The 144,179-nt window shown below is 40.8% G+C and overlaps 2 protein-coding genes across 2 annotated transcripts; both read left to right on the plus strand.

Moving 5' to 3' along the window:
• Nucleotides 1-18,459: 18,459 nt before the first annotated feature.
• On the plus strand, nucleotides 18,460-85,010 carry arhgap4a (Rho GTPase activating protein 4a). Its single transcript, XM_034172355.1, has 24 exons — nucleotides 18,460-18,474; nucleotides 18,969-18,971; nucleotides 19,011-19,103; nucleotides 20,695-20,784; nucleotides 20,974-21,145; nucleotides 23,162-23,324; nucleotides 23,542-23,604; nucleotides 23,681-23,809; nucleotides 23,878-24,006; nucleotides 28,730-28,951; nucleotides 38,242-38,325; nucleotides 39,649-39,828; nucleotides 39,967-40,051; nucleotides 40,206-40,233; nucleotides 52,664-52,763; nucleotides 52,886-52,946; nucleotides 53,194-53,271; nucleotides 53,375-53,503; nucleotides 53,591-53,696; nucleotides 56,454-56,678; nucleotides 82,018-82,067; nucleotides 82,559-82,781; nucleotides 82,867-82,912; nucleotides 84,486-85,010. The coding sequence occupies exons 3-24, from the start codon at nucleotides 19,079-19,081 to the stop codon at nucleotides 84,642-84,644; spliced, it is 2,547 nt and encodes an 848-aa protein (XP_034028246.1). The 5' UTR covers nucleotides 18,460-18,474; nucleotides 18,969-18,971; nucleotides 19,011-19,078; the 3' UTR covers nucleotides 84,645-85,010.
• A 6,924-nt stretch (nucleotides 85,011-91,934) lies between these two features.
• On the plus strand, nucleotides 91,935-109,718 carry ssr4 (signal sequence receptor, delta). The gene is made up of 6 exons (XM_034172356.1): nucleotides 91,935-92,101; nucleotides 92,263-92,381; nucleotides 92,464-92,538; nucleotides 100,030-100,119; nucleotides 100,371-100,436; nucleotides 109,340-109,718. The coding sequence occupies exons 1-6, from the start codon at nucleotides 92,053-92,055 to the stop codon at nucleotides 109,442-109,444; spliced, it is 504 nt and encodes a 167-aa protein (XP_034028247.1). The 5' UTR covers nucleotides 91,935-92,052; the 3' UTR covers nucleotides 109,445-109,718.
• The last annotated feature ends 34,461 nt before the right edge of the window (nucleotides 109,719-144,179 follow it).

A 144,179-nucleotide genomic window follows, 5' to 3' on the forward strand; every position in this document is an offset into this window, starting at 1 on the left:
CCCTGCTGTTGACCAAGGCAGGGATGTACATCTGGAGCTGGTCCCCGGGCGCCTAATGGCATCTTCTGCTCCTAACTGGCAATTAGGATGGGTTAAATGCAGTAGACACATTTCATTGTGCAGGGAACATGTTCCTTTGTGTAGTCTCCCAGACTACCAATAACCAGCAAAAATCTATTTAAGCATAAAAATTCAAAAAGAAAAAATAATATAGCACCTTCAACTGCACCACAGACTAAAACAGTTAAATGTGGTCTATTAAACATTAGGTCTCTCTCTTCTAAGTCCCTGTTGGTAAATGATATAATAATTGATCAACATATTGATTTATTCTGCCTTACAGAAACCTGGTTACAGCAGGATGAATATGTTAGTTTAAATGAGTCAACACCCCCGAGTCACACTAACTGTCAGAATGCTCGTAGCACGGGCCGAGGCGGAGGATTAGCAGCAATCTTCCATTCCAGCTTATTAATTAATCAAAAACCCAGACAGAGCTTTAATTCATTTGAAAGCTTGACTCTTAGTCTTGTCCATCCAAATTGGAAGTCCCAAAAACCAGTTTTATTTGTTATTATCTATCGTCCACCTGGTCCTTACTGTGAGTTTCTCTGTGAATTTTCAGACCTTTTGTCTGACTTAGTGCTTAGCTCAGATAAGATAATTATAGTGGGCGATTTTAACATCCACACAGATGCTGAGAATGACAGCCTCAACACTGCATTTAATCTATTATTAGACTCTATTGGCTTTGCTCAAAAAGTAAATGAGTCCACCCACCACTTTAATCATATCTTAGATCTTGTTCTGACTTATGGTATGGAAATAGAAGACTTAACAGTATTCCCTGAAAACTCCCTTCTGTCTGATCATTTCTTAATAACATTTACATTTACTCTGATGGACTACCCAGCAGTGGGGAATAAGTTTCATTACACTAGAAGTCTTTCAGAAAGCGCTGTAACTAGGTTTAAGGATATGATTCCTTCTTTATGTTCTCTAATGCCATATACCAACACAGTGCAGAGTAGCTACCTAAACTCTGTAAGTGAGATAGAGTATCTCGTCAATAGTTTTACATCCTCATTGAAGACAACTTTGGATGCTGTAGCTCCTCTAAAAAAGTGAGCTTTAAATCAGAAGTGCCTGACTCCGTGGTATAACTCACAAACTCGTAGCTTAAAGCAGATAACCCGTAAGTTGGAGAGGAAATGGCGTCTCACTAATTTAGAAGATCTTCACTTAGCCTGGAAAAAGAGTCTGTTGCTCTATAAAAAAAGCCCTCCGTAAAGCTAGGACATCTTTCTACTCATCACTAATTGAAGAAAATAAGAACAACCCCAGGTTTCTTTTCAGCACTGTAGCCAGGCTGACAAAGAGTCAGAGCTCTATTGAGCTGAGTATTCCATTAACTTTAACTAGTAATGACTTCATGACTTTCTTTGCTAACAAAATTTTAACTATTAGAGAAAAAATTACTCATAACCATCCCAAAGACGTATCGTTATCTTTGGCTGCTTTCAGTGATGCCGGTATTTGGTTAGACTCTTTCTCTCCGATTGTTCTGTCTGAGTTATTTTCATTAGTTACTTCATCCAAACCATCAACATGTTTATTAGACCCCATTCCTACCAGGCTGCTCAAGGAAGCCCTACCATTATTTAATGCTTTGATGTTAAATATGATCAATCTATCTTTGTTAGTTGGCTATGTACCACAGGCTTTTAAGGTGGCAGTAATTAAACCATTACTTAAAAAGCCATCACTTGACCCAGCTATCTTAGCTAATTATAGGCCAATCTCCAACCTTCCTTTTCTCTCAAAAATTCTTGAAAGGGTAGTTGTAAAACAGCTAACTGATCATCTGCAGAGGAATGGTCTATTTGAAGAGTTTCAGTCAGGTTTTAGAATTCATCATAGTACAGAAACAGCATTAGTGAAGGTTACAAATGATCTTCTTATGGCCTCGGACAGTGGACTCATCTCTGTGCTTGTTCTGTTAGACCTCAGTGCTGCTTTTGATACTGTTGACCATAAAATTTTATTACAGAGATTAGAGCATGCCATAGGTATTAAAGGCACTGCGCTGCGGTGGTTTGAATCATATTTGTCTAATAGATTACAATTTGTTCATGTAAATGGGGAATCTTCTTCACAGACTAAAGTTAATTATGGAGTTCCTCAAGGTTCTGTGCTAGGACCAATTTTATTCACTTTATACATGCTTCCCTTAGGCAGTATTATTAGACGGTATTGCTTAAATTTTCATTGTTACGCAGATGATACCCAGCTTTATCTATCCATGAAGCCAGAGGACACACACCAATTAGCTAAACTGCAGGATTGTCTTACAGACATAAAGACATGGATGACCTCTAATTTCCTGCTTTTAAACTCAGATAAAACTGAAGTTATTGTACTTGGCCCCACAAATCTTAGAAACATGGTGTCTAACCAGATCCTTACTCTGGATGGCATTACCCTGACCTCTAGTAATACTGTGAGAAATCTTGGAGTCATTTTTGATCAGGATATGTCATTCAAAGCGCATATTAAACAAATATGTAGGACTGCTTTTTTGCATTTACGCAATATCTCTAAAATCAGAAAGGTCTTGTCTCAGAGTGATGCTGAAAAACTAATTCATGCATTTATTTCCTCTAGGCTGGACTATTGTAATTCATTATTATCAGGTTGTCCTAAAAGTTCCCTAAAAACCCTTCAGTTAATTCAAAATGCTGCAGCTAGAGTACTGACGGGGACTAGAAGGAGAGAGCATATCTCACCCATATTGGCCTCTCTTCATTGGCTTCCTGTTAATTCTAGAATAGAATTTAAAATTCTTCTTCTTACTTATAAGGTTTTGAATAATCAGGTCCCATCTTATCTTAGGGACCTCGTAGTACCATATCACCCCAATAGAGCGCTTCGCTCTCAGACTGCAGGCTTACTTGTAGTTCCTAGGGTTTGTAAGAGTAGAATGGGAGGCAGAGCCTTCAGCTTTTAGGCTCCTCTCCTGTGGAACCAGCTCCCAATTCAGATCAGGGAGACAGACACCCTCTCTACTTTTAAGATTAGGCTTAAAACTTTCCTTTTTGCTAAAGCTTATAGTTAGGGCTGGATCAGGTGACCCTGAACCATCCCTTAGTTATGCTGCTATAGACGTAGACTGCTGGGGGGTTCCCATGATGCACTGTTTCTTTCTCTTTTTGCTCTGTATGCACCACTCTGCATTTAATCATTAGTGATCGATCTCTGCTCCCCTCCACAGCATGTCTTTTTCCTGGTTCTCTCCCTCAGCCCCAACCAGTCCCAGCAGAAGACTGCCCCTCCCTGAGCCTGGTTCTGCTGGAGGTTTCTTCCTGTTAAAAGGGAGTTTTTCCTTCCCACTGTAGCCAAGTGCTTGCTCACAGGGGGTCGTTTTGACCGTTGGGGTTTTACATAATTATTGTATGGCCTTGCCTTACAATATAAAGCGCCTTGGGGCAACTGTTTGTTGTGATTTGGCGCTATATAAAAAAAATTGATTGATTGATTGATATGACCATAAAATTATTTTGAATCCTTTTGAATCCTTGAATCATGATATGGGCATGTTTCTCCTACTATGGTGTTGGGCCTATATATCGCATACCAGGTATCATGGATCAGTTTGGATATGTCAAAATACTTGAAGAGGTCATGTTGTCTTATGCTGAAGAGGACATGCCCTTGAAATGGGTGTTTCAACAAGACAGTGACCCCAAGCACACTAGTAAACGAGCAAAATCTTGGTTCCAAACCAACAAAATTAATGCCTCGCAGATGTGAAGAAATCATTAAAACCTGTGGTTATACAACTAAATACTAGTTTAGTGATTCACAGGATTGCTAAAAAAGCAGTTTGAACATAACAGTTTTGAGTTTGTAGCATCAACAGCAGATGCTACTACTACGTATTATTGTGAACACCCCTTTCTACTTTTTTTTTAACTAATAGCCCAATTTCATAGCCTTAAGAGTGTGCATATCATGAATGCTTGGTCTTGTTGGATTTGTGAGAATCTATTGAATCTACTGGTACCTTGTTTCCCATGTAACAATAATAATGTACAATAATAACAATAATGTAACAATAAGAAATATACTCAAACCTGGATTAATCTTTTTAGTGACATTGCACTACTATTATTCTGAACACTACTGTATATATATATATATATATATATATATATATATATATATATATATATATATATATATATATATATATATATATATATCAGGGGCGTAGGTTTGCATATGGACCATAGGGACAAGTCACAACCAATATTTTGGGATGGCAAAATAGTCCCTACCAATATTTAGCATTTTTTATATAACAAAATCATTCACTATTTTTTTGCGAACTCGATACTATAATTTTAGTCGTCACGTTTTGTGTTTTCGATGTGCCAGAGTGACAGGGTTACCCATATTGCAATTTCATTGGCTCACGTTCTTCTCACATGGATGTAAACAAAGCGCATCTCGTGGCAGGCAGTGCTTAATTTGTAAAGTGGGAGGTCTCGGAGCGCAGAGGATGGGTGGCTCCGGTGCAGTGTTGCCAGATGTACAATAATTATCGTATTTGTACGATAATTTTGCCCTCTGTACGATGTACGATCAATAATGGGAAAAAATCCAATATGTACGATAATTTCAGTTGGTTGCCCAAACACGCATCTCTCTCTGACACCCAAGAATCATTTTGCAGGCGTTGCACTCAGGCGGCATCAAAGACACACCACACACAGGGCTGCTGCTGGCTTTGGGCGACCGGGACAAAGTCATTTGAAAGCCCGCCCCCTCTCTATACAAGTTCCCATCCAACCTCTGCCGTGACAGGAAGATTCCCCAGCCAACATCTTTTTTTTTAAACTTTATTTCAACAAATGCAATAACAAACGAACAAAACACAAGAGCAAAGAGATAGACAAGAAAAATAAAAAAAGTTCAAGTTCCTTATGGAGGTGTTAACATTTTTCTGTGTTCAACAAAATCTGCACAAGTGGCCATGGCATCGGATGACGACAGCGACCTCAAGGTTGAATTCGACTCTTTCTAGTCTGGTAATTAACACGTTTGTGTCCCTTCACAGAAAAAAAAAAAATCTTTCTAGTCTGGTAATTAACACATGTTTGTGTCCCTTCACAGAAAAAAAAAAAATCTTTCTAGTCTGGTAATTAACACATGTTTGTGTCCCTTCACAGAAAAAAAAAATCTTTCTAGTCTGGTAATTAACACATGTTTGTGTCCCTTCACAGAAAAAAAAAAATCTTTCTAGTCTGGTAGTGCATTTGCGTTCTTTTTGTGCCATAGTTTCCCCCATTACTATAATTACTGTTTAAAATGTGACATAAAATTCTTTGTAAATTAAAAAAAAAAAACGCTAAAATAGCTACGTTGTATGCGTTTTGTTTGTGTACGATAATTTCTCCCAAAATACGATAGTTTTGACGTTTTGGTACGATAGTTTCATATTTCATATCTGGCAACACTGCTCCGGTGCAGAAAAACAAGAAGGGCGGGGGAGGGGCTTGCGAACAATGCTGTGCGCCACACTTAAACTGCACACCCACACAAACACGCACACACACCTTCACAAATGACACTAACACCCTCCCTTTTCCTCAAAAATTACTACATTTATGTTTGCTGTCTGTCTCTGTACTTTTCTCTCACTTTTGCGCTCTTTTTCATACTTTTCCCTCGTTTCAAAAGTCACCGAACGCACTTTACTGTAATATATGCAACATATAGCACACTGTTGGAAAGCACGGGTTCTTGGCTTGCTGTCAGTGTTGAAATTTTTCACAGTGAGGGTTTACATGAGAACTTACGGTAATGAGAATCAGCGGCGCACTAGTGTGAAACTTCCGTGTTTTTCCTCTGCGTTATGACATCACAGGCTTACGTTTAATGTAATACACCATATATCATTGGAAAGCCCTTTTTTTTTGGCATATTAGGTTGCCAGATACCTACAACTGCATTATTGATGAAGAGAATAGATTATACATCTTGGTTGCAAAAACTTTTTTTTTTTGTTAGCTCCACAAGTATTTTTTTTTTGTTGTTGTCTTGTTCTCTCGGGTGTAGGCCTATAGAATAGATTCGTGATTTTGGGTGCAATTTTGTTATTTAAGCTATTTGTTTGTTTGCCTACACACTTAATATTGTAAATAAAGTGTTAAATTATTCAGCATTATGTCGTCATATGTTATGTATTATGCAGTACTTGTGCGTCTAACGGTATGAGTGGGTTAGGTGGTGGTGGGCATGGGGGCCGGGGGGGGGGGGGGGGTGGTGGTGGTGGTATTGTCCCTACCAAAGCTGAGACCAAACCTACGTCCTTGATATATATATATATATATATATATATATATATATATATATATATATATATATATATATATATACACACACACAGTTGTATGCAAAACTTTGGGCACCCCTGATAATTTTCATGATTTTCCTTTATTTAAGGTGACCATTTGCAAATTTTTCCCCTCTTTGCAGCTCTTCTAATGAGTGGCAACATGGGAGCCTCTAAACAACTCTCAAATGACCTGAAAACAAAGATCATTCAACATCATGGTTTAGGGGAAGGATACAAAAAGCTATCTCAGCGATTTCAGCTGTCAGTTTCTATTGTACTGTGAGGAACATAGTGAGGAAATGGAAAACTGCAGGCACAGTACTAGTTAAGGCCTGAAGTGGTCACAGTCACAGTCAACCCACAGACCTGCTCCAAAGACCTACAACATGATCTTGCTGGAGATAGTGTCTCTGTGCATCGTTCAACTATACAGCACACTTTGCACAAGGAGATGTACTGTATGATGCTGTAATGCAGAGGAAACCTATTCCGAGTACACGCCACAAACAGAGTCGCTTGAGGTATGCTAAAGCACATTTGGACAAGCCAGCTTCATTTTGGAATAAGGTGCTGTGGACTGATGAAGCTAAAATTGAGTTATTTGGACATAACAAGGGGCTGTATGCATGGCTGAAAAAGAACACAGCATTCCAAGAAAAACACTTACTACCTACAGTAAAATTTGGAGGTGGTTCCATCATGCTGTGGGGCTGTGTGGCCAGTGCAGGTACTGGGAATCTTGTTAAAGTTGAGGGTCACATGGATTCCAGTCAAGATCAGCAGATTCTTGAGAACAATTTTCATGAATCAGTGACAAAGTTGAAGTTGCGCTGGGGCTGGATCTTTCAACAAGACAATGACCCTAAACACTGCAGAGGAACAAGTGCAATGTTCTGGAATGGCTATCTCAGTCCCCAGACCTGAATATTATTGAAAATCTGTGGTGTGATTTTAAGTGGGCTGTCCATGCTCGGAAACCAACAAACCTGAAATGTTTTGTAAAGAAGAATGGTCCAAAATACCTTCAACCAGAATCCAGACTCTCATTGGAAGCTATAGGAAGCGTTGAGAGGCTGTTATTTCTGCAAAAAGAGGCTCTGCTAAATATTGGTGTATTTTTTCTGTTGGGGTGCCCAAATTTATGCACCTGCCTAATTTTGTTTAAATAATTATTGCACACTTTCTTTAAATCCTATAAACCTCATTTCACTTGTCAAATATCACTGTTTGTCTGCTATAATTAACTGAAATTGCTGATCCAAACAACCAATGATTTATAAAGGAAAATCATGGAAATCATCAGGGGTACCCAAACTTTTATACTGTATATGAGTATGTATAGATATGGTAAAATTATTGCACTGGATAAATTGGGATAAATTGCACAGTTGTGCATGTAATAATGCACAAAAGGTGGAAGAAGGAATAGTTATTAGTGCAAAATCAGCAGGTGGTTATGGTGCTAAAACATTTTGAGGCATTATACAGTATAAATGCAGTTGGAATAAATGACCTGTGGAGGTGTTCTGTTTTGCGCTGAGGGTGCAGCAATCTATTACTGAAGGAGCTAAGGCTCTCACAGTCTCATGTAAGGGGTGAAAGGGTTGTCCATAATCGGTGTCAGTTTAGCTAACATCCTCCTCTCACCCACCACCTATATGGGGTTGCAAGTACATTCCAGAACACAGCCAGCCCTTCTGATTCATTTGTTGAGTCTTCCTGTCTCTCTCAGAACTTCCACAGCCCCAGCAGACCACAGCATCAAGTATGGCTGATGCCACCACAGAGTCATAAAAGGTTTTCAGCAGTGTCCTGCAAACAGCAAAGGACCTCATTCTCCTCAGCAGGTGAAGATGACCGTGGCCCTTCTTGCACAGGACATCTTTTGTGTGTGTCTAGTACAGTTTGTGTTAAGGTGAACACCCACATGTTTGTACTTCTCCACAATCTATATGTCCAAGCCCTGGATGTTCACAGTCACAATCTGAGGAGTCTTCCATCTGAATTCGGTCACCACCTCCTTTGTCTTGCTGGCGTTGATGCACAATGACCTCCCTGTACTCCTGTAAATAGAAATTATATCAAATGTACTCAAATTAAATAAAGTTTAAAAAATAAGTGAATGTTCAATCTACTGCTATGCTACTGTCAAAATAGATTTTTTTAAAATTTGATTTTAGTAAACTTTCAGAACATTACCAATAGGGGGTGCTGCAGCCCCCTTGCAGGTCAAAAGCCTTCCTCACACCAACTCTTTAATCCGCTGATGCTGCCTGCTGGTCTGATTGGTTACTGCAAAATTGAAGGACTGACGTCATAGGTGAGTGGGAGTGGCCTAACCTTCCAGCACAGAGTTCAATCAAGAAAGTTGATGCGGTTTACGGCCTTCCAAAGTTTTACTGAAGACGAATGAGGTGGATTTCTGATCACTGGGATTTGCAACCAGCACTTTGTGTCAGGTATGGCTTTCGTTTTAGCTCCAAATACAGCTGGAAGGTGAACGTGGTGAGTTACTTAGTGGACACATGAATGTTTGCTCTAATAGTTTCAGCATACACGTGGTAACCTGGCTGTTAATGACCGACCAGTTAACCAGTTTTAAAGATCATGTAAAAAGGTCCACACCTGTCTTTGAGCCAGTGAGAAATACCCCAGATTTGGGAGTTCAGTAATAAATAAATCCACCTTTGACCCAGATTGGCACATGTGCACTAATAAATGAAATGAATGATTTAATTCTGCAGTTAATTTATTGCACAGTATGTAAAACTTTATTTAAGTGGAGTCACAGTTCCATTGAAGTCCTGTGTTTATTGCTGCCGTGGGTCTGGTTACGTAGGTAAGCGGTGCCACCGACTGATCGGTCCCCCCTAAAAATCGGTCCGCCCTGCCTTCATTTCGCATGCGTCATTAGCCGCGGTTCACGGATTAACACCTCGTTTCTGTTTAAAACTGCACTCCAGTCATCATCTGTCTCAGCGACAGATATCTGAAGCTTTTGTACAACAATCATTTCCACATAAATTCAGCATTATTTCATCATAAAAGATGGAGGAAGCGATCAGAGCGCCACGGCTACATGGGCTGCTAGCTGTTGCATTCACTGCGCATCCGTCATTTCAAAGTGTCACCGAATATCACCTTTTGTCAATTTAAAACAGCCTTGTTTCTGCTTAAAACTGACTTTAGAATGAGGAGAGGTTTTATCTTGTCATCTGATGGTTAATGTTAGATAATATCTGTGTTAATTCCTTATTTTATTATTTCATGTTGATCATCTGCTTGAGTATGTATGTCAACTGGTCTGAACTGGTTTTATCTGATCAGAAAGAAAGAAATTAAGTTACCACCATGTATCAAATAGCTTGGTTGAAGACGAGGGGTGGAACTTCCCCTTAGCCTGTGGAGAACCAGTAAGATTAAGATTGTGAGACTAACACACACCCACTGTAACACTCACATTGTATTGTATTGTATAAAACTGTTGTGTCCGCCATGTTCGACGTCTTTCACAAGATGGACTCTGTCTGTGGAGACCCGGGCCTGGTTTTCAATGTGACTTTCAATAAATTCAAACTGAGGAATATATCAATTTGGTTCTTGGTAAGGGGCAGTATATTACATAAAGAACCGGGAGAAATTACAATTAATAATCCCATTATTCCCTTTGATCGCCTTGGGTGACACTCAGTGGAGGCAGGGCGGACCAATTTTTATGGGGGACCGTTCGGTCTGCGACAGCGGCACTCTTCAGCTTTGAGTTCATTTGATGTCACTGGTACTTAGAGTTGAGTTTGCAGCTAAGAAGAGTGCACACAGTGTCACTGGCTAATTCTGTTCTGTTTTGTGTTCAAATCTTGCAAGCTATGGAGAAGTTGTTTCGCTTTGACCATTTGAATACAGCATGTACTAAAAACATTTCCTCAACATGCTGATGTTGCTGAAAATGAGCTGGCCTGTAGATTTCCTCTTTGCCATACAAGACCAGCATGTGGCATTAGTGTTGTCCTTTGGTAGGTCCTCATCATCCTGCAGCTGGTTTTCAAGGAACTCTTCCCCTCACATTGGGTCACCACAGCAGGTCCAATGTGGATCTGCATGCTGATTTGGCAAAGGTTTTACACCGGATGCTCTTACTGATGCAATTCCACATTAAATGCAGAAGGGGCACACAGTAAATCCGTGTCAGGGTTCACATCTTCATGACTGGCAAAGTAAGACTGGAGTGCTGGCCACTGACAAAGAGCTCTGTGGATGTACGAGGTCTGTCCGTAAAGTATCGTACCTTTTTATTTTTTTCAAAAACTATATGGATTTCATTCATATGTTTTTACGTCAGACATGCTTGAACCCTCGTGCGCATGCGTGAGTTTTTCCACGCCTGTCGGTGACGTCATTCGCCTGTGAGCACGCCTTGTGGAAGGAGTGGTCCCGCCCCCTCGTCGGATTTTCATTGTCTGGAAATGGTGGAATGAAAAGGACTTTTTTCCATCAGAATTTTTTCAGAAGCTGTTAGAGACTGGCACCTGGAAACCATTCGAAAAATTTATCTGGCTTTCAGTGAAAATTTTACGGGCTTCACAGAGAATAAGGACTTTAACTACAGGTTTAAGGACCCCTTTAAAGGACGGTCGGTGCGCCGAGCTGCGACGATGCGGCACAAACCACTGGATCATTTCTAAGCTGATGGCTCTGTGGATACGAGACCGTCGTGTGCTCTTTCTCTGGTTATCACAAGAGCTGGACATCAGCCATTTTCCGGCAGATTTCACTTTTAACAAGAGATTTTGTCATGGAAAGCCGCGCGGAGGCTTCGCGCGTCACGACCGATTCGCTAATGAAGCGAGACAAAGGAACACCTCCGTTTCGGCGTGTTAGAGGACAAGTTGGGACCACTCCTTCCACAAGGCGTGCTCACAGGCGAATGACGTCACCGACAGGCGTGGAAAAACTCACGCATGCGCACGAGGGTTCAAGCATGTCTGACGTAAAAACATATGAATGAAATCCATATAGTTTTTGAAAAAAATAAAAAGGTACGATACTTTACGGACAGACCTCGTATGTCAGTAAGCTTAACCATCAGGGCTTGTAGTCCTTCAGAATTTTCTGATTCCACAACAGCAAACCCTCAGAATTCTTTGTCAAACTTTGACCTGTTTGCACTTTTATTAAAATGGACGTAAATGTTAAGTAGTAAGTCTTCTGTTAGTGGACGGGATGTATTGACTCCAACTCCAACGGTAAGGTTGGCAAGATAAGAGCTGCCCCTCAGGTCAAACACATTTTGTTGCTGTGCCTTGATGCAGTTGAGAAGGAAATTGTGTTTGCCCTTCATAACACTGTTGAAAGCCAATACATTGGAACGTTGTGTTCAATGAAACTTTTATTCACATTATGTCGAAGAGATTCTGTCCTGTGCCAGTATTGCAGAAGGGCATACCAATGAATCTCATCGTAACTTCAGAGGAACCCTCATTGACAAGCATTAGGGTGTGTCAATTTATTTTTTTTTATTTTTTATTTTTTTTGAAATGTAAACGGCCTTAGCAATAAAATAGTGCATTTTGGGGTGCTGAGTTTGAAAATGACATTTAGTTTGAAATAAAATAAGCCTATCTACCGGCATTTTCAATTGAAAACTGGAAAAGTTGCGTTTTTTTATGCAGTTTTGTATAAAAGGGGCAAAATCAAAATTTTGCAAATTGAAAAGCCCACCCACCCAGGTACTCTTAATAAGTTTTCTAACAAACAAATTCTACCTAGAATAGGTAATCTATCTTCTATAGCTGTATCAGTGTATCACACTACATTTGCTCAAGGCAAATTTTAAGTTTTTGGGTAAATTTTACTGTTGTAAATATTGGTAGGAAAGCTTTGAATATACACATAACATATTTTTTTATTATTCACAGACCTAAAATACATCTTACAATTGCGTATGTGCATATGACTTTGCATCCTCATAAGTTATCACATATGGCAACATCACACCTCTTTTTTGTGAAAAATGGCTATTTCTATGAATTTTCAAAGTAAAATGCCGTAGCTAAATATGATTTGATTTAATTATTGAAGGCCATATTCACATTCACATAAAAAATGCAATATTTTATTGCTAAGGCCTTTTTAATTTCAGAAATTTTTGAAATTCGACCGTAATTTGACACCCCCTAACGAGCATTGCAAGTAACAGAAAATTCTTCTCGTCACACCTGTCATTGATTTTCATCATGGAAGAAGCCCCTTTCTGGGGTGGTAGTGGTCCTCCTCAAGAAGCCTGAAAATCTGGGGGATCTGAACAGTATCTTAGTTGTTTGTCGCATTCTTCTGGACAGAGACCTCAGATGCTGCATGTGAATATGCTGGAGCAAATATCCCAGTTTGGGGTTCACAGCCCCAAAAGCTCCTATTACCTCTGGGACCACTGGGACCTTTACCTTACACCTACCTTCTTTTTTTATTTTTTTTTCCTTCAGCCCCAGGTACTTATTGATCTTGTCTTGCTCTTTGTTTCTGATGTTGCCATCATTTGGAATTGCCACAGCTATCACAAGTGCCCTCTTCCTGTTCTTGTCAACTACCATGATGTTTGGCTGGTTGCTCAGTACCCGTTTGTCTGGAACCTGAAGGCCGACAGCTCTTCTGTTCTCAGTCACCTTTGTCTCTGTGAAGGCTCTCAGTTGTCCAGGTGGTTTCCATAGTAGAGAAGCTTGAATCTTCGACTGCACTGGGTTGCTTGATGCGAGGATGTTTCGCTTGTAATCGCAGAAGCTTCCTCAGCTAAAATTCTTGCTCTGGTAGTCTGATTTCTGTCTTGACTCTTGTAGAGAAGAGCATGGTCTGGAGCACAGCCTTACTGTGGGCATACCAGGCTGACCTCCTCACAGTGGGCCTAACAAGGTCCATCACCCGCTTCCTCTGACGTCTGAGCTGGCGTAGGTGGTACAGCAGATTGTTGGTCCTTCAATCCAGCTGGAGTTGATCTTGGTGTTAAACCAGCTGGGTATGTACTCCTATAATAAACTCTGCTATCTTCTCCAGTGTCTTCAGTTTAGCACCTTTGAGTCCAAGCATTTTGTCGGTATTCCACACTTAGACATTGGTACTTCCAGTCTGTATTTAACACAGATGTTCCTCTCTGCCTCTGTGTATGCTGTCCCAGCTTGCATCTTCCACTCTGACACTATGTGCTGGAATGTCTCAGGGGCATCTTTGCATAGCCTGCATGTTGAGTCCTGTCTGCTATGTTAGGGTCCTGCTACCCTAAACAGTGCCTCTGCGGTGTCCTTCAGCCCAGCCTTTGCTAGCCATTGCTTAGATTTCTTGGTGACAGCCACCTCTGTCTGCTGTACATCCCATGGACGGGTCTGGTCATCTCCTCTTGTTCCTCACTGCCTATTGTCCTTCACTTTCAGAGGTGATCACTTTGTGATTTGTCCCTGGGGGTGAGCCTCTTTACACATTCTTGAATGTTTCGTGTTTCATCCTGGATAGCAGTATTGACATCTGTCACCTACTCTATGCAGAACAGAAGTGGGGCTACACCTGATGGTGTCTTGTGTGATGGCCCTAGAGTTTGCTTTTATTGTTGTCACCCACAGCCATCTCAAATTCCTGAGGAATGGAGCCAAACACTCCAGTATTCATATGTGGGTCATTACTTCATAGGCTTTCTTGTAGTCAATCCAGGGCATGCTCAGGTTGGTCTGTCAGGTCTTCACAGTCCTGGGTGATTGCTGTTTTGACTAGTGGCTGATGTTTTGAGCCTCTGGTGTTTCCAGTGCCTCTGAGCTTTGCTTGTGTGTGACTTGCCTGAAAAAAGTGGTTGCAATGATGCCTGACAGGAGCTTCCATGTTGTAGAGAAGCAGGTTAATGGACAGTAGTTCGATGGTGTTGTACCCTTGTCGTTCATGATCAGTATCACCCTGCCTTGTGTTAGCCATCATGGCATTCTTATGTTGGCTAATGGTTCAATTTTAAGTCAACAGGACATCATCTAATGAATGACTCATGGCCATATTATGTCCATTATGCCATACATGTCATAAAGCGCTGTGAAAACTTGAGTATGATGTTATATTGTGATTAAGCCGTATACATGTTTCCAAAGCAATGCAATAATCCAACTAACATTGGAATACGTTACACATCTTAATTGGATTATAGTTGAAATATAAACTTATTTATGAATGGAAAATACTTTTTCCATGACTTTTTTTTTTTTTTCCGGATTGATACAAACAAATCTGAGGGCACAAAACATCCTGAGCAAACCTTCTGTTCTGTTTGCTCATGTTAAATCCATATGCAACTTACACTTCATGGTGAAGTGGAAGCAAACCTTATTTTTAGGTCTTCAATCATACCTGTACGTTACCACTCTGAATGTCTTATGGCACTCTGCCAACTTCATGCATCATAGTGTAGTGTCATAAAGAAGGACAAACATTTCTAAGAGGTCTTGCATAGCTGTTTTTGGTTATATTTACTACGTAGGTGGTGTTAGGTGCGAAACATCTGCTGCTGACCATTTGTGGAATGGAAAGACTAATGGAAGGCCTTTCACAAGTATCACAATTTGTTGTAATTACGGAGTGCAGGTTGATTAACTTTTTCGTCTACCAGTTTTCATGTTTTAAAATTTGCTGATCAACTGTGTTCCAGAAAGGAGAATTTTATAATCAAGGCTGCTGGGCCCCGAATCTTGGTTCCACTTGGTACAAAATACCCAACTCAGTGTATAGTAGTGTTCAGAATAATAGTAGTGCTATGTGACTAAAAAGATTAATCCAGGTTTTGAGTATATTTCTTATTGTTACATGGGAAACAAGGTACCAATAGATTCAGTAGATTCTCACAAATCCAACAAGACCAAGCATTCATGATATGCACACTCTTAAGGCTATGAAATTGGGCTATTAGTAAATTTTTTAGCAATCCTGTGAATCACTAAACTAGTATTTAGTTGTATAACCACAGTTTTTCATGATTTCTTCACATCTGCGAGGCATTAATTTTGCTCATTTACGAGTGTGCTTGGGGTCATTGTCTTGTTGAAACACCCATTTCAAGGGCATGTCCTCTTCAGCATAAGGCAACATGACCTCTTCAAGTATTTTGACATATCCAAACTGATCCATGATACCTGGTATGCGATATATAGGCCCAACACCATAGTAGGAGAAACATGCCCATATCATGATGCTTGCACCACCATGCTACACTGTCTTCACTGTGAACTGTGGCTTGAATTCAGAGTTTGGGGGTCGTCTCACAAACTGTCTGCGGCCCTTGGACCCAAAAAAAAACAGTTTTACTCTCATCAGTCCACAAAATATTCCTCCATTTCTCTTTAGGCCAGTTAATGTGTTCTTTGGCAAATTGTAACCTCTTCTGCACATGTCTTTTATTTAACAGAGGGACTTTGCGGGGGATTCTTGCAAATAAATTAGCTTCACACAGGCGTCTACTAACTGTCACAGCACTTACAGGTAACTCCAGACTGTCTTTGATCATCCTGGAGCTGATCAGTGGGTGAGCCTTTGCCATTCTGTTTATTCCTCTATCTATTTTGATGGTTGTTTTCCGTTTTCTTCCATGCATCTGTTTTTTTTTTTTTTTTTTGTCCATTTTAAAGCATTGGAGATCATTGTAGATGAACAGCCTATAATTTTTTGCCCCTGCGTATAAGTTTTCCCCTCTCCAATCAACGTTTTAATCAAACTACGCTGTTCTTCTGAACAATGTCTTGAACGTCCCATTTTCCTCAGGCTTTCAAAGAGAAAAGCATGTTCAACAGGTGCTGGCTTCATCCTTACATAGGGGACACCTGATTCACACCTGTTTGTTCCACAAAACTGACGAACTCACTGACTGAATGCCACACTACTATTATTGTGAACACCCCCTTTTCTACTTTTTTTTTACTAATAGCCCAATTTCATAGCCTTAAGAGTGTGCATATCATGAATGCTTGGTCTTGTTGGATTTGTGAGAATCTACTGAATCTACTGGTACCTTGTTTCCCATGTAACAATAAGAAATATACTCAAAACCTGGATTAATCTTTTTAGTCACATAGCACTACTATTATTCTGAACACTACTGTATGTGAACCATCAAAGGGATTTGGATTGTATGTTGGCGCTATCTTTATCTAAATTACTAAGTATACTGTTCTGATCAACCTTACTACTCTTTCTCTCCCTTAAACATGGGGAGTGCATGGTAGGGGGGAAAGGTGCTTTAATTTCTACACAATCACCTGATTTGGATGCAGTTACCATCAAAATCAATCAATCAATTTTTTTTATATAGCGCCAAATCACAACAAACAGTTGCCCCAAGGCGCTTTATATTGTAAGGCAAGGCCATACAATAATTATGTAAAACCCCAACGGTCAAAACGACCCCCTGTGAGCAAGCACTTGGCTACAGTGGGAAGGAAAAACTCCCTTTTAACAGGAAGAAACCTCCAGCAGAACCAGGCTCAGGGAGGGGCTGGGCTCTTCTGCTGGGACTGGTTGGGGCTGAGGGAGAGAACCAGGAAAAAGACATGCTGTGGAGGGGAGCAGAGATCGATCACTAATGATTAAATGCAGAGTGGTGCATACAGAGCAAAAAGAGAAAGAAACAGTGCATCATGGGAACCCCCCAGCAGTCTACGTCTATAGCAGCATAACTAAGGGATGGTTCAGGGTCACCTGATCCAGCCCTAACTATAAGCTTTAGCAAAAAGGAAAGTTTTAAGCCTAATCTTAAAAGTAGAGAGGGTGTCTGTCTCCCTGATCTGAATTGGGAGCTGGTTCCACAGGAGAGGAGCCTGAAAGCTGAAGGCTCTGCCTCCCATTCTACTCTTACAAACCCTAGGAACTACAAGTAAGCCTGCAGTCTGAGAGCGAAGCGCTCTATTGGGGTGATATGGTACTACGAGGTCCCTAAGATAAGATGGGACCTGATTATTCAAAACCTTATAAGTAAGAAGAAGAATTTTAAATTCTATTCTAGAATTAACAGGAAGCCAATGAAGAGAGGCCAATATGGGTGAGATATGCTCTCTCCTTCTAGTCCCCGTCAGTACTCTAGCTGCAGCATTTTGAATTAACTGAAGGCTTTTTAGGGAACTTTTAGGACAACCTGATAATAATGAATTACAATAGTCCAGCCTAGAGGAAATAAATGCATGAATTAGTTTTTCAGCATCACTCTGAGACAAGACCTTTCTGATTTTAGAGATATTGCGTAAATGCAAAAAAGCAGTCCTACATATTTGTTTAATATGCGCTTTGAATGACAGATCCTGATCAAAAATGACTCCAAGATTTCTCACAGTATTAAAATAAAAGTGGAAAGTGTGCACTGTGAGCTGGTACCTTAATTTGCTTTCAGCTTCAATATGCTGTGATCAGTGGCGAAAACTGTGAAAATCTTGGTAATATCCAGATATTTTTGAACATGAATGTATTTTTTGAGAGATTTATTTCACTTTCACATGTCCTTTAGCCACCAGCAGCCCAAATATGTCAGTGTTGTAAGAATATTTGAGGTTATGCAACATCACATCGTCTGTTAGAGGAAGGAAAAAAGAAGTATTTAAAGGGGAAGTAGTTTACTGATAAAGTAAGTGAAAAGAAATAAAATGGCATTTCAGAACGTCTCCCTCGTGGGACCTTGTACATGTTTTAATGTTTTCTTTTTTCTAGAGGTGAGAAATCTCAAATGTGTTGAGGATTTGACACATGAAGGTCAAGTAGCATTACTAAAAGGTTTTATTTGACAGTTTCTTCACAGTTTCTTCACTGGCTGGGATTCACTTATCATAAGATGTGGTCATATTGTCTACAAGCACGACTATTGTGACCCTCAGATTTGTGCTATGGAGAATTAGGACCCCAGTCAGGAGAGACTAATCAGTGAAACAGGCTGCTGAGGAGGTGAGCAGGCAGCAGGAAAGAGAACTAGGTAGGACTTGACTTGAGATTTTGCACATGCCGCACTTGCGCAATCACGTGGTGGTGTGTTAGAATGTATGTGTGAGTGAAATTAGGGGAGAGAGAGAGAGAGAGAGAGAGTCAGCGATTAGTTCCACTCCGCCCACATTATCTGTGTCCAAAGTGTGTGGGTGGTGAAATGGTTGAAAGCTTACTGTGCCATTAACTGGCATCGTTTAGTTTTAGTGCGAAGAAGAGACAAGTCCAGGCCACCCCTGCTCCTCATCAGGTAGGACTCTGTTTTAGGTACGACTTTTAATTTTGCTCACTCGGTCATCACAGCAAAACCGGTCAGGTTGACCTTTAGTGATGAATAAATATGTTTTGCCTTGTTTTTCTCCTGCAAAATAAGTGCTGTTATGCCCGCTTTTATTTCCTGACTACAGTTGTTATTGTTGTTATTGGCTCCAGACCATGGCCTTGGGCCCTGAACGTGGCATTGCTCAGTCAGGTGCTATGTGTTGGTACATGTGAAGTTTTCAGTGCAAGCTGTAAAAAAAACAAAAAACGGTGTAAACCAGTTTTAGCTTCAGAGGAAGCTTTATTCAAATGTGGCAGCAGATTGTGACGACAGAAGGTGATTCACTGCTGATCTCACTCACACACACACACACAGAATGGAAGGACTAATGGAAAAGGGTGGCAGGCTGGAAAAATGACACACTTCTTTCTACAGGGAGCTCCATGTTTGCAACGAACGTCTTAGGAGGTTAGATCAATACATGTTATGTTGGGAAACTGCATGTCAGTTTGAGAGAATGCTGATGATAAGTGTTTGGTTTTTGAGAAAAGGGGAAGTGGAGTTTTGGGGGGGTCAAATGTATGAAGGGGGTGTGTGTGTGTGTGTGTGTGTGTGTGTGTGTGTGTGTGTGTGTGTGTGTGCAAAGATCTAATCCAGCGAGAAGAAAGCAGACTCTTCCCTTTTCTGATGTGCACTTAAGGTGTTTTTTTTTTCTTCTTCTTAAATGAATGCTATTTAATTAACAAATGCCTTATTAAATGATGTTTGTGATGGGTGTCATGCACAGAATATTCTGCACATGCTGTGTAACACCTTCTTAGATCTGTCCATTTTTATCTCATTGGACAAGGTTGTCCAGATAGCAACCTAAAGTACACGTCATCTTCTCTCAGTCACACACAAAAGCAGTGATGGAGCAGACACAGTTGTATTTGCTTTATTTAACTATTAAATAATATACAAATAATGAGTGTTTGAATTCAGTGGTCCAAATATTTCATGGGGTGAAAGATGGAATGTACCATTCAATGAGTCTTGTTGAATGGTACATTCCATCACACACAGTTTATAAAGTTCGTGTTGTGCGTCACTGGTGCTTTGACATCAACAGTCCAACACGAACTTTAACTAGGAATCCAAAATTGTTCTCAGTCAACTTGGAAAAACAGTTGGATAGTTCAAAAATAAGTCTGATGATGTAGTCCGCGATGCCGCGTACCAACTTTGTGTTCTAACCAAAAAAAAAAAAGACTGTGTGCTTCCTCAGTCCAGCAAAAAATCACGTTAGAAATTTGTCCAGCTTTTCATCCTAACAGCTCTTCGTGCCTCCGTGTGTGTGTGTATTAAAAGAATTAGCACCATCAATAAGCTCGTTCGAATCGTCATCTGTCAGCAAAACAAACTCTGCCATGTTCAGCTAAAAACCACCCCCACTAGTGTGAGTGGGCAGGGTTCACAGCATGCAACAGTACAAAATGTATGGAACCAAATTTGCACGCTAAATGCAATGCAGCACAAATGGGACGAATAATATATCATATCACGTGACATACAAAGCACCAATAAAATGACAAGGATCCACTCAGCCGTTATATAATATTTAACTATTTCATGTACTTTGAGTATATTGGTCAGGTGGCCATCAGCACAGATTGACCCACAGTGCGATACAGCATGGTGACCCTATTTTTAGGGGAGCAGAGATGTTGCTCAGTCTATATTTGTCACCTCATGCACTTCTGCAAGGCTGACCTGTGCAGCAAGCAACCATATGCCAACTGTTCTCGCCGTGTGTCATCCGGCTGAACAGAAGCTGACTGCTTTCAACAGATGTGCTTCAGTAAGGCAAACATGCTCTTTTGACAGTTTCTGCAACAGGAGGAAGTTGGTGATGACAGGCAAGGTGAGGTGTGTGTGTGTGTGGGGGGGGGGAGGGGGGGGGTGTTAGGACGGTGCACACAGTGACAAGTTTATAACTAGAGTGAGGAAGTGTCTTCTTGTACAGGTAGCACCAAAAAGTTGTCTCCTATGTGAAGAAATATTCACTTCTCTCATGCAGAATTCCACCCAGTTGGAGTGACAATGTCTTCTCACGTGAAACTTAGGAAGGAGAGGGTTGGTACGGTGGAATATGACACACAAATTAAAGGTAATGCTGTGACTTTAATCTGTACTAGTTCTCCTGCTTTAGTCATCAACATATGTTCTGACTTGTAGAGATGAAAAAGTCTCATTTTATTTAAAGCCGTTAATCACCCGTGCATATCTTTTGTGATGACTCACAGTATCTTGCGGTTTCTCTTGTCCTTAGTTCTTTCTCCTTCTCTTGCTGTTTCAGAAGTGCGTTGTCAGCTTGTGGACCAGCTGAAGGTGTTGGACTTGCAGGTGGAGCAGAAAAGCCAACAGCTGCAGGACCTCACGGACTATCTGCGGCGGCGGGGTGAGATCGAAAGCGAGTATGCTCGCTCCCTGGACAAACTTGCCGAAAGGTTCACTTCCAGAATCAAAAGGTAGCAAAGACCCTTGGGAGTACTGTTTTTATTCCTCTAAGAAAAGTCAAATTTTCTGAGAATTGTAGGATTTCCTGTAGGGATGCACTGGTGCTGACGCTCATCTTGGGTATTCAGTTTGGACAACAACTCATATAATTGGACTCATGTTGCTAACAGAGTGCATGTGCAGAAGAGATAAATGAGCAATTTAGACCCATTTTAAAATAAATGCAGACAGCAAAAGTAAAGTGAATTACAACCTTTCAGGTCCGGGAGCACCAGCTGGCATCCACCTCATTACTGAACCGTTGTCGCCCTGAAAATCGGTCCATCCTGCCTTCACTGCGTATGCATCATTTCTGAGCATCAGCAGCGATTTACTGATTATCACCTTGTTTCTGCTTCCAACTGCACCCCAGTCATCATGTATCTCAGCGACAGATATGTGAAGCTTTTGTACAACAATCCTTTCCACATAAATTCAGCATTATGGGGAAGCGATCAGAGCACCACAGCAGCATGTCTGAGTCTGACGTGCTGCTGTGCCTGCATCATTTCGGAACGTCGGTAGCGATTCACCAATTATCGCTTTGTTTCTCCTTAAAACGGCCTTGTTTCTGCTTAAAACTGACTTTAGAATGATTTAAGAGGTTTTACTTTGTCATCTGATGGTTAATAATCACATTATTCCCTTTGATCACTTTGTGTGTAGAGAGTCAGACTCAGTCAGTCTCAGATGCATGCACAGTGAAGGCACAGTGAAGGCTGGATGGACCAATTTTTAGAGGGGACCCTTCGGTTGGTGACACCGGGTTGAGTCTTGGATGGTAACTACCCAGGCAGACAGCCAGCTTTCTTGAAAATAACCATCTATTTGCAGCAGCCAGGTGAACTGTGGGTGTTCCCTTGGCCTTCTCCAGCTGCTGGGGTCCTCACCTGCATGCTGGATCATGCGCAGAGAAACACACCACATGGCCAAAATGTTGTAGCTGATGTTTCTCACAATGCAAGGATAAAGTCACCATCTTCTGAATAAGACCATATTTACAGGAGTTGTTTACAGAATATTCCTTTCATATGTTCTGTTGCAGAGCATAGTCTGATTAATATCTCATGGACTCATTATGTCCCTTAAAGTTTGTGTTACAAAATGTTGTGAAAACTCCAATAGGATGTCGCAGTCTGATAAAGGTGTATCCATGTCTAGAATGCATTTCAATAATCTGACTAAACTCAGAATGCTCCAGGTCTTAATTAGTGTATTCGTTTACTCTGATTATAGAGAGGAAGAGCAGTAGTAGCGCAGGAGAGCAGGTAGCTGAGTGGATAGGGAGCTTGAATCCCCCTCATGCTACCTGTCTGTGTCCTTCATTTCAGTCTACCCAGGTGTAAAAATGGGGGCTGACCTTGGCTTGGGAAATAACCTAGGTCAGACTTGTGTCCCATCCAGGGCAAGCCGTAGATCTCATAAGGTTGACTGTACGAGATCCAGAGATAAGCACCAGCACCAACAGGCATATATAGGACTTACTCCTTGTTTTTCTTACTCTGATTGTGACCATATTTGAGTTAAGGTAATGAGAAAATGCTTTTTAAATGTCAGTGTTTTATTCAGAGTATTGTATGAATTGGGTTAGTTTTGGAATATTGCTGTCTTTTATGTTGTCATGGTGCCTTTGACTCCTGATGAGCCATGTTGAAGAAAACTCTGAGCACTTTAATTTAAAGAGATATTAACAATGAATATATTAATGCTAGCATTTGGGGCTGATGAAAACAGCTTTAGCCACTAAACAACAGGAATGTGGTTAGCCGATGTTATCGGCTAACGCTTGACCAAATGTGCCAATGCTAACTGCAGTCAGCGTTTTAATTATTTTGAAATCTAGCCCTTTTGTACTCAAAAATAACATGGCAACATAACAACGTCTGCTATAACGTTTGGCAGCGCCGCATCCAGAAAGCGAATAATTCCTGAAAAACTTTCCAAACTTTCTCATTGATGCCTCCTTATCGTTACCATATCTGCTTTAGGAAGGAACCTAGTGGTCACTCTGTGGCTCAGGTCTGGATGGCTCTACTATCACAAACCCGCCAAGAAAGTAAGGACCATAACAGACTGAGTGAGAGCTGCAACAGCATCTTCACACAACCCCTCACACACTGTCTGGAGTACACACAGCGCCTGGCAAAGAAGGTACAAACACCTACTCACCACTCACAAATCTGTGGCCTTTGTGCAATGGGACAAATCTTCAGTAATTATATTTTGTTGCTGTTTTATTACCGAGCCTACCACTTTTGATTCTTAACTTTTTAACTTTCACCCTGAGATTTTCCTTGAGGTTTAAAACTGCTTGGCTCACCGTGTTCCTTCGTTGTTTTGCTCAATCTCTTGTTTTGTCTCCCTGCAGAGTAAAGATATCTGTGTGCAGTTACAGGACGGACTACTCAAGGTTATCACAGAGCTACAGACTGTAAGGGAAAAAAAAAACACCTATTCTAATCCTCTTCCTAAACAAATAGAAGAAAAGTAGCGGTGTCTGTGTGCAGGCATGGCGGACGTACTACCAGTACCACTCAGAGTACGTGTGTGCGGAGGGGAAGCTGAAAGAGGCTGAAAAACAGGAGGAAAAGCAGAAGCAGAGTGCTGCTAAGAAACTGGAGAGGTTGATAGAAAAGGTAAATGATATGGTCTGTAATCAGTTATTTCTGTTTTTCTCTTACTGACAGTGGTTTATTTACAACAGAGACAAGGTAAAGTCCAAGAGCTGCACCTGAAGTGCACCAAGGCCCGAAATGAATACCTGCTCAACCTGGCTGCCGCCAACTCCTCTATGAATAAGTACTACCTCAAAGACATTTCGACTCTGATAGATGTGAGTGCATCATACCCCACCTTTATCTCATGACTGATAATAATGGTTTTTGTCCTTTTAAACATGGTGAGGTCTTTTCTAAACACACACCAATGCACAGTAGTGCCAGTTGTGGTGTAGATTTCGGTCCCGTGTATCCGTCCAGTCTTGTATAAAGTACCTCAAAGTGATACTTGAGTGAAAGTACAAGTATCTTATCATAAACCTATTTTGGTAAAAGTTAAAGTCTCCTACATTTACTGTACTGAAGTATCAAAAATAAATTTCTCATATAAAATGTACTTTAAGTAAAAGTGGAGTGGAGAGTGAAACAGCCACATGAGAAGAAAGCCAGTGTGGTGTCTGGAGAAACCAGGAGGGGGCCTCAACCCCCATAAAAAGCTGAATCCGCCTCTGGAGGAGCATTTGGTTTTGGTGACAGGATGAGTGATCAACATATGTAGCTGTAAATAAAGTTGCCGTTCTTTTTCTAAAGACCCACACACACACTTTTCTGTTAAACAAACAGAACAGTGTGCCATATTTAAGAAAAAGTAAAAAAAAAGAAAAAACAATGCAAGCGTCATCACCGCCAACCACTGCAAAGCAGCCAAACGCAGTGCTCTTTGTGCTCTCAAATCCAAAACGTGGCGCCGCTTTTACGCACCGCATCTCCGGAAATTTCAAATAAAATAAATGAAACGAAACAGCTGCGCTGAAATTTCCCCCTTAAGTGTGTGTTAACTCCAGTGGGAGCCGATCCGTGTATGCGTTGGCGTGTGCTTGTTTGGATTCCAAAGCACAGATGGCACCCTTTTCACCCTCCAGTCTCCTCTTCTTCAGCGGGGGTGCGTCAGTTATTATACAAAAAACAAATGCACAAACATGCTGAAATGCCAGCAGCTTAATGCCAACTTTAACATTGAAAACGCTATAGACATGCTAACGCGTTAGCATCTGCATTAGCATAAAATACATCTATCAACTGTTTCAGAAGACCATAACAGGTCAGTTTAACATAAAAAAGGTAAATATTCCTCACAGACATATGCTCTTTAGGGTTTTAGTGGGGAAAAATTATGATAAAGCGACATAAAACAAATTAAACCAATGAAGCAGCAGCTCGAAGCACATTGGTTCAAGATTCAAAGCAAAGCTTGGTTGATGATATGGAAGAAACGAAACATTTGCGGTAAAACAAAGTTATTTAGCAACTAATCGATGACTAAATTAGTTGACAACTATTTTAATAATCAATTTTAATCGATTAATTCGATTAGTTGTTTCAGCTCTACTCAGAATTTGAACTTGGAATCTGCTGGAGCTGTTTTCTCCTTTTAGGGGGCATTGCCCTGAGAGCTCCTGGAACCACTGGGATCACTGTGGTCTTTACATTCCACATCTCTTCTGGTTCTTCCTTCACCCTCTGGTGCCTTTCATGCTTTCTTTTCTTTCTTTCTGATGTTATCACTTGAAATTTTGCTGTTCTCAACCACCTTTGGTGGTTTTCCTCACTTGGACTTTGGTACTTCCAGCTCGTATTCAGCACAGATGTTTCTGTACACGCCCACTTACTAGGTTGTGCCTCTATGGGTTGCATCTTGTGCTCTGCCACTATGTGCTAGAATGTCTTGGAAGCATCTTTACATAGTATGCACTGCAGGGCCTGTCTGCAGTGTTAGATGGCAGACATGGTGCTCAGGGCCTATTGTAACTAGGTTTAAGGATATGATTCCTTCTTTATGTTCTCTAATGCCATATACCAACACAGTGCAGAGTAGCTACCTAAACTCTGTATGTGAGATAGAGTATCTCGTCAATAGTTTTACATCCTCATTGAAGACAACTTTGGATGCTGTAGCTCCTCTGAAAAAGAGAGCTTTAAATCAGAAGTGCCTGACTCCGTGGTATAACTCACAAACTCGCAGCTTAAAGCAGATAACCCGTAAGTTGGAGAGGAAATGGCGTCTCACTAATTTAGAAGATCTTCACGTAGCCTGGAAAAAGAGTCTGTTGCTCTATAAAAAAGCCCTCCGTAAAGCTAGGACATCTTACTACTCATCACTAATTGAAGAAAATAAGAACAACCCCAGGTTTGTGTGTAGAGAGTCAGACTCAGTCAGTCTCAGAGTCAGAGCTCTATTGAGCCGAGTATTCCTTTCACTTTAACTAGTAATGACTTCATGACTTTCTTTGCTAATAAAATTTTAACTATTAGAGAAAAAATTACTCATAACCATCCCAAAGACGTATCGTTATCTTTGGCTGCTTTCAGTGATGCCGGTATTTGGTTAGACTCTTTCTCTCAGATTGTTCTGTCTGAGTTATTTTCATTAGTTACTTCATCCAAACCATCAACATGTCTATTAGACCCCATTCCTACCAGGCTGCTCAAGGAAGCCCTATCATTATTTAATGCTTCGATCTTAAATATGATCAATCTATCTTTATTAGTTGGCTATGTACCACAGGCTTTTAAGGTGGCAGTAATTAAACCATTACTTAAAAAGCCATCACTTGACCCAGCTATCTTAGCTAATTATAGGCCAATCTCCAACCTTCCTTTTCTCTCAAAAATTCTTGAAAGGGTAGTTGTAAAACAGCTAACTGATCATCTGCAGAGGAATGGTCTATTTGAAGAGTTTCAGTCAGGTTTTAGAATTCATCATAATACAGAAACAGCATTAGTGAAGGTTACAAATGATCTTCTTATGGCCTCAGACAGTGGACTCATCTCTGTGCTTGTTCTGTTAGACCTCAGTGCTGCTTTTGATACTGTTGACCATAAAATTTTATTACAGAGATTAGAGCATGCCATAGGTATTAAAGGCACTGCGCTGCGGTGGTTTGAATCATATTTATCTAATAGATTACAATTTGTTCATGTAAATGGGGAATCTTCTTCACAGACTAAGGTTAATTATGGAGTTCCACAAGGTTCTGTGCTAGGACCAATTTTATTCACTTTATACATGCTTCCCTTAGGCAGTATTATTAGACGGCATTGCTTAAATTTTCATTGTTACGCAGATGATACCCAGCTTTATCTATCCATGAAGCCAGAGGACACACACCAATTAGCTAAACTGCAGGATTGTCTTACAGACATAAAGACATGGATGACCTCTAATTTCCTGCTTTTAAACTCAGATAAAACTGAAGTTATTGTACTTGGCCCCACAAATCTTAGAAACATGGTGTCTAACCAGATCCTTACTCTGGATGGCATTACCCTGACCTCTAGTAATACTGTGAGAAATCTTGGAGTCATTTTTGATCAGGATATGTCATTCAAAGCGCATATTAAACAAATATGTATGACTGCTTTTTTGCATTTACGCAATATCTCTAAAATTAGAAAGGTCTTGTCTCAGAGTGATGCTGAAAAACTAATTCATGCATTTATTTCCTCTAGGCTGGACTATTGTAATTCATTATTATCAGGTTGTCCTAAAAGTTCCCTAAAAAGCCTTCAGTTAATTCAAAATGCTGCAGCTAGAGTACTGACGGGGACTAGAAGGAGAGAGCATATCTCACCCATATTGGCCTCTCTTCATTGGCTTCCTGTTAATTCTAGAATAGAATTTAAAATTCTTCTTCTTACTTATAAGGTTTTGAATAATCAGGTCCCATCTTATCTTAGGGACCTCGTAGTACCATATCACCCCAATAGAGCGCTTCGCTCTCAGACTGCAGGCTTACTTGTAGTTCCTAGGGTTTGTAAGAGTAGAATGGGAGGCAGAGCCTTCAGCTTTCAGGCTCCTCTCCTGTGGAACCAGCTCCCAATTCAGATCAGGGAGACAGACACCCTCTCTACTTTTAAGATTAGGCTTAAAACTTTCCTTTTTGCTAAATCTTATAGTTAGGGCTGGATCAGGTGACCCTGAACCATCCCTTAGTTATGCTGCTATAGACTTAGACTGCTGGGGGGTTCCCATGATGCACTGAGTGTTTCTTTCTCTTTTTGCTCTGTATGCACCACTCTGCATTTAATCATTAGTGATTGATCTCTGCTCCCCTCCACAGCATGTCTTTTTCCTGGTTCTCTCCCTCAGCTCTAACCAGTCCCAGCAGAAGACTGCCCCTCCCTGAGCCTGGTTCTGCTGGAGGTTTCTTCCTGTTAAAAGGGAGTTTTTCCTTCCCACTGTTGCCAAGTGCTTGCTCACAGGGGGTCGTTTTGACCATTGGGGTTTTTACGTAATTATTGTATGGCCTTGCCTTACAATATAAAGCGCCTTGGGGCAACTGTTTGTTGTGATTTGGCGCTATATAAATAAAATTGATTGATTGTTATTGTGCTTTCATGATCAAGGGTTTCTGTGCTGTACGTCAGCCTAGCCTTATGGAATTGATCAAAAGTGCTTGGGCTTACTATGAAACACTAATATGAAATCGCACATGGCCTTTGTATTGGTCACAGGAACGTTTGACTTTGTGTGACCTTGAAGTGAAGGTCATTCTTAGTCAAACCTGTTTTAACTCTTGAGCAGTTATCAAAGCCACACAGAATCTTATATTATGGTGTCACTGAATCACAAAGAATTTGCGTGAATCAGGATCACACATGTAAGGCGCAGGTGTTGTCCTCTCTGATAACCCTCTCCTTATTTATTTTTCTAAGGCACGAGATATGTCTCCTGTTACAAACATTATCTGAGAACATTTTAAGTGCATATGACAATTGAGGCAAGATATCTTTGCATTAGAATAGATGTGTGATAGTCCCTCACGTTGTCTTCCCCAGTGTGCAGATGTAGGGTACCACCTGTGTCTGGGTCAGGTGATGCAGGCCTACCTGTCTGGTCGATTGTGGGCTCAGCAGAATCTAACTGCAGGCCTACAGCAGCTGCAAGAATCTGTGGCGGGACTGGACCAGAGCCATGATAGAGACACTCTTCTGCAGGACCACTACAACACCTTCTGTCTTCCCTTTCGCTTTGGCTACCAGCCCCATGATGGAGATCAGGTGAGTACTTTGTGAGGTGTCCTGCAGGTGTGCTTTTTAAAAATAAATTGTAAATTCCACATTTGATGATCTCTGATTAGATTTGTGTTTCTGATTAGCTTTGTCAAGATCACTGCATGCATTACAAGGAGGTTTTTTTTTTTTTTTTTCTTTTGCTGGCTGCAACTTATCGGCAGGGTATCTTAAAAAGACATGAATGATTTCAACTAAATTTGATGGAGAGATGGACATTGGGTCATGGATAAGCTAATTAAAGTTCAAATTTTTAAGATTTAAATCATGAAAACAATATTCTTTGGCACCACCGTAATTTTATTTATTAGCCTTTCAGTAGGGGATTTATAATATGACATTGCCAATATGATCCCAATTCATGCTGTCTGGGGAAAAAAATCGATATTGTAATAGATAGAGACCTCTGTGTGCGTGCGTATGTATGACATCCATCACGGAGAAACTGGGGAGAGCTGACATTTGCAGTTTGGTATGCTTTTGTATTTTGGGTCAAGGATGAACACTGTGAAAACAGAAAGTTGGTAAGACTAATATTTTTTGAGAATATTTTAGGTAACTAGTAAAAAACAGATGTGCTGCAGTGCACCATGGGAGTGTAGGATTTGGGGGTTTTAAATGTTATTGTGGTTCGTGTTAGTTTAACTGTGTTGTGCTATTGATTTATTGTGTTTTTGTAGTTCAATTGGTTTAGTCAGTTTAGTTAAATGTCATGTTGCCGGTACCATGAGTGAAAAGTGTATTGTGTTTGATGTCTTCCGCACTGTCTGTATGTGCATGCCTAAAAATAGAAGCACTTGCTTTCGGCAGAATGCAGAAAAGAAAAAAAGCTCTCTGTAGTGTCTCTGTGTTTAACTTCGATCACGGACAAACTGTGGAAGGCTGACATTTGGCGTTTGGTATGCTAATGTATTTTGGGTTAAGGATGAATGCTGTGAAAACGGAATGCTGATAGGATATTAGTAAACATCGCTAATTCCATTCTGGACTAACACGGCATTCCAGCAGGGGGCGGTAAATCATCTTTATATTAAAAGTGTAATGCGCTTGTTTTCAGTGCAGAAGGTCCCGGGTTCAAATCCCACCCTTGCACATTTCTCCATGGAATGTGGAGTTGCATCAGGAAGCGCATCTGGCATAAAACCTTTGCCAATTCAACATGCAGATCCACCTTGGATCTGCTGTGGCGACCCCGAGTAGAAACAAGGGAGCAGCCGAAGGGGCTTACTTTACATTAAAAGTGTGAGTGTGTGCGTCTGTGATTTTTATTTAGTAAGTTCAATGTAAGTACATAATATAATTGCAGATACATTAATAAAAATATGTGGATGACACAAGAAAGTGGAAACACTTATTTCCATCGTGGTCCATTTAAAGATGAAATGAAAAAAAAATAGAATTGTCAAATTTATTTGTCATTGTCATTACACGAGTGCAACAACAAAGAAATTATGTCCACACTCCAAGTGTGGGGGGAGCCGCAGCAACATGGTCGCGCAGCCGCCAGCTTGGGAGTCCCAAGCAGGAGAAGTAATAATAATAATAATCATCATCATTCCTACTCTCAGCTATGGTCATGAGGGTTGGGTCATGACCAAAAGACCTAGATCACGGGTACAAGCAGCCGAAATGGGCTCTTACAGATTTTTTTTTATACAGATGTTAGCGTCCACGTCCCATGTACGCAAATCACACGAGGTCACAGGTAACTTCTAATAATTTAAAAACCTGATCCATGCACACATGCACTTCTCCTGGAGACAGCATTAAAAGGAAAATAAAGTATTTCTTATGGAATTCCCCCAGGTAAATATGTTCTCTTCATTAAAATGAGCTGTCATTTTTCCAGACATTTCAAAAATACGAGGTCTGTCCATAAAGTATAGGTCCTTTTTATTTTTTTCAAAAACTATATGGATTTCATTCATATGTTTTTACGTCAGACATGCTTGAACCCTCGTGCGCATGCGTGAGTTTTTCCATGCCTGTCGGTGACGTCATTCGCCTGTGAGCACTCCTTGTGGGAGGAGTTGTCCAGCCCCTCGTCGGAATTCCTTTGTCTGAGAAGTTGCTGAGAGACTGGCGCTTTGTTTGATCAAAATTTTTTCTAAACCTGTGAGACACATCGAAGTGGACACGGTTCGAAAAATTAAGCTGGTTTTCAGTGAAAATTTTAACGGCTGATGAGAGATTTTGAGGTGACACTGTCGCTTTAAGGACTTCCCACAGTGCGAGACGTCGCACAGCGCTCTCAGGCGGCGTCATCAGCCTGTTTCAAGCTGAAAACCTCCACATTTCAGGCTCTGTTGATCCAGGACGTCGTGAGAGAACAGAGAAGTTTCAGAAGAAGTCGGTTTCAGCATTTTATCCGGATATTCCACTGTTAAAGGAGATTTTTTTAATGAAAGACGTGCGGACGGGTCCGCGCGTCGGCTCGCAGCCGCCGCGACGCTCACGCCACAGGAAAAACACCTCTGTTGGAAGCCTTAAGGACAAGTTGGAACATGTCCAGCTGTTAAACAATTTCTCATATACTCACTCCACTGAAAGCCATCAAAAGCTGCCTGGATTTTACAAATGGTTATCAACACGGAGGTGTTTTTCCTGTGCCGCTGCTCCGCGCCAGCTGCGTCCCGACGCGCGGACCCGTCCGCACGCCTTTCATTAAAAAAATCTCCTTTAACAGTGGAATATCCGGATAAAATGCTGAAACCGACTTCTTCTGAAACTTCTCTGTTCTCTCACGACGTCCTGGATCAATAGAGCCTGAAATGTGGAGGTTTTCAGCTTGAACAGGCTGACGACGGCGGCTGAGAGCGCAGCGCGACGTCTCGCACCGTGGGAAGTCCTTAAAGCGACAGTGTCACCTCAAAATCTCTCATCAGCCGTTAACGTTTTCACTGAAAACCAGCTTAATTTTTCGAACCATGTCCACTTCGATGTGTCTCACAGGTTTAGAAAAAATTTTGATCAAACAAAGCGCCAGTCTCTCAGCAACTTCTCAGACAAAGGAATTCCGACGAGGGGCTGGACGACTCCTCCCACAAGGAGTGCTCACAGGCGAATGACGTCACCGACAGGCGTGGAAAAACTCACGCATGCGCACGAGGGTTCAAGCATGTCTGACGTAAAAACATATGAATGAAATCCATATAGTTTTTGAAAAAAATAAAAAGGACCTATACTTTATGGACAGCCCTCGTAAACCGACATTATCATGCGTAGATTTCATTAGAAACTAAATTTTGTCAGTTTTGTGAAATTTGAAAGGTTGTACAGCTTTAAATATCGGTGCATATCCAGATTGATTGGGGGATCTTGCCTTTGATCTTTGACGCTATAGTCAAGATCACCCTTGATCTTGATTCCTGATTGAAACAACACAAATGGAGATGAAAACAGAATCTCCTTAGAAAGATTCAAAGATGAGTGATCCAAATCTGTGGTGAGACGTTAGGAATGTTGGAGAGAAACTGAAGATATGACTTCACAATGAAAGAGGAGATGAAAGGAAATTCTCAACAGAAAAATCAGAGTATAGAGATACAAATGGATTTCAATGAAATTTTGTAGGAAGAGGTACTGTTGTGTCAGATGTTTATAGCCACTCATCCTGGACCTGAATGACTTTGTAATATATGGCTTTTAAGGATTTCTTTCAACTGTTCTTATTCTGGAACAGAATGATTGTACGCCGTATAATAATAATTATTATTATAAAAGCCCAAGAACTTGGTGCACATATTTGAATTTGTTTTGGATTTTCGGACATCAGCACAGGATCAAAACTGTAGATACAGCACACCAAATATGTGGTTGAAAGTCTCTTTGCGTGTCTCTTTGACCAGATTCTTTTGGATTGCATTTGCGTATTTCTCCCTCTACAGTGCATAATATCATTGAACAAGGAATTTGGAGGAATCTCAGTGCATAAAGGTCAAGGGCTTAAGCCTAAACTGACCACTCGTGATTGCTGATTCTTTGGATGGCACCTCATCAAGAGCCGTCATTATTAAAAACGGCTATGAAAATTTTACATTAAATAATTCAGAGGTCCTTCTGTATCCGTATGTGACCGTATATTCAGAAATTTACAGTTTATTTTATGGTTGAAAGGATTTGTGTTTCCAAAGGGCGGGGGGATTAAAAGATTTTAAGATTCAGTTAAAAGAGCATTTTGGACAAATCAGTCCAGGTTCAGCTCTAATTGGGTGTTTATATTGTTTTTTGTTTTTTGTTTTTTTAAGTCATATAATCCCACTCAAAAATGTTGAAAAAAACAAAAACAAAACAACAACAACAACAAAAAAACAAAACTGTCAGCTTGACAGAAAAACTGCCTGGTTCACTGGATTAAAAACTGCTGCTGATCAATTTTGATGACACCACACTCATCTCTGGATGGAGCCAACAGAGGAAAAAAAAAAAAACGGAATCAGACATTAGAAAGGCAAATACAGTATAATTTGTTAGCAATAAGCAACAACAAAAACAGAAGAAATACTAAGGTGATCGCCGGCCACTAACCCTAAGCTTCACTAAAAGACCCAGAATTTAGATAAAGTTGAGGCCGTGGCACGCACTCTTACCTAATAAAATGAATTTAAAAGAGTAAAAAGCATAGTAACATACTATGCTAGTGTGCTAGCCATACGAAAGGGGAAATAAGTGCGTCTTAAGTCTGGACTTGAAAGTCTCTACAGAATCTGACTGTTTTTATTGATGCAGGGAGATCATTCCACGGAACAGGGGCACGATAAGAGAAAGCTCTGTGACCCGCAGACTTTTTATTCACCCTAGGGACACAAAGTAATCCTACACTCTTGAGAACACAAAGCCCGGGCCGGTACGTAGGGTTTAATTAGGTCAGCTAAGTAAGGAGGTGCCAGTCCAGGAACAATTTCATAGGTTAGCAGCAGAACCTTAAAATCTGGCCTCACAGGGACAGGAAGCCAGTGAAGAGATGCCAAAATGGGTATAATGTGGTCAAACTTTCTGCTTTGTGTCAAAAGTCTGACAGCAGCATTTTGAACCAATTGAGAGCCCTAATGCTGGACTACGGTAAACCAGAAAATAGAACATTGCAGTAGTCTAATCTAGAAGAAACAAATGCATGAATCAGGGTCTCAGCATCAGCCATAGACAGGATGGGATGAATCTTTGCTATATTTCACAGGTAGAACAAAGCAGTCCTCGTAATATCTCTAATATGGAGGCCAAAGGACAACGTAGGATCAAAAATTACACGAAGGTTCCTCACTTTGTCAGTGTGATGTATGACACACGAGCCTAGGCTAAGCATTAGCTGGTCAAATTGATGCGATGTCTCACTGGACCAGGAACCATCATTTCAGTCTTATCAGAGTTCAAAAGTAGGAATTTTCTAGACATCCAGCTTTTCACTGATGCAAGGCAATCTTCTAAGGATTTCATGGGAATGAGATTATGAGCAGTTATCGGCATGTATAACTGAGTATCATCAGCATAGCAATGAAAGGTAATCCCAAAATGTGTGCCCAAGGGGTGCTGTATAAAGGGAGAAAAGCAGGGGGTCTAACACGGGCCCCTGTGGAACCCCAAATTTCATGTCACTAAGTTTAGAGGTAGTGTTACTGTACAAAACACAATGAGAATGACTGCTCAGGTATGACGTCAGCCATGCAAGGGCACTCCCAGTAATCCCAAAATGATTCTCCAGCCTGTTGAGTAGAATATGATGATCCACGGTATCAAACTCAGCACTAAGCCCGAACAGCACCATAACCGTAGTGGTGTCCAAATCCATTGCAAGCAGAAGATCATTCACCACTTTAGTGAGAGCCATCTCTGTGGAATGATATTTTCTAAAAGCAGACTGCAGTGGCTCGAAAAGATTATTCTCAGTAAGGTGGTCCACGAGCTGCCATGAAATCACATTTCCAAAATTTTTGAACAAAGTGATAGATTTGATAACGGCCTATAGTTTTTCAATACACTAGGGTCAAGATTAGATTTCTTTTGAAACATTTAGGAACAGATCCAGAGGTCTGTGTTTGTCCTTGAGTGGCCCAGGCAGAGCCCTGACCTGAATTCAATTGAATATCTCTGGAGAGATCTGAAAATGGCTGTACACTGACACTCCCAATCCAACCTGATGTTGCTTGAGAGGTGCTGCAAAGAGGACTGGGCAAAATTGCCCAAAGATAGGTGCACCAAGCTTTTGGCATCATATTCAAGAAGACTTGAGGCTGTTAACTGCTGCCAAAGGTGCATCAACAAAGTATTGAGCAAAGGGTGTGAATACTTATGTACGTGTGATTTCTTAGTTTTTATTATTATTATTATTATTATTGTTGTTAACAAATTTGCAAAATATCTTCAAAGTATAGTTTTTTCATGTTGTCATTATGGGGTGTTGTGAGTACAATTTTGTGTGAAAACAATGAATTTAATCCAGTTTGGAAAAAGGCTGTAACATAACAAAATGTGGAAAAAGTGAAGTGCTGTGTACCAATTTTCAATTTGATTCTAACCTCAACAGTCTTACCTTTCCTCTTCTCCCTCTCTTTTGTTGCCCAACAGTAGCATAGGTTCTGCTGCTGTTATGGTCATTGTTTAAAAAAACACACCTTGATCAATTCAGTATGAAAATTCAGTTCATGATTCACATGGGGTGTACGGCCAGTGCATTCTGAGTAAATGAGGAAGGTAGACCTTGTCTCATGTAGGGGTGCAGTCTAAAAGAAATTGGAGACTGCAAGGTGGTATCAAGTGAGAGGGTAGCTAGATGGCATCAAATGATCATTTTTAGGATAAAGTTTGAGGTGAAGAAGAGGAAGAGAGTGAGAGCTGAACCAAGGATCTAATGGTGGAAGCAGACGGAGGAAGACTGTCATGTGAAATTCAGGGAGGGTGCGAGACAAGCACTGGATGGAGGTGAAGTGATTCTGGATAACAACTGTAGATGTGATGAGGGAGACAGCTGGGAAGGTACTGGGTGTGACATCTGGACAGAGGAAAGGAAGAAAAATAAGGAGAATTGGTGGAGGCCAGACAGGGGACTGAGTTGGAAAGGACATGCAGCAGGTTGAGGTGATAGAGAATGTAGATGATGAACTAATTATCAAGGTGTGTGTGTGTGTGTGTGTGTGTGTGTGTGTGTGTGTGAGAGAGAGAGAGAGTCAGTCAGTCAGTCAGTCAGTGAGAGAGAAGACAGTGGAGTTTTTAACCAGGTTGTTCACAGCTTGGTGCAAAGAAGTGGTTTTGGTCTCTATGGCTAGTTTCCTACCTCCACAACAACTGTGTGTGTGTGTGGGGGGGGGTGTGGGGGGGGGACTTTAGTTCTTAGTTTAAGATGCTTTAAGTCATAAATTTAAGCAAAATAAGGAATGTGGTCACTTTGTGTGACAGCTCATGTGTTGTCACTAAGCTGAGCTCAGAGCTGTGGTCAGTCAGAGTTTGATGGCTGTGGCTGTTTTTTGTGTTTTGAGCATTTGGCTCTGTGGTTGGCATGAAGCTGGACTCTCTGGACAAACTGCTGGACATTATGGACGATGCCAGCGCTTTAAAAGTTAAAATAATCACAGCACTTCTGTGTGATCAGAGCGTACGACACCGGCATGAGAAACGCACCTGCAGCAGATAAACCACAGAGGGACTCGCTTTAAAATGCTGTATTTCCAGACACTTATTAAAGGATTTTCAGACATCATTTTCAAAAATCAGGAGCTTTATGTGGATTTATGTCTGTCTGTGATGGTGAATTGGACTGAAACGAACAGGTCAGATTTACATGTGTGAATGAAACGGTCTGTCCGCATGAGGACCGCAGGTTTCAGCCAGTCAGTGGCCAGCATTAATGGACATATTTAGAGTTATGAGTAAATTACAAGAAATGTGTGCCAACAATCATGTAACTTACTTACAACTTATGTCCAGCATGTGCGGGACGTATTAGTCACACGCTGCCGCTGGCCCTCGTTGAAAATTTTCAGCATGCCCAAAACTTTTTCAGGAGCTCAGCTTATTAGAACATACATGAGCGAGCTTCAGTGTGTTTCAATGTGCTTCAACTTGCTTTTAACTTATAAAAAAACCTGCCCTTAACTTATTGGACTTATGCCAGCGTTTTTTTAATGCAATTGGCATATGCTAGCTAAATCGTCAAGGTGTGACAGGGCCGTAATCTAATTTGGTTACTAGTTGAATGGGAAACCTCTTAGGAAGATCAGGACTGCATGTATTTCACCTGGTCAACCTGGAGTTGCATTAGGAAGGGCATGCAGTTTAAAACTTGTGCTAAACCCCAGTGCGGATCAGTGGTGGATCCAATGTGGTGGACCCTGCATGAACACAGGGGCAGTTGAAAGACTAACACTAAAAATATCTGCAGTAATTTGGCTTGTTGTGTGGTTAATTTTCGTAACTGATCATGTAAGGTGTGTGTGTGTGTGGGGGGGGGGGGCAGTTACTCCACATTTACAGAGGAAATAATTGGGTCATGATTTTTAATGGCTACACCAAGTCAAACCATTATAAGAACCATCACTCTGTCACCTGAACAAAGGTTAGCCTCTTTTGTTGGTAATTCTTAAGATTAGGGGCATGTTCTGGCTTCATTCATCATGCCCAGGTCATGCAGGGTGTCGCTGCTCCACCCCTTTACCTGTATATGGGTTGACCCTGTTGGACACACAGCGACAGTCACACGCATTAGGCCATTTATAGTAAGGACCTTATCCATCCATCCCTCCATTTTCTATGCCTGCTTACTCCAAGTAAGGGTCACGGACTCCAGACTGCTGGAGTCTGTCACAGCAGTCATAGGGCACGAGGCAGGGCACACACTGGACAGGACGCCAGTCTATCACAGGGCCACATATAGACAACCAAACTTTCACACGCACACCTACGTACGGTCAATTTAAAGTTTCCAGTTCACCTAATCTGCGTGTCTTTGGATGTGGGAGGAAGCCGGAGCACCCGGAGAGAAGCCACACAAACAGAGAACATGCAAACTCCACAGAGAGAGGCCCTGGGTCAGAAGAAATCTCACGACCTTCCCACTGTGAGGCGACAGCGCTAACCACTAATCCACTGTGATTGCTAGGAGCTTATGTGCAGCTCATTTATTTCTTTAAAAAGAAAGTCTGCTTTTCTTTTTAAAGTATTTGACATGCTTTACACTTCTTTTATTTCATTATTTTAATCACCTTTTTCGTGTTACTTTTGAATGAGGATTCGTTCTATGTTGTCTTTACAAGTGAAATGAACAAACTGGATCCTTGTGTGTCTCTCAGGTGTCTGAGGTCAGTGGAGAAAGTGAGACCAGGTTCAAACAGATACAGACCAGACTGAAAGCTGTTACCCAGGAAACATACGAGGTATATTCCAACACACTGCATCCTTTATCTTACTACAAGATTTGGTAGCAAGTACTCAATATAGTCAAGTTACTCAATGTGACTTTACAGCTGGATTTAAATCACAAATATACAAGATCTATTGATGTAAATATCTAAAGAAGAAATTATTGAAAGATTATTAAGAGTGTCCACCTACAGAACAAAAATCACATGACGGCACCAAGTGTAGCACGTTTCTATGCAGTTGGATCAGCTCTGATCATTGCGTCAACTTTTAGCCTTCCAGCTGAATAATGGTGCATTTACACATAATGACGGCAAGTCACAAATGCCATGAAGTATACATTCTTGGCCGCTGATCACGAATGTGATGATTCGGGGCAGAGGCGTCAGGTGTCCTCAGGAACTGGTGCAACCTGTCACCATGCGTTACGATTAATGGCACGTGTTGCTGGAGAATTATTGTAACCATTACGCACAGTGAAGAATAATGTTCCACATTGTTGTGCGCTATCACACGTAAAAGCGCTTCATTATGTTCTGTCACATTGTGAATGAGGCGAATTGTCTCCACACACACCCCCATATTCATCCCAGTTGCTGAACAATTCAGATTGCTCCAGTTTGGTCTTCAAAATCCACAGCAGAAGAACTTTGCGATTGCATGCTTAGTAGGGCTCTGTGCCACAGAGTGGTGCAGAAAGGGGGAGGAGACTGAGAGAGCCAGATGTGTGGCTCCATGCGGCTCTCGTCTCGTTCGTTTTCCCAAACATCAGGCACATGCAGCAGCAGCAGGTGCAACACCTGCAGGAGCGTGCTGAGCATTGGAACAAGACTTAGCTGACTTGGCGTCACTGCCCTTCTTCAGCATATTGAAGCAATGAAGCTAAATGCGGTGCAGCAGAGTTTAATTGTACACACGTCAGAGAAGAACGCTGTCATGCTCTATTAAGGATCACCACTAATCAAGACGGAGCAACACGCTCAGTTATGACCTCCACGACATGAGGCGAAATGAGGGTGGTGCATGACATTTGTAGATTTTTTGACAGCCAAAAACATGCTCCACGAAAATCACCAACACGCATTTTTAAGAAACCTATTCAGATGCGTTAAGTCACGTTAAGAATGTCAGGAATGTGCCAAGAATGATGCAAATATGACATCCGTAACACGTCTTGCCTATGTGTAAATGCAGCATAAAAGAGTCTGTATGAAACTTACTTTAAAAAATAAAAAAACATTGTTGCGATGTCGGCTTGGCCACAGATTTGGTGTTTTGTACAGTGATGTGATGACTTGTGTCTGTGCTGAATCACTGGAGCAATTGTTCCCTGACAGGCTGATAGGAGCATGCTGGCTGCACAGACATCTCTGCTGGAGCGCATCAGTGATAATGACCTGGAGCCCTGCAGTGGCAGCACTTCATCACAGGAGGGCAGCGCTGAGAACCTGCTTGCCAGGCCGAGTGTGGCCCGCCGCCGGTCCAACCTGCAGGAAGTAGAAAACCTCTACTTCACTGTAAGTATATTTTTGCGGTAATGTGTGACCATGCTTCTCCACCACCAGTTTTGATAATACCATTGATTGGATGTGGCTGCTGGTTTGACAGCTGGCTGGAGAGGCATCCACAGAGAGTGACTATGATTTTATTTGCAGAGGGTAAAGGAATATCTCATAGGAAGCTCAATGGTGTCTAAACTAGAAGCCAAACATGACCTGCTCAAAGAAGCTGTGGAAAAAGGTATCAACAATACCACACTGCCAAATGGTCCAAACTGTTGCTACAATGTGGAGTAATATATCCCAGTAAAATTAACTTCTTCAAAAAAATAAATAACTTAGAACTGTTACTGTGGTTCTCAGTTAATCTCCTTTTTAACTGTTTTTCCCCTTAGCTGAAGCAACAATTGGACATGAGCCCAGGTAGGGTTAGAAATATTAAGAACAATTTATTAATGTATTATATTTTGAATAAAGCTGGAAATGTTCCAGACTGGAATAATTGGACAGTCAAAATAATATCCAGCCTTGCTCACATACATACAGCCCCAATTCCAATGAAGTTGGGATGTTGTGTAAAATGTAAATAAAAACAGAACACAATGGTTTTCAAATCCTCTTCAACCTATATTCAATTGAATACACCACAAAGACAAGATATTTAATGTTCAAACTGATAAACTTTATTGTTTTTGTGCAAATATTTGCTCATTTTGAAATGGATACCTGCAACATGTTTCAAAAAAGCTGGGACAGTGGTATGTTTACCATGCAAAGCGAAAGCCATACAGTAGTGTTCAGAATAATAATAACTTTAATCCGCACAAACGTGACTCACGATTGACATATTCAGGGATGAAAGTGGTGAAAAACAAAAAAGCTAAAACCCAAAATTACCCCCCAACACCACCTGCACAAAAATGTTTGAATTCTAGAAGCTTTGAAATGCAATCGGGGACTATTCCAGACAATAAACTGCAGTGAGTGCAGCATCCATTTAGGTGAGAAAAAACAAAACAACTTTCCTTATTCAGATTCATTCCAGTAGTATTCTGCTCTTACTAGGATGCAGCAGTTTTCTAGTTTGTCAGATAGTTCTGGAGGAAATCACTGAAGAAATTAACACACTGAAAATATGGTTTGACCGAAACAAACTGTCATTAAACTTAAATAAGACAGGGATGAAATGGAGGTGTAAAAGTCACTCGGTGTTCACAGGAAACATTTATTTCTATATGTATTTATTTATTTATGTATGTTCATTGTTAGTTGTTTTTATATTTGTTGTGTTTCTATTCAGGTTCTTTTTGTCTCTTTCTCTAAAATTGTATATAATAAGCATTAGATTATTAATATATAAGCAAAAATAAATTTAAAAAATATTACAATTTGAAAACCAATGCACCCGAACGTGATGACAGCTGCAAATGCGTAATGCTAACTTTTAACATTGAAAATGCCATAGACATGCTAACACGTTAGCATCGCTCCCGTTTTTAAGTTAAAAAATACATCAACTGTTTCAGAAGACCATAACAGGTCGGTTTAACATAGAAAAGGTAAATAATACTCAGACGTATGCTCTTTAGGGTTTTAGCGGGGGAAAATTAAGCAAAAGAAAGAAAGTATAAACGAAGCAACAGGTCGAAGCATTGCTTCAATCTGCGAACCATGCTTCGATTGGTTCAAGGTTCAGAGCAAAGTTGATCACGGACCCGTTGCAGGGTCTGTAATCAATGTAGAAAAATGATCATTTTCCTGACAAACACCCCCCAAAACAACGGCCACTCTGAAGGACCGATAACAGAATCGTTAAGCACAAAGCTTATTGATGTCAGTGGATCGAATCATTTCTTAACGATACCCGAAAGGAACCGGTTCTCTATACCCATCCCTACTCCAGACTGTCTTTGATCATCCTGGAGCTGATCAGTGGGCGAGCCTTTGCTGTTCTGGTTATTCTTCTAACCATTTTGATGGTGGTTTTCTGTTTTCTTCCACGCGTCTGTGGTTTTTTTGTCCATTTTAAAGCATTGGAGATCATTGTGGATGAACAGCCTATAATTTTTTGCACCTGCGTATAAGTTTTCCCCTCTCCAATCAACTTTTTAATCAAACTACACTGTTCTTCTGAACAATGTCTTGAACGTCCCATTTTCCTCAGACTTTCAAAGAGAAAAGCGTGTTCAACAGGTGCTGGCTTCATCCTTAAATAGGGGACACCTGATTCACACCTGTTTGTTCCACAAAATTGACAAACTCACTGACTGAATGCCACACTACTATTATTGTGAACACCCCCTTTTCTACTTTTTTTTTTTTTTACTAATAGCCCAGTTTCATAGCCTTAAGAGTGTGCATATCATGACTGCTTGGTCTTGTTGGATTTGTGAGAATCTACTGAATCAACTGGTACCTTGTTTCCCATGTAACAATAAGAAACTTACTCAAAACCTCGATTAATCTTTTTAGTCACATAGCACTACTATTATTCTGAACACTACTGTAGGTTGAAGAGGATTTGCAAATCATTGTATTCTGGTTTTAGTTACATTTCACACAATGTCCCAACTTCATTGGAATTGGGGTTGTATAAAAATATGTTCTTTTATCTCAAAGTGAAAACAGATATCTACAATATGAATTGAATGAAATAATATTGTTAAACAAAATAATAGGTTTACCGACCTTGGCTTTGCAGACGATGCTGTGATCTTTGTGGAATCAATGGATGCCTTGATTACAGCACATAAGAAGCTGAGCGAGTAATCGCAGTGTCTGGGTTTGCAGTTGTCCAAGGTCAAGACCAGGCTTTCAGCGACTTCCTGAACTCAACAGGCAGAATTGTTGACCTTTCAGACAGATTTCCTTATCTCGGGAGTGGCATTAAAGTCTCTGATTCCTCAGCCTTCGAGATCAAGATACGGCAGGGAGGAGCATCTGGAGTCGATGCTGATTTGGTGGGCCACATCTTCAGGGTTCTGGTGCTTCCTGTCTTACTGGATGGTTGTGAGACTTTGATGCTAACCAGTCACTTAAGGTGACAACTTGATGTCTTTGGTACTGGGTCTCTTCAGATTTGATTTTGTGTCAAACACACAGTTACTTGGGGAGACTCAGATGAAGAGTATCACTTGCATGGCGAGGGAGCACCAGCTATTGACATTTTGGCTATGTGATGCTTTTCTGTGTGCATAATCCAGCACACAGGTGCCTCACTGTTGAGAACCCCTGCGGCTGGATAAGACCGAGGTGATCTTCATCTTTCACTTGACTATAACAAAGGGATGGCCACATTTGTGAGGAGGGGATGGACCAGCTGTCTGCCTGGGTTGTTATCCAAAACCCAAAGAGGTTCCATAGTGTGGTGGATGCACCGCCGCATGCTCCTAGACTGGAATTGAGAAATCAGTAGATTGCGTAATGACTCGCAGAACCAGGTCACTGGTTTTACAGCCACAGTGGGGAAAAAAACACAGTTCGCTGGATTGACACAAGAACATTTGCAATCACTGACTATCCCTCAGTTTAGTTATATCAGTCATTCAAAAATTAAAGCAGTGTGGCACAACTGTAAATATGCCTCCAAAAAAAAAAAAAGTGTGGCCATGCATGAAGAAGACCAGTGGTGGGCACAGCTAACCAAAGAGTTAGCTTCGATAACAGCTAATCAGCTAACTGAAAATTTAGCTTTTATGAAGCTAAACCATTAAACCACCCAAAAAATTATCGGAAGCTACAGTTGACCAGTAACTTTCAGTATTGTCTCCGGTACACTTGCAACTACAACCCCTGGCAGAAATTATGGAATCACCGGCCTCAGAGGATGTTCATTCAGTTGTTTAATTTTGTAGAAAAAAAGCAGATCACAGACATGACACAAAACTAGAGTCATTTCAAATGGCAACTTTCTGGCTTTAAGAAACACTATAAGAAATCAAGAAAAAAAAGATTGTGGCAGTCAGTAACGGTTACTTTTTAGACCAAGCAGAGGAAAAAAATATGGAATCACTCAATTCTGAGGAAAAAATTATGGAATCACCCTGTAAATTTTCATCCCCCAAATTAACACCTGCATCAAATCAGATCTGCTCATTGACATTGACCCTATGCCATGACATTGACCCTATGTGTCTTTTTGCAAGGAATGTTTTTGCAGTTTTTGCTCTATGGCAAGATGCATTATCATCTTGAAAAATGATTTCATCATCCCCAAACATCCTTTCAATTGTCCAAAATATCAACATAAACTTGTGCATTTATTGATGATGTAATGACAGCCATCTCCCCAGTGCCTTTACCTGACATGCAGCCCCATATCATCAATGACTGTGGAAATTTACATGTTCTCTTCAGGCAGTCATCTTTATAAATCTCATTGGAAAGGCACCAAACAAATGTTCCAGCATCATCACCTTGCCCAGTGCAGATTCGAGATTCATCACTGAATATGACTTTCATCCAGTCATCCACAGTCCACAATTGCTTTTCCTTAGCCCATTGTAACCTTGTTTTTTTTCTGTTTAGGTGTTGATGCCTTTCGTTTAGCTTTTCTGTATGTAAATCCCATTTCCTTTAGGCGGTTTCTTACAGTTCGGTCACAGACGTTGACTCCAGTTTCCTCCCATTCGTTCCTCATTTGTTTTGTTGTGCATTTTCGATTTTTGAGACATATTGCTTTAAGTTTTCTGTCTTGATGCTTTGATGTCTTCCTTGGTCTACCAGTATGTTTGCCTTTAACAACCTTCCCATGTTGTTTGTATTTGGTCCAGAGTTTAGACACAGCTGACTGTGAACAACCAACATCTTTTGCAACATTGCGTGATGATTTACTCTCTTTTAAGAGTTTGATAATCCTCTCCTTTGTTTCAATTGACATCTCTCGTGTTGGAGCCATGATTCATGTCAGTCCACTTGGTGCAACAGCTCTCCAAGGTGTGTTCACTCTTTTTTAGATGCAGACTAACGAGCAGATCTGATATGATGCAGGTGTTAGTTTTGGGGATGAAAATTTACAGGGTGATTCCATAATTTTTTCCTCAGAATTGAGTGATTCCATATTTTTTTCCTCTGCTTGGTCTAAAAAAAGTAACCGTTACTGACTGCCACAATCTGTTTTTCTTGATTTCTTATAGTGTTTCTTGTCCCGTTCACACACACACATGTGAAAAATTAAAAAAAAAAAAAAAAAAAAAAAAAACTGGCTGCCGCTGCAGTTCCTCGCTCTCCCCTCCAATTCTGTCATAATTGTTATAAACCAGTCACCATTTGTTTTATTATACATCTGTGTAGTTAATAAAATTATCTTCACAGATGATTCGTTCGCGAGCGCATGTAAAAAAGAAAAAAAAAGAGACTGGCTGCTGCTCGCTCTCCCCTCAAACTCTGTCATAATTGTGAAATAAAGGACAAAAGGGACATAAGTCCTGCTCACAGGCTAGCTGCCAGAGACAGGACATGTCTAACAGTCTTTTTCAAGACTTTTTTACTTTTTTACCTTTTTACTTTTTTTAACTTTTTTACTGTGCTCCAACGCCTAAGGAAGACCTCTAACGGTCGAAACATCGCGACGGAGCACTTTTATCAGCTAACTTTCATTAGCGTTGGCAAGCTAACTAGCTTGCTAACGCTTTCGTTTTTATTTTTTTATTTTTTTTATTTTTATTTTATTTTAGCACCGTTGTCGTGCGTTCGCTGTTGTCGTGCGTTGCCTGTGCTGCTTCATGGCCTGTTTGGTGCCTTGATTGGGGCACTCCTTCTGCTGAATCACCTCTGGATTATTTGCACATTATTCACTTTGTGTGTTTTTGGGAATCCGCTAGCTTAGCGCAGCTACTAGCTCTTAGCCGGTTTAGCATGGCGGCTTCTCCTGTCTCTCCCGTACTTTTCTGCTCTGGGTGTGAAATGTTTAGTTATTCCTCGGCCTCCTTTAGCAGTAACGGTACTTGTAATAAGTGCAGCTTATTCGTAGCTTTGGAGGCCAGGCTGGGCGAATTGGAGACTCGGCTCCGCACCGTGGAAAATTCTACAGCTAGCCAGGCCCCTGTAGTCGGTGCGGACCAAGGTAGCTTAGCCGCCGTTAGTCCCCCCCTGGCAGATCCCGTGCAGTCGGGAAAGCAGGCTGACTGGGTGACTGTGAGGAGGAAGCGTAGCCCTAAACAGAAGCCCCATGTACACCGTCAACCCGTTCACATCTCTAACCGTTTTTCCCCACTCGACGATACACTCGCCGAGGATCAAACTCTGGTTATTGGCGACTCTGTTTTGAGAAATGTGAAGTTAGCGACACCAGCAACCATTGTAAATTGTCTTCCGGGGGCCAGAGCAGGCGACATCGAAGGACATTTGAAATTGCTGGCTAAGGCTAAGCGTAAATTTGGTAAGATTGTAATTCACGTCGGCAGTAATGACACTCGGTTACGCCAATCGGAGGTCACTAAAATTAACATTAAATCGGTGTGTAACTTTGCAAAAACAATGTCGGACTCTGTTGTTTTCTCTGGGCCCCTCCCCAATCAGACCGGGAGTGACATGTTTAGCCGCATGTTCTCCTTGAATTGCTGGCTGTCTGAGTGGTGTCCAAAAAATGAGGTGGGCTTCATTGATAATTGGCAAAGCTTCTGGGGAAAACCTGGTCTTGTTAGGAGAGACGGCATCCATCCCACTTTAGAGGGAGCAGCTCTCATTTCTAGAAATCTGGCCAATTTTTTTGGATCCTCCAAACTGTGACTGTCTAGCGTTGGGACCAGGAGGCAGAGCTGTGGTCTTATACACCTCTCTGCAGCTTCTCTCCCCCTGCCATCCCCTCATTACCCCATCCCCGTAGAGACGGTGCCTGCTCCCAGACCACCAATAACCAGCAAAAATCTATTTAAGCATAAAAATTCAAAAAGAAAAAATAATATAGCACCTTCAATTGCACCACAGACTAAAACAGTTAAATGTGGTCTATTAAACATTAGGTCTCTCTCTTCTAAGTCCCTGTTGGTAAATGATATAATAATTGATCAATGTATTGATTTATTCTGCCTAACAGAAACCTGGTTACAGCAGGATGAATATGTTAGTTTAAATGAGTCAACACCCCCGAGTCACACTAACTGTCAGAATGCTTGTAGCACGGGCCGGGGCGGAGGATTAGCAGCAATCTTCCATTCCAGCTTATTAATTAATCAAAAACCTAGACAGAGCTTTAATTCATTTGAAAGCTTGTCTCTTAGTCTTGTCCATCCAAATTGGAAGTCCCAAAAACCAGTTTTATTTGTTATTATCTATCGTCCACCTGGTCGTTACTGTGAGTTTCTCTGTGAATTTTCAGACCTTTTGTCTGACTTAGTGCTTAGCTCAGATAAGATAATTATAGTGGGCGATTTTAACATCCACACAGATGCTGAGAATGACAGCCTCAACACTGCATTTAATCTATTATTAGACTCTATCGGCTTTGCTCAAAAAGTAAATGAGTCCACCCACCACTTTAATCATATTTTAGATCTTGTTCTGACTTATGGTATGGAAATAGAAGACTTAACAGTATTCCCTGAAAACTCCCTTGTGTCTGATCATTTTTTAATAACATTTACATTTACCCTGATGGACTACCCTGCAGTGGGGAATAAGTTTCATTACACTAGAAGTCTTTCAGAAAGCGCTGTAACTAGGTTTAAGGATATGATTCCTTCTTTATGTTCTCTAATGTCATATACCAACACAGAGCAGAGTAGCTACCTAAACTCTGTAAGGGAGTTAGAGTATCTCGTCAATAGTTTTACATCCTCATTGAAGACAACTTTGGATGCTGTAGCTCCTCTGAAAAAGAGAGCTTTAAATCAGAAGTGTCTGACTCCGTGGTATAACTCACAAACTTGTAGCTTAAAGCAGATAACCCGTAAGTTGGAGAGGAAATGGCGTCTCACTAATTTAGAAGATCTTCACTTAGCCTGGAAAAAGAGTTTGTTGCTCTATAAAAAAGCCCTCCGTAAAGCTAGGACATCTTTCTACTCATCACTAATTGAAGAAAATAAGAACAACCCCAGGTTTCTTTTCAGCACTGTAGCTAACAAAATTTTGACTATTAGAGAAAAAATTACTCATAACCATCCCAAAGATGTATCGTTATCTTTGGCTGCTTTCAGTGATGCCGGTATTTGGTTAGACTCTTTCTCTCCGATTGTTCTGTCTGAGTTATTTTCATTAGTTACTTCATCCAAACCATCAACATGTTTATTAGACCCCATTCCTGCCAGGCTGCTCAAGGAAGTCCTACCATTATTTAATGCTTCAATCTTAAATATGATCAATCTATCTTTGTTAGTTGGTTATGTACCACAGGCCTTTAAGGTGGCAGTAATTAAACCATTACTTAAAAAGCCATCACTTGACCCAGCTATCTTAGCTAATTATAGGCCAATCTCCAACCTTCCTTTTCTCTCAAAGATTCTTGAGAGGGTAGTTGTAAAACAGCTAACTGATCACCTGCAGAGGAATGGTCTATTTGAAGAGTTTCAGTCAGGTTTTAGAATTCATCATAGTACAGAAACAGCATTAGTGAAGGTTACAAATGATCTTCTTATGGCTTCGGACAGTGGACTTATCTCTGTGCTTGTTCTGTTGGACCTCAGTGCTGCTTTTGATACTGTTGACCATAAAATTTTATTACAGAGATTAGAGCATGTCATAGGTATTAAAGGCACTGCGCTGCGGTGGTTTGAATCATATTTGTCTAATAGATTACAGTTTGTTCATGTAAATGGGGAATCTTCTTCACAGACTAAAGTTAATTATGGAGTTCCACAAGGTTCTGTGCTAGGACCAATTTTATTCACTTTATACATGCTTCCCTTAGGCAGTATTATTAGACGGTATTGCTTAAATTTTCATTGTTACGCAGATGATACCCAGCTTTATCTATCCATGAAGCCAGAGGATACACACCAATTAGCTAAACTGCAGGATTGTCTTACAGACATAAAGACATGGATGACCTCTAATTTCCTGCTTTTAAACTCAGATAAAACTGAAGTTATTGTACTTGGCCCCACAAATCTTAGAAGCATGGTGTCTAACCAGATCGTTACTCTGGATGGCATTTCCCTGATCTCTAGTAATACTGTGAGAAATCTTGGAGTCATTTTTGATCAGGATATGTCATTCAAAGCACATATTAAACAAATATGTAGGACTGCCTTTTTGCATTTACACAATATCTCTAAAATCAGAAAGGTCTTGTCTCAGAGTGATGCTGAAAAACTAATTCATGCATTTATTTCCTCTAGGCTGGACTATTGTAATTCATTATTATCAGGTTGTCCTAAAAGTTCCTTAAAAAGCCTTCAGTTGGTTCAGAATGCTGCAGCTAGAGTACTGACGGGGACTAGCAGGAGAGAGCATATCTCACCCGTGTTGGCCTCTCTTCATTGGCTTCCTGTTAATTCTAGAATAGAATTTAAAATTCTTCTTCTTACTTATAAGGTTTTGAATAATCAGGTCCCATCTTATCTTAGGGACCTCGTAGTACCATATTACCCCATTAGAGCGCTTCGCTCTCAGACTGCGGGCTTACTTGTAGTTCCTAGGGTTTGTAAGAGTAGAATGGGAGGCAGAGCCTTCAGCTTTCAGGCTCCTCTCCTGTGGAACCAGCTCCCAATTCAGATCAGGGAGACAGATACCCTCTCTACTTTTAAGATTAGGCTTAAAACTTTCCTTTTCGCTAAGGCTTATAGTTAGGGCTGGATCGGGTGATCCTGGACCATCCCTTGGTTATGTTGCTTTAGACGTAGACTGTGGGGGGGTTCCCATGATGCACTGTTTCTTTCTCTTTTTGCTCCGTATGCATCACTCTGCATTTAATCATTAGTGATCGATCTCTGCCCCCCTTCTCGGCATGTCTTTTTCCTGGTTCTTTCCCTCAGCCCCAACCAGTCTCAGCAGAAGACTGCCCCTCCCTGAGCCTGGTTCTGCTGGAGGTTTCTTCCTGTTAAAAGGGAGTTTTTCCTTCCCACTGTGGCCAAGTGCTTGCTCATAGGGGGTCGTTTTGACCGTTGGGGTTTTTCATATTTATTGTATAGCCTTGCCTTACAATATGGAGCGCCTTGGGGCAACTGTTTGTTGTGATTTGGCGCTATATAAGAAAAAAGTTGATTGATTGATTGATTGATCAAGTATAAACTCCAGACATTTCCACCTCACTGCATATCCAGTCCCTGATTGGTCATCGCGGCGCGACAAGACGAAAAAGTTCAGATTTTTCAACTTGGGGACGAAGGCGACGCGATGCAACGCGATATCGTGCCACAAACGCACCAATCGCTCAAAATCGCTTTATTCGCGTCCATTGCGTCGTATTGCGTAGCTTGGACTTTTGTGGTGCCACAACTTGTCCTTCCATAGGGATAACATGGCAACCTCTCGCCACCGTTGCTCGCGTAGCGTCCAGTGTGAACACGGCAGTAGGGCGAATACTACCATGAACACTACTGGCCAGGAGATTGCAGTAGAGACCATGAAAACTTGCTAAAACAAATATTCCAAATAAATAATCTGTGTCTGCTATGTTTAAGATGCGTGGAATTTAATAAAAGCAAACAGAATTTCAGACATCTTATATATATTACTCTGGAGCAAAGAGAACAGACAGTGTTTGACATAAGCAGGATGTTAAAGAGCAAACAGGAAGTGATTGCAGCTCACAATGATTCCAGTTGAAAATAATGGAGAAATAACATGTGCTTCTTCTGGCCTTTTTACATAAAACAAACACAATAACAACGTCTATAAACCCATAGAATAATTTCACTAGATTTTTAGGCACAGTATACAAAGGGTTTAATGCTGTTGTCCGTGTGGAGTCTGATCAGAGCGTCTCAAATGCATTTCTCCTATCGTGAATGTACTAAGATTACCCATATTGCACTGGGCACAACTTGTCCACACTAAAACCTTCAAAATTAGTGCATTACTTTAAAACTAAAACATATATCTGATATTTTCACTTTATAAAACTTGAGACGCGATGGTAATTTAAATAACTTGCCCGAAATTAGTTTGGTTAAAATTTTAACCATAAGTTAAAACTGTATGCCTCTGGATGACTTGGGTGATATTGCCAGCGAGTCAGTATGGGGTCAAAAGAAATCTTTTTTTTCTTTTGCTTTCTTTTCTGTAACCAGTTCACCTCTGTTTGCAGAGGATAGAACTGTACATCTACTATAAAACATTTAACAGGTAGGTACTCAAATCTTTGATATCAAGCTAAGCTTTGTTCACCACGCCTGCAAAAATATGTTAGCGGTCTAAAAATGATCAGACCAAAATTTATTGGAAGACAATTAGTCCGCTGATGGTTTTCAGAATTATCTGAAAAACTAATCCGATAATGAAAACATTAGCGTAGATAATTAGCAGTTAGCGGAACTGTGCCCAACACCAGTGATGACTCAGAAGCTGCTATGGCTGTGTTTGGAGAGATACGTATGTGTTCCATTACAATTTTATGGAAACATATTCCACAGTCTTTTTTTTCTTTTCAAAACCCAGTGGAGAGTCATGTTCTATCGATGGGACTGCTTTTCAAGTTAATGTCCAGTCATTTGGCAACTATTCTTATATCCCTTGATTGTGCTTTTCAGTCTGATTGTAAAAGATTTTGTGTCGTAGTACATGTAATTTATTCTATTTTTATTTAATTTAGTTGATTTATTTACTTTACCCACTGTCTACATTTATATCCCATTTGCAGTGTATATAGTATTTCTGTATTTTTATTGTCTTGGTTTGACATACCTGAGTATTCACCCTGCCTCCTATTTGCACATCTGCTCTGTTGTTTGCACAATTCTTATTACTGCTGCTGCTGTGACATTGCACATTTGGTGAACTGATAAAGGAATAGCTTCTTATTTTGCCTTGTGTGCCATATTTTTCTTGAGTAGAAGCTGCACCTTTTTTTCTGTATTATCAACTCTTTAATTTTGGATTTTGTGCATCACTGTAGTGTACTTCTTGTTGCAGCCATTTATTCTTTTATTGGTCATCATGGTCATCTTCAGCTGCTTATCCGGGATCGGGTTGCAGGGGCAACAGCTCCAGCAGGGGACCCCTGGCTTCCCTTTCCCGGGTGGCCGGGCCACATTCACCACCTCTGACTGAGGGATACTGAGGCGTTCCCAGGCCAGTGTGGAGATACAATCTCTCCACTTAATCCTGGGTCTTCCCCGGGGTCTCCTCCCAGATGGATGTGCCTGGAGCACCTCCCTAGGGAGGCGCTCAGTGGGCATCCTTACCAAATGCCCAAACCACCTCAGCTGGCTCCTTTCAACACGATGGAGCAGTGGCTCTACTCCGAGCTCCCCACAGATGACCGAGCTGCTCACCTTATCTCTAAGGGAGACAGCAGCCTCCCTCCTGATTGGAGTTTATTTTGATGAGCATATTGATTCCTGGGAAAGCCCTATTGAAATTGATATTATTTTCATCATATCATTTTCTGCCACTTGTCTGGGTCACGGTGGCAGTAGGCCAAGCAGCTCATCTCACACTTCCCTCTCCTCATCCAAGCTCTCAAATACTTCCTGGTGTGCTGTTGTACAGGCAGTGGAAAGGGGCAAGTGCCCACAGGGACCGACACTCTGTTGTTGTTGTTTTTGTTTCACTGGAGAATAAGTCGCAGTTTTTTTTTTTCTTTTCTAGTGCAGGTCCACCAGAAAAATATGGAAATAGAAATTTGCTTTCACTTTGAGATCAAAGTGCATTTTTTTAAACGACTTTCACCCCCCCATTTTTAATATATATAGATTTGAAGTGTGTGTGTGTGTGCGCACAGTGTATCTCCATTACTTGGTATCTCACTCTGCAGACACAGTGCAAAGACTGTTCGGGTCAGGAGGAATCCCTCGTGTCTAAATTTAACTCACAACCACAAACTATTCGGTGGAGACCTGCTGTCCTTCATAAAGGTAATTTTGACTACCAGCTCATCATTTCCCCCCTTCAGCACTCTACTCTTTGCATATCTAGGGTTTTAAAAAAATCTCATTGCATCAGCATGTGACTTGTACATAACATTTGTTGATTTCAGGCGTCAGGACAACAGATCCCAGTAGTTGTGGAGAGCTGCATTCGCTTCATCAACCTTAATGGCAAGTAAAATAAAGGTTTGAAGGAAAAGAAGCATGCTTGTGTAGTTTTGCTTTGAAACGTTTACAGGATGTCATGCTTTTTTCTTTTAATCATCTTACTTTAGTTTTTGGCTCCAATGTTCCTTCTTTTTTTTTTTTTTAAGCCAAACAGTGCATGCCCAGTCGTGCTGTGTGTGTTTATGGGGCCTTGTTTGAACATGCATCAGTGGTTTTCTCTTTAATCACAAAGAATTAATCTCACAATCAGGTCTTCATCATGAAGGCATATTTCGGATTCCAGGCTCCCAGATGGAGGTTAATAACCTGAGGGATGCGTTTCAGCGAGGTAAGTGTGTGAGCTGGTGTAATGTGTGTGTGCTCTCTGACGGTAGTTGCCCCACTGTGGAGCATTAATAATGTGGGGCAGTGTGCTGTGGGCTTTCGTGCAGGAGAGGACCCCCTAACAGAGCAGAGGTATGACCTGGACTCTGTGGCGGGAGTGCTGAAACTCTACTTTAGGGAACTGGAGAATCCCCTCTTCCCTATCAACAGCACCGGCCAGCTCTTGGAGTGTGCACGTGAGTGTGTGTGTGTTGAATAGTCAAGAGAGCATGGTGGAGCGCCCAGAGCAGGAGTTAATTCTTTTTTTCCCCATCACCATTCAGAAATGAAGAATGAGACAGAGAGAGCAGCTCAACTCAAAATGACCATCTCATCCTACCCTGAGCCCGTCATCGTTCTCATGAGATATCTCTTTGCATTCCTTCATCAGTAAGTATTACAGCTTGTGATCATGAGCATTTATTTGTGTACCTTTTTTGCAATATTACTTTCATTAAAAACACAATCTTGCACAGAAGGTAAAATGGCATGAACAAAGACTATATCTTCAGGTGAAGTTAAAATGATGCTAATAAATGACACACCCTCTGAGTGCTGTATGGGGAGTCGAGATCATACGAGTCTTATCTTGAATCCCTCAGTTGAAATTATGGATGCGTTTTATTTGTACCCAGAGGTCAGACCTTCCTAGTTATGCCCAGTTACACATTATGTTTTATATTTTAGCACTATATACTCCAAATTCTAATCCAATTATGCAGTCACCTTGGTTCAGTGATTACCTGCGTGACCTCAAGCATAAAGCAAGAGGTCTAGAACAGAAATGGCGTCATTCAAAATTAGACGTATTTCACCTTGCATGGCATGATGCTATCTTAGACTATAAGCATGCACTATTGGCTACAAAGCAGACCTACTACTCTAATTTGATCAACAAAAACAAGCATAATTCAAAGTTCTTGTTCAACACGGTGGCAACACTTATTCATGGACAACCACCTGTAGTTCGCTCTCCTTTTACAGCACAAGATTTCCTGGATTACTTTGAGAAGAAATAGATAACATTAGGTTGAACATATCCCAGCATGCCTTAACCCAGCCACTACACCCTGCTATTGAGGTGGGCGCCACTACTGAGGTATTACCTAGATTTACAGAATTTGATGGTATCTCTCTAGACATGCTGACGAAACTCGTAACGTCAACAAAAAGCACAACCTGTTTATTTGATCCTATACCAACAAAACTGTTTAAGGACCTGTGGCCCACTCTTGGGCCGACTATGCTGGAAATTATTAATCTTTCTTTAACTTCTGGATCTGTTCCTAAACGTTTCAAATATGCAGTGATTAAACCATTACTTAAGAAACCTAATCTTGACCCTAGTGTATAGAAAAACTATCGGCCAATATCAAATCTATCATTTTGCTCTAAAATTCTGGAAAAAGTGGTGTCACGGCAGCTTGTAGACTATCTTACTGAGAATAATCTCTTTGAGCCACTGCAGTCTGCTTTTAGAAAATATTCCACAGAAACGGCTCTCACTAAAGTGATGAATGATCTTCTGCTTACAATGGATTCGGACACCACTACGGTTCTGTTGCTGTTATATCTCAGTGCTGCATTTGATACAGTGGATCATCATATTCTACTTGATAGGCTGGAAAATCATTTTGGGATTACTGGGAGTGCCCTTGCTTGGCTGACGTCATACTTGACCAGTCGTTCTCACTGTGTTTTGTACAGTAACACTACCTCTAACCTTAGTGACATGAATTTGGGGTTCTTCAGGGGTCTGTCTTAGGCCCCCTGCTTTTCTCCCTTTATATAGCACCCCTTGGGCACATATTGCGGCATTTTGGGATTACCTTTCACTGCTATGCAGATGATACTCAGTTATGTATGCCGATAACTGCTGGTAATCTTGTTCACATAAAATCCTTAGAAGATTGCCTTGCATCAGTGAGAAGTTAGATGTCTAGAAACTTCCTACTTTTAAACTCTGAAAAGACTGAAATGATGGTTCTTGGTCCAGTGAGACATCGGCATCAATTTGACCAGTTAACACTCAGCCTTTTCACCGTTTCACATTTGATGTATAACTCCGCGCCCTGACCGCATTGTTGCGCAGGTGTCACTAATGGTGCTATCAGCTGAGAGCGACAGAAAGTAGTGCAGTGACGACAATGCCGAAATGCCTGGATTTAACTAGATTGATTGATGGATTTACCGTGGATTTAACTCAATGTAGCTGATGAGATGGAGAAATCTGTGGGTCTGCTCACAGAATTTCCAGTTTGGCATGAAGACACCATTGCAATGGTAAACTTTGACGAACCGACCACACCCTTTCATAACGATTCGCCTCCCAAATTACTTACAGAAAAATAAACCGTTGCAAAGGATGGAATTGGATTAGAATGGGAATAACCCTATTGTGTCCTGTTGTATCTGTTTTACCATAAAACTCAATTTGCGACTGTAAAATTCAGCATGAACATCCGCAAATCATCAGACACAACAGGTTTATTCCCTAAATCTTGAGCGGGATTCTCTGAGGTCTGAATGCAAATGTGGCTAGAATCCAGCTATGTCTGGAATCCTGACATCAAAGTTCCTCACTACGTTCATGTGCTGACAGCATACTCTCCACAGTGCGACTGCAATGGCAAGGACAGCAAACAACCTTCTTTCTCTGCTATACCTTCTCCCCAAGAGAATCTGCTGATGCTGTCTGACACCCAAATTAAAAAAAAACACACACAGTCGCATTGTCTTTTTCTTCAGTTTGGCCATGGGTAAATGAACAACTGCCGCTGCATGTTTCTGCATTAGGAATTGTCCTGTCTGCCCTTGTGCTGAATTCACATTGCATGTGAGAGCTTTGGACAATCAGAAGCCCAGTTTGAAGCATCAGACAACCACAGGATATGAACATGAGTATTGTAAAAGTAACAAGCAAGCACATGACAAAACTGCAAACAAGCATGCAACCACTGGGAAATGATGTCCGTTCAAAGCTTAATTCTGTCGAATAGAACAGTGTCATTGACCATGTCAGATGCAGCACTAAGGTCTAATAACAGCAGCACAGACACAGAATCTGAATCAGTGATGGTTTAGTTGTGCTGCCAGATGAAATCTCTTAACATGAACCCCTGTCTTTTCTCTCCTCCCTGCCACCAGTGTGTCCCAGTATAGTGATGAAAACATGATGCAGCCTTACAACCTGGCTGTCTGTTTTGGCCCCAACCTGGTAAGGGGGCATCACGACGATGTTGTCACACTGCAGCCACAGATCAATGCTCTGGTGAAGAACATTATCCTCCAGCACGAGAGTGTCTTTCCTGGTCAGGACGAAGTACACGGTCCAGTGTATGAGAAGTGCATGACACTGGAACAAGATGATTGGTATGACAAAATGCTTCCATACAAGTGGTTGTGGACAATGTGTATATGTAAATGTTTGATTACGTTATTGTTTTCCTCACAGTGAGCCAATCACTGAAGAAGGAGAGGCAGACTGCTCTCACAATAAGATGGTAAGCTGGCCACTTTTTTAAGGGTGACACGTACATGCTCTGTAGAATGATTACCTAAGGACCTCTGATTAACTTCTATCTGACCAGAAGGACATGTGTTCGGACTACTTGCTTACTTATTCTAGTATGCACTACAGTAATGGTTGGGTAGTTTTTACTAAAAATGCCAAGCACCTACATACTAAGTATTCGGATGCAATGTGTTCATGATAAAGTGTAAAGGAGTGATCACATTACCATCTATCCTATGGTGGTGGAAGGAAACATGGCTCTTAGCAATTTCAGTTACAAAATTGTGGTGTTCATAGAACTTTCTAGGTGTTTCTTCAAACTTTCAAAGGTTAATTGTCTAAATAAGAAGGAACATAATCACACGGAACATTTAATAAGGCATGCTGTAATGCTGTGGCTCATAGGCTACATCTGGCCCACGGGCCACCAGTTTCAGATCTCTATTGTAGAACAAAATGTCACTCTGATGTGCTCCAGAATTTGAAACGGAATCATCAACTGACCACAGCACCAGTTCTTCTGCAGCTCAGAAAATGGCAGAGCGCCCCAGAGCCAACAGCAGCAGTTCTGCTGATCAAAGAAGACTATCAGGCCCAGCAGGGGGCAGTATTGTTTCAGATGGAAAATAATTCTCCAAATTCCTGTTGGGCCACAGTGCAAGCCGAGGCGGGTCCACTCTCCGGGCTCTGTGCACAGGAAGTAAGTATTTATGGGTGCTGCAATGAGTCACTACTGTTTGTGTGCAACATTTATTAACCATGTTGTATCCATTTCCCTCTTACAGTCGCACACACTCTGCCTCTGATGAAATCATTATTCAAGTTGACAAGGTTTGACTTTTTTCTGTGATTTCAATATTCTAATGCATATGTGCAGTGCATCCAGAAAGTATTCCACATGTTATGTTACAGACTTATTTCAAAATGGAGTAAATTCATTTTCCCCTCAAAATTCTACTCACAACACCCATAATGATGTAAAAAGTATTTTTGAAATTTTTGCAAATTTCTTTAAAACAAAAAACTAAGAACTCATGTGAACATAAGTATTCACACCCTTTGCTCAATACTTTGTTGATGCACCTTTGACAGCAATTACAGCCACAAGTCTTCTTGAATATGATGCCACAAGCTTGGAGGCATTATCTTTGGGAAGCTTTGCACATTCCGTCTTTGCAGCACCTCTCAAGCTCCATCAGGTTGGATGGAGAGCATCGGTGCACAGCCATTTTTTCAGATCTCTCCAGAGATGTTCAATAAGATTCGGGTCGGGGCTCTGGCTGAGCCGCTCGAGGACATTCACAGAGTTGTCCTGAAGCCACTCCATTGATATCTTGGCTGTGTGCTTAGGGCCATTGTCCTGCTGAATGATGATTCATCGCCCCAATCTGAGGTCAAGAGCGCTCTGGAGCAGGATTCATCCAGGATGTCTCTGTACATTGCTGCATTCATCTTTCCTTCAATCCTGACTAGTCTCCCAGTTCCTTCTGCTGAAAAACATCCCCACAGCATGATGCTGCCACCACCATGCTTTACTGTAGGGATGGTGCCTGGTATCCTCCAAACATGAGTCCTTCAGGTGCCTTATGGCAAACGCCAGGTGGGCTGCCATGTGCTTTTACTAGGAGTGGTTCTGTCTGGCCACTCTACCAAACAGGCCTGATTGGTGGATTGCTGCAGAGAGGTTGACCTTCTGGAAGGTTCTCCTCTCTCCACAGAGGAATGCTGGAGCTCTGAGAAAGTGACCATCGGGCCTCTTGGTCACCTCCTTCACCAAAGTCGCTGACACCTCCCTGAGCATGGTTGATGGTAGGCCAATGTGCTCATTGGGAATCTTTAAAGCAGCAGAAATGTTTTTCCTCTTCCCCAATTTTGTACCTTGAGACAATCGTGTCTCAGAGGTTTACAGACAATTCCATTGACTTCATGCTTGGTTTGTGCTCTGACATGCACTGACAACTGTGGGACCTTATATGTACACAGGTGTGTGCCTTTCCAAATCATGTCCAATCAACTGAATTTACCCCAGGTGGACTCCAATTAAGCTAAAGAAATATCTCAAGGATGATCAGTAGAAACAGGATGCACCTGAGCTCAATTTTGAGCTTCATGTCAAATCTGTGAATACTTATGTACATGTGGTTTCTGGGATTTTGTTGTTATTGTTGTGGGGAAAATCTCAAAACTTTTTTCACATTGTCATTATGGGGTATTATGTGTAAAATTCTGAGGAAAAAAATGAATTTCACATCCATTTTAGACAAGGCTGCAACATAAAAATGTGGCAAAAGTGAAGTGCTGTGAATACTTTCTGGGTGCAACCGTACAATAAATTGTGGCTTTGGGACAAGTCCACAGTGTCATAAATGACAAAAAATGTTTTCTCATCTGTTGGATCTTGTAGGCTGTCCTGTCCGCCAGATGGACCGCGTCTGCAAGGAGCTGCATCTCTCGGCAAGCACTGCAGGATACCTCTTCCTCCACCTGCCAGTCCTTCCACCCATGATCCCAAAGAAAGGGAGGGAGGTGGACGTAAAGGAAAAGGAGCAGATCCTTCGACTAAGGGAACTGACAATCAGTTTAACATCAGAAGATATAAACTGTGCCCTCAGATTATCACCAACTGAATCTCTTCCAACAAGCAGCTTTGCAGTTCCTGTTGGTGGTGGTGCATCTGTCCGGCTGTGATCTGTATTAAACTGGAGGGGTTTCATTATGTTTGTGCAGATCGGCAAATTACTTGAAAGGTACATGTGTGTTTTGCATTGAATGTGACTATTTGAGATACAATGGCAGCCAGAAACTATTACAGAGCTTCTCTTTTTCACATTTTATGTACAGCCTAATTCCAAATTGATGAAATTCACTTTTTCCCCCACAAAATTCTACACAGAGTTCCCCATAATGACAATGTGAAAAAAGTATTTTTGAAATGTTTGTAAATTATTACAAAAATAAAAACTAAATATTCACAGCCTTTGCCTTGAAGCTTAAATTGAGCTCAGGTGCATCCTGTTTCCAGTGATCATCCTTGAGATGTTTCTACAGCTTAATTGGAGTCCACCTGGGGTAAATTCAGTTTATCGGACATGATTTTGAAAGGAACGCACCTGTCTACATATAAGGTCCCACAGTTGACAGTGCATGTCAAAGCACAAACCAAGCATGGAGTCAAAGGAATTGTCTGTAGACCTCCGAGACAGTATAGCAAGGTGAAGCCCAGATTGAAAAGATGTTCCTGCTAGCTTGGCTAGGGAATTCCCCTTTGGTTGACCTGGTAGAGTTTTGGTCTTCAGTTCGAGCAGTCTGGTGTTCGAATCCCACCGCTGTCCCAGCCACAAAGATAGGTCCTCTTTGTGGAGGGACGGCCAAGCTAGCAAGAACATTTTTTTCAATCTGGACTTCACCTTGCTACCACAGGATTGTTCTCAAGGCACAAATCTGGGAAGGTACAGAAACATTTCTGCTGCTTGAAGGTCCCAATGAGCACAGTGACCCTCAATCATCCGTAAATGGAAGTACTGCGGATCCACCAGGACTCTAACTAGAGCTGTCTGTCTAAACTGACTGATCACCAATCAGGCCTGTATGGGCAGATGGAAGCCACTCCTTAATAAAAGGCACATGGCAGCCCACCTGGAGTTTGCCAAAAGGCATCTGAAGGACTCTCAGACCATGAGAAACAAAATTCTCTGGTCTGAGGAGACAAAGACTGAACTCTTTGGTGTGAATGCCAGGTGTCATGTTTGGAGGAAACCAGGCACCATCCCTGCAGTGAAGCATGATGGTGGCAGTATCATGCTGTGCGGATGTTTTTCAGCGGCAGGAACTGGGAGATGAGTCAGGATTGAGGGAAAGATGAATGCAGCAATGTACAGAGACATCCTGGATGAAAACCTGCTCCAGAGTGCTCTTGACCTCAGACTGCGGCGACGGTTCATCTTTCAGCTGGACAATGACCTAACCACACATCTGAAAATGACTGTGCACCAATGTTCCCCATCCAACCTGATGGAGTTTGAGAGGTACTGCAAAGAAGAATGGATAAAACTCCCCAAAGATAGGTGTGCCAAGCTCATGGCATCGTATTCAAGAAGACATAAGGCTGTAGTTGCTGCCAAATGTGCATCAACAAAGTATTGAACAAAGGGTTTGAATAATACTTACGTACATGTGATTTCTTAGATTTTTTTTATTTTTAATAAATTTGAAAATAAAAAAAACTTTCCATGTTGTCATTATGGGGTGTTGTGAGTAGAATTTTTGAAGGGGAAAAAAAATTAATTTACTCCATTTTGGAATACAGCTGTAATATAACAAAATGTAGAAAAAGGGAAGTGCTGTGAATACTTTCTGGAAGCACTGCAACGATCTCAAACTACAGATAGATTTCCAGATATTTTTTTTCTTCATTCAGTTATATTCACACTCACATTCATTCTTAAAGAGCTAACTTTGCAAGATGAAACTGTGAATACGATAGTCATAATGAATTTATATGCAGTATGCCATTTGTCTGTACATCTTGGCAAAATAAATAGTTTGTTTATTGCGTGCATGTGGATCTTTACCCTCAAGGAATGGAGGGGACAGAGCACAGCCCCTGCGTGTTTGTCTCTTTACAAGTTTAACTAAAAACCTGCTGTTTCACTGGAAAATATTACAGAATTTTGGGTGTCCCTGTGGATCACTTCGATCTGCATCCCAGATTTTTCACGACTTTATAATGGGGAGGGCTGCCAGTATCTAATTATGTCCATCAATATTTGGACAGTCAGTATTTGTAATTTTGCATCTGTGCTAACAATCAAGATGTGCTTGTCGTGTAGACTATCTACATTAATACAAGGGTTTTAACAGAAATATTGCATTAACCATTGAGGAATTAAGGCTGTTTGAATACACAGTCACTCATTTTCAGAGGCCGCAAGTAATTTGACATTAATATAAACCATTTTTAAACCTTTTTCTTCAGACAAGTCAGTGGATGGAAACATGAACATTTCCAAGTCACTGAAGATGTCGGACCTAATTTACATCAATCAAACAAATGAAACATTGTTACGTACTGTATGGTAAATCTGGAATAGGCAGTTTTGAATAACTGATTATGTAAGACCCCATCACACATAGCACAACTGAGGCCGAGGTGCAGTCTGAGAATGTCGGACAGCAGTCTCAGAGCAGTCTACATGGGCTGGCCCGTTTGCATGGCTGCCTTGAATGTTTTGCACATGTCGAAAATACTTGTGGCGCAGTCGAGGTGGGACAGGTATCACATGGCAGTCAATGTGCAGCTTATAGATTGCAGTGAGTGCAATCTCACTGCAATCTATATATTCGTACGGCGTCATAACATTCGGAATAATCTGATCGTGGTTTGGGGTACCCCGAAATGGATCGGGCATGTCAGATCCTGCCAGCATGTCCTCCTTGTGCCACGCACGTACACCTCTACTGGATCCAGTTAAGGGAGCGCAGAGGAAATGTCAATATGCAACATGTATGTAGCATGCATCCATCATGTGAAGTGGATGTGAACATTGTGCAATCAAACCGAAAGCACCGTCTGTCACTGCAAGTCAATGCCTCATTGTGCACGTCAGAGGCTCGGCGCAGCGCCCACAACGCAGCTAGATGGGATGTCACCCCTGTAATACACAGATTATGACAGGTTCACCATCCAACTCTGTCAGAGGAATGACTGTGGAACTGTTTTGCCAGCCCATGACACCATGAATAAATATGTAAACTCACCTCCTGTACAGCCCCAGGTGCATGTCACAGCACAGGGCAGACAACAGCCAGGGCTGCAGCCTGTGGTGAAGTCCCTCTCACCCCAGCTGCACCGTGGCTGACATCGGCTCACAAATGCCTTGTCCACAATGGCATAAATATACCCATGTCAGGCACCGACTTGTCAATGTTTGGACTATACAGTGTAGCACACAGCAATTCCTGTACTCTGTGTGCTCATCACATCGCGGTCGCCATGGTGTTGTGTGAGCACAGTCCTGACAGTCCGTCATGTGTGGGACACATGTCCATCCTGCCGGCACAACATCAGTGCACATGAGTGAGAGTGAGTGATAGCACTTGAGCGCATCCGTTCTGCAGTCTGAACACTTTATTTAAGATCTTGGTGCAGTCTGTGGGTCTACGAAGTGTTTTCCACAACGTTTGGGCTGCAGATGTGCATGACTCAGTCCGGACTGGATACACCCACATTCTATGTGGACAGTCGTACACGGGCTGGTCCGACTGTCTGTCCCTCTGACTGCATCTCGATTATTGCCATTTTTGCCATTTCGGCCTCCATCGGCCTGGTTCGTTGCACATTCGAGCTATGCGTGACGGGGGATCTAAGAAGGAGACAAGTGAGGGAAGCCACCAAGACACCCAAACAACCCTGAATGCATTATTGGCTTCTATGCTGTTGTGACTGGACAAACAGTGTCCAGGCACTTTTGTCTACCTGTTACAACTTTGTGATCCAGTAGAGAGTCTTATAAGAAACACCCAGCCTCAGCTCGAGACTCCCACGTGCCTTCTGGCAAACTGTAATCCACCATGAAATTATGATGCAACAGGAAAAATCTGCACCAGTCACAGTTTATCTAATCACAGCCACCAAGCCCAGCAGTTTGGGAGTTTTGCTGGCTTCCTTCACTTGTCTCCTCCTTGCACAGTTGCTCATTTTGCCTTCTTCCAGATCTTTTTACCACACCGTACCTTATTAAGTCACTTGGAAATGTTCATGTGTTCATCCCTTGTCTCAAGAAAAAAAAGCTATCAGTGTTGGTTTTATTTGAAAAATAACCCTTATACTAATTTTCTGCAATTACTGACCGCATCTCAGTGCCGATCTGTGCTGCATCTGCTGTGGCAACCCAGGATACACGTTCAATCAAACAGCAGCTGAAAGACAACAGCTTGCCTTTTTAAAAAAGGTGAACTATTTACAAAAAATGGCCATATTTTCTAAATTACTAATGCGGTTTAAAAAAAACAACAAAAAAAAACAAATTCTTCACATACATCTTGTTTCATTTAAACTATTGCGCTGCTGTAGAGGCACTATTAACAAAATTGTGAACATCCAAAAATATTCATGGACCTGGTTCTATATGAATGGAGATTGGAGTTAAAATCTAATTGTTTTGTTAAAAAAAAAAAAAAAAAAAAACTTGAGAGCTGGAAAGTGTCAGATGTTTGATACTGGGATCATGTTTTAATAATTTAGTATTACACTTCCCAACTATGTCAAGAAACCTAAGACTGTTTACAACTAATTTTATCACAATGCAACAAATTCCGTATTCAAGGGATTAGACTATGCACCAAGCAACAGGGGCTTTAGTGGCCACCAGGACCTTGTGATTTGTAATAAAGCCGCATAAATTCCATACAAACAAAAGATACTTTACATGCGTCTGCCTGAACAAGCCCGGACATGTCCCACTGTGTCAACATTCCTATTTGACATATAAGATATACATATAAAATTATGTTAAAATATTCTGTGGTTTCATGTTACATGTCCAAGAACTCTCAGTGGTGTGCCTGGGCATGCTGTGAGCAGAAGTAAAGACTGAAATTGTTCTTGTTTTTTTCTTATCTGTGATGTGTCATCTGCTTGTTTTGTGAGACATGCTCGCTAAACTGTTTGGCACTGTGCACCCATGTGGTGTATGAGACAGAAGCTACAGCCAAGTGTGGCAAATTGGTGGTTCACTTTTCAAAGGTGGGGATGGACCTGTGTGTGTCCATCATTATGTGCTGGATTGTACACAGAGAAACGGTCCACGTGGCCAAAATGTCGTATCTGTGTTGTGGACACTTCGAACAGAGTCCTTGATCACCAAACAAGGGTTTTAGCTCTGCTCAATTGTTCAAAAAGATTCAGAAAAACATCAATGACCCAAAGCAACAGTTCTTTGTTTGCTGGCAAAGGAAGCAATTTTACAGAGTCCTCAACAGCACCAGAAAACCTTCAATTTTACACTGGTTTGTGCTCGTCTTACATACTGTTCTTATAAGCCCACAGCCTCCAACAGTAGACTTGTTATGAAAGAGCCCAGTTGGTCTGAAGTCAAGGGGGTTACGAAGCGAGCCAGAACATCTTCAGCCCCAGGCCCCAGTGGTGCACATGGTGTACAAGCGCTGCCCGCAACTCCTTCGGCACCTTTTGGAAGATTATGAAGTGATCTGGCGCAGGGGAAAGTAGCAGGTCAATGGAGATGCTCAGGGTGTGTGGATCACTAAGTAAGAGGACTCCAAGAACATCAGCCAGTTAGAATCATCTCACTGCTAAGTGAAGATCTTTTCAGCATCCTGTCACGACAACTAAGAGTTCCTTCTGCAGAACAGTTACATTGACACCTCTGTTCAAAAGGGTGGGATCCTTGGAGTGCCCAGCTGTTTAGAACATACTGGTGTGGTGACATGACTCATCAGGGAGGCTCGCAAAGGGAAAGGAGATCTCACTGTATTCTGGATGGACATTGCCAGTGCATATGGCTCCATACCTCACAAACTTTTGAGCTCACCCTCCATGAACATCATGTTCCCATCCTGGATTATTACAACAATTTCAGGCTAAGAGTAACAGCAAAATGTGGAAAGAGTGAAGTGCTGTCAATACTTTCCGGATTGGACTGTATATAGGCAGAAGGATGCGATGGATGGAGCCACCAGGCAGAATGAGAAGAGGGGGAGCAAAGGGGAGCTTTATGGATTGGAAGACATACAGGGTAGTTGGTGTAACAGAGGAAGATATAAAGGCTAGGGTGACATGGAAATGAATGATCTGCTGTGGAGGCCACTAACAGGAGCAGCCAAAGAAGAACAAAATTGTACAGATGTGAAACACATAGCAAGACAGCACAACATGAGAGGTAATGAAAAATACATACAACTGAAAAGAACACAATGTTGATCGCCAGTGTACCAAAAAATTACTATCATTAATAGTCATTTATTTTTTCTTCAGTGTACTTATTGTATGATGAATACAATAAACAGTAAAAATATTTCCATAATATTTTAAAAATTGGATGGGTTTTTTTTTTGTTTTTTTGAAAGACAGTTATGGAGTGATGAATTTCAATCAAAAAGGGAAAAAGCATCATGAACCTAAAAAAACTTCTGTTTATGAATAAAAAAAAAATCCAAATAAGATTAAAAAAGTTATAGTATAAAGATTTGTTACTACATTACTATAATAAAAATTACATATTTTAAAGTGAAACAATGACATATCAGTGTTCTTGAAATGTAAGACCTTCAAAAAATGGCTAAATTTTCATCATATGTCTAAACGAACAAGAAGTATCATTATGTGTATAGCTGCTACTTAAACAATTCACAGGATAAAAGTAGGTCCCTTCGGCTGTTTTCAGTCGGGGTCGCCGCAGCTGACCTTAGATGGATCTGCATATTGATTTGGCACAACATTTACACCGGATGCTATTCCTGATGCAACTCCACAATTACATGGAGAAATGTGGCAGGGGTGGGGTTTGAACAGGGATCCGTCTGCACTGAAATTAAGAATGCTGACTCTGTAGTAAAAAAAAAAAAAAAGATTGAAATTGACATTTTTTTTTACTTAATTAATTTTGCAAAATTTATTTGGTAAAAATCTTGTTTTATTCCAATTTACTGTTTCCAATATAACTTCGAATAAAATGTTCCTCTTGGGCAGACTTCATTTTTGGTTTGAAAAGTTTGATTTGTCTTTAAAAATTATTCACTTTGCTGATGACGTGTCAAGCGGCTATTTTCCCAGTATGCTTTGCGGCCAACAGTACACGTCCTCTCCGCGCAGCCGCAGTGGTGATGCTGCTGATCGGTGAGGTGGACGTCTTTAAACAGCACTAACATTCTATCAGTTAAGCCTCATAATCAGCACGAACCTTCTCATAATGATTTGGATAGCCGCTTTCATCGCCCTGCTGGTGGTTAGCTGTTCGGGTAAGTTAGCGGGCGAGACGAGCCCAGGTTAGCTAGCAGGCTATAGTTAGCAGCAGCAGCTAACATCAGCTCACATGTTTCAAACAGTGTTGAATGTGTAAGACGTGATGTGTTCGGACCACTGGAGCTCAGCTGAGTCAAAGTGTTCTTTTGTTAACAGGAGAAGCTGCACACAGCCGATGATCACCACGTCGGCCTACACCACCTCTGACGCTGTTATCTCCTCAGAGTCCGTGTTTATCGTTGAACTCAGTCTCACCTGTGCCAACGGAGCACAGGTAAAAAACAAAACATTATTACCCACATAGGCAGACCTCGTGATGTTTCCAACACACTGATGATCAACTCTATCCCCACCAGAGTGTCATACTGTATGCTGATGTCAATGGAAGACAGTTCCCGGTGACTAGAGGCCAGGACGTTGGCAAATACCAGGTATATCAGCTTCATTTAAACCCCCATTACACAGGGACGGGGTAGGGACGAGACATTCTCCCGATCGAGGCCTGCATGCGCATTCCATCGATGCGTGTTTATCGTTGTGGCGCAGTGTGCAGAAGAGTCCCCACGAAGATCGCTTTTTTCATCTGCTCGCTGTGGTATTCCTATGGAGTTCCTTGTACTGATGTAGGCAGGAAGTTCCCTTTGACCTCGTTTTTGTCGGTTCAATTCTGTCGTTTCTTTCATGTACTTCGTTCGTGCTGAAAATTTTGCTCAACATTACCAAGTGTAAAAACCATGATCGCCTTTACAGCACTCATTCAAAGGTAAGTAGCCCTAAAATATAATATTTGTTGACATAATGATGACGTTTCATGACAATCCGATATTGAGAACGCAAAAATGACCGTGCTGATAGGAAAAAATATAGAGATTTTTTTTTTTTGACTAAAATTACCATAACTTCCTTATTTCTTAACCAATCTTGACAATCTTGGTGTCAATTGCACCTGTAAAAAGAACAATTTATGGACTTTTTTTTTTGTCTTGTCCCTAGACGGGTTTGTCCAGCTGTACTTGCGCGGTTATGAAATCTCGTCAAATGTTGTGTGATGCCAAAGAGGCGCTTGGCTGCCGCCAGGACCTTACATTGTCCTCTCTGTATCGTCTCGCAAACCGCCATGGTCGCTGTGAAGTATGAAGCTGCACCTGATTTCTGCAGGGAGTTGCCAAGCCCGGAAGACGTGCAAATGGATGGATGAGATTTATTGTCATTGTCATTACACGAGTGCAACAACAACGATTACATCCACACTCCAATTACCACATACAAGATACAGCAATTAATCCACAATTATTACTTGTTTACCGTAATAGCACACATTAGAATTAAAACAACACATATACATTTTGACATTGTTTATGTGCACTAAACTTTGAAGCAGTCCGTTTTCTGAATTGAGGCGATGTGAGTGTACGACATGTAGTTGCGCCGCCGTCAGCTTGGGGGGCTACAGCAGCTAAAACTGCTCGGCACCCCGGAGGGGGAAGGGAGTGGCGTGAGCGGGGAACGGGATGGGGTGGTGGATGGAGAGGGGTGGGAGCATGCTCTGTCCATGTGTGAGTGGCAAATGGTCAGTTTGTGTCCGTGTGTGCTGGAGTTGCAGAAGATAAAGAAGGCAGCTGAATAGTTCACCAAGGCCGTTTAAATTCTTCTGGAGGAAAACAACGGGGTATTTGTCCTTCAGAGGCTGATAAGCCTGCCATGTTTATGGTTGAGCAGTGAAAAACACCTTTATAGCTCATATGAACAACCAGATCCAATTATGAATATTCCTGGTCTCCGACATCTTCCTTTGCAAGGCGTGCATTTGCTCCGAGATGTTATCCAATTTGCGTCTGAGTTTAAGGGTTAATGCAGTCTGAGAATGTATCTACTTGCCCAACTCATTATGACAGACAGGTGAGGGGTCGTGGTTCTGGTGGCAGCCGTCTTGCCGGTCTTCTCCGGTAGGTCAGGGCATGTTCAAATCTGAACAGATCAGGCGGAGAGACTTTTTATACTTCTCCTGTGGCTGATGGTTCATTCTGGGCTTCTGAAAGTTCCACTGTCTATTCAGAACAAGTGGACATGCAGCTCAAATGTCACTGTAAGCACACTTGATGTCAGACATGTAATCTGTGTCCAGGTCAAGCTAAATATTAAATTATTCTTTTTTCACATTTCTTTACGTGCACATTCAGTTTGGATTATGCATGCGTCCAGAGGTGTTATCCCCCCCACCCCCGCTGCCCTGTGCCCGACCGCACCTGCCTAAAACATTTGCACAGCACATTAAACTGACCCGTGGGAAGGGGGTCAGGCTTCGACTGAACTGCCCACTTCCCCACTTTCAGTGAGTTGCGAGCTTTTCACCAGCAGTTTTCTGCAGCAGCTCCAAGTTGAAAAAAACAGTCGCCATCTCTCACAGCGTGGTGACGACAGCACACCTGCACTGAGCTTTACAAAGACATTTTAACGCTTTTTTTCTCCTTTAAAACTCTGAGCCGCTCTGTGTCCTAGCTAAAACATCTGATCTGTGATGCGTTAACAACTAACACTTTTTATTATCCACCCAAATGCATCTAAACTCTTTCTGAGGAAGACATAATGTAAAAGCGCTGCTAAAACTATCTTACCTGTCAATCTGGTCGTGTCTTCTGCATAAATAAACATTATGGGGCAGGGACGCCGCCAACCCCCCAACACCCCTAGATTAAAGATACACTTTTTTTCTTCTACTACTAATCCTACTTGTTATTGTTTATTATAATTGATTTAAATGGTAAATGGACTGCATTTATATAGCGCTTTTCCATCTGCATCAGACGCTCAAAGCGCTTCACAATAATGCCTCACATTCACCTCGATATCAGGGTGCTGCCATACAAGGCGCTCACTACACACTGGGAGCAACTAGGGGATTAACCCTTTATCTACGGCGATGGCGCCCACGCCATATTTCCATATGCAAATTTTTTTACTGTAACTACGCCATAGTTTGTCCAATCTGAATGATTCAAAATGCATTGTTAAGCTAACACCAAGGGCTTTCCAATGATATATGATGTATTACGGTAACTGTAAGCCTGTGACGTCATAACGCAGAGGAAAAACACGGAAGTTTCACACTAGTGCGCCGCTGATTCTCATTACCATAAATTCTCATGTAAACCCTCAATCTGAAAAATTTCAACACTGACAGCAAGCCAAGAACCTGTGCTTTCCAACAGTATGCTATATGTTGCATATATTACGGTAAAGTGTGTTCGGTGACTTTTGAAATGAGGGGAAAGTATGAAAAAGAACGCAAAAGTGACAGAAAAGTACAGAGACAGACAGCAAACATAAATGTAGTCATTTTTGAGGAAAAGGCAGGGTGTTAGTCATTTGTGAAGGTGTGTGTGTGTGCGTGTTGTGTGTGGGTGTGATGGCTCCATCAGCCACAAGCCACTGCCTGGTGCCAACAAGCAGTGGAACCCAACTTGCCAGCGATCCACAAAGGGGCGGCGTTCTTGCAAGGTTTGCAAGAGGTCAACCTGCTGGATGTGCAAACTTTGTAAAATTGGCCTCTGTCTTCAGCCAGACAGAAACTGTTACAAACAGTACCACACTGAAAGATGTAGTTTAGATCTAATTTTGATTCTTGGTTATATATTTGTATATAGTTTGACACTTTATTGTTTTATTCATATTGCATAATTTTGCACAAAATGAGTGATCAAATGAGTGATTTATTGCACATTTTAATAATACAGAATTGATATATTTATATATAGTTTTGCACTTTGTTTGTTGTTATTCATATTGTTTGGTTCTGCACTTTAAAATTGGTTACTTTTTGCATATTTTCGCCTTGTAAAATGTTTACTTTTGCACTGTTTCTGCACTGTTTCTGAGTTCTAGACTTACAAAATTATTATTTTGATTGTAAACACTTACAGCTTCCTGTTAAAATGTGAAATCCAAGCTTCCTTTACATAATCATTTTTCACTAAAAAACTGAAAAGAAATCAAGTTCGTTTTTGTGTTTTATTTTTCTCATTTTAAATGCTAAAACTTACAAATAATGTGTATAAATAGTTAATCAGGTGTAATATAATTGAAATTCAGGTACTCTTGGAAAAGGGTACCAAAGCACACAAACATAGAACATTATTTCTTAATTTTATTGCTATAATAAAAAATTATAACCAATCATCCATTTATAGCCTCAGTAGGTAAAGGGTTAAGGACCTATTTCAACATCTAAAATGTTTAGAGAGAATTTAAATGTTAGAAAGAATTTAATAGTTACATTTCTAAACAATGTAGGTTAGAAATTGCAAGTTTTACTGTTACACTGCTGTCAGTAATTAAATATGAGGGTAAAAAAGGTGTCTTTATTTTTTATAAAACAAGTATTTATGTTAATTGAAGTCAAGAAAAGGTGACTATAAAGTGAGTGTTGGCAAAACAGGTTATCATTTTCATGTTTAGGTGGATGGGGGTGTTTTCAGCAACTGCTGAAAGTAACTAGTAATGTAACTTAGTTACTTAAAAATTGAGAAATCAGTAAAGTAACTAAGTTACTTTTTCAAGGAATCATTGGGAATTGGATTACTTTTCAGTGTAACTGTGGCAGCACGTAAGTAGGTACATTAACCCCCAATCTCAGTTCTCTTTTGTACCCCTTCCCCTTGGCCCTACGCCTACCCCTTTAAAACAAGGGGTAAGGCGAAGGGGTATGCCTCTAGCCTATGAATTGAGACACCCCTCCGCCTTAGGAGGAGAAAAAAAACTGCCCCTCTCAAACTGCGTTTTCACTGTTTAACATGGCACCGAAATGCAACTTGTTGCAGTAGCCTGTTTGCTCTTTTTATTTCTCGCCTTTCTGTGTAAATGCAAAGAAATAGAAGAAGTCGCAGATTTCTTTAATGCATCGCAATCATGTCATGTTAATTAATTTAATTCATTTGTAATTTATAATAATAATAATAATTAATAGTATATAATAAATTATTTTAGTAATTTATTAATGTTAATACTAATTAATCAATAATAGTAATGTTTGATTAATCATTAATTGATTGATTAGTAATTAATTCATTACTAATTAAACTAATTTAGAATAATAATAATTTATATAGTGCCAAATCACGGCTAATCGCCTCAAGGTGCTTCAAAACATCATTTAAAAGCAGAATAAAATGAAATAAAATTAAAACATAATAAAAAAAATAAAAAGAATAAAGACATACATCATATAAAATACTAATGAAAACATTAGGTCTTCTCTTCTAAGTCCCTGTTGGTAAATGATATAATAATTGATCAATGTATTGATTTATTCTGCCTAACAGAAACCTGGTTACAGCAGGATGAATATGTTAGTTTAAATGAGTCAACACCCCCGAGTCACACTAACTGTCAGAATGCTTGTAGCACGGGCCGGGGCGGAGGATTAGCAGCAATCTTCCATTCCAGCTTATTAATTAATCAAAAACCTAGACAGAGCTTTAATTCATTTGAAAGCTTGTCTCTTAGTCTTGTCCATCCAAATTGGAAGTCCCAAAAACCAGTTTTATTTGTTATTATCTATCGTCCACCTGGTCGTTACTGTGAGTTTCTCTGTGAATTTTCAGACCTTTTGTCTGACTTAGTGCTTAGCTCAGATAAGATAATTATAGTGGGCGATTTAACATCCACACAGATGCTGAGAATGACAGCCTCAACACTGCATTTAATCTATTATTAGACTCTATCGGCTTTGCTCAAAAGTAAATGAGTCCACCCACCACTTTAATCATATTTTAGATCTTGTTCTGACTTATGGTATGGAAATAGAAGACTTAACAGTATTCCCTGAAAACTCCCTTGTGTCTGATCATTTTTTAATAACATTTACATTTACCCTGATGGACTACCCTGCAGTGGGGAATAAGTTTCATTACACTAGAAGTCTTTCAGAAAGCGCTGTAACTAGGTTTAAGGATATGATTCCTTCTTTATGTTCTCTAATGTCATATACCAACACAGAGCAGAGTAGCTACTAAACTCTGTAAGGGAGTTAGAGTATCTCGTCAATAGTTTTACATCCTCATTGAAGACAACTTTGGATGCTGTAGCTCCTCTGAAAAGAGAGCTTTAAATCAGAAGTGTCTGACTCCGTGGTATAACTCAAAACTTGTAGCTTAAAGCAGATAACCCGTAAGTTGGAGAGGAAATGGCGTCTCACTAATTTAGAAGATCTTCACTTAGCCTGGAAAAAGAGTTTGTTGCTCTATAAAAAAGCCCTCCGTAAAGCTAGGACATCTTTCTACTCATCACTAATTGAAGAAAATAAGAACAACCCCAGGTTCTTTTCAGCACTGTAGCTAACAAAATTTTGACTATTAGAGAAAAAATTACTCATAACCATCCCAAAGATGTATCGTTATTTGGCTGCTTTCAGTGATGCCGGTATTTGGTTAGACTCTTTCTCTCCGATTGTTCTGTCTGAGTTATTTTCATTAGTTACTTCATCCAAACCATCAACATGTTTATTAGACCCCATTCCTGCCAGGCTGCTCAAGGAAGTCCTACCATTATTTAATGCTTCAATCTTAAATATGATCAATCTATCTTTGTTAGTTGGTTATGTACCACAGGCCTTTAAGGTGGCAGTAATTAAACCATTACTTAAAAAGCCATCACTTGACCCAGCTATCTTAGCTAATTATAGGCCAATCTCCAACCTTCCTTTTCTCTCAAAGATTCTTGAGAGGGTAGTTGTAAAACAGCTAACTGATCACCTGCAGAGGAATGGTCTATTTGAAGAGTTTCAGTCAGGTTTTAGAATTCATCATAGTACAGAAACAGCATTAGTGAAGGTTACAAATGATCTTCTTATGGCTTCGGACAGTGGACTTATCTCTGTGCTTGTTCTGTTGGACCTCAGTGCTGCTTTTGATACTGTTGACCATAAAATTTTATTACAGAGATTAGAGCATGTCATAGGTATTAAAGGCACTGCGCTGCGGTGGTTTGAATCATATTTGTCTAATAGATTACAGTTTGTTCATGTAAATGGGGAATCTTCTTCACAGACTAAAGTTAATTATGGAGTTCCACAAGGTTCTGTGCTAGGACCAATTTTATTCACTTTATACATGCTTCCCTTAGGCAGTATTATTAGACGGTATTGCTTAAATTTTCATTGTTACGCAGATGATACCCAGCTTTATCTATCCATGAAGCCAGAGGATACACACCAATTAGCTAAACTGCAGGATTGTCTTACAGACATAAAGACATGGATGACCTCTAATTTCCTGCTTTTAAACTCAGATAAAACTGAAGTTATTGTACTTGGCCCCAACTCTTAGAAGCATGGTGTCTAACCAGATCGTTACTCTGGATGGCATTTCCCTGATCTCTAGTAATACTGTGAGAAATCTTGGAGTCATTTTTGATCAGGATATGTCATTCAAAGCACATATTAAACAAATATGTAGGACTGCCTTTTTGCATTTACACAATATCTCTAAAATCAGAAAGGTCTTGTCTCAGAGTGATGCTGAAAAACTAATTCATGCATTTATTTCCTCTAGGCTGGACTATTGTAATTCATTATTATCAGGTTGTCCTAAAAGTTCCTTAAAAAGCCTTCAGTTGGTTCAGAATGCTGCAGCTAGAGTACTGACGGGGACTAGCAGGAGAGAGCTATATCACCCGTGTGGCCTCTCTTCTTGGCTTCCTGTTAATTCTAGAATAGACTTTAAAATTCTTCTTCTTACTTATAAGGTTTGAATAATCAGGTCCCATCTTATCTTAGGGACCTCGTAGTACAATTACCCCCATTAGAGCGCTTCGCTCTCAGACTGCGGGCTCTTACTTGTAGTTCCTAGGGTTTGTAAGAGTAGAATGGGAGGCAGAGGCCTTCAGCTTTCAGGCTCCTCTCCTGTGGAACCAGCTCCCAATTCAGATCAGGGAGACAGATACCCTCTCTACTTTTAAGATTAGGCTTAAAACTTTCCTTTTCGCTAAGGCTTATAGTTAGGGCTGGATCGGGTGATCCTGGACCATCCCTTGGTTATGTTGCTTTAGACGTAGACTGTGGGGGGTTCCCATGATGCACTGTTTCTTTCCTCTTTTTGCTCCGTATGCATCACTCTGCATTTAATCATTAGTGATCGATCTCTGCCCCCCTTCTCGGCATGTCTTTTTCCTGGTCTTTCCCTCAGCCCCAACCAGTCTCAGCAGAAGACTGCCCCTCCCTGAGCCTGGTCTGCTGCTGGAGGTTTCTTCCTGTTAAAAGGGAGTTTTTCCTTCCCACTGTGGCCAAGTGCTTGCTCATAGGGGGTCGTTTTGACCGTTGGGGTTTTTCATATTATTGTATAGCCTTGCCTTACAATATGGAGCGCCTTGGGGCAACTGTTTGTTGTGATTTGGCGCTATATAAGAAAAAAGTTGATTGATTGATTGATTGATCAAGTATAAACTCCAGACATTTCCACCTCACTGCATATCCAGTCCCTGATTGGTCATCGCGGCGCGACAAGACGAAAAAGTTCAGATTTTTCAACTTGGGGACGAAGGCGACGCGATGCAACGCGATATCGTGCCACAAACGCACCAATCGCTCAAAATCGCTTTATTCGCGTCCATTGCGTCGTATTGCGTAGCTTGGACTTTTGTGGTGCCACAACTTGTCCTTCCATAGGATAACATGGCAACCTCTCGCCACCGTTGCTCGCGTAGCGTCCAGTGTGAACACGGCAGTAGGGCGAATACTACCATGAACACTACTGGCCAGGAGATTGCAGTAGAGACCATGAAAACTTGCTAAAACAAATATTCCAAATAAATAATCTGTGTCTGCTATGTTTAAGATGCGTGGAATTTAATAAAAGCAAACAGAATTTCAGACATCTTATATATATTACTCTGGAGCAAAGAGAACAGACAGTGTTTGACATAAGCAGGATGTTAAAGAGCAAACAGGAAGTGATTGCAGCTCACAATGATTCCAGTTGAAAATAATGGAGAAATAACATGTGCTTCTTCTGGCCTTTTTACATAAAACAAACACAATAACAACGTCTATAAACCCATAGAATAATTTCACTAGATTTTTAGGCACAGTATACAAAGGGTTTAATGCTGTTGTCCGTGTGGAGTCTGATCAGAGCGTCTCAAATGCATTTCTCCTATCGTGAATGTACTAAGATTACCCATATTGCACTGGGCACAACTTGTCCACACTAAAACCTTCAAAATTAGTGCATTACTTTAAAACTAAAACATATATCTGATATTTTCACTTTATAAACTTGAGACGCGATGGTAATTTAAATAACTTGCCCGAAATTAGTTTGGTTAAAATTTTAACCATAAGTTAAAACTGTATGCCTCTGGATGACTTGGGTGATATTGCCAGCGAGTCAGTATGGGGTCAAAAGAAATCTTTTTTTTTCTTTTGCTTTCTTTTCTGTAACCAGTTCACCTCTGTTTGCAGAGGATAGAACTGTACATCTACTATAAAACATTTAACAGGTAGGTACTCAAATCTTTGATATCAAGCTAAGCTTTGTTCACCACGCCTGCAAAAATATGTTAGCGGTCTAAAAATGATCAGACCAAAATTTATTGGAAGACAATTAGTCCGCTGATGGTTTCAGAATTATCTGAAAAACTAATCGATAATGAAAACATTAGCGTAGATAATTAGCAGTTAGCGGAACTGTGCCCAACACCAGTGATGACTCAGAAGCTGCTATGGCTGTGTTTGGAGAGATACGTATGTGTTCCATTACAATTTTATGGAAACATATTCCACAGTCTTTTTTTTCTTTTCAAAACCCAGTGGAGAGTCATGTTCTATCGATGGGACTGCTTTTCAAGTTAATGTCCAGTCATTTGGCAACTATTCTTATATCCCTTGATTGTGCTTTTCAGTCTGATTGTAAAAGATTTTGTGTCGTAGTACATGTAATTTATTCTATTTTTATTTAATTTAGTTGATTTATTTACTTTACCCACTGTCTACATTTATATCCCATTTGCAGTGTATATAGTATTTCTGTATTTTTATTGTCTTGGTTTGACATACCTGAGTATTCACCCTGCCTCCTATTTGCACATCTGCTCTGTTGTTTGCACAATTCTTATTACTGCTGCTGCTGTGACATTGCACATTTGGTGAACTGATAAAGGAATAGCTTCTTATTTTGCCTTGTGTGCCATATTTTTCTTGAGTAGAAGCTGCACCTTTTTTTTCTGTATTATCAACTCTTTAATTTTGGATTTTGTGCATCACTGTAGTGTACTTCTTGTTGCAGCCATTTATTCTTTTATTGGTCATCATGGTCATCTTCAGCTGCTTATCCGGGATCGGGTTGCAGGGGCAACAGCTCCAGCAGGGGACCCCTGGCTTCCCTTTCCCGGGTGGCCGGGCCACATTCACCACCTCTGACTGAGGGATACTGAGGCGTTCCCAGGCCAGTGTGGAGATACAATCTCTCCACTTAATCCTGGGTCTTCCCCGGGGTCTCCTCCCAGATGGATGTGCCTGGAGCACCTCCCTAGGGAGGCGCTCAGTGGGCATCCTTACCAAATGCCCAAACCACCTCAGCTGGCTCCTTTCAACACGATGGAGCAGTGGCTCTACTCCGAGCTCCCCACAGATGACCGAGCTGCTCACCTTATCTCTAAGGGAGACAGCAGCCTCCCTCCTGATTGGAGTTTATTTTGATGAGCATATTGATTCCTGGGAAAGCCCTATTGAAATTGATATTATTTTCATCATATCATTTTCTGCCACTTGTCTGGGTCACGGTGGCAGTAGGCCAAGCAGCTCATCTCACACTTCCCTCTCCTCATCCAAGCTCTCAAATACTTCCTGGTGTGCTGTTGTACAGGCAGTGGAAAGGGGCAAGTGCCCACAGGGACCGACACTCTGTTGTTGTTGTTTTTGTTTCACTGGAGAATAAGTCGCAGTTTTTTTTTTTCTTTTCTAGTGCAGGTCCACCAGAAAAATATGGAAATAGAAATTTGCTTTCACTTTGAGATCAAAGTGCATTTTTTTAAACGACTTTCACCCCCCCATTTTTAATATATATAGATTTGAAGTGTGTGTGTGTGTGCGCACAGTGTATCTCCATTACTTGGTATCTCACTCTGCAGACACAGTGCAAAGACTGTTCGGGTCAGGAGGAATCCCTCGTGTCTAAATTTAACTCACAACCACAAACTATTCGGTGGAGACCTGCTGTCCTTCATAAAGGTAATTTTGACTACCAGCTCATCATTTCCCCCTTCAGCACTCTACTCTTTGCATATCTAGGGTTTTAAAAAAATCTCATTGCATCAGCATGTGACTTGTACATAACATTTGTTGATTTCAGGCGTCAGGACAACAGATCCCAGTAGTTGTGGAGAGCTGCATTCGCTTCATCAACCTTAATGGCAAGTAAAATAAAGGTTTGAAGGAAAAGAAGCATGCTTGTGTAGTTTTGCTTTGAAACGTTTACAGGATGTCATGCTTTTTTCTTTTAATCATCTTACTTTAGTTTTTGGCTCCAATGTTCCTTCTTTTTTTTTTTTTTTAAGCCAAACAGTGCATGCCCAGTCGTGCTGTGTGTGTTTATGGGGCCTTGTTTGAACATGCATCAGTGGTTTTCTCTTTAATCACAAAGAATTAATCTCACAATCAGGTCTTCATCATGAAGGCATATTTCGGATTCCAGGCTCCCAGATGGAGGTTAATAACCTGAGGGATGCGTTTCAGCGAGGTAAGTGTGTGAGCTGGTGTAATGTGTGTGTGCTCTCTGACGGTAGTTGCCCCACTGTGGAGCATTAATAATGTGGGGCAGTGTGCTGTGGGCTTTCGTGCAGGAGAGGACCCCCTAACAGAGCAGAGGTATGACCTGGACTCTGTGGCGGGAGTGCTGAAACTCTACTTTAGGGAACTGGAGAATCCCCTCTTCCCTATCAACAGCACCGGCCAGCTCTTGGAGTGTGCACGTGAGTGTGTGTGTGTTGAATAGTCAAGAGAGCATGGTGGAGCGCCCAGAGCAGGAGTTAATTCTTTTTTCCCCATCACCATTCAGAAATGAAGAATGAGACAGAGAGAGCAGCTCAACTCAAAATGACCATCTCATCCTACCCTGAGCCCGTCATCGTTCTCATGAGATATCTCTTTGCATTCCTTCATCAGTAAGTATTACAGCTTGTGATCATGAGCATTTATTTGTGTACCTTTTTTGCAATATTACTTTCATTAAAAAACACAATCTTGCACAGAAGGTAAAATGGCATGAACAAAGACTATATCTTCAGGTGAAGTTAAAATGATGCTAATAAATGACACACCCTCTGAGTGCTGTATGGGGAGTCGAGATCATACGAGTCTTATCTTGAATCCCTCAGTTGAAATTATGGATGCGTTTTATTTGTACCCAGAGGTCAGACCTTCCTAGTTATGCCCAGTTACACATTATGTTTTATATTTTAGCACTATATACTCCAAATTCTAATCCAATTATGCAGTCACCTTGGTTCAGTGATTACCTGCGTGACCTCAAGCATAAAGCAAGAGGTCTAGAACAGAAATGGCGTCATTCAAAATTAGACGTATTTCACCTTGCATGGCATGATGCTATCTTAGACTATAAGCATGCACTATTGGCTACAAAGCAGACCTACTACTCTAATTTGATCAACAAAAACAAGCATAATTCAAAGTTCTTGTTCAACACGGTGGCAACACTTATTCATGGACAACCACCTGTAGTTCGCTCTCCTTTTACAGCACAAGATTTCCTGGATTACTTTGAGAAGAAAATAGATAACATTAGGTTGAACATATCCCAGCATGCCTTAACCCAGCCACTACACCCTGCTATTGAGGTGGGCGCCACTACTGAGGTATTACCTAGATTTACAGAATTTGATGGTATCTCTCTAGACATGCTGACGAAACTCGTAACGTCAACAAAAAGCACAACCTGTTTATTTGATCCTATACCAACAAAACTGTTTAAGGACCTGTGGCCCACTCTTGGGCCGACTATGCTGGAAATTATTAATCTTTCTTTAACTTCTGGATCTGTTCCTAAACGTTTCAAATATGCAGTGATTAAACCATTACTTAAGAAACCTAATCTTGACCCTAGTGTATAGAAAAACTATCGGCCAATATCAAATCTATCATTTTGCTCTAAAATTCTGGAAAAAGTGGTGTCACGGCAGCTTGTAGACTATCTTACTGAGAATAATCTCTTTGAGCCGCTGCAGTCTGCTTTTAGAAAATATTCCACAGAAACGGCTCTCACTAAAGTGATGAATGATCTTCTGCTTACAATGGATTCGGACACCACTACGGTTCTGTTGCTGTTATATCTCAGTGCTGCATTTGATACAGTGGATCATCATATTCTACTTGATAGGCTGGAAAATCATTTTGGGATTACTGGGAGTGCCCTTGCTTGGCTGACGTCATACTTGACCAGTCGTTCTCACTGTGTTTTGTACAGTAACACTACCTCTAACCTTAGTGACATGAAATTTGGGGTTCTTCAGGGGTCTGTCTTAGGCCCCCTGCTTTTCTCCCTTTATATAGCACCCCTTGGGCACATATTGCGGCATTTTGGGATTACCTTTCACTGCTATGCAGATGATACTCAGTTATGTATGCCGATAACTGCTGGTAATCTTGTTCACATAAAATCCTTAGAAGATTGCCTTGCATCAGTGAGAAGTTAGATGTCTAGAAACTTCCTACTTTTAAACTCTGAAAAGACTGAAATGATGGTTCTTGGTCCAGTGAGACATCGGCATCAATTTGACCAGTTAACACTCAGCCTTTTCACCGTTTCACATTTGATGTATAACTCCGCGCCCTGACCGCATTGTTGCGCAGGTGTCACTAATGGTGCTATCAGCTGAGAGCGACAGAAAGTAGTGCAGTGACGACAATGCCGAAATGCCTGGATTTAACTAGATTGATTGATGGATTTACCGTGGATTTAACTCAATGTAGCTGATGAGATGGAGAAATCTGTGGGTCTGCTCACAGAATTTCCAGTTTGGCATGAAGACACCATTGCAATGGTAAACTTTGACGAACCGACCACACCCTTTCATAACGATTCGCCTCCCAAATTACTTACAGAAAAATAAACCGTGCAAAGGATGGAATTGGATTAGAATGGGAATAACCCTATTGTGTCCTGTTGTATCTGTTTTACCATAAAACTCAATTTGCGACTGTAAAATTCAGCATGAACATCCGCAAATCATCAGACACAACAGGTTTATTCCCTAAATCTTGAGCGGGATTCTCTGAGGTCTGAATGCAAATGTGGCTAGAATCCAGCTATGTCTGGAATCCTGACATCAAAGTTCCTCACTACGTTCATGTGCTGACAGCATACTCTCCACAGTGCGACTGCAATGGCAAGGACAGCAAACAACCTTCTTTCTCTGCTATACCTTCTCCCCAAGAGAATCTGCTGAATGCTGTCTGACACCCAAATTAAAAAAAACACACACAGTCGCATTGTCTTTTTCTTCAGTTTGGCCATGGGTAAATGAACAACTGCCGCTGCATGTTTCTGCATTAGGAATTGTCCTGTCTGCCCTTGTGCTGAATTCACATTGCATGTGAGAGCTTTGGACAATCAGAAGCCCAGTTTGAAGCATCAGACAACCACAGGATATGAACATGAGTATTGTAAAAGTAACAAGCAAGCACATGACAAAACTGCAAACAAGCATGCAACCACTGGGAAATGATGTCCGTTCAAAGCTTAATTCTGTCGAATAGAACAGTGTCATTGACCATGTCAGATGCAGCACTAAGGTCTAATAACAGCAGCACAGACACAGAATCTGAATCAGTGATGGTTTAGTGTGCTGCCAGATGAAATCTCTTAACATGAACCCCTGTCTTTTCTCTCCTCCCTGCCACCAGTGTGTCCCAGTATAGTGATGAAAACATGATGCAGCCTTACAACCTGGCTGTCTGTTTTGGCCCCAACCTGGTAAGGGGGCATCACGACGATGTTGTCACACTGCAGCCACAGATCAATGCTCTGGTGAAGAACATTATCCTCCAGCACGAGAGTGTCTTTCCTGGTCAGGACGAAGTACACGGTCCAGTGTATGAGAAGTGCATGACACTGGAACAAGATGATTGGTATGACAAAATGCTTCCATACAAGTGGTTGTGGACAATGTGTATATGTAAATGTTTGATTACGTTATTGTTTTCCTCACAGTGAGCCAATCACTGAAGAAGGAGAGGCAGACTGCTCTCACAATAAAGATGGTAAGCTGGCCACTTTTTTTAAGGGTGACACGTACATGCTCTGTAGAATGATTACCTAAGGACCTCTGATTAACTTCTATCTGACCAGAAGGACATGTGTTCGGACTACTTGCTTACTTATTTCTAGTATGCACTACAGTAATGGTTGGGTAGTTTTTACTAAAAATGCCAAGCACCTACATACTAAGTATTCGGATGCAATGTGTTCATGATAAAGTGTAAAGGAGTGATCACATTACCATCTATCCTATGGTGGTGGAAGGAAACATGGCTCTTAGCAATTTCAGTTACAAAATTGTGGTGTTCATAGAACTTTCTAGGTGTTTCTTCAAACTTTCAAAGGTTAATTGTCTAAATAAGAAGGAACATAATCACACGGAACATTTAATAAGGCATGCTGTAATGCTGTGGCTCATAGGCTACATCTGGCCCACGGGCCACCAGTTTCAGATCTCTATTGTAGAACAAAATGTCACTCTGATGTGCTCCAGAATTTGAAACGGAATCATCAACTGACCACAGCACCAGTTCTTCTGCAGCTCAGAAAATGGCAGAGCGCCCCAGAGCCAACAGCAGCAGTTCTGCTGATCAAAGAAGACTATCAGGCCCAGCAGGGGGCAGTATTGTTTCAGCTGGAAAAATAATTCTCCAAATTCCTGTTGGGCCACAGTGCAAGCCGAGGCGGGTCCACTCTCCGGGCTCTGTGCACAGGAAGTAAGTATTTATGGGTGCTGCAATGAGTCACTACTGTTTGTGTGCAACATTTATTAACCATGTTGTATCCATTTCCCTCTTACAGTCGCACACACTCTGCCTCTGATGAAATCATTATTCAAGTTGACAAGGTTTGACTTTTTTCTGTGATTTCAATATTCTAATGCATATGTGCAGTGCATCCAGAAAGTATTCCACATGTTATGTTACAGACTTATTTCAAAATGGAGTAAATTCATTTTCCCCTCAAAATTCTACTCACAACACCCCATAATGATGTAAAAAAGTATTTTTGAAATTTTTGCAAATTTCTTAAAACAAAAAAACTAAGAACTCATGTGAACATAAGTATTCACACCCTTTGCTCAATACTTTGTTGATGCACCTTTGACAGCAATTACAGCCACAAGTCTTCTTGAATATGATGCCACAAGCTTGGAGCATTTATCTTTGGGAAGCTTTGCACATTCCTCTTTGCAGCACCTCTCAAGCTCCATCAGGTTGGATGGAGAGCATCGGTGCACAGCCATTTTTCAGATCTCTCCAGAGATGTTCAATAAGATTCGGGTCTGGGCTCTGGCTGAGCCGCTCGAGGACATTCACAGAGTTGTCCTGAAGCCACTCCATTGATATCTTGGCTGTGTGCTTAGGGCCATTGTCCTGCTGAATGATGATTCATCGCCCCAATCTGAGGTCAAGAGCGCTCTGGAGCAGGATTTCATCCAGGATGTCTCTGTACATTGCTGCATTCATCTTTCCTTCAATCCTGACTAGTCTCCCAGTTCCTTCTGCTGAAAAACATCCCCACAGCATGATGCTGCCACCACCATGCTTTACTGTAGGGATGGTGCCTGGTATCCTCCAAACATGAGTCCTTCAGGTGCCTTATGGCAAACGCCAGGTGGGCTGCCATGTGCTTTTACTAAGGAGTGGTTTCTGTCTGGCCACTCTACCAAACAGGCCTGATTGGTGGATTGCTGCAGAGATGGTTGACCTTCTGGAAGGTTCTCCTCTCTCCACAGAGGAATGCTGGAGCTCTGAGAAAGTGACCATCGGGCTCTTGGTCACCTCCTTCACCAAAGTCGCTGACACCTCCCTGAGCATGGTTGATGGAGGCCAATGTGCTCATTGGGATCTTTAAAGCAGCAGAAATGTTTTTCCTCTTCCCCAATTTTGTACCTTGAGACAATCGTGTCTCAGAGGTTTACAGACAATTCCATTGACTTCATGCTTGGTTTGTGCTCTGACATGCACTGACAACTGTGGGACCTTATATGTACACAGGTGTGTGCCTTTCCAAATCATGTCCAATCAACTGAATTTACCCCAGGTGGACTCCAATTAAGCTAAAGAAATATCTCAAGGATGATCAGTAGAAACAGGATGCACCTGAGCTCAATTTTGAGCTTCATGTCAAATCTGTGAATACTTATGTACATGTGGTTTCTTGGGGATTTTGTTGTTATTGTTGTGGGGAAAATCTCAAAACTTTTTTCACATTGTCATTATGGGGTATTATGTGTAAAATTCTGAGGAAAAAATGAATTTCATCCATTTTAGACAAGGCTGCAACATAAAAATGTGGCAAAAGTGAAGTGCTGTGAATACTTTCTGGGTGCACCGTACAATAAATTGTGGCTTTTGGGACAAGTCACAGTGGTCATAAAATGACAAAAATGTTTTCTCATCTGTTGGATCTTGTAGGCTGTCTGTCGCCAGATGGACCGCGTCTGCAAGGAGCTCATCTCTCGGCAAGCACTGCAGGATACCTCTTCCTCCACCTTCAGTCCTTCCACCCATGATCCCCAAAAGAAAGGGAGGGAGGATGGACGTAAAGGAAAAGGAGCAGATCCATTCGACTAAGGGAACTGACATCAGTTGAACATCAGAAGATATAAACTGTGCCCTCAGATTATCACCAAACTGAATCTCCTTCCAACACAGCAGCTTTGCAGTTCCTGTTGGTGGTGGAGGCATCTGTCTGCTGTGAGCTTATTAAACTGGAGGGGTTTCATTTATGTTTTGTGCAGATCTGCAAATTACTTGAAAAGGTACATGTGTGTTTTTGCATCTGAATGTGACTATTTGAGATACAATGCAGCCAGAACGTATTACAGAGCTTCTCTTTTTCACATTTTATGTTACAGCCTAATTCCAAAATTGATGAAATTCACTTTTTCCCCCCACAAAATTCTACACAGAGTTCCCCATAATGACAATGTGAAAAAAGTATTTTTGAAATGTTTGTAAATTTATTACAAAAATAAAAACTAAATATTCACAGCCTTTGCCTTGAAGCTTAAAATTGAGCTCAGGTGCATCCTGTTTCCAGTGATCATCCTTGAGATGTTTCTACAGCTTAATTGGAGTCCACCTGGGGTAAATTCAGTTTATCGGACATGATTTTGAAAGGAACGCACCTGTCTACATATAAGGTCCCACAGTTGACAGTGCATGTCAAAGCACAAACCAAGCATGGAGTCAAAGGAATTGTCTGTAGACCTCCGAGACAGTATAGCAAGGTGAAGCCCAGATTGAAAAGATGTTCCTGCTAGCTTGGCTAGGGAATTCCCCTTTGGTTGACCTGGTAGAGTTTTGGTCTTCAGTTCGAGCAGTCTGGTGTTCGAATCCCACCGCTGTCCCAGCCACAAAGATAGGTCCTCTTTGTGGAGGGACGGCCAAGCTAGCAAGAACATTTTTTCAATCTGGACTTCACCTTGCTACCACAGGATTGTCTCAAGGCACAAATCTGGGGAAGGGTACAGAAACATTTCTGCTGCTTTGAAGGTCCCAATGAGCACAGTGACCTCAATCATCCGTAAATGGAAGTACTGCGGATCCACCAGGACTCTAACTAGAGCTGTCTGTCTAAACTGACTGATCACCAATCAGGCCTGTATGGGCAGATGGAAGCCACTCCTTAATAAAAGGCACATGGCAGCCCACCTGGAGTTTGCCAAAAGGCATCTGAAGGACTCTCAGACCATGAGAAACAAAATTCTCTGGTCTGAGGAGACAAAGACTGAACTCTTTGGTGTGAATGCCAGGTGTCATGTTTGGAGGAAACCAGGCACCATCCCTGCAGTGAAGCATGATGGTGGCAGTATCATGCTGTGCGGATGTTTTTCAGCGGCAGGAACTGGGAGATGAGTCAGGATTGAGGGAAAGATGAATGCAGCAATGTACAGAGACATCCTGGATGAAAACCTGCTCCAGAGTGCTCTTGACCTCAGACTGCGGCGACGGTTCATCTTTCAGCTGGACAATGACCTAACCACACATCTGAAAATGACTGTGCACCAATGTTCCCCATCCAACCTGATGGAGTTTGAGAGGTACTGCAAAGAAGAATGGATAAAACTCCCCAAAGATAGGTGTGCCAAGCTCATGGCATCGTATTCAAGAAGACATAAGGCTGTAGTTGCTGCCAAATGTGCATCAACAAAGTATTGAACAAAGGGTTTGAATAATACTTACGTACATGTGATTTCTTAGATTTTTTTTATTTTTAATAAATTTGAAAACATTAAAAAAAACTTTCCATGTTGTCATTATGGGGTGTTGTGAGTAGAATTTTTGAAGGGGAAAAAAAATTAATTTACTCCATTTTGGAATACAGCTGTAATATAACAAAATGTAGAAAAAGGGAAGTGCTGTGAATACTTTCTGGAAGCACTGCAACGATCTCAAACTACAGATAGATTTCCAGATATTTTTTTTTCTTCATTCAGTTATATTCACACTCACATTCATTCTTAAAGAGCTAACTTTGCAAGATGAAACTGTGAATACGATAGTCATAATGAATTTATATGCAGTATGCCATTTGTCTGTACATCTTGGCAAAATAAATAGTTTGTTTATTGCGTGCATGTGGATCTTTACCCTCAAGGAATGGAGGGGACAGAGCACAGCCCCTGCGTGTTTGTCTCTTTACAAGTTTAACTAAAAACCTGCTGTTTCACTGGAAAATATTACAGAATTTTGGGTGTCCCTGTGGATCACTTCGATCTGCATCCCAGATTTTTCACGACTTTATAATGGGGAGGGCTGCCAGTATCTAATTATGTCCATCAATATTTGGACAGTCAGTATTTGTAATTTTGCATCTGTGCTAACAATCAAGATGTGCTTGTCGTGTAGACTATCTACATTAATACAAGGGTTTTAACAGAAATATTGCATTAACCATTGAGGAATTAAGGCTGTTTGAATACACAGTCACTCATTTTCAGAGGCCGCAAGTAATTTGACATTAATATAAACCATTTTTAAACCTTTTTCTTCAGACAAGTCAGTGGATGGAAACATGAACATTTCCAAGTCACTGAAGATGTCGGACCTAATTTACATCAATCAAACAAATGAAACATTGTTACGTACTGTATGGTAAATCTGGAATAGGCAGTTTTGAATAACTGATTATGTAAGACCCCATCACACATAGCACAACTGAGGCCGAGGTGCAGTCTGAGAATGTCGGACAGCAGTCTCAGAGCAGTCTACATGGGCTGGCCCGTTTGCATGGCTGCCTTGAATGTTTTGCACATGTCGAAAATACTTGTGGCGCAGTCGAGGTGGGACAGGTATCACATGGCAGTCAATGTGCAGCTTATAGATTGCAGTGAGTGCAATCTCACTGCAATCTATATATTCGTACGGCGTCATAACATTCGGAATAATCTGATCGTGGTTTGGGGTACCCCGAAATGGATCGGGCATGTCAGATCCTGCCAGCATGTCCTCCTTGTGCCACGCACGTACACCTCTACTGGATCCAGTTAAGGGAGCGCAGAGGAAATGTCAATATGCAACATGTATGTAGCATGCATCCATCATGTGAAGTGGATGTGAACATTGTGCAATCAAACCGAAAGCACCGTCTGTCACTGCAAGTCAATGCCTCATTGTGCACGTCAGAGGCTCGGCGCAGCGCCCACAACGCAGCTAGATGGGATGTCACCCCTGTAATACACAGATTATGACAGGTTCACCATCCAACTCTGTCAGAGGAATGACTGTGGAACTGTTTTGCCAGCCCATGACACCATGAATAAATATGTAAACTCACCTCCTGTACAGCCCCAGGTGCATGTCACAGCACAGGGCAGACAACAGCCAGGGGCTGCAGCCTGTGGTGAAGTCCCTCTCACCCCAGCTGCACCGTGTGCTGACATCGGCTCACAAATGCCTTGTCCACAATGGCATAAATATAACCCATGTCAGGCACCGACTTGTCAATGTTTGGACTATACAGTGTAGCACACAGCAATTCCATGTACTCTGTGTGCTCATCACATCGCGGTCGCCATGGTGTGTGTGTGAGCACAGTCCTGACAGTCCGTCATGTGTGGGACACATGTCCATCCTGCCGGCACAACATCAGTGCACATGAGTGAGAGTGAGTGATAGCACTTGAGCGCATCCGTTCTGCAGTCTGAACACTTTATTTAAGATCTTGGTGCAGTCTGTGTCTACGAAGTGTTTTCCAACAACGTTTGGGCTGCAGATGTGCATGACTCAGTCCGGACTGGATACACCCACATTCTATGTGGACAGTCGTACACGGCTGTCCGACTGTCTGTCCCTCCTGACTGCATCTCGATTATTGCCATTTTTGCCATTTCGGCCTCCATCGGCCTGGTTCGTGCACATTCGAGCTATGCGTGACGGGGATCTAAGAAGGAGACAAGTGAGGGAAGCCACCAAGACACCCAAACAACCCTGAATGCATTATTGGCTTCTATGCTGTTGTGACTGGACAAACAGTGTCTCAGGCAACTTTTGTCTACCTGTTACAACTTTGTGATCCAGTAGAGAAGTCTTATAAGAAACACCCAGCCTCAGCTCGAGACTCCCACGTGCCTTCTGGCAAACTGTAATCCACCATGAAATTATGATGCAACAGGAAAAATCTGCACCAGTCACAGTTTATCTAATCACAGCCACCAAAGCCCAGCAGTTTGGGAGTTTTGCTGGCTTCCTTCACTTGTCTCCTCCTTGCACAGTTGCTCATTTTGCCTTCTCCAGATCTTTTTACCACACCGTACCTTATTAAGTCACTTGGAAATGTTCATGTGTTCATCCCTTGTCTCAAGAAAAAAAAGCTATCAGTGTTGGTTTTATTTGAAAAATAACCCTTATACTAATTTTCTGCAATTACTGACCGCATCTCAGTGCCGATCTGTGCTGCATCTGCTGTGGCAACCCAGGATACACGTTCAATCAAACAGCAGCTGAAAGACAACAGCTTGCCTTTTTAAAAAAGGTGAACTATTTACAAAAAATGGCCATATTTTCTAAATTACTAATGCGGTTTAAAAAAAACAAAACAAAAAAAACAAATTCTTCACATACATCTTGTTTCATTTAAACTATTGCGCTGCTGTAGAGGCACTATTAACAAAATTGTGAACATCCAAAAATATTCATGGACCTGGTTCTATATGAATGGAGATTGGAGTTAAAATCTAATTGTTTTTGTTAAAAAAAAAAAAAAAAAAAAACTTGAGAGCTGGAAAGTGTCAGATGTTTGATACTGGGATCATGTTTTAATAATTTAGTATTACACTTCCCAACTATGTCAAGAAACCTAAGACTGTTTACAACTAATTTTATCACAATGCAACAAATTACAGTATTCAAGGGATTAGACTATGCACCAAGCAACAGGGGCTTTAGTGGCCACCAGGACCTTGTGATTTGTAATAAAGCCGCATAAATTCCATACAAACAAAAGATACTTTACATGCGTCTGCCTGAACAAGCCCGGACATGTCCCACTGTGTCAACATTCCTATTTGACATATAAGATATACATATAAAATTATGTTAAAATATTCTGTGGTTTCATGTTACATGTCCAAGAACTCTCAGTGGTGTGCCTGGGCATGCTGTGAGCAGAAGTAAAGACTGAAATTGTTCTTGTTTTTCTTCTTATCTGTGATGTGTCATCTGCTTGTTTTGTGAGACATGCTCGCTAAACTGTTTGGCACTGTGCACCCATGTGGTGTATGAGACAGAAGCTACAGCCAAGTGTGGCAAATTGGTGGTTCACTTTTCAAAGGTGGGGATGGACCTGTGTGTGTCCATCATTATGTGCTGGATTGTACACAGAGAAACGGTCCACGTGGCCAAAATGTCGTATCTGTGTTGTGGACACTTCGAACAGAGTCCTTGATCACCAAACAAGGGTTTTAGCTCTGCTCAATTGTTCAAAAAGATTCAGAAAAACATCAATGACCCAAAGCAACAGTTCTTTGTTTGCTGGCAAAGGAAGCAATTTTACAGAGTCCTCAACAGCACCAGAAAACCTTCAATTTTACACTGGTTTGTGCTCGTCTTACATACTGTTCTTATAAGCCCACAGCCTCCAACAGTAGACTTTGTTATGAAAGAGCCCAGTTGGTCTGAAGTCAAGGGGGTTACGAAGCGAGCCAGAACATCTTCAGCCCCAGGCCCCAGTGGTGCACATGGTGTACAAGCGCTGCCCGCAACTCCTTCGGCACCTTTTGGAAGATTATGAAGTGATCTGGCGCAGGGGAAAGTAGCAGGTCAATGGAGATGCTCAGAGGGTGTGTGGATCACTAAGTAAGAGGACTCCAAGAACATCAGCCAGTTTAGAATCATCTCACTGCTAAGTGAAGATCTTTTCAGCATCCTGTCACGACAACTAAGAGTTCCTTCTGCAGAACAGTTACATTGACACCTCTGTTCAAAAGGGTGGGATCCTTGGAGTGCCCAGCTGTTTAGAACATACTGGTGTGGTGACATGACTCATCAGGGAGGCTCGCAAAGGGAAAGGAGATCTCACTGTATTCTGGATGGACATTGCCAGTGCATATGGCTCCATACCTCACAAACTTTTGAGCTCACCCTCCATGAACATCATGTTCCCATCCTGGATTATTACAACAATTTCAGGCTAAGAGTAACAGCAAAATGTGGAAAGAGTGAAGTGCTGTCAATACTTTCCGGATTGGACTGTATATAGGCAGAAGGATGCGATGGATGGAGCCACCAGGCAGAATGAGAAGAGGGGGAGCAAAGGGGAGCTTTATGGATTGGAAGACATACAGGGTAGTTGGTGTAACAGAGGAAGATATAAAGGCTAGGGTGACATGGAAATGAATGATCTGCTGTGGAGGCCACTAACAGGAGCAGCCAAAAGAAGAACAAAATTGTACAGATGTGAAACACATAGCAAGACAGCACAACATGAGAGGTAATGAAAAATACATACAACTGAAAAGAACACAATGTTGATCGCCAGTGTACCAAAAAATTACTATCATTAATAGTCATTTATTTTTTCTTCAGTGTACTTATTGTATGAATGAATACAATAAACAGTAAAAATATTTCCATAATATTTTAAAAATTGGATGGGTTTTTTTTTTCCGTTTGTTTTTGAAAGACAGTTATGGAGTGAATGAATTTCAATCAAAAAGGGAAAAAGCATCATGAACCTAAAAAAACTTCTGTTTATGAATAAAAAAAAAAATCCAAATAAGATTAAAAAAGTTATAGTATAAAGATTTGTTACTCACATTACTATAATAACAAATTACATATTTTAAAGTGAAACAATGACATATCAGTGTTCTTGAAAATGTAAGACCTTCAAAAAAATGGCTAAATTTTTCATCAATATGTCTAAACGAACAAGAAGTATCATTATGTGTATAGCTGCTACTTAAACAATTCACAGGATAAAAAGTAGGTCCCTTCGGCTGCTGTTTTCAGTCGGGGTCGCCGCAGCTGACCTTAGATGGATCTGCATATTGATTTGGCACAACATTTACACCGGATGCTATTCCTGATGCAACTCCACAATTACATGGAGAAATGTGGCAGGGGTGGGGTTTGAACAGGGATCCGTCTGCACTGAAATTAAGAATGCTGACTCTGTAGTAAAAAAAAAAAAAAAGATTGAAATTGACATTTTTTTTTACTTAATTAATTTTGCAAAATTTATTTGGTAAAAATCTTGTTTTATTCCAATTTACTGTTTCCAAATATAACTTCGAATAAAATGTTCCTCTTGGGCAGACTTCATTTTTGGTTTGAAAAGTTTGATTTGTCTTTAAAAATTATTCACTTTGCTGATGACGTGTCAAGCGGCTATTTTCCCAGTATGCTTTGCGGCCAACAGTACACGTCCTCTCCGCGCAGCCGCAGTGGTGATGCTGCTGATCGGTGAGGTGGACGTCTTTAAACAGCACTAACATTCTATCAGTTAAGCCTCATAATCAGCACGAACCTTCTCATAATGATTTGGATAGCCGCTTTCATCGCCCTGCTGGTGGTTAGCTGTTCGGGTAAGTTAGCGGGCGAGACGAGCCCAGGTTAGCTAGCAGGCTATAGTTAGCAGCAGCAGCTAACATCAGCTCACATGTTTCAAACAGTGTTGAATGTGTAAGACGTGATGTGTTCGGACCACTGGAGCTCAGCTGAGTCAAAGTGTTCTTTTTGTTAACAGGAGAAAGCTGCACACAGCCGATGATCACCACGTCGGCCTACACCACCTCTGACGCTGTTATCTCCTCAGAGTCCGTGTTTATCGTTGAACTCAGTCTCACCTGTGCCAACGGAGCACAGGTAAAAAACAAAACATTATTACCCACATAGGCAGACCTCGTGATGTTTCCAACACACTGATGATCAACTCTATCCCCACCAGAGTGTCATACTGTATGCTGATGTCAATGGAAGACAGTTCCCGGTGACTAGAGGCCAGGACGTTGGCAAATACCAGGTATATCAGCTTCATTTAAACCCCCATTACACAGGGACGGGGTAGGGACGAGACATTCTCCCGATCGAGGCCTGCATGCGCATTCCATCGATGCGTGTTTATCGTTGTGCGCAGTGTGCAGAAGAGTCCCCACGAAGATCGCTTTTTTCATTGTCTCGCTGTGGTATTTCCTATGGAGTTCCTTGTACTGATGTAGGCAGGAAGTTCCTCTTTGACCTCGTTTTTGTCCGGTTCAATTCTGTCGTTTCTTTCATGTACTTCGTTCGTGCTGAAAATTTTGCTCAACATTACCAAGTGTAAAAACCATGATCGCCTTTACAGCACTCATTCAAAGGTAAGTAGCCCTAAAATATAATATTTTGTTGACATAATGATGACGTTTCATGACAATCCGATATTGAGAACGCAAAAATGACCGTGCTGATAGGAAAAAAATATAGAGATTTTTTTTTTTTTGACTAAAATTACCATAACTTCCTTATTTCTTAACCAATCTTGACAATCTTGGTGTCAATTGCACCTGTAAAAAGAACAATTTATGGACTTTTTTTTTTGTCTTGTCCCTAGACAGGGTTTGTCCAGCTGTACTTGCGCGGTTATGAAATCTCGTCAAATGTTGTGTGATGCCAAAGAGGCGCTTGGCTGCCGCCAGGACCTTACATTGTCCTCTCTGTATCGTCTCGCAAACCGCCATGGTCGCTGTGAAGTATGAAGCTGCACCTGATTTCTGCAGGGGAGTTGCCAAGCCCGGAAGACGTGCAAATGGATGGATGAGATTTATTGTCATTGTCATTACACGAGTGCAACAACAACGAGATTACATCCACACTCCAATTACCACATACAAGATACAGCAATTAATCCACAATTATTACTTGTTTACCGTAATAGCACACATTAGAATTAAAACAACACATATACATTTTGACATTGTTTATGTGCACTAAACTTTGAAGCAGTCCGTTTTCTGAATTGAGGCGATGTGAGTGTACGACATGTAGTTGCGCCGCCGTCAGCTTGGGGGGGCTACAGCAGCTAAAACTGCTCGGCACCCCGGAGGGGGAAGGGAGTGGCGTGAGCGGGGAACGGGATGGGGTGGTGGATGGAGAGGGGGTGGGAGCATGCTCTGTCCATGTGTGAGTGGCAAATGAGTCAGTTTGTGTCCGTGTGTGCTGGAGTTGCAGAAGATAAAGAAGGCAGCTGAATAGTTCACCAAGGCCGTTTAAATTCTTCTGGAGGAAAACAACGGGGTATTTTGTCCTTCAGAGGCTGATAAGCCTGCCATGTTTATGGTTGAGCAGTGAAAAACACCTTTATAGCTCATATGAACAACCAGATCCAATTATGAATATTCCCTGGTCTCCGACATCTTCCTTTGCAAGGCGTGCATTTGCTCCGAGATGTTATCCAATTTGCGTCTGAGTTTAAGGGTTAATGCAGTCTGAGAATGTATCTACTTGCCCAACTCATTATGACAGACAGGTGAGGGGTCGTGGTTCTGGTGGCAGCCGTCTTGCCGGTCTTCTCCGGTAGGTCAGGGCATGTTCAAATCTGAACAGATCAGGCGGAGAGACTTTTTATACTTCTCCTGTGGCTGATGGTTCATTCTGGGCTTCTGAAAGTTCCACTGTCTATTCAGAACAAGTGGACATGCAGCTCAAATGTCACTGTAAGCACACTTGATGTCAGACATGTAATCTGTGTCCAGGTCAAGCTAAATATTAAATTAATTCTTTTTTTCACATTTCTTTACGTGCACATTCAGTTTGGATTATGCATGCGTCCAGAGGTTGTTATCCCCCCCACCCCCGCTGCCCTGTGCCCGACCGCACCTGCCTAAAACATTTTGCACAGCATTAAACTGACCCGTGGGAAGGGGGTCAGGCTTCGACTGAACTGCCCACTTCCCCACTTTCAGTGAGTTGCGAGCTTTTCACCAGCAGTTTTCTGCAGCAGCTCCAAGTTGAAAAAAACAGTCGCCATCTCTCACAGCGTGGTGACGACAGCACACCTGCACTGAGCTTTACAAAGACATTTTAACGCTTTTTTTCTCCTTTAAAACTCTGAGCCGCTCTGTGTCCTAGCTAAAACATCTGATCTGTGATGCGTTAACAACTAACACTTTTTTATTATCCACCCAAATGCATCTAAACTCTTTCTGAGGAAGACATAATGTAAAAGCGCTGCTAAAACTATCTTACCTGTCAATCTGGTCGTGTCTTCTGCATAAATAAACATTATGGGGCAGGGACGCCGCCAACCCCCCAACACCCCTAGATTAAAGATACACTTTTTTTTTCTTCTACTACTAATCCTACTTGTTATTGTTTATTATAATTGATTTAAATGGTAAATGGACTGCATTTATATAGCGCTTTTCCATCTGCATCAGACGCTCAAAGCGCTTCACAATACCTCACATTCACCTCGATATCAGGGTGCTGCCATACAAGGCGCTCACTACACACTGGGAGCAACTAGGGGATTAACCCTTTATCTACGGCGATGGCGCCCACGCCATATTTTCCATATGCAAATTTTTTTACTGTAACTACGCCATAGTTTGTCCAATCTGAATGATTCAAAATGCATTGTTAAGCTAACACCAAGGGCTTTCCAATGATATATGATGTATTACGGTAACTGTAAGCCTGTGACGTCATAACGCAGAGGAAAAACACGGAAGTTTCACACTAGTGCGCCGCTGATTCTCATTACCATAAATTCTCATGTAAACCCTCAATCTGAAAAATTTCAACACTGACAGCAAGCCAAGAACCTGTGCTTTCCAACAGTATGCTATATGTTGCATATATTACGGTAAAGTGTGTTCGGTGACTTTTGAAATGAGGGGAAAGTATGAAAAAGAACGCAAAAGTGACAGAAAAGTACAGAGACAGACAGCAAACATAAATGTAGTCATTTTTGAGGAAAAGGCAGGGTGTTAGTCATTTGTGAAGGTGTGTGTGTGTGCGTGTTTGTGTGGGTGTGATGGCTCCATCAGCCACAAGCCACTGCCTGGTGCCAACAAGCAGTGGAAACCCAACTTGCCAGCGATCCACAAAGGGGCGGCGTTCTTGCAAGGTTTGCAAGAGGTCAACCTGCTGGATGTGCAAACTTTGTAAAATTGGCCTCTGTCTTCAGCCAGACAGAAACTGTTACAAACAGTACCACACTGAAAGATGTAGTTTAGATCTAATTTTGATTCTTGGTTATATATTTGTATATAGTTTGACACTTTATTGTTTTTATTCATATTGCATAATTTTGCACAAAATGAGTGATCAAATGAGTGATTTATTGCACATTTTAATAATACAGATAATTGATATATTTATATATAGTTTTGCACTTTGTTTGTTGTTATTCATATTGTTTGGTTCTGCACTTTAAAATTGGTTACTTTTTGCATATTTTCGCCTTGTAAAATGTTTACTTTTGCACTGTTTCTGCACTGTTTCTGAGTTCTAGACTTACAAAATTAATTATTTTGATTGTAAACACTTACAGCTTCCTGTTAAAAATGTGAAATCCAAGCTTCCTTTACATAATCATTTTTCACTAAAAAACTGAAAAGAAATCAAGTTCGTTTTTGTGTTTTATTTTTTTCTCATTTTAAATGCTAAAACTTACAAATAATGTGTATAAATAGTTAATCAGGTGTAATATAATTGAAATTCAGGTACTCTTGGAAAAGGGTACCAAAGCACACAAACATAGAACATTATTTCTTAATTTTATTGCTATAATAAAAAATTATAACCAATCATCCATTTATAGCCTCAGTAGGTAAAGGGTTAAGGACCTATTTCAACATCTAAAATGTTTAGAGAGAATTTAAATGTTAGAAAGAATTTAATAGTTACATTTCTAAACAATGTAGGTTAGAAATTGCAAGTTTTACTGTTACACTGCTGTCAGTAATTAAATATGAGGGTAAAAAAGGTGTCTTTATTTTTTATAAAACAAGTATTTATGTTAATTGAAGTCAAGAAAAGGTGACTATAAAGTGAGTGTTGGCAAAACAGGTTATCATTTTCATGTTTAGGTGGATGGGGGTGTTTTCAGCAACTGCTGAAAGTAACTAGTAATGTAACTTAGTTACTTTAAAAATTGAGAAATCAGTAAAGTAACTAAGTTACTTTTTCAAGGAATCATTGGGAATTGGATTACTTTTCAGTGTAACTGTGGCAGCACGTAAGTAGGTACATTAACCCCCAATCTCAGTTCTCTTTTGTACCCCTTCCCCTTGGCCCTACGCCTACCCCTTTAAAACAAGGGGTAAGGCGAAGGGGTATGCCTCTAGCCCTATGAATTGAGACACCCCTCCGCCTTAGGAGAAAAAAAACTGCCCCTCTCAAACTGCCGTTTTCACTGTTTAACATGGCAACCGAAATGCAACTTGTTGCAGTAGCCTGTTTGCTCTTTTTATTTTCTCGCCTTTCTGTGTAAATGCAAAGAAATAGAAGAAGTCGCAGATTTCTTTAATGCATCGCAATCATGTCATGTTAATTAATTTAATTCATTTGTAATTTATAATAATAATAATAATTAATAGTATCATTAATAAATTATTTTAGTAATTTATTAATGTTAATACTAATTAATCAATAATAGTAATTAATGTTTGATTAATCATTAATTGATTGATTAGTAATTAATTCATTACTAATTAAACTAATTTAGAATAATAATAATTTATATAGTGCCAAATCACGGCTAATCGCCTCAAGGTGCTTCACAAACATCATTTAAAAGCAGAATAAAATGAAATAAAATTAAAACATAATAAAAAAATAAAAAGAATAAAGACATACAATCATATAAAATACTAATGATAAAACAGGAAAACTGTTTATTTATTTAAAATAAACACGAAATATATCAGTCTGTGTGCAGTGAATGTATACATTATACAAGTTTCACTTTTTGAATGGAATTACTGAAATAAATCAACTTTTTCATGATATTCTAATTATATGACCAGCACCTGTATGTTATGTTCTGGGCTGCATCTCGTTATGTTAATATTTCTTTTTCAAATTCTCCCATTTTTTGCATCCAGCCCCATTTCCTTTAGAAATTTCCTTGACAAATAATATCAGTCTATTAGGATGTCAGGTTATGTGTTACACATATACATGTGTGTATAGATATTTTCCAACTTATTCCCATTGATGAAACTTCTCGTTTTCTGCCTGAAAGCTTATTAGGAGTCGAGTGCGCTCAGGGCTCCATTTGTTTACAAAATACACACGCGTTACAGATCTGAACAGCAGATCTCAGAACAGCAGGGATTGATATTATACAAAGATTTATGACCATACAAATTAACGTGCTTATCCTTTATCATGATTTTCTCCGTTGTGAGATATAAAAGTGTCTTATCGTAGCGTTCGTGTGTATGTGCATTATAACGCCTCAGCGCACGAGCGACGTTACGATATTCTTCAGAACGAGAATATACGCAACATGCATCCAGCAGCATACACGTTGCTGTCATAGACAGCTGCCTGTATAGTTTTTTGGCAAGTTATAGCTTTCTAAACAGCATAATTTGTAATGAAAGCTGTTTCATTTGTGCGGCTTTTTCGGCGCAATGTTTATTTTTTCGGAGAGCAGTAAGCTCCTCCTACCCCTCCAAACGGAGTGTGCATCCAGGTTCACTCCAAACGGAGGAGTTTGTAGCCCTTCGCCTACCCCTCCGCCTCGCTCCAAAAAGAGAATTGAGACACCCCTCCGTCTCTCGTGCCCGCGCGAAACAGAGGGGTAGGGGTAAGGGGAAGGGCCAAGGGGTAGAATTGAGACTCAGCCTAAGTTCATTGTGGACTCACCCCACTTTTATCCCTTTTTCCATGAATTGTATAATCCAGAGTTTGACTCGCAGAGCTCTGTGTGAAAATGACAAAAAAACTGATTTTTCTGAAGAGGACAACAGTCGTGGCTTTTTTTCAGTCTCTGTAATGGTTTTTAAAAAATGTGTTCTTTTTTTTCATACTTGTCAGTTGTTGTCCAGTGATGTAATTTTTCTGCAGGTTTAGCTGACCCTGCCCATGACTGACGGGGAAACATGCGCTTCACACAAGATAATTCCAAACTGAGTGTGGAAAAAATATCCATTTAATATTTAACTCTGTTTGCTCTCTCTCTTTCTCAGTGTGCACGAACAATGAGAAAATATGACAGAAACCACTCAAAATCCATATATGTCAAAAAAGCGGCAGATTGCCATGGAAATGTGGCGTCATCTGTAGCGCACAAACTTCACGTGAGACATCAACACTCACAAGGGCGACCGAGTGGTTACACAGAGAGGTGTTTTTGCATCACCTCTTGAGGTCAGGCGTATTTGAAGCCACATGACAGACTCATAACTGATGCCGTCCTGTGTAAAGAGGGGCTTAGGTGCAGAAGGGGGTGGCATAATGTTTTGCATGTTGGACCGTGGTGCCAGTGATCTATGCCAATGTACAAGAAGGAGAACAGTGAGGAAAGACACCCAGACAACGTAGAAGTCACAGGCCTCTCTGGCTGTGATTGGAGAAATTGTGCACAGTGTATGTTTTGCTTTTTTTCTTTTTTTATCCCCAGTTATACAGCTTCATGATGAAGCGGTACAGAGGAGGGTTTTCTTTCACTAAAACATCAAATCTAGGCTTGCATCTCAGGCGTATGTTCTGGCAAATTGTAGCTGAACTTTCAGGTCTTCTTTTTTTAATAAAACCCTCCTCTGTGCTACTTCATCCTCCTCCTTGCACAGTCAGTTTTGAGAACTGTTTATGCCACAAAGATTGACCATAGAGTGACATACTGTTTGTATTTCTTCATAACTGATGTAAATAAAGTTCAAGACACATTCAGTGACTTGGAAATGTTCATGTGTCCATCCCCTGACTTGTCTGAAGAAAACTGGCAATGAAATTGACTATTTACAAGTATTATTCCAAAGGGGCCATTACTTGTGCAACCTATCATCTTGTCTTTTTTTATTTTTAATTAATTTACATCAAGTTGTAGAGATTGACTTTGTTTGAGTCTAAGGAAGATAATTTTAGAAATTTTTATATTGATTTACTTTTTGTATTTGAAATGCCATAAACAAATTAAAATGCGTGAAATATCAAGTGGCTGAATACTTTTGCAAGCTACTGTATGTGTGGATTCACTGATCAGAATGATTCCCTTCAGATTATAAGCCTTCATATAAACATAGCTACTAGTCCCACAGACAGCAGTGACCCATGCATGGTCATTTCTCATGCTTACCTCGACAGCATGCACTTTGTTTATTTCTGTAGTGATTGAGGCAGAATTGACTTCTTGGAAATGAATTGTAGAGTTCAATTTAAAATGCGTGGAGTTGATTTTTAAAAAATATGCGGCATGACAAACCCACAAACAAACTGACTTCTCAGAGGGGAGTGGAGCCTTCAACCTTTTGACGCAACTCAAAATTCTGCAGTTGTCAGCATGACTGTCTTCTTCCTTCAGGTTTCTTGGAGTCTTCCTCACAAACAAGCAAGCTCTGGAACATATCAGGTCAAATTCTTTGACGAGGAATCCTACAGTGCCCTGCGGAAGGTTAGTGTTTGAGCTTCTGATTTTCAGAGTTAGGGTGTGTCGTATGTTATACTTGTACAACTCTTGATGTGTTCCAGACATCCCTGCTAGTTTGTGGCTGAGCAGACCTGGATTACAGCCATAACACAAGTAACTTCGTTGACATGCTGTTTTATCTGGTCACCATGTTTATTGTTAACATTGGTTGATCTGCTGTGCTATGTCTAACAGAAGACTACTTAAATGAAACTGGTGGATCTTCTGTCATGCAGGCCCAGAGAAACAATGAAGATGTAAATGCCATTGAGCCTCTCTTCTCTGTCAATATTGACCACAGGGTGAGTCTCCACTCAACAATCAGACCGCACACAAGGTTGCGTGGATGCAAGTTCTGCGTCTGCAGACGGATGTCAGCCAAAGGAATTATTTATTCAATCATAGTCCTTTTGTTTCATCTTCTGAGTTACTTGCACACACTTTACTTTGGCTGGCTGCCTTTGTATACTAGCAACACGTTTTGGCACAGCTATTCTCAACCCTGGTCCTCATGGACCACTAACCCAGGAGTGCCCACAGTTTTTTGGCTTGTGAGCTGCTCTTAAAATGACTAACTCAAAATGATCTACATACATTGGCTCATCAATTAAGCTTAGTGCAGAACTAGATTCATCCCAGAGTAATACTGACTTAAACTTTTAGTTGTTAAAATTATTATTATAAGTAGCAGTATTGGGCGGGGGGGGGGGGATGTCACAACCTGATTGGCAGGTAAGGTTTTATCAGCACTTTTTACTTCATACTGTCCTCAGAAGATGACTTTAGGTGCATTTTTTGGTGGGGGGGGGTTGAGCGTTAGTATCTTGTTCATGCGTTGCAGCGAGGACATTCGCAGAGTGGCACAGTCTTAAAGAAAAGCGTAAAGCTCACTGGAGGTATGCTGCCATCACCGCACTTTGAGATACAGAAAGACGATAACTATTTTTCAAGGGTGGTAATAAATTATGCAAAGTTTCCATAATGCCTTGGAATGGTGTGTGAGTCTAGAATGTTTTTAGAACCTTAGACATTAGACCTCAACAGTTTTTAGAAGAAAAACTCAACCCTTTTATATCCTGTTAATTACGTCATTTTTGAATGTTAGATTACTGTCTTAATTATAAATTATTTAGGTTCTTGTTATTATATACTATTATTATTTTATTTTTGCTTCTATTTGTCATTTGTTTTTTAAATGGACCACAGTGGAAATGCGTGTTTTCGTTTTCTTTTCATTCATGTATTTTTAACATATTTACAATTATACATATTATGTACTTATTAAATAAACTCTTTAATATATAGATGATTTATTGCCCCCTGCTGGATTAGCACGAGTCCAGAATGTAAATATCAGTCCATTGTTCAGCCCGCTCCCTGCGCCATGCCTCCCCCTTCCGCTGCTTGGGGTTAGGCCTCACATGTCACACCCTTTTTAATGCACTTCACTAGCTCAGTACTTGGACGCACATTATATTGGGTTTTAAGTAGCACATTATAGGGTTCATATAGATTTGTGGCCAGGTGTTGATGGGTTTGCAGGGCAGTCTGCTACAGCAGTGCGCTGCAGCTACCATCCTCCACTCCTGCCCTGCCATTTTAATGCATACACTTTATTTCTACACATTAATAAAAACATTCATCAATTTAGAGTCGGGGTCACTAGGCGTTGTTGGGTTTGCAGGGCAGGCTGTGTTGCAGCAGTGTGCCGTGGCCTCCCATGGCAGTCTGCCACCTCCTGTTCCTGTTGTTTGTCCTGGTATGTTGTATTGTTGGGGTTCTGCCTTCTTGGTGTCTCACTTTTCATCACTTCAGTTATTACTGTCACCACTTGTCTTGTGTTCTTGCCTGTCTTGATGTTGTTTTGGTGGTCGGCCCTTCCTGATAGAAGTTCTGTTAGCTTTAAATAAAATGTTATAGGCTGATCGCGAAGGGCAGGTGAAGGTCACCCATGCACTCCACGTTCACTCACGCACTACATATCACCTGTTTTGCAAGAAGAAATTGCATATGTGTATTTTTGTATATACAGTAGTGTTCAGAATAATAGTAGTGCTATGTGACTAAAAAGATTAATCCAGGTTTTGAGTATATTTCTTATTGTTACATGGGAAGCAAGGTACCAGTAGATTCAGTAGATTCTCACAAATCCAGCAAGACCAAGCATTCATGATATGCACACTCTTAAGGCTATGAAATTGTGCTATTAGTAAAAAAAAACAAACAAAAAAAGTAGAAAAGGGGGTGTTCACAATAATAGTAGTGTGGCATTCAGTCAGTGAGTTTGTCAGTTTTGTGGAACAAACAGGTGTGAATCAGTTGTCCCCTATTTAAGGATGAAGCCAGCACCTGTTGAACATGCTTTTCTCTTTGAAAGGCTGAGGAAAATGGGACGTTCAAGACATTGTTCAGAAGAACAGCGTAGTTCGATTAAAAATTTGATTGGAGAGGGGAAAACTTATACGCAGGTGCAAATATAGGCTGTTCATCTACAATGATCTCCAATGCTTTAAAATGGACAAAAAAAAGAGATGCGTGGAAGAAAATCAATCAATCAATTTTTTTTATATAGCGCCAAATCACAACAAACAGTTGCCCCAAGGCGCTTTATATTGTAAGGCAAGGCCATACAATAATTATGTAAAACCCAAACGGTCAAAACGACCCCCTGTGAGCAAGCACTTGGCTACAGTGGGAAGGAAAAACTCCCTTTTAACAGGAAGAAACCTCCAGCAGAACCAGGCTCAGGGAGGGGCAGTCTTCTGCTGGGACTGGTTGGGGCTGAGGGAGAGAACCAGGAAAAAGACATGCTGTGGAGGGGAGCAGAGATCGATCACTAATGATTAAATGCAGAGTGGTGCATACAGAGCAAAAAGAGAAAGAAACAGTGCATCATGGGAACCCCCCAGCAGTCTACGTCTATAGCAGCATAACTAAGGGATGGTTCAGGGTCACCTGATCCAGCCCTAACTATAAGCTTTAGCAAAAAGGAAAGTTTTAAGCCTAATCTTAAAAGTAGAGAGGGTGTCTGTCTCCCTGATCTGAATTGGGAGCTGGTTCCACAGGAGAGGAGCCTGAAAGCTGAAGGCTCTGCCTCCCATTCTACTCTTACAAACCCTAGGAACTACAAGTAAGCCTGCAGTCTGAGAGCGAAGCGCTCTATTGGGGTGATATGGTACTACGAGGTCCCTAAGATAAGATGGGACCTGATTATTCAAAACCTTATAAGTAAGAAGAAGAATTTTAAATTCTATTCTAGAATTAACAGGAAGCCAATGAAGAGAGGCCAATATGGGTGAGATATGCTCTCTCCTTCTAGTCCCCGTCAGTACTCTAGCTGCAGCATTTTGAATTAACTGAAGGCTTTTTAGGGAACTTTTAGGACAACCTGATAATAATGAATTACAATAGTCCAGCCTAGAGGAAATAAATGCATGAATTAGTTTTTCAGCATCACTCTGAGACAAGACCTTTCTGATTTTAGAGATATTGCGTAAATGCAAAAAAGCAGTCCTACATATTTGTATAATATGCGCTTTGAATGACATATCCTGATCAAAATGACTCCAAGATTTCTCACAGTATTACTGGAGGTCAAGGTAATGCCATCCACAGTAAGGATCTGGTTAGACACCATGTTTCTAAGATTTGTGGGGCCAAGTACAATAACTTCAGTTTTATCTGAGTTTAAAAGCAGGAAATTAGAGGTCATCCATGTCTTTGTCTGTAAGACAATCCTGCAGTTTAGCTAATTGGTGTGTGTCCTCTGGCTTCATGGATAGATAAAGCTGGGTATCATCTGCGTAACAATGAAAATTTAAGCAATGCTGTCTAATAATACTGCCTAAGGGAAGCATGTATAAAGTGAATAAAATTGGTCCTAGCACAGAACCTTGTGGAACTCCATAATTAACTTTAGTCTGTGAAGAAGATTCCCCATTTACATGACAAATTGTAATCTATTAGACAAATATGATTCAAACCACCGCAGTGCAGTGCCTTTAATACCTATGGCATGCTCTAATCTCTGTAATAAAATTTTATGGTCAACAGTATCAAAAGCAGCACTGAGGTCTAACAGAACAAGCACAGAGATGAGTCCACTGTCCGAGGCCATAAGAAGATCATTTGTAACCTTCACTAATGCTGTTTCTGTACTATGATGAATTCTAAAACCTGACTGAAACTCTTCAAATAGACCATTCCTCTGCAGATGATCAGTTAGCTGTTTTACAACTACCCTTTCAAGAATTTTTGAGAGAAAAGGAAGGTTGGAGATTGGCCTATAATTAGCTAAGATAGCTGGGTCAAGTGATGGCTTTTTAAGTAATGGTTTAATTATTGCCACCTTAAAAGCCTGTGGTACATAGCCAACTAACAAAGATAGATTGATCATATTTAAGATCGAAGCATTAAATAATGGTAGGGCTTCCTTGAGCAGCCTGGTAGGAATGGGGTCTAATAAACATGTTGATGGTTTGGATGAAGTAACTAATGAAAATAACTCAGACAGAACAATCGGAGAGAAAGAGTCTAACCAAATACCGGCATCACTGAAAGCAGCCAAAGATAACGATACGTCTTTGGGATGGTTATGAGTAATTTTTTCTCTAATAGTTAAAATTTTGTTAGCAAAGAAAGTCATGAAGTCATTACTAGTTAAAGTGAAAGGAATACTCAGCTCAATAGAGCTCTGACTCTTTGTCAGCCTGGCTACAGTGCTGAAAAGAAACCTGGGGTTGTTCTTATTTTCTTCAATTAGTGATGAGTAGAAAGATGTCCTAGCTTTACGGAGGGCTTTTTTATAGAGCAACAGACTCTTTTTCCAGGCTAAGTGAAGATCTTCTAAATTAGTGAGACGCCATTTCCTCTCCAACTTACGGGTTATCTGCTTTAAGCTACGAGTTTGTGAGTTATACCACGGAGTCAGGCACTTCTGATTTAAAGCTCTCTTTTTTAGAGGAGCTACAGCATCCAAAGTTGTCTTCAATGAGGATGTAAAACTATTGACGAGATACTCTATCTCACTTACAGAGTTTAGGTAGCTACTCTGCACTGTGTTGGTATATGGCATTAGAGAACATAAAGAAGGAATCATATCCTTAAACCTAGTTACAGCGCTTTCTGAAAGACTTCTAGTGTAATGAAACTTATTCCCCACTGCTGGGTAGTCCATCAGAGTAAATGTAAATGTTATTAAGAAATGATCAGACAGAAGGGAGTTTTCAGGGAATACTGTTAAGTCTTCTATTTCCATACCATAAGTCAGAACAAGATCTAAGATATGATTAAAGTGGTGGGTGGACTCATTTACTTTTTGAGCAAAGCCAATAGAGTCTAATAATAGATTAAATGCAGTGTTGAGGCTGTCATTCTCAGCATCTGTGTGGATGTTAAAATCGCCCACTATAATTATCTTATCTGAGCTAAGCACTAAGTCAGACAAAAGGTCTGAAAATTCACAGAGAAACTCACAGTAACGACCAGTGGACGATAGATAATAACAAATAAAACTGGTTTTTGGGACTTCCAATTTGGATGGACAAGACTAAGAGTCAAGCTTTCAAATGAATTAAAGCTCTGTCTGGGTTTTTGATCAATTAATAAGCTGGAATGGAAGATTGCTGCTAATCCTCCGCCCCGGCCCGTGCTACGAGCATTCTGACAGTTAGTGTGACTCGGGGGTGTTGACTCATTTAAACTAACATATTCATCCTGCTGTAACCAGGTTTCTGTAAGGCAGAATAAATCAATATGTTGATCAATTATTATATCATTTACCAACAGGGACTTAGAAGAGAGAGACCTAATGTTTAATAGACCACATTTAACTGTTTTAGTCTGTGGTGCAGTTGAAGGTGCTATATTTTTTCTTTTTGAATTTTTATGCTTAAATAGATTTTTGCTGGTTATTGGTAGTCTGGGAGCAGGCACCGTCTCTACGGGGATGGGGTAATGAGGGGATGGCAGGGGGAGAGAAGCTGCAGAGAGGTGTGTAAGACTACAACTCTGCTTCCTGGTCCCAACCCTGGATAGTCACGGTTTGGAGGATTTAAGAAAATTGGCCAGATTTCTAGAAATGAGAGCTGCTCCATCCAAAGTGGGATGGATGCCGTGTCTCCTAACAAGACCAGGTTTTCCCCAGAAGCTTTGCCAATTATCTATGAAGCCCACCTCATTTTTTGGACACCACTCAGACAGCCAGCAATTCAAGGAGAACATGCGGCTAAACATGTCACTCCCGGTCTGATTGGGGAGGGGCCCAGAGAAAACTACAGAGTCCGACATTGTTTTTGCAAAGTTACACACCGATTTAATGTTAATTTTAGTGACCTCTGATTGGCGTAACCGGGTGTCATTACTGCCGACGTGAATTACAATCTTACCAAATTTACGCTTAGCCTTAGCCAGCAGTTTCAAATTTCCTTCAATGTCGCCTGCTCTGGCCCCCGGAAGACAATTGACTATGGTTGCTGGTGTCGCTAACTTCACATTTCGCAAAACAGAGTCGCCAATAACCAGAGTTTGATCCTCGGCGGGTGTGTCGTCGAGTGGGGAAAAACGGTTAGAGATGTGAACGGGTTGGCGGTGTACACAAGGCTTCTGTTTAGGGCTACGCTTCCTCCTCAGTCACCCAGTCAGCCTGCTTTCCCGGCTGCTCGGGATCTGCCAGGGGGTAACTAACGGCGGCTAAGCTACCTTGGTCTGCACCGACTACAGGGGCCTGGCTAGCTGTAGAATTTTCCACGGTGCGGAGCCGAGTCTCCAATTCGCCCAGCCTGGCCTCCAAAGCTACGAATAAGCTACACTTATTACAAGTACCGTTACTGCTAAAGGAGGCCGAGGAATAACTAAACATTTCACACCCAGAGCAGAAAAGTGCGGGAGAGACAGGAGAAGCCGCCATGCTAAATCGGCTAAGAGCTAGTAGCTACGCTAAGCTAGCGGATTCCTAAAAACACGCAAAGTGAATAATGTGTAAATAATTTAGAGGTGATTCAGCAGAAGGAGTGCTTTAGTTAAGGCACGTAAAGATTACACTGGGAAACAAATCGTAATCTAGATAACTAGATCAATCTAACTGCGCAGATTAAACAGCTAACAGATACAGAAAAACACCGCTGTGCTCCGGAACAGGAAGTGATACAATACCGCCAAAATGGAAAACAACCATCAAAATGGATAGAAGAATAACCAGAATGGCAAAGGCTCACCCATTGATCAGCTCCAGGATGATCAAAGACAGTCTGGAGTTACCTGTAAGTGCTGTGACAGTTAGAAGACGCCTGTGTGAAGCTAATTTATTTGCAAGGATCCCTCGCAAAGTCCCTCTGTTAAATAAAAGACGTGCAGAAGAGGTTACAATTTGCCAAAGAACACATCAACTGGCCTAAGAGAAATGGAGGAATATTTTGTGGACTGATGAGAGTAAAATTGTTCTTTTTGGGTCCAAGGGCCGCAAACAGTTTGTGAGACGACCCCCAAACTCTGAATTCAAGCCACAGTTCACAGTGAAAACAGTGAAGCATGGTGGTGCAAGCATCATGATATGGGAATGTTTCTCCTACTATGGTGTTGGGCCTATATATCGCATACCAGGTATCATGGATCACTTTGGATATGCCAGAATACTTGAAGAGGTCATGTTGCCTCATGCTGAAGAGAACATGCCCTTGAAATGGGTGTTTCAACAAGACAATGACCCCAAGCACACTAGTAAATGAGCAAAATCTTGGTTCCAAACCAACAAAATTAATATTTTGGAGTGGCCTGCCCAATCCCCGGACCTAAATCCAATTGAGAACTTGTGGGGTGACATCAAAAAAGCTGTTTCTGAAGCAAAACCAAGAAATGTGAATGAATTGTGGAATGTTGTTAAAGAATCTTGGCGTGGAATAACAGCTGAAAGGTGCCACAAGTTGGTTGACTCCATGCCTCGCAGATGTGAAGAAATCATGAAAAACTGTGGTTATACAGTGGTTCCTCGTTTATCGCAGGAGTTATGTTCTAAAAATAACCCGCAATAAGCGAAATCCGCGAAGTAGTCAGCGCTGTTTTTTGCAGTTATTATAGATGTTTTAAGGCTGTAAAACCCCTCACTACACACTTTATACGCCAGATTTGGTGCAGCTCCGCACAGCAGACAGGAGGGCAGTGCTTCGTTTACCGAGCAGACTCAGTAAGCGCATCGGAGGCAGTGAGAGCAATCGCGGTGATGCCGATGGGTGCCGCGACCAGCCCGCCTGAAAAGGACGCAGAACACAATGTGCTGTTAAAAAAAAAAAAAGCATGCAAAATTGCACAAAAAAAATCTGCGAAACTGCGAGGCCACGAAAGGTGAACCGTTTTATAGCGAGGGACCACTTTACAACTAAATATTAGTTTAGTGATTCACAGGATTGCTAAAAAAGCAGTTTGAACACAGTAGTTTTGAGTTTGTAGCGTCAACAGCAGATGCTACTATTATTGTGAACACCCCCTTCTCTACTTTTTTTACTTATAGCCCAATTTCATAGCCTTAAGAGTGTGCATATCATGAATGCTTGGTCTTGTCGGATTTGTGAGAATCTACTGAATCTACTGGTACCTTGTTTCCCATGTAACAATAAGAAATATACTCTTCCTAAATCTCTAGACAATGACACTGGACCAGAATAATGACACCTGAAAACACCAACTTACAAGACTTTAAGAATATGATGTACTCATCAGGCAGCCTACTGTTCAATTTATGTGTTTTGGAATTTGTATTTGTCTGTCACAATAATTTGTTAATAAAAATTTGTGACAAAAAAAAAGAAATATACTCAAAACCTGGATTAATCTTTTTAGTCACATAGCACTACTATTATTCTGAACACTACTGTAAATGGTTTTGCCAGTTTGGCATTTACCGTCACTATATATGCATACAGGGTGAAAAAAATGGAGTTTGTCTGCAGAGCAGTTAAAATGGTTCTGCTGCACTCTGAAAACACTTAACTATCATGAGATCTGTTGGAAATCATATAGCACTAAATGTAAAAGTTTTAAAACCACTGATTGAGAAGGCAGTATTAGTCTCCCACAGTCCTTTGTCAGTGATACTTGAGTTACATATTGTGTACTTAAGTCAGCAAAAAAAGTGCTCATGTTGCTTGTATCGTGCATGACTGCTTTGCTTCCTTTCCAAACTGCTGTGATCTGTTTTTAAATCTTGTCACAGGGTGTGTGGAGTGGCCCATGGGTGTCGACTGAAGTGGTGGCTGCGCTCATCGGCATTCTGCTCTACTACATTGCATTCACGGCCAAAAGCACCATCCAAGCATAAACTGATCCAAATCTGTTGTTTTGCCACTGGCTCATTAAAGACTGAGATGAGGTGGAACTTGAAAAATTGTTCTCATGTGGTGTTATAGCAGATCAACAAAATACTGTCACATCATGTGTTTTGAGATGACCAGTAAAGTGACAGTCTCTATATTTGTAATTTTTTTTTTAAATAACTTGGACTGATGAGTCTTAAGTTTTTGTTTTCCTTGTGGATTCAAATGGTATTTTGTAATGTGCATTTGCTCCAGATGAGTAAACTTGAACCATATCAAGTAACCCAAACAAATGCCAAGTGTTGCAGTTTGTCCAGCCTAAGTATGGGATAATGACTTGCCTGGGTTTATTTGTTGATTTATCAAAAAAGGAAAGACTTGCATAGGAAATTCCAATTATGTAACTGCCTCAATATAGCTTATAGTAATTTCTTTTTGTTACAGACACATTTTTGGGCAGTAAATCCATCATCAGCTAATTTGGGTCACGTGAACACATTTACGACAGACAAATCTTAATTTGTTTTGTTTAATGAACTCTTAAATTTAAAGCTATAGGGCCTTTCAAATTTCACAAAGCTGAGAAAATTTAGTTTTTACTGAAACCCAAGCATTATAATGTGGGTTTATTTTTGTAACATGTTGCAAAATTACTGCTCATTTTAACTAAGACTACATATTTATATGGGGGGAAATTCCATAGTGAATATTGTCTTTTCCTTTATCACAGGCATGTAGACTAACTACAGGAGGAAGCGCTTATGTGATGTTTTGAGATTTAGTGGGGTGTCATAGCAAAACAGTTCATTTTGTGATAAAAGCGTGGAATTTGGCGCACACATTCTAAATTGTTTATTTTCAGATATGGAGCCATGCTGGAGCTCTTGGTTGAAGGATTAATAAATGGAATAGTTTTGACTGTGTTGACTGCCTGGTCTCCAAAGTAAAGGGCAAACAAGGTCGACATCCATTAAATTCTATGATGTATGACATATGTTACCCCGTAACATAACTAAGCATGACAGATGGTGCAAACTATTCCTTTAAAAAATGCTTTTAACTCAACCAATAATTTGCCTCATTTTGTTTGCCAAAATTGGAGCAACTTTAACTTTTTGACCCCTGTACAAACTGAAACTGAACCTTTCTCACCATTTTTGCTGTTTTTACCCCATAACTCCATGGAATTCAGTCATAGATAGTCCAAACTATACCCTTTTGGAATCTTTATGAGCAGACAAATAATGTGGTATAGTTTTCAACATTTTTTTTTTTTTTTGACCCCTGTAGCTCATTAGAGGTCAGCTCCAGGATGGCTCCATATCTGAATATAAACATTAGTTCATTTAAAATGTGTGCCAAATTCCATACTTTTATCACAAAATTCTTTGACCTGTGACCCATCTTACATTAACATCCGTAAGGTTTCTTGTAAATGTCTTCCAAATCTACCAAATGTTGGTCATAGCACCTGATCCCTTGAATTTCTCACCCTCGGGTTGAAATTCTAAATTGTTTCCATACAGCATACATTTTGATCATATTGGAAATATATTATGAATCCCTTATCTGAATGCTAAGGAATAAAGTTATAGAGGTGCCAAAGAAAATTCTTTTTATGACTTAAATCTTAAAAAAAAAAGTTTTTTAGAAGAGCTCCTGCCTTCTGTAAATTCCTATACATACGAGTGTGTGTATATATATATATATATATATATATATATATATATATATATATATATATATATATATATATATATATATAATGTCTGTGTGTGTGTTTTAAAAGCATAGAAAAAATATTTTGGTAAATTGTAGTAGATGGTGTTTTTAAAAAGCGAGTGAAGCTCAGATCCTTACAGCTTTTATTTCTATACACAAATGCACTGGGGGGACACACATTCTATTCTTGTTGAGGAAAAAAAAAAAGAATTTTTTTACTTTACAGAAAGTGAAGAAAAAGGAATATGAAGCTGTTCAAAAAATGGTGTCTGCATTTTTTTTTTTTTTTTTATGCACTGTGAAGCACTCAAGTAATATGTTGTTGTGGAACCACAGTTTCTGAGAACTGCTTTGCATCTGTGTTGCATGGAGTCGCCCAACTTGTAGCACCTGTGAACAGGTACAGTGAGGAAAATAAGTATTTGATTCACTGTCAATTTTGCAAGTTTTCCCACCTACAAAGAATGGAGAGGTCTGTAATTTTTTTCATAAGTTCACTTCAACTGTGAGCGACAGGATCTTTATAAAATAAAATCATATGGTTCTTTTTAAAATAATTAATTTGCATTTTATTGCATAAAATAAGTATCTGATCACCTACCAATCAACAAGAATTCTGGCTTTCACAGACCTGTTAGTTTTTCTTTAAGAAGCCCTCTTATTCTGCACTCTTCCTGTATTAATGGCACCTGTTTGAACTTGTTACCTGTATTAAAGATACCTGTGCACACAATCAATCACACTCCAACCTGTCCACCATGGCCAAGACGGAAGAGCTGTGTAAGGACACCAGGGACAAAATTGTAGACTTGCACGAGGCTGGGATGGACTACAGGACAACAGGCATGCAGGTTGGTGAGAAAGCAACAACTGTTATGATTATTTATTAGAAAATGGAAGAAATACAAGATGATTGTCAATCTTTCTCGGTCTGGGGCTCCATTGCAGACCTCACCTTGTGGGGTAAGGATGATTCTGAGAAAGCTCAGATCTGCACGGGAGGACCTGGTCAATTATCTTGAGAGCTGGAACCACAGTCACAAAGATTACGTTAGTACCACACTACGCCGTCATGGTTTAAAATATTGCACGGCACACAAGGTCTACCTGCTCAAGCCAGCACATCTCCAGGCTTGTTTGAAGTTCACCGTTGACCATCTGGATGATCCAGAGGAGGTATAGGAGAAGGTCATGTGCTCAGATATGACCCAAATAGAGCTTTTTCATATTCGCCGTGTTTGGAGAATGAGAACACCACCAAGAACACTGTCCCAATTGTGAAGCATGGGGGTGGAAACCTCATTTTTGGCAGTGCTTTTCTGCAAAGGGGACAGGATGACTGTACCATACTGAAGGAAGGATGGATGGAGTCATGTATCGCAAGATTTTGGCAAACAACCTCCTTCCTTCATTGAAGATGGGTCATGGCTGGGTCTTCCAGCATGACAATGACCCGTGACACAGTCAGGACAACTAAGGAGGGGCTCCGTAAGAAGCATTTCAAGGTCCTGGAGTGGCCTAGCCAGTCTCCAGACCTGAACTCGAAAGAAAATCTTTGGATGGAGCTGAAACTCAAAACCTGAAATATCTGGAGATCTGTATGGAGGAGTGGACCAAAGTACCTCCTTTGGTGTGTGCAGACTTGGTCAAGAAGTACAGGAAACATCTGACCTTTGTAATTGCAAACAAAGGTTTTTGTACCAAATATTAAGCTCTGTTATTTCTATTGTATCAAATACTTATTTTGTGCAATAAAATGCAAATTAATGATTTAAAAATCATACAATGTGATTTTCTGATTATTTTTTTTTCTTTCCTTTTTTTTAAGATTCTGTCTTGTGATACGAGCAGTGATTGGGGGAACGTAAATTACGAGAGACCAACAACGCCACCTGCGGGTATGGCTCTGGGACCATTCAAAACTTAAATTGTTCCAAAAAGGCTGCACTAGAGAGGTGTGTTATCACAAAATAGATTTATTTTCACAATTTAAAACAGGTCTACAACTATACTCAACAAAAATATAAACGCAACACTTTTGGTTTTGCTCCCATTTTGTATGAGATGAACTCAACGATCTAAAACTTTTTCCACATACACAATATCACCATTTCCCTCAAATACTGTGCACAAACCAGTCTAAATCTGTGATATTGAGCACTTCTCCTTTGCTGAGATAATCCATCCCACCTCACAGGTGTGCCATATCAAGATGCTTCCCTGAGACAGTTTCTGACAGTTTGTGCAGAAATTCTTTGGTTATGCAAACCGATTGTTCCAGCAGCTGTCCGAGTGGCTGGTCTCAGATGATCTTGGAGGTGAACATGCTGGATGTGGAGGTCCTGGGCTGGTGTGGTTACACGTGGTCTGCGGTTGTGAGGCTGGTTGGATGTACTGCCAAATTCTCTGAAACGCCTTTGGAGACAGCTTATGGTAGAGAAATGAACATTCAAAACACGAGCAACAGCTCTGGTTGACATTCCTGCTGTCAGCATGCCAATTGCACGCTCCTTCAAATCTTGCGGCATCTGTGGCATTGTGCTGTGTGATAAAACTGCACCTTTCAGAGTGGCCTTTTATTGTGGGCAGTCTAAGGCACACCTGTGCACTAATCATGGTGTCTAATCAGCATCTTGATATGGCACACCTGTGAGGTGGGATGGATTATCTCAGCAAAGGAGAAGTGCTCACTATCACAGATTTCGACTGGTTTGTGAATAATATTTGAGGGAAATGGTGATATTGTATATGTGGAAAAAGTTTTAGATCTTTGAGTTCATCTCATACAAAATGGGAGCAAAACCAAAAGTGTTGCGTTTATATTTTTGTTGAGTGTATGTAAAATATGTTCTCACCAGTTACAAGTTACATAGTTCACAAATTACACATTTCACATTTAATATTTTATTGCACCCTATATTGCACTTTTTAACCAGTTAGATTGTTCACCTTTAACCCTGATTAGTATGAATTGAGCAAAAGGCTCAAACTAGGCAAAAATTTAGGGGAAGAAAATAAATACTAAACAAAACACTGCAAACCAAATCACAAACAATTAAGGACAACATACAAACCAGCAAAAACAAAACATGCAGCAAAAAAAAAAAAAGGCAACAGAGTATAAGCATAAAATAGGTTTGGGAGGACTCACCAAAATGGAGTCAAACTTTTACTTAGACATATTAGTTAGGGGTCACAGGGGTTTTCAAAGTGTGGCAGAGTGAACCCCCCTCCAGAGAACAAATGAATAGCTGTGCTCCCCCCACCAACACACATACACACAATTTCAACATCTTTGCATGTTTCTTTTTATTCTTTTACACATCTTAAACACATTTTAAATATATTTGTGTGTTTTTAAGGAACTGTCTATGCATTTACACATTTTACATTTTAAACATGTTTTAAAGAACTTTCTAAACTTTCATTTTACACCCTTTTCATACATTTTAAACGTGGTTTTTAAAAAAAACTTTCTATTCTATTTTTACTATTTGCCATATTTTAAACTTTTTTTTTAACATTTAAACATCTGTGTTTTTAAATGTCTTTGGCATAGCTAACACATTTTAACACAATTTTTTTTAATAAACTTTTTCAAGTCCATATTACAGTTCAGATCAACAAGGGCTTCTTCCTCTTGCATGGTCAGTTCATCATGGGATGACATGGATGTGAGAATGGATTTCTCACACAATGATTAGCCAAGACATCCTCTCCAAAATACTCAACCAACTGCTCACACAGCCCCTCCAAATGTGCAGTGACCACCTGCTGTACAGTGTCCACTTGTAGCCCACGCCGCCACCACAAAGCCCACTGTGCATGCTCCAGGTTTTGAAGGCTATGTTGGTGCCACCTACACAGTAAAATCACCAGTGTTAGTTTTACACTGGTGATTTTACTGTGTACCATTCACCTTAAAGGTATACTGCACACCAGCACACTCACAGTTGAAGTGTACCCACAATAAAAATTACAGACTTCTCCATTCTTTGCAAATGGGAAAACGGCAAATCGGCAGTAGATCAAATACTTATTTGCCTCACTCTATTCCAGCCAGGATGCTTGTACTACATTCCGCAGATGATCTGCATTTCTTGGTTTGTCTATGACACAGCATTTTTTGTGTCACCCCACAAGTTTTCTATTGGCAAGTACAACTGAGTGTTATCATTGTAACATTGAAAAGTAATCCCAAAATGTCACAGTATCTGCGCAAGGGGTGCTATACTGCATAGAGTGAGAATAGCAGGGGGCCTAAAATGGATCCTTGTGGAACTCCATACTTTATATGAATAAGATTTGAAGTGACATTATTATACAGGACACACTGAGCGTGACTACCTGCATGAGATGTGAGCCACACGAGGACATTACCAGCAATCCTAAAATCATTGTCAAACCTATCTAGTAATATCCCCCATGTCAAATACAGCTAACTGTAGTGGTGTCCAAGTCCATTGCAAGCAGAAGCTCAGTCACCATTTTAGTAGGTGCTGTTTCTGTGGAGTGGAACATCTTTTCAATCTGGACTTTATCTTGTTACACTAATATCCTGCATTTTCTCTTCAAAATAATCTAAGAAATCTTGAGCAGTAAATGGAGAGCAGTTTACAGGTAGCTGTCCTTGAATAACTGTAGCCAATTTGAATTATTATTAATTATTTGAATTATGCTTGTTTTGTTAACTCAGCATAGTAGGCCATGATACTTTGGACCCTGGGCCCAGTTTTATGAAATTGTCACTATCAATAGACTGGGACTTTGGCTAAAAGTTTGAACGCCTAAGACTATGCGCGGTAACCTGCTATGGGGACAGACAAGGCAAGTTCGACCCATCTCACTCTAGTCCATTTGTTCTTTTCTATACCTGCTTACTCCAGTTAAGGGTCATGGAGGACCTGGAGCCTATCCCAGTAGTCATAGGGTGAGAGACGGGGTACACCCTGAGGTAACAAGCAATACTGACCCCCTGAAGAAGTCGGACAGGGAAGACTGGGTCTTTCATCACCATATTACACATGTCCTGTGTTTCTGTATTTCTCTATTTCACTCAAAGAATCAAAATATTAATTTCAGCAATCTGCAAAGATAGTTCACATATGCAGTGTTACTGAAATGCACTGCTGGGTTTACTGATGCATAGCAAAGGTTTTTTTTTTAACAGGCTGCATGACTGCAGAGTCGCTGTCCTTTTTTTCCACTCAGTGTACAACTACTGATCAAGTATCTTTAACTGACATTGTGTGGAGGATTCTCTTCAGTGGACTTTATCCCCTGGACTGAGGGAGTCCCAGGCTGATTTCTCCCAGGGGCAAAGTTTGCACCAGGCTAGCTTCTCTTGTGTTCTGCCCTGAACATTATGCCAGTTTATCACAGGGCTACATATAGACAGAAACATATTCACATGCATACCTACAGACAATTTAAGGGTGATTCTTTAACTACGGGCACTATTGGCCTTGTAAATGTAATTTCCACCACACCATTGCCTTACAATATAAAGCGCCTTGGGGCAACTGTTTGTTGTGATTTGGTGCTATATACATGTGCTCTGATGTTACTGTTTATCTCCATAGAAACTACCCACACAATCTTTCATAGAAACCTTTAAAGAGACATTATTGTTGTGGTGGAAATTACGGCAATAGTGTGGGACAACTACATTTCGTTTAAAAAAAAAAATCACAACAGTTGTATGACATTGAATACCCCAATTATGTTTTGATTATTTTACTGATATTTTATTCAGAGATATTTTAAAACATTAGAAAAAACGTTTGTTTACTATTCATTTTTATCATTGAAGATCATAAGTCTGGGTGTGGGACAAGCACAAAACGGCAATATTTGCATATAATGATGCTGAAAAAAGGTGAAAAAGTCATCATAGACTACTAGGACAAATTTCTTAAAACACTTTCATTGTAAAGATAACTATAGAAGTGTGAAATTTTCCCTTTTTTCTTTTTTTCATAAAATATGATCAAGGGACATAAAAATTCCCGTAGTCTAAGAATCACCCTTAAAGTTTGCAGTTCACCTAATCTGCATGTCTTTGGAAGTGGGAGCATCTGGAGGGAACCCACACAAACATGGAGAACATGCACACTCCAGACCGATCTCATGGCTTTCTTGCTGTGAGGTAACTGTACTAAGCTACTATGCCACCCCAGTCTGGTCCAAGAGTGTCACAGATGAGGACTGTTGAAGAGATAAAGATGGTCTGGCAAAAAATAAGTCTTTATTGGCAGAATCAGGAGCAGGTCAAGGGTCGGTACACAGGAAATCAGTAAAATGGTGACAGTGTCCGTGAGGGGACTGGCAGGTGCATGATCCAAAAAAACAGCTTGAGGTCAAAAACACAGAAAACAAGCAATGGTGTCCAATGAATGGCAGGCAAAGTCAAAAACTGAAAATGGAAAAAAGGTTCAGTTGCAAGAAAGCAGCACGAGGGAACACTAGAAACAAGGCAAGAAGAGGACAACCCCCCCACAGCAATCAGGTGAGGCCTGAGAGGAACACAGGAGTACAAATACACGGGGAGGTTATCACACAAATTGGAGACAGCTGGGGAGAGTGACAGGAAAAAAGTTAACAAAACACACAAGAAAACTGACCACCAAAATAAAACAGGAAGTGCAGAAGAAAGAACAGTGGCAACACAGAGAACCAAAACCCAGGAACGGTCACAAGAGGGAGAAAGAGGACAAGGACAGATACAGACAGGAATCAAAAAGTCTCAAATTTAGACACCACATTTGAGGTTTAAGCCTGTTAAGCTGCAGCCGATCTGCTCTGTGTAAGCCTGATCCTGTCAGATCTCAGAAGCTAAGCAGTGCGGGGTCTGGTTAGTACTTGGATGGGAGACCTCTTTGGAACACCAGCGGCTGTGTGTGTTTCTCCGGGTAAAACTGGAGTTGAGTCAGGAAGGGCATCCGGCGTAAACCTTGTGCCAATTGCCGATGCGGATCTGGCTGTATTCGCTGTGGTGACCCTGAACAAACTGGGAGCAGCCAAATGAACAACAACAAGCTACATGTCGCTAGCAACAAATGCAAAGCAGTGACTTACCATTTATTGTCAATCAAGGCGGGTGTTTTTTTGCGGGAAGAAACAAAGGTCACTCTGCCGCCAGCTGGGGAGGGCCAAAATAGACCTGAAGTCTATTTTTTTTTTTTTTACAAATACTGAGCAATGCAACATAGCAATGGCCAATCAGAGTGAACAGGCAGCATAACTCTGCATTCTCAGGGCGCCAGGACTACTTTGTGTTTCTAGGGCGAATAAAAAGTCTGTGGGCCACAGCGCAGCCTATCATGCCCCTGTTTTGTAGAATGATCTCCCTACGAAGATAAAACGGTCAGATTCTGTGGAGACATTCAAGTCCAGACTTAAGACCCATTTATTCTGGTATGAACAGTATGCAACTGAAAAGAATCCTAAATGCTCATGTTCATGTTCCAGGCTTACATTAATAGAACTGTGCATATGCTCAAAAAAGACAATGTTTTATCAAAGGTGAAATAAGGTCCAAAACTCTCCTAAAGCCTGCTGAGTTGTTTTTTACGTGATAAGATTCTTTGAATGTAAAGGACATCGGGATGACCATCAAGAGCCTGGAGAACAACAAATCTTGTGGACTTAGTAGTGTCTAAGCCGAGCACCTTAAATCTGCATTCACTCGTCTGCTAGACCTTCTTAGTCATTGTAGTTTTAGTCTCTTAGTGGGTGATTCTTTAACTACGGGCACTATTGGCCTTGTAAATGTAATTTCCACCACACCATTGCCTTACAATATAAAGCGCCTTGGGGCAACTGTTTGTTGTGATTTGGTGCTATATACATGTGCTCTGATGTTACTGTTTATCTCCATAGAAACTACCCACACAATCTTTCATAGAAACTTTTTAAAGGGACATTATTGTTGTGGAAATTACGGCAATAGTGTGGGACAACTACATTTCGTTTAAAAAAATCACAACAGCACAACAGTTGTATGACATTGAATACCCCAATTATGTTTTGATTATTTTACTGATATTTTATTCAGAGATATTTTAAAACATTAGAAAAAATGTTTGTTTACTATTCATTTTTATCATTGAAGATCATAAGTCTGGGTGTGGGACAAGCACAAAACGGCAATATTTGCATATAATGATGCTGAAAAAAGGTGAAAAAGTCATCATAGACTACTAGGACAAATTTCTTAAAACACTTTCATTGTAAAGATAACTATAGAAGTGTGAAATTTTCCCTTTTTTCTTTTTTTCATAAAATATGATCAAGGGACATAAAAGTTCCCGTAGTCTAAGAATCACCCTAGTACACTGCCAGAGTCTATGATTTCAGTGGTATTAGTACCTTGTAGCGCATGTACAACACGCAGTGTACTGTTCAGACATAATTCACCAAGTCAGATCGCCACCTGTGGTTGCACTGTGTGTCCGACTATAGGTTAAACCTGTTTGTAAATGTTCCACCACTTGCAGTTACACTGCGTTCCCTGCTTTAAGGTACACTGACACTGATTCATGCACTTGCATGACCTGTGTTGGGCAAGAATGTAAACTCCTCTTTAGGAGGTGCAGACTGAATGTGAGAGGGGCGCCAGTGTGTGTAACTGCGCAAAGAGAATTTTGAAATGTTCAAAAAATCCTTCATGCATAAATGTCGTGCTACGTGGCGTGATCTGCTCGCTAACACGACGTGCAGCTCGTCAAGTGGAGTAAAGAAGTGAACAGAGCGAGTGGTTGCATCAGCGGATCGCAACAGAGCGCAATTCATCTGAATGATTATAAGGAGATCTTAAATCTATCATAAACATACTGTAGTGGAATGAAGGTCCTGGGTCCTGCGGTCACAATACTTTAACAGCTGCAGACAAGAAGGAAAGAACATACAACTGTTTTTCCAAGCCATGACAATGTAAACATGACAAATAATTACCTTTTTAGATGGCTCCAAATGCTTTCTCCAGCTTATTCAGTGCACAAATGCGAACGGCGCTGCTGGAGCGGTCCTCTGTGATTCAGGAAGCGATTAGAGCCGCTTTCAACAGACAAATTGCAAAAGAAATGATTAATCTGCTATGAAATATTTATTTTATATATGCAGCATCCAGCACAGAGCACGTGACAGGCGGTGGAACAAAGCACGGCATCCAGCTGGGATCACAGAGGGTGGGACAAGTGCACATTACTGCTTTCCCAGCAGGCCCTCTGCAGGGCGATATACGAGTGACTGTTCTCAAAGCTGCCTTGACAACATGTATTCTGATTCTGATCACTCACTGTATCTGTATGTGCTTGCACAAGGATATCAACATCTTATCCTGTGTTATAGAGTCTGCATTCTGCTGCAAGCGTGTGCTTTTAATTTCTGCACGTGCACAAACAAAGATGGTGACAGAACACATCAAAGGCAACACTCTTTTCACTCATGGTAACAACATGACACATAACTAAACTGACTAAACCAATTGAACTGCAAAAATGCAATAAATCAGTAACAGAAACAACACTGTTAAATTAACATGAACCACATTAACAACATTTAAAACCCCAAAAACCCTGAACTCCCATGGTGCATTGCAGCACAATGTTCATTGTTTATGGTCAGCTAAAATTGAAAATTTCTCCAAAAATATTAGTCCTATCAACTTTCCATTTTTGCATCGTTCATCCTTGAACCCAAAATATATAAGCATACCAAACAGCAAATGTCAGCTCTCCCTGGTTTCTGTGTGATCGAAGCCATACACAGGTTCACACGCACACAGAGGCCACTTAGCTATTATAATATAGATTTTATGAGTGTGAAAGTGCCCCTTGTGCGCTGTTATGCAAAAACCTATCTGAGCATGTTCACACACTTGTAAATTTTGTTTAAATATATGATTTCAGATAATTAACAATTGTTATTCTGATGATAATTATGTACACTGGTGAATAGTTATGATGCACTCTGCCAGTGGATGTGCACAGAGAACTTTAAAGCACAAAGAATGGGTCACATCAGCGGTGATCATCACATTCTTAAGATGTGCTTGTGTATTTTTCTGTGTGTTTGTTGTGGACAAAGCATGACATGCGACACGTACAAACGTGATTAATTGAGCACTGATATCTGAACATTGGTAATAAGTACTTTGTATTCAGAGCAGAAAAGTGAACAGCAGTCTACTGAGACATTTTATCTTTCTTCACAGAAGAAGCATGAAGTAAACTCTTAACTCTTTAAATATGCTTGATGTTTGCAATGATTGATTTTTTTTTTTTTTTTTTTTTTTCCTTTCAAACAGTGGCATCTCTAGTTAAGGCCTCTTTCTAGAGAAAGCTGCAGTGTACAGTGTGTAGCACCTTTGAAAATAATGGAAAGCAGGGTACAGCACAAGCACGCCTTTACCGGTGATCTGGGTCGGTGGAGATGATCTTGGCCCGCCTCATCACTGCTGCTTCATAAATGTGTTGAATTGTGGGATATTGTTTGAGTCCAATAATTGTCATTGCTGTCTTGTGAATGTTTGCTAACTTGTTTTTTGATTGAGCTGTTATATTCCCAGGCTATGAGACTCTCCACCATGGCTCTGTAAAAAAACAAGTAAAATGCTTGTGCTCACCCGATACAGCCTCAGCCTTCTTAAAAAATAAAGCCTCTGCTGCAGGAGGGAGCACAGAAAATCCACATGAGGCTTCCAACAGAGGGTGCTGTCCACCTGGATCCCCAGGTACTTGTAGGTAGACACCTGCTGGATGGTAGTGTTCTTTATTGTGACAGGGTCATGCTGGCAGGTATTTCTTGGATCCAGCACCATTTCCTGAGTCTTCTTGGTGTTTAGTAGCAGACAGACAGTAGCAGACACATGCAAACTTGGCTTGCCACATCATGCATTTATTTGCCATATGTGACGTAGTGAGGGCTTATGAGTTCCATGTGTTTGACGTTGCCTCAAATGAACAGTTGCTTAGGGAGATTCATATGATGTGGATGAACTGAATTGTGACTAGACATTAGCTGTTGCATTGTATCCTTGTGGTGCATTTTTCTGGGTATGATACCCCATAATGACAATGTGTAAAAAATTAGTTTTTTTTTTTATTTTTGCAAATTTACCAAATAATAAAGGGAAGTGGCTACTGCCACAGTACTGTGTCAATATGAGCTCCATTTGTCTATTGACACAGAGCCACATTCCACATTCCACTGGTGTCAATAAGTGGCGTGTGCCACAATGTGCCAAAATTTGAATATGGATTTATGAATGAATGTTAAAAAACCTGAACCTATTCTCAAACTTTACAGGGGTGAGAAGTCAATAACAGACAGAACCTTCCAGAAGGACAACCATCTCTGCAGCAATCTACCAATCAGGCCTGTATGGTAGAGTGGCCAGACAGAAGCCACTCCTTAGTAAAAGGCACATGAAGGACTCTCAGACCAGGAGAAACAAAATTCTTTGGTCTGATGAGACAAAGATTGAACTCGTGAATCAACTTGTGAATGTCAGGTGTCCAGTTTCTTCTTTTAGTTCCACGTCTACAAAGTGTCCCAATTTTGTCCAACTATTAACTTTCTGAAGAGGGTTATTCTGTTTAAAGGTCACTGGGGGCTGTCGAGTGAGATGCAGGGTACACCCTGGGCAGGCTGCAAGTCTATCACAGGGCTGTGCACATATAGACAAACTCATTCACACACTCATCCACACTTTCAGTCAATTTCGAGTCACCCGTTCATTCAACCTGCATGTCTTTGGAAGTGGGAAGAAGCTGGAGCACCTGGAGGCAACCAGTGCAAACTCCAGAAACAGAAAGGACAAGGTGGGAAGTGAACTAGGGACCTTCACACTGTGAGGTAACAGTACTAACCACTAAGTCTCTGTGCCGCTGTGCGCTCAATTTCATTTGATGACCGTTGTTAACATTGCAAACTGCTGAAACAGAGAATTCAAGATCTTTGCTTTGCAGTCTTTGAAATTATTATTATTTTTGTCTGTGTGATAACTGAATTTCTGACGCTCTCTATTGTCTTTGCTGTTGTGGAGGAGAAGCAGGAAAGAATCTGTTTTGTTTGAGGAACTAATTTAAGTATCTAGTGAGCATTTTGTCTTTTTTATTTCACTGTAGGTAAAGACTTTGTTTTTCAGTAACTCTAGACATTTTATTCAATATTTTGATTGACAAAATAGGCTAATTTGCATTTATTTCTGACATTCTGAATTACATACTTGAAAAACAGTGTTGCCAATCAGTTTGAAGTAGTACTGCTAGTTGAACACTATGCGGCACTACTGCTGCTTTCCAAGTCATGGTTCCTTGTTAAAGTGGGCAGACATCTTTCTTTTTTTTACAGACAGACATATTTTTGTTGTTGTTGTTGTTGTTTTGTTTTTTTACTGATACAGTATCAGATGTTGCTGTTGTAAGACATTGCCTAATACACTTTGATTTTCTCTTTTCCACCTACTTAATTTTATCACATTTAAGAGCACTTATAGCTTGCACTTGAACGATAGTTACTGTTTTTTTTACTGTGGCCCGATCTCGTCATTCTTTGCACAACAACACACAAATGCAAGATCTCAGCAACTCCCAAGAGACACGTGAATGTTGTGCACATGAAAAAGGACCTGCATACATTAAAGCACACAAACTACATGTGGGTGCTTCGTCAGCAGGCACACATTCTTCGTGTAAGCACGTCTCAGGTTTGGACTTCATTGTTTCAAGGAAACAATGGAGACATAAGAGGTCATTAACGTAGAAATGACACGAGCTGGCGGGAAACCAGATGCTCCCTGCTACAGACACCTTATGACGTGTGGCACGTTCGGCTAAAAACAGAACAAACATACCCGGGAGGCCTCCTTTCTTTTTGCTGCATGATGGAGCTCAGTGAATTACAGTAAAACAAGAGCAATCAGAGATTTCTGACGTCTGACAATCTGGATCCGATGTTGCAGACTGAATGGTCCGCCCCTAAAAATCGGTCCGCCCTGTCTCCTCTGCGCATGCGTCATTTCGGAGCGCAGCAGTTCGTCTGAGACAGTCTCTTCATCAAAAGCAATCAAACGGATTAACCATCACATGATGAGGTACAACTGCACTCCAGTCATCATCTACCTCAACGACAGATATCTGAAGCTTTTGTACGACAATCATTTTCACATAAATTCAGCATTATTTCATCATAAAAGACGGGGAAGCGATCAGAGCTTTATAAAGCGTTGTGCATTCTTGAAGCAGAAATGTGAACTATGAATGTGAACCTGCTCACATCTGATGGAAAGTGTTTCCTTTCCCCTGAGACCAGTTGTGGTGAGTTTATGTCTGTACTAATCATTGGTACACTTTCATAAAGCAAACTAAAACATATAGTTTTGCTCCCTAAGTGATTTTTCTTTTTTGGGGGGGGTTCAGTTTTATGTGGCTTTTGTGTGACCTTAGTGCCAGTACTGCAGAGACATGATACTTTGAATCTTCCACAGCATTTGATGTGCAATGAGTTGTCTGGTTTACGTCAAATGATGTTATCAGTTTTGCACATTAGCTTTGTATAATTAGCTTTGTTGTCTGCCCGGCTGGTTGCCATCCAGGGCTGAAGGCAGTTCCATAGTCCAGTTTATGTAGCAACACATGACACCAGCATGTGTTGCCAGACCTGATGTGACCTTTTTACAAAAGTGGTTAGGTTCACCACTGCCTCTGCAAAGGAGGTTTAATTTCAACTCAGTCACATCTCAAGCACCTGTTTATCAGATCTCACTGTCTGTCTCTCCGGCTCTATTTTTCACTCTGGAAAACTGTCCCTGCACCCACAACCTGTCTGTTACATCACTGGTTATACTAAAATATGTAATATGTTTTGGCTACACATTGGCAAATGATACATGGGAAACTCAAACCTACATCTGATATCTTGCATGCAAACCTTTCTGTTTCTTTCCAACATGAAACTGACCTCAACTCAAACTATGTACAGATGATACGTCAGGTCAGGACTAAGAGCATGTGCTGGTATTGCGCATCACCATGTCCACCACACTATGGAACCACCTTGGGTCCTCGATGGCAACCAGCCAGCCAGATAACTGGTCCTTCTCCATCTACAGAATGTAGCCATTTGTCTATTGCACCAAGTGATATATGGACATCTCTTTGGCCTTTTTCCAGTCACTGGAATCCTCAACAATGACTCAGCTGTGTCATGGATCATGCCCAGAAAATTATTCGGTAACTTGGTTGGCTTTAAAAGGCTCTATAATACCCATTTAATTACTTGTTATAGTATGATGAATTAGATTTATCGATTTTGTTTTGTTTTTAGGTTTGCGCATTGTATACTGCTGTTTGCATGGTTGTGTTTTGAAATTTTAGTTCAGTGATTAATTTATACTTTGTTTTTGTTATCATGGGTATATGTATATTTATATATACATATGTATATATTTTTTAATGTTATGGTTAAAGGGATGGGCGCTTATAAGCGTTTGCTTCTGCCTACACCCTTTCGGGCACATGGGTACGTTGTTAAATTGTTTTCTTTATGAGCTTTTTTTTTTTTTTTTGCTATTGTTGAGTCTGTGTGTGCCGAATAAATAAATAAATAAATAAATTCATTCATTCATACACCACATGGACAAAGGGTCACGGCTGAAATTCCTTCACAATACAAGTAAATGTTAGTTTGCCACATAGTCATTCCAAGGATGCCCAAAGAGCCTCCAAAAATACTTGATACTAAAGGCATTGAGTTGTCACCTTCGGCCACTGCTTGGCATTGAGAGTCTCATAACCATACAGTAAGACAGGAAGCACCAGGACCCAAAAAAACTTGGACCTTTGTCCTCCTGTAAATGTATGGGCATCAACTCTTCTCTGGCATTTCATGATTTTGAAGGTAAACGATACAGAGACATGAACATCACTGCCAAGATAAGCGCATGTCTTCACAAGTTCACACATCCACTGCATACAGATAAACCGGGCCGAGGGCTGCTTGATTACAGATTCCTCGAACAAACGTCTCCTCGTCTGCCCTCAGAGGACACACAGCATGCTTTCTCAGCTCCTTGATGTTTGATGCATCAAACATTTTCAGCGAAGAGGAATCTGTCCATGCTGTGTTGCAGAACAAAGCTGGATTGACAGGTGTGTAAAACACTGACTCCGAGAGCAGACAGACACTTGTGGAAACTGACATGATGGTACCAATAATTATCACAAGGTTAAACTTTTGTCAATGCCATAATTGCTCAGTGATTACACTTTTTTGAAGCAGAATAGCCAATAATCAGAAAACAGTGCCTTTTAATGTCAGCAATAGTCTAAGTGCCCAAATCGTTGTGCTTTGTGTCGGCCCATCTGGTTTGAGTATTGTTTAATTGGCTTTGCCTGTAGTGGCAGTTGCCAGTCAAGAACCAGACAGAAAATACCCTCCTTCTGCTCTTGTAAACATCTTTTCCTTCACCCCCTCCACATTAAAAGGTCAGTTATGGTGACAGAGCAGTTTCTATTCACATTGTGGGAGTAGCCATCATAGCAGCCCCCACCCCCCTACACACACACACACCCCAAATAGTGTGGACGTTTGTTGACTAAGCATCCATAAAATGGCTTTTACCCGACAATGCCAACTTACCTGTTTTTGATAAGATGCCTTAAAGCAGTGTTTTTAAACTGAGATGTGCCAGAGTTCTTCAGGGGGTGCAAAAATAACTGTAAACACTTAACCAACAAAAGAAGAAGGGGAAAAAAGGAAAAAGAAAACATTGCTAGATAACAGGGAGCAAAATGGATACATTTTTAGTGCGTAAATCTGCCAGGGAAAAGACAAGAGTTTGAGGCAACCAAAAAAGAAGAAAGTACAGGAGGATCTTCATTTGTTCCTCTCCACAGGGCATCGCCGCACCAGCCACCTGTGCACGTCAAAGACCCAGACTCATTTCCTGCACTAAACAAGAGGTGAGGCGAGATGAGAGACTAAATATGTATAAAAGTTGAATTAATATTATTTATGTTAAAATGTGTTAGTTATGCCAAAGAAATGTTTAAATGTAAAAAAAAAAAAATGTTTTGAGAAACACACGAAGATGTTGAAATTGTGTATGTGTGTCAGTGGGGGGTGGGGGGCAGCTATTCATTTGTTCCATGAGGTGGGGCTCACTCTGCCACATTTTGAAAAACCCCAGCCTTATGCTGCGTTCACACCAGACGACACACAAGCGACAGCAGCGACAGATTGCCATGTAATCCCTATGGAAGGATGCGTTGTGGCAGCACAAAAGTTCAAACCACGCAACGCAACGTGATGGATGTGAATGAAGCAACGCAAATGAAGCGATTTTGAGTAATTGGTGCTTTGTGGCGCGATTTCGTGGTGCATTGCCCTCCTCCCCAAGTTGAAAAATCTGAACTTTTTCGTCTTGTTGCGCCACGATGACCAATCAGGGACTGGATATGTAGTGACGTTGAGATGTCTGGAGTTTATACTTGATGTGGACATGTCCTGTCTCTGGCAGCCAGTCTGTGAGCAGGACTTATGTCCCTTTTGTCCTTTAGTTCACAATTATGACAGAGTTTGAGGGGAGAGCAAGCAGCAACACCACAGCAGCCAGTTTTTTTTTTTCACATGCGTGCGTGAACGACGTCCATGAAGATTATTTTATTTATTCACTACACAGATGTATAATAAAACAAATGGTGACTGGTTTATAACACAATTATGACAGAATTGGAGGGGAGAGCAAGGAACTGCAGCGGCAGCTAGTTTTTTTTTTTTATTGTTCACATGTGCGCGTGCTAACGGGACAAGAGGTCCTTAATCTGGGTCCTGGAGAGGTGGAAGTACCACTGAAAGTGGCCGTCATCCAGACGCAGCTCCTGGAGCAAATGATGAAACTCCCCAAATTGGGAACGTCTCATGAGGATATTGTGAACCCAGGGACGGCGCCGCTGGCGATGATTGTCAGCTTTCCACAACAAATAGAGCACAGCAACTCGCTACGTGTGATCAAGCTCCGTCATTGTTGACTTGATGGCGAGCAGAATGGAAGCTCCTCCTATTTGATGACGCATTGGGGCAAATTTTCACAGCGAAAGCAGAGTGCCACACCGGGCGATGGTGGCGCGTCCATCGCCAGGCGAGAGACGCGAATTTGTGGCATCGCGTGTCGTGCGGTGTGAACATGGCATTAAAGTATATGGCCTTATTGTGGTTGATGTCTAAATGTTACCATCCCTTTAGGGATGAAAACAAGACAGTTCAAAGTGAAATTATGACATCCCTCTCAGAGGAATACAATAGGTTGGCAATAACACAGCATTCTTCACTTTTTAGACGTTGACTGTATTATACCCTGTATTACTTTTGATAATATACAAAGAACACTGAATGTATTATTGTCAATTGGGAGACATGGGAGAGCATTACACATTCTCAACTGTATTTCTTTTGTGAAAAGCCTGATCTTGAACTTCACTTTATGCACTACAATGAAAACTAAAACCAACACTTTTCTGAGTTGCAGTGCGCTTGTCTTAGTTTGATTTGTTATGTTTCTCTGTTTCTAATATTTATTGCAGGAGAACATCTGTCAAACTTCACAGAATTGTGGGACTGATGGAGATGTTAAATCTCAAACATATGAAATGTAAAAAGAAGATAAAAACTGTTTTAGCACTATATTACCCTTTTAATAATTATCTAATTTGATCAAGCATTTAACTTCTATTTCATTCATTTCACACAAAATCTGGCTGGTACCATTGTCCATTGGAGGAGGTGTTTCATGTGTGGAGGTACTCTAAACGTCATCCAGTGGACTATTACTGCACAGCTTGATGGAAATCTGAAGCTGTCCAGGGAGCTAAGAGAGTGAGCTGTGATGGCGCTGACAGCGGACAAGGAGGTATTTGTTTAAGGAATCTGTTATCAGGTGACTCACCATCTGTGGTCTAGTGACCCTTGACCCGCTTACAGAAGAATCAAAGCACTTAGTTCCTCTAAACCTACACCTCGTCCCACTACACTTATGGCGGAAGATGGTTCAGTCCTGACAGATGTCTCTGCTGTACTGTCATGCTGAGCCAGCTGCTCTTGTACATTTGTATAAGCATGATCCCCCTGGTAGGGTGTTAGGCATCTACAGGGCCAGGGTTCTTGTGGATGATTCTTTAGTCAACCATGAACCACCAAATGCTGGTGAGATCGCAAAGGCTGTGAAATGCTGAGGGTGGGGAAAGCTCAAGGAATATGTACCATCGGAGTTTAATTCCTCCAGGTGGGTGGAGATGCTTCTCTCTTGGCATTGCAAATAATTTTTGTTTCAATCTGGCAGATGGGTATCATCCCTACAGACTGAAAGGAAGGATTTATTGTCCTAATCTGGAAAAGAAAGTGTCATTGCATGGATTGCAAAGCTATAGGGGTGTTCCGCCGCTCTCTGTGCTGGGGAACATGCTTGCAAGACTTTTCTTAATAGGATTCTGTTCCAGCTACTTGTTCCTCAGTGACCAGATCAATCTTCCTTCATGTCCAAGAAATCAACCATTGACTACATTCACTACTTTAATGTTTCCCATAATCTCCCTGGTGGCCCCCTGCGCTTCCCAGAATGCACTGCAGCGCCAGCAGAGTTCCGGCGTCTCACAGCGCATGTAAACAGTGGCTAGCAATGATGTGGATGACACTGATCCAGCAAGTTCATGGACAATTATGATGATGACACCTTCTCCCAAGTTGAGTGGGTTATCTCAAGGAGGTGTAGCACCTGTGATGAACTTCTGCAATGCCCCGATACTGTCTCATTGTCCATACTTCATGAGGTTTGTTTATATTGTGCCCTGAACTGAACTCTGCTGAAACTGACCTCTCGCGTGAGTCACGGACCACAAGATAGCATGAGATTCACAACTGCGAAACAGCAAATTCTAACTCTGAGTGCTTATAGAACACAGGCAAGAATATCAGCAGTGCTTCTTTGCAGCCTTGTTGATTTTCACAAAGTGTTTGATTCTGTGGATTGGACGGCTCTCTGGGACATTCTGAGAATTGGCAGGACCCCAAAAAAGTTGCTGGATATCATACTAACCTATACACAGATATTCTGAGGTTTTCCCTGTGAAAACTGGTGTTTGTCAAGGATGTGTTCTGGCTCCTACACTTTCTGACAATTGCATGGACTGGGTGTTGGGTAGAGTTGTGGAAACCAGTGACTTAGGTGTTTTTATTAGCAAAGAAAGGTTTATTGGCCTTGACTTCATGGATAAGGCTGTGATATTTGTGGAATCCATGATATCCTCTGTGACTTTCAAAGGCACGTAGGTTCGGTGAATTGGGAACTTTAATTTGTTTTTTATACTGTTTTTTATTAATTTTGTCTTGTGTCTCTTTCTAATTAAGTCTGCACTGTAGCACTTTGAGATTGTTTAAATGTAAAGTGCATTATAGATAAAATTTATTATTGTTATTGTTAGTAAAAGTTAGTCCCTTCGGCTGCTCCCTTGTTCACACTCGGGGTCGCCAAAGCAAATCCAAGGTGGATCTGCATGTTGAATTGGTACAGGTTTTACGCCGGATGCCCTTGCTGACGCAACTCCAAATTACATGGAGAAATGTGGCAGGGGTGGGATTTGAACCCGGAGCCTTCTGAACTGAACTGAAACCAAGCGCATTAACCACTTGGCCACCACTCCTTATTATTATTATTATTATTATTATTGTTATTAAATAAATTCTAAAATAAGTTTTAAACAGAAGCAAAGCCGTTTTAAGCAGGAACGAGGCGATACTCTGTGATGCTTTGAAATGACTGATGCACAGTGAACGCATCAGCTAACAGCTCGTGTAGTTGTGGTGCTCTGATCGCTTCCTCTGTCTTTTATGATGAAATAATGCTGAATTTTTGTGGAAATGATTGTTGTACAAAAGCTTTAGATATCTGCCGCTGAGATAGATGAAGACTGGAGTGCAGTTTGAAGCAGAAATGAGGTGAACTGTGGCTAATGACACATGCGCAGTGAAGGCAGGGTGGACTGATTTTTAGGGGGGACCGTTCGGTCAGGTGCACCGGTAATCAGTCAATCAGAGCGTGCATAGTGCCGCACTCATATAATATTTAGTGTTATTGCTATTTCATCAGTGTTATTTTTCATTGACTTCATTTAAAAAAAAAATGCTTTATTTTTACAAATTGGTTGTTGTGTAATGAGGCTGTTGATTTCTTACGGTGTTTGCGGCATTGTGCATTCCTATACCTTATATCATGGTCAGTGAGAATTCCATGTCGGACTGGCGTGCATTATTTTCGTGTATACGCACACGTAGTTCGGCGAGTTAAGTCACTTGTTATAATCACTCCTCTCTGGTCATCACCATAGCAACACGCAGATCAGCTGTGTTTTGGCAGGTGAATGACAGAAACGCGATAAAACATGGATTTCCAAGTGAATTTTAATATTTTTAGCCAAAATAAAACATTTGAGGAATGGAAAGAGGAGGAGAGCAGACAAGAAGAACAGCAAAAGCAACGGCGTAAAGATTTAACATTGAACGAACTGGACAAGATTGTCCAGGGAAAGAAGAAGAGAACAGTTATATCCTTGTGGGCTGCCCAAGCGCTGCACATCAAAACAGCCAGCGTAGGTACTGGACTTGTTGTCAGAGTTGGCTGCAGTGTTGTGGGCTGGGGTGTTTGGTTGGCTTTGTTTTTGTTTTCTGTTTCTCCCACCAGGTGGTATGCATTCAGGACTGAGTGGCTGAGCATCAGGACCTCACCCTGAACACCTGAGGCTTGTTTTCACGTGCAGGTCATCAGGACTCACAGCTGTGGTGTATGTCTTGATCAGAGATTGCTGCACTTAAACCTTGAATGCACAGTGTGTGATTGCCAGAGACTCGACCTTGTGAGCAGACGTGTGCGATCGACGTCAGGAGAACAATCTCACCATTACGGACGCAGAGACCGCTCCAGGTTTGACGCCACAGTCTGTGAAGGAGGATTGGGTGAGATCTCACGCTCTTCAGCACACTTCCTGAGGTAATTTGGTTTTGGTGACTTTTATGAAGTAATGACAGTGGATTTGGTGTCCGTCACACCTTGTTGTATTGAGCTGTCACGTTATGCTAATTGTCTAATCAGCTTCTGCTGCAGTGGAGATTTGAACTGAGTTGTTCTGTGCCTGCAGGGTGAGAGCTGATATATATTTAAGCCAGGAAGTGTTTGCTGATTGTGTGCACCTTTTGAGCTGTGTCTCTCTGGGTGGAGAGTGTTGGACTCACCTCCATGTTTTCTTTCTTCACAGACTCGGTCTGTCGCGGCCACCTGGGGGGGTGTCGGCGGGGTCCCTGGGTCTGAACTGCTGTGGCTCCGGACCGTTTGCGCTGCTGAGAGCGCGCCGTGTTTTCACCTCACCAGACCGTGGATATTTTTGGTTGTTTATCACTGCACTTATTATGATTATTAAATTCTGTTATCTTTTGAACCGTGCTCTGCTTATTTCATGCTGGGTCCTGTCAAACGCTGGGTCGGTGCTCCGACCGCGTCCGACTCATAACATGCAGCTCCACAAAGCAAAGAGGGGTGCAGTGTGAGTGGCCCACTGCGGCACGAGCCTGTAGACGCGGTAAGCCGCATCGGCGGCAAAATGTCTTGAGACTGGCATAAAATAGTCCCAAATACTTACGCAATTTTATCAAGTTCTGTTAACTTAAATAAGTATTTGTGTGTTAGCTCACTGTGTGGGACCATGGTGTAAGCAGATTAAACAACTCGAAGCCGTGCATTATACGGTTTGAATGCACTTCGCGGAGTAACACCATTCCGCTTCGCGTCATGGTGTTTTAGACTCCGCGTCGTGCATTCAAACCGTATAATGCACGGCTTTGAGTTGTTTAATCCTTACATATTCCATAGCTGTCACCCCTATGATGACTACGGCACTAATGCACCACCCAACAGTGGTTACATTTGGGGAGCAAAAAGGTGCTTTTAATATTCACATGCCATTTTTGTGAGAAATTTCTGTTGAGTGAAATTCCCTAAATATATCACCAGGTGCACTAACACACAGATTCTAAAGTTGGAGACAAAGAGTGATGGAATGTTGTGAAAGACCAGACAGATTGCTGTTGTATTTTTCTTTAGTTAGCAGTGATATAGTAGGATGCAGTGGCGGTGCCCCCCCACCTAAAAAAAAAAAAACCTGACAAAATTTTGCACAAAAAGCTATTTTTTATTCTTATATTAATAATATTTTAGAAGTGCCCCTGAAGTTGCAATTGAAATTGACATCAAAAGCCTGCAGGCTACAATATTACCCCAAAACATCCATGAATTGCAAGTTTGAATAAACATGCCTTTACATTAGACAATTAATCTGTCTTTCAGGAAGAAAGAATTAGCTCTTTTATTAATGTGCATATTTGTCTCAACATTTAGCTAAATATTTAGCTTGATGTTTGTACATATTAGGCTAAATGTGTAACTACTGAGCATTAACTAATCTGCAAACATTTTAGGTTTGACAGAAATTTGATCATGTTGTGTTTGCCTTTTTTCTCCCAATTTTTGGTCTTCATCTGTGGATCAAACAAAAATCTAAACTGAAATGTTACTAGTGTTCCTATGCCAATGAAATCAAATGTGATTCTTTTCTCCATTAAATAAACCAGTTAATGAATTAATGATAAGCCTAATTTTAAATTTCATTATCATTGTTATTATTATTTTGTCAGTGTATGTGACAGCAAAAAGAGTTGCCAGCTGCTGGAAAAATATTGTAAAAACACACTCTTGCAGGCACAGAAAAAAGGTCTGATTCAGTCACATCAGCTTGTAATGTGAACATAGCATAAATCCTAAGCCATCTTTACAAATAGGCAGGCTCTCCTTTTTGCAAACTTTTTTTCCACGAGTGGGCAGATTCAAACCTGTTCTTACACCCTGTCTGTCTGCTTTCAAATGCATTTTTTTTCATAAACTGGCTGAAAGAAGAAAAAAAATTTTGCAGGGATTTTTTTTTTAAGTGCTCATCCCTACGGTGCCACCCCTCCATAAATGCCACCCAGGGTGATGGGCCGCATGGCCTGTATCAAAAACTGCCACTCCGTGGAGCAGTAGCATAGCTGGGCAGAGCTGATCATCGACTCAACGTTTGTGACGTCATGATGTAGCCTACGTAAACTTGATGTAACTGCAATTGCATCAGCTGAGACAGGTGCGTCATTGAGACAGGTTCTACTTATTACTTCACATTTTTTTCATGGTTCTACATATTTCTTCATGCTCAAGGGATCCAGAGGAGGTGGTACTTCCAGTCAAGCCTCCAACACTGGCCAGCAGACAGGAACAGAGCAGTAGTGGCATACTAGCAGAGGTGACGTAGCGGTAGTGGAGCGTTTTAGCATTTAAACATGTTGAAATTTTTTCCGGGACCATGACAAAATCAGCATTGCCCAACTTAAATTGACTCACCTCCTGCGAAATCTGGCGGACCTCTGTGCTGGTCAGCAGTAAGCAACATTTCATTCTCTGTCGGCATGTGCCGGGCTTGTCATCAGAGTGTGAATGGGCCATAAAATAGTAGGAATATCTTTTCAATCTGGACTTCACCTTGTTACATTTTGGTCAAGAAAGAATTTATTACATTTTGGTGCTGATCAAGGGGTACACCTTGCCTTTGATCTTTGACTGTTGATGTTAAATGCTTGTTGCTTGCCTCTACTGGTGGTTGGCTCTCACTGCGGTATTGTATCACTTCCTGTTCCGGAGCACAGCGGTGTTTTGCTGTATCTGTTAGCTGTTTAATCTGCGCAGTTAGATTGGTCTAGTTACCTAGATAACGATTTGTTTCACAGTGTAATCTTCACGTGCCTTAACTAAAGCACTCCTTCTGCTGAATCACCTCTAAATTATTTACACATTATTCACTTTGTGTGTTTTTAGGAATCCGCTAGCTTAGCGCAGCTACTAGCTCTTAGCCGGTTTAGCATGGCGGCTTCTCCTGTCTCTCCCGCACTTTTCTGCTCTGGGTGTGAAATGTTTAGTTATTCCTCGGCCTCCTTGAGCAGTAATGGTACTTGTAATAAGTGTAGCTTATTCGTAGCTTTGGAGGCCAGGCTGGGCGAATTGGAGACTCGGCTCCGCACCGTGGAAAATTCTACAGCTAGCCAGGCCCCTGTAGTCGGTGCGAACCAAGGTAGCTTAGCTGCCGTTAGTTTCCCTCTGGCAGATCCCGAGCAGCCGGGAAAGCAGGCCGACTGGGTGACTGTGAGGAGGAAGCATAGTTCTAAACTAAACTAATTTAGAAGATCGTCACTTAGCCTGGAAAAAGAGTCTGTTGCTCTATAAAAAAGCCCTCCGTAAAGCTAGGACATCTTACTACTCATCACTAATTGAAGAAAATAAGAACAACCCCAGGTTTCTTTTCAGCACTGTAGCCAGGCTGACAAAGAGTCAGAGCTCTATTGAGCCGAGTATTCCTTTAACTTTAACTAGTAATGACTTCATGACTTTCTTTGCTAATAAAATTTTAACTATTAGAGAAAAAATTACTCATAACCATCCCAAAGATGTATCGTTATCTTTGGCTGCTTTCAGTGATGCCGGTATTTGGTTAGACTCTTTCTCTCAGATTGTTCTGTCTGAGTTATTTTCATTAGTTACTTCATCCAAACCATCAACATGTCTATTAGACCCCATTCCTACCAGGCTGCTCAAGGAAGCCCTACCATTATTTAATGCTTTGATCTTAAATATGATCAATCTATCTTTATTAGTTGGCTATGTACCACAGGCTTTTAAGGTGGCAGTAATTAAACCATTACTTAAAAAGCCATCACTTGACCCAGCTATCTTAGCTAATTATAGGCCAATCTCCAACCTTCCTTTTCTCTGCTTTTAAACTCAGATAAAACTGAAGTTATTGTACTTGGCCCCACAAATCTTAGAAACATGGTGTCTAACCAGATCCTTACTCTGGATGGCATTACCCTGACCTCTAGTAATACTGTGAGAAATCTTGGAGTCATTTTTGATCAGGATATGTCATTCAAAGCGCATATTAAACAAATATATAGGACTGCTTCTTTGCATTTACGCAGTATGTCTAAAATTAGAAAGGTCTTGTCTCAGAGTGATGCTGAAAAACTAATTCATGCATTTATTTCCTCTAGGCTGGACTATTGTAATTCATTATTTTCAGGTTGTCCTAAAAGTTCCCTGAAAAGCCTTCAGTTAATTCAAAATGCTGCAGCTAGAGTACTAACGGGGACTAGAAGGAGAGAGCATATCTCACCCATATTGGCCTCTCTTCATTGGCTTCCTGTTAATTCTAGAATAGAATTTAAAATTCTTCTTCTTACTTATAAGGTTTTGAATAATCAGGTCCCATCTTATCTTAGAGACCTCATAGTACCATATCACCCCAATAGAGCGCTTCGCTCTCAGACTGCAGGCTTACTTGTAGTTCCTAGGGTTTGTAAGAGTAGAATGGGAGGCAGAGCCTTCAGCTTTCAGGCTCCTCTCCTGTGGAACCAGCTCCAAATTCGGATCAGGGAGACAGACACCCTCTCTACTTTTAAGATTAGGCTTAAAACTTTCCGTTTTGCTAAAGCTTATAGTTAGGGCTGGATCAGGTGACCCTGAACCATCCCTTAGTTATGCTGCTATAGACTTAGACTGCTGGGGGGTTCCCATGATGCACTGAGTGTTTCTTTCTCTTTTTTCTCTGTATGCACCACTCTGCATTTAATCATTAGTGATCGATCTCTGCTCCCCTCCACAGCATGTCTTTTTCCTGGTTCTCTCCCTCAGCCCCAACCAGTCCCAGCAGAAGACTGCCCCTCCCTGAGCCTGGTTCTGCTGGAGGTTTCTTCCTGTTAAAAGGGAGTTTTTCCTTCCCACTGTCGCCAAGTGCTTGCTCACAGGGGGTCGTTTTAACCGTTGGGGTTTTTACGTAATTATTGTATGGCCTTGCCTTACAATATAAAGCACCTTGGGGCAACTGTTTGTTGTGATTTGATGCTATATAAATAAAATTGATTGATTGATTGATTGATTGATTGATTGATTGATTGATTGATTGATTAAATCAAATTCCTTTGGTCCTGATCCTGCTTTAGAGCTGTAATCCAGATTCCTTTGATCCTAAATAGGTTTATGGATGAGTTGGGTAGATTAGGATCAAAAATCAGAATTCATGCATTCATTCTTGTCATCTTGGTTACTGGATCAAAACAAGACTGAGAGTCAAAAAATAGTATTAATAATAATGCAAGCGAAGCGTCACACAGCGGTGCAAAGCTCACTCATGGTACAGGGCGTCCTAAACAGGAACAGCCAAATTTCAAATCCACAGTAAAACAGGAAATGTTCAAATGTCAAACACTTCCTGGATTGACTGACGAGATCCGATGGAATCTCACAGGAACTCAGTGGCAAGCTCACACTTAAACAGGAAGTGCCAAATTTTCAGTCACAGTGAAACAGGAAATGTCAAATGTTGAACACTTCCTGGCATGGGTTGCGCTAGAGTGGAGGCCGGGGTTTCACTGGACTCCCCTGAGATCTGATTGGACACAGATGACTGACACGTAACAGCACCACACGTTTGGTTGAAAGAGCTGCATTTTGAAATTAGTGAGTCACATTGACTGCTAGGTTCCTCCTGTCCAGTAGTTAGTGCTGTGTACCACAAGAAGTTCAAATCTACCTTAGCAGAAGAAGAACTATGTTTGCCTCAGATTTGAACTGAACACGTCATTTGAACTATGGACTTCTAATCACAACAAATTTATATTGGTGAGTAAACGACCATACGAGGTCTGTCAATAAAGTATAGGTCCTTTTTATTTTTTTCAAAAACTATATGGATTTCATTCATATGTTTTTACGTCAGACATGCTTGAACCCTCGTGCGCATGCGTGAGTTTTTCCACGCCTGTCGGTGACGTCATTCGCCTGTGAGCACTTCTTGTGGGAGGAGTCGTCCAGCCCCTCGTCGGAATTCCTTTGTCTGAGAAGTTGCTGAGAGACTGGCGCTTTGTTTGATCAAAATTTTTTCTAAACCTGTGAGACTCATCGAAGTGGACACGGTTCGAAAAATTAAGCTGGTTTTCAGTGAAAATTTTAACGGCTGATGAGAGATTTTGAGGTGATACTGTCGCTTTAAGGACTTCCCACGGTGCGAGACGTCGCGCAGCGCTCTCAGGCGCCATCGTCAGCCTGTTTCAAGCTGAAAACCTCCACATTTCAGGCTCTATTGATGCAGGACGTCGTGAGAGAACAGAGAAGTTTCAGAAGAAGTCGGTTTCAGCATTTTATCCGGATATTCCACTGTTAAAGGAGATTTTTTTAATGAAAGATGTGCGGACGGGTCCGTGCAGATGGGTCCGCACGTCGGGACACAGCCGGCGTGGTGCGGCGGCACAGGAAAAACACCTCTGTGTTGATAACCATTTGTAAAATCCAGGCGGCTTTTGATGGCTTTCAGTGGAGTGAGTATATGAGAAATTGTTTAACAGCTGGACATGTTCCAACTTGTCCTTAAGGCTTCCAACAGAGGTGTTTTTCCTGTGGCGGAGCGTCATGGCGGCTGTGAGCCGACGCTGCAATCCGCCCGCACAGTATCACCTCAAAATCTCTCATCAGCCGTTAAAATTTTCACTGAAAACCAGCTTAATTTTTCGAACCGTGTCCACTTCGATGTGTCTCACAGGTTTAGAAAAAATTTTGATCAAACAAAGCGCCAGTCTCTCAGCAACTTCTCACACAAAGGAATTCCGACGAGGGGCTGGACGACTCCTCCCACAAGGAGTGCTCACAGGCGAATGACGTCACCGACAGGCGTGGAAAAACTCACGCAAGCGCACGAGGGTTCAAGCATGTCTGACATAAAAACATATGAATGAAATCCATATAGTTTTTGAAAAAAATAAAAAGGACCTATACTTTATTGACAGACCTCGTATTTTATGCCAGAAATGAGGTCCAAGTTGTTAAAAGCAGCATTTCTCCTTTAATTCGGGTTGCCTCATATGCACATGTTTAAGCTAACAGACAGCAGCTGGTTCATGCTCTGTTGGCTTATTAGTGCAGCACATAACTGAAACAATCCTTCAAATGGTGATACAAGCATCAAATTCAGCACAAATACAGCTGGAGCAAAATTAATGGAGCAACTTTAACTTTTGACCCCTGTACAAACTGAAACTGACTTTTGTCACCATTATTGCTGCTTTTTACCTCATAACTCCAAAACATTCAGTCACAGATAGTCCAAACTATACCTTTTTGGAATCATTATGATCAGGCAAATGATGTGGTGTAGTTTTCTATATGATTGGAGCATCTTTTAATTTTGGCAATTGTGTAATTCTTCAGTTGACCCCTACCTGGCCGCCTGTTGAAAATTCAAGTGGCTGATCAGTTTTTTCGAAAGAGTTCATGTCAATGGATTATTTGTGCCAAATTTAATGCTTGTGTCACCATTTGCAGGATTCCACTCTAAATATTCTCTTATCTGCTGCACTATATATGAGATGTAAGATGCTACTCCTTTGTGTTTCTCATTTGCCCTCAAAGGTATTGGAACACTTGGTATTTCACACATTTTAATTTGTTTATTCCATTTCAAATACATTTTTTTTTCTAAAATTATCTTCCTTAACTCAAACTGAAAGCAAATGTCTACTACTTGATATAAATTAATTAAAAATATAAATTCCAGCTTCCTGATGAAGTGGTGTAGAGGAGGATTTTCTTCAAAAGAAGACCTGAAAGTTCAGCTACAATTTGACAGAAAGTACATTTCAGATGAAAGCCTAGATTTGATGTTTTGGTGAAAGAAACGTTTGTATTTCTTGATAATTGATGTAAATAAAGTCCAAGACATATTCAGTGGCTTGGAAATCTTCATGTTTCCATTCCCTGACTTGTCTAAAGAAAACTGGCAATAAAACTGATTATTACTTACAGGTTTGATCAAGTTTTAGAGATTTGCTTTCAATTTGAGTTTTAGGAAGATAATTTTAGATTTTTTTTTATTTTTTGTATTTATTGTATTTAAAATGGCATAAACAAATTAAAATGTGTGAAATTCCAAGTGTTCAAATACTTTTGGAGGGCACAGTATCCTAACGTTATGATGAGTGCAAAATGAGTGTGGTATTATTACTGTTTTGTTTAAGAATGTTTAATTTTCATTTGAGGAAAATACATGAACATTCCAATGGTTTGGGAGAAGTTCATCTATTTCCTTATCCAACAAAGGAAAACATGGGTTGATGTTGTTGTAGCCTTTCATTTGGCAAAGTATCAAAGTGCAGGCTTGTGACTGGGGAACAGGCCCACAGTGGCATGCAGAAAACCCAAACACCCGGGCTGCACAAAGGAAAAGGTGAGGCTGCTCGTTTGACCCGTACCACTACTCAGGAGATACCTTGAAAGCATCCCAGTATTGTTCTGCAAAATCCAGCAGCGCCACTCACACACATTTCTCAAAACGAAATGCTGAAATTGTTATTCAGAAAACAGTTTCAGAAATGTCTACTCTAAAGTAGTCTCACAATACATTATATTACAACCCCTGGCAAAAATTATGGAATCACCGGCCTCGGAGGATGTTCATTCAGTTGTTTAATTTTGTAGAAAAAAGCAGATCACAGACATGACACAAAACTAAAGTAATTTCAAATGGCAACTTTCTGGCTTTAAGAAACACTATAAGAAATCAAGAAAAAAAGATTGTGGCAGTCAGTAACGGTTACTTTTTTAAACCAAGCAGAGGAAAAAAATATGGAATCACTCAATTCTGAGGAAAAAAATATGGAATCACCCTGTAAATTTTCATCCCCAAAACTAACACCTGCATCATATCAGATCTGCTCGTTAGTCTGCATCTAAAAAGGAGTGATCACACCTTGGAGAGCTGTTGCACCAAGTGGACTGACATGAAACAGGAGAGATGTCAATTGAAACAAAGGAGAGGATTATCAAACTCTTAAAAGAGAGTAAATCATCACGCAATGTTGCAAAAGATGTTGGTTGTTCACAGTCAGCTGTGTCTAAACTCTGGACCAAATACAAACAACATGGGAAGGTTGTTAAAGGCAAACATACTGGTAGACCAAGGAAGACATCAAAGCATCAAGACAGAAAACTTAAAGCAATATGTCTCAAAAATCGAAAAATGTACAACAAAACAAATGAGGAATGAATGGGAGGAAACTGGAGTCAACGTCTGTGACCGAACTGTAAGAAACCGCCTAAAGGAAATGGGATTTACATACAGAAAAGCTAAACGAAAGGCATCATTAACACCTAAACAGAAAAAAACAAGGTTACAATGGGCTAAGGAAAAGCAATTGTGGACTGTGGATGACTGGATGAAAGTCATATTCAGTGATGAATCTCGAATCTGCATTGGGCAAGGTGATGATGCTGGAACTTTTGTTTGGTGCCTTTCGAATGAGATTTGTAAAGATGACTGCCTGAAGAGAACATGTAAATTTCCACAGTCATTGATGATATGGGGCTGCATGTCAGGTAAAGGCACTGGGGAGATGGCTGTCATTACATCATCAATAAATGCACAAGTTTATGTTGATATTTTGGACAATTGAAAGGATGTTTGGGGATGATGAAATCATTTTTCAAGATGATAATGCATCTTGCCATAGAGCAAAAACTGCAAAAACATTCCTTGCAAAAAGACACATAGGGTCAATGTCATGGCATAGGGTCAATGTCAATGAGCAGATCTGATTTGATGCAGGTGTTAATTTGGGGGATGAAAATTTACAGGGTGATTCCTTAATTTTTTCCTCAGAATTGAGTGATTCCATATTTTTTTCCTCTGCTTGGTCTAAAAAGTAACCGTTACTGACTGCCACAATCTTTTTTCTTGATTTCTTATAGTGTTTCTTAAAGCCAGAAAGTTGCCATTTGAAATGACTTTAGTTTTGTGTCATGTCTGTGATCTGCTTTTTTTCTACAAAATTAAACAACTGAATGAACATCCTCTGAGGCCGGTGATTCCATAATTTTTGCCAGGGGTTGTATAATCTCATTTTACACACAAAGTTCACGTGCTCTAATGGAACCTATATAACCAGGATAAAATAACAAGAATAAATAATAAAACTGCATTTATAGAGCAGTGCTTGAATGTATGTAAACCTTTTGCGTTTTGTATATTATAATTTTCTGACACCAGATTTCATAAAATTCAGGCTTCTCTATATTCAAATTTTCAAAAGTTGTGCTTCACGATGAAGTGGTATAGAGAAGGATATTCTTTCAACAAAACATCAAATCTAGACTTGCATCTCAGATGTACCTTCTGGTAAATTGTAGCTGAAGTCTTCTTTTTAAGAAAATCCTCCTCTATACCACTTCACCATGAAGCTGTGTAACTGGGGATATAAAATGCAAAACATGCATCACGCACAATTTCTCCAATCACAGCCACAGAAGCCTACAAATTTCTTCTGGGTTGCCTGAGTGTCTTGCTGGCTTTCATCAGTCTTGTCCTTCTTACACAGTAACTCAATTTTTGAGAACTGTCTACACAATACAGATTTACCAAAGAGTACCATACTGTTTGTATTTCTTCATAATTGATGTAAATAAAGTCCAAGACATATTCAGTGACTTGGAAATGTTCATGTATCCATCCCCTGACTTGTCTGAAGAAAACTGGTAATAAAACTGTTTACTTATAGGTATTATACCAAAGCGTTCCATTACTTATGCAACCCATCATCTTGGCTTTTATATTTTTAATTAATTTATGTCAACTTATAGAAATTTGCTTTCAGTCTGGGTTTAAGGAAAATAATTTTAGAATTTTTTTATTTTTGTATTTTTTGTATTTGGAATGGCATAAAGAAATTAAAATGTGTGAAATACTAAGTGTTCTAATACTTTTTGAGGGCACTGTGTGTAACAAATTAGGTATAGTCAGGAGGTGCCGTACGATCTATGGGGAATCCTCAGCACTAATTATCCTTATGTATTTCCTTGATTCAATGCCTGACCTTGAATCGGGATGTGCCTCATTAATGACGGGGTCAAAACTTTGTCTGAAAAAATAAACACCTGCCTTAAATAAGCTGCAGGCATTATGTGCATGAACAAGATTACATTTGGTCGAGTCACTTTTTTTCTAAGTCCACTGCGGAGTGGTAATAACCTTAAAATCCTAAAGCCTGATTTATACTTCTACAACTCCATAACTCTGTGGCCACTCTGGTGGAAATACGGTATCCGCTTTCCTCAAATCGGCGAGTGAACTTCATTTCATACCTCTGTTGCTGGGCACACCCAGACTGCTCTGTCCAGTACATGCGAGGGGTTTTTAATGGAAATGCATTGCAATTAGACAAGAAGTTTTGTCCAATGTGAGCAACAATCCATTATACAAAATCTGGTACATTAAGGGATCATTAACCAAGTGAGAGGTCTGTACCGGGAAATATCAGACTGAGGTGGCTAAAAATACAGAGGTCTAATATTCCCGTACAGATTGAGCAAGCAAGGTTAATAATTTGTTTATTATATGGCTATTATATATATAAACACGCAAACTTACAGTAGCGCCCGAATATGCTACTGACAGTGTTGGGCTCGTTCACTTTCTTCACCTCCATGAGGAACTTGCTAACAGATGGTCTGATCATTAGCTGGTAAGCTTTCAATCTGTGTGTTTTTTCAAATCCTGTTTAGATATCTATGGTGAATGTTCATGTCCGACTTGGTTTTTTAATCATGTTTTTAGCTTCCTGGTTTGTAACGAAAATATAAATTGCAGACCGATTGTCATGGTAACTGGTCCCATATGGGAAAATATCCGACCGTAATCAGCCAATCAGAGCACGCGTAGCATTGCAGCCACATAATAAACAGTGTTTATTACATGGAAAACCATACAAATCATTGGAACTTTTGCTTTTGTCCGGTGAGTGCGAGTATTTGGTTTATACGATGACAGTTTACATGAGTTTTATTGTATT

The sequence above is a fragment of the Thalassophryne amazonica genome, chromosome 6 (assembly GCF_902500255.1).
Source record: "Thalassophryne amazonica chromosome 6, fThaAma1.1, whole genome shotgun sequence".
Classification (NCBI taxonomy): Eukaryota; Metazoa; Chordata; class Actinopteri; order Batrachoidiformes; family Batrachoididae; genus Thalassophryne; species Thalassophryne amazonica.

Coding starts and splice junctions, on each gene's coding strand:
- arhgap4a (XM_034172355.1), top strand. CDS start 19,079: ATGTTTGCAACGAACGTCTTAGGAG. Junction 40,052..40,205: donor CAAAGAAGCTGTGGAAAAAG/GTATCAACAATA, acceptor TTTTCCCCTTAG/CTGAAGCAACAATTGGACAT. Junction 52,947..53,193: donor TCGCTTCATCAACCTTAATG/GCAAGTAAAATA, acceptor TCTCACAATCAG/GTCTTCATCATGAAGGCATA.
- ssr4 (XM_034172356.1), top strand. CDS start 92,053: ATGATTTGGATAGCCGCTTTCATCGCCCTGCTGGTGGTTAGCTGTTCG. Junction 92,382..92,463: donor CCTGTGCCAACGGAGCACAG/GTAAAAAACAAA, acceptor TATCCCCACCAG/AGTGTCATACTGTATGCTGA. Junction 100,120..100,370: donor CCTACAGTGCCCTGCGGAAG/GTTAGTGTTTGA, acceptor TCTGTCATGCAG/GCCCAGAGAAACAATGAAGA.